This window comes from Passer montanus, unplaced genomic scaffold (assembly GCF_014805655.1).
Source record: "Passer montanus isolate IOZ18808 unplaced genomic scaffold, ASM1480565v1 scaffold23, whole genome shotgun sequence".
NCBI classification, from domain to species: Eukaryota; Metazoa; Chordata; class Aves; order Passeriformes; family Passeridae; genus Passer; species Passer montanus.
Window position 1 is genome coordinate 4,050,973 of NW_024366926.1, and position 121,896 is coordinate 4,172,868.

Genomic DNA, 121,896 nt, shown 5'->3' on the forward strand with positions numbered 1-121,896 from the left:
AATTGCCAAAAATCATGGAGGCTTAGCACCTGAAGAACTACATTAGACACAACTATTTGCATTTTCAGTAGTTCCCCTTAGAAAGTCTTAAATTTTCATCTTGTACTGAACTGGCACAGCTTCACTTAGTTTTCTCACTATTACAAGTTGCCGCTATCAAAAAAAACTCAACCCAACTTATATTTAAAATATTGGTTGGCACACCTCCATAAAAAAACAGCAAGAAAGATTATTTTTCCTTCAAGTGATTGTTGCCAGTGAAAGTTTGATCATTTTAGCTATAATTAATCTAGTACAGAGATAGAAGGGCTAAACCGTAGTACTTCTTCATGCTTTCTTTCCAGTTAATGAAAGAGAACAGCTATCGACCTTTCTCCAGCAGCAAAAAGAAATTGGTGTATTCAGCCCACTGTTTATATGGAGGAAAGAACAGAAGTGCTCTATAGAACATGCTGACCAGCAAGTCCATCCATTCTAAGAGTGTTGCCAACTTTAAATGCTAAGCTTGTCCAAAGGCCCTACAGTGAGAGGATTTCTTCACTAACTTTGGTAAAGTTTGGAACTGGACCTAGTTATTAAAACAGTAAAATAATATCCAGTTTTTGGGATGTGGAGTCCTGGTCTGTTCATGGGAGTGGGAGAAAGAGGAAGGATGTGAGCTGTCAGTTGGATGCTGGAGCCCCTCCAGGGCACTGGAGGAAATCTGAGCTGTGGGAGCCAGAGACTTGCACCAGACAAAATGCAGGAAGAGCTCCTCTGCAAGCATGTACCCCTGCAATCTCTTTCAATGGAAAGGACAGTCTGAAGGACAGACTTGGGGTGTAGAGGACATCTCATGGCCTTGTTTTATTCGTCCTTGATTTATGAGAGGACCCAGGACTTGATAGTTATAGGGAATAACCAAATTCATGGTTTGTTTTTTAATTCTGCATTTTTATGCTAGATATGGCCATGATTGAAATGACATATGTGGTTTTATGTTCACTAAGCATTCTCAACTAGTTCACTAGAAGTTTCACTTTGACTTAGCAAGGGGTTTTGATTTCTGTATTTACTGACAGTTTTCCCTGACAGGAGGAAGGCACTAAATGTTGCTGCCATTATACTGCTGCAAAACTAAGGCCAGATAATAGTTTGTCTTGTGGATACATTCACCAAAAGACTGAGTATTGCATAAATGAATAGCTTAACTGGTTTTCTACACTTAAGAGAGTAGAGCTCAGTTAGGAAAGAGGATGATTATCATTTAAGTTAGACACAAGCTTTTGGAAGAAAAAATCCCTCTTCCCTTCTCCCCATAAAATAAAAAAGTCAGGGGATATGGATCAAGCATTTCAAAAGATAATGTTGATATCTGGTAGAGTTGAAAAATAGGAGTTTTATCCATGTCTATATTAAATGATGAATGCTCTTTGGCAAGATCTATGAAGACAGGTCAGGTAGGGCTCATAGAAGAACTCTCACAGCATCTTCCCATGCTTTGATCTCTAATGAGAGAACTGCTAAAGTGTTCCTGAATCTTTACAGGAGAGTTCATGTCAAAATCTATGTAAAATTTATTGTGCAGAGCCCTGGAGGCCCTTTAAAATGCAGAAAAATCCATGAGATGTAAGGGAAAGGGAATGTAATGCCTTAGGTTTACAATTTGTACTTTCTTTTCAGTTCTTATGGTTTTGCTAAAATTAGAATCATAAACCACTTTGTACAATTCCCAAGTCACTGTAGCATTACACTGGGGGAGTGTATACACAAGGTATATGTTATATATTATTAAAAATATATATATAATCTCCCTCTATTATACATACAATCTCTATGGGTATATCTAAAGTAAAAGTATGTATGGAAAATGTATATTCCAAAAAGGAACAAAAGGAAAATAAATATGGAAAGAAATCTGTTAATTGTAGGGAAACATCACTTTCAATTTTGAAAAGTTGGCTGATAGTTCGTAAGGAAATTTAGACACATGCCCCTAAACGTGATATCACTGAAAAATAACCTCTCTGAAGCGCCTGCAAAAACCCCCCAAAATCTACATGACTCAAATAAGAGACATCCTAAGTACTCATCTAAATTAAGTGTCTCAAAATGGGTCTTTCTGAGTCAGCAGGTTTGTTGCATGTTTATATTTGATAACTACAGTATTACTCCCTTACTTTTAAAAGCTGTGCAAAGTTCCTGTTTCTAAAACTGAATGAGATACAACCCTTTCCATTTTCTCTACCAGAATTATCAGCTAAATCATGAAATACTGTTTTTCAGAGTTCTGTCTGTGGAATCTGATTGAATCCTATGCTTCATCTGAGCAAAAACATGCTGGCAAACTGCAATTAATATCTATGTGTGGTCAGCAGTAAAATAAATTTGGCAGGCAGTAAAAGAAATTCATACCAGTTCTGGAGAGCTGTCAGAAAAAATATGACCCATTTCATAATGACTAAAACGTATTTCACCCCAAACACCTCTCCCTGTAGATCATTGGGAAAAGCTGTGGCAAGCTGCAGTTCTGACTCACAGATAAAAGTGTGAGAACAGGTGCTCTAAAGACTGGTATTATCCTTCAGAAGGGTGAATTAGTATTTGATGCTCTCTCTACATAGATCTCAAAATGTTTTTTAAAAAAGCTAGAGAGTAATTTACTGTCATTCTCCAGTGGATTGATAATGGACCCAGGAATAGCTTAAATTCATTTATCTGGGTTAATATTCACATGACAGTAGAGAGAGAGAAACATAATTTAAAATGTGCTATTTTTTTTCCAGATGGCTAACTCCACATTTGTTGGCAATGATGGAGAGATAATAATGCCAGAACAGAATAAATAGGAATTCAAATAACTAAGAGCCAGTATTTACAGACATCAGCAAGAAAGATAGATTGGTATAAAATTTCCAACTCTTCTGTCCATTGTCACAAGCCATTTTCAGACAGATTTTCATTCCTACTTCTCATTGAGATGCATCTACAGAGCGAGTGGCATTTTTTATTATAAAGCAAAATAATGTGTGTCTGGTTGCCACCTCTGGATTTGTATTCTGTTACTCCATTTCACAGCTTGAGTTCCTGAGCCAATGGCAGTGGCAATGCACACACATCAGCTTCCTCCAGAGGCTTTGTTTACTGCCATTTGTCTGTTTCCCCACTCCTTTCTCCCTGCTCCCTGGAAAGCTGTGTGAGCTAAATCCTGCTCCCAGCCCCACTTGTGTAACTCTGCAGTTGCCCACTGGAGGGACAATTTAAAATTCGTGTGCACTTGTGGCAATCTGCCCACCTTTGCTGGTCCAAGGTTGGTTATGAAAAGTGCTGCAACCCCCCAAAGGAACAAGTGACAAGCATCAAGTCCTCATTAGACTCTAGAGGTTTTCATGGACTTCTTCCCTTGCAGATCAAAATCCACATACCCACATACCTCTACTGCCCTTTTTTTTCTTTTTTTCTTTTTTTTTTTTATTTTTTTGGTTTGGTTTTTTTTTTTTTTTTTTTTTTTCTCATTTCATGAGGCTTTTCTGGTGCTGTGAGTGCTGTGGGCACACCGGGAGGCTCCTTTGAAGACAGAGGGCTCAGCTGAAGAGCAGTTTAAGAACATGTAGAGCTTTCTCACTGACACAGGACACTGCACTAGTCCAAACACATGGCATTTTAATCACTGATTATGCCAGCAATGTTCAAGGTTATATTAGGCCTTGTTCAAGTCTTAGAGCAGCTTTTCCACTGCTGAATTCACACCTCTGACACAACATCATTATTGGGATCCTCTGTAAAGGCCTAAAATGGGAGATACAGTTTTCAGCTTACCACAGTTCAGGCACTGATGTCACTGTGTAAGGCAGCAAACTGGGACTTGAGGCACTTCATTTTCCAGTCAAGAAATTCTCTGCCTTGGTACCAAACTTCCTTGGGCTTCAGCTGTATCATGCTGGTATCCTCCCAATGTCTTCCCCTGATCTGGGATGTCAAGTACACCTGGAGATTAAAAAAACCATCCAAAGTCCATCATCTCTGCCACATCTAGCACTGAATCTGGATTTAATGCTAAATCTAAATATCATGCAGTCTTTCCAACTTACTGGCACCTTGTTGTGGCAATATTTTGAACGTGGTAAGGATCTTCTGAGTTTTCTGTGCATGTAATTTATTTCCTACTTCCTGACAGCATGAGGAAATTTAATTACATTACTTGAACACGTAATTTAGCTTTTAAAGCCTCAGCACTGAGGTGTGAGCTCACAGCTTCTGCCAGTGAACAAAATCAGTCATGGGTCATGCAAGTTCCTCTCCCCAGTGGCACCACATCAGCCGCAGCCTGGAATTTTGTGGAGAGCCTGGACACTCATGACAGCTTGCCAGACACAGAGGCTTGGGCAGATGGCTCTAAGATGAAGCAGAAGTCAGGGTCACAGTATTGCTTGGGGTGCATTTAAATTGAATTGTCTATTGGCTTCCTGACAAAGGCTAGTTTTCTCCTTGGGTTACTCAAGCACAAAGAAATATACTCTGTAGGGACCTAGAGGAGTGAAAATCTGAAAGCTAGGATTGCATTAGGAGAAACTGCTGCCTCAAGAGTGTGTCCTCAAGACACTGTCTCAGGAAAGTAATTTGAGGGCTATAGAAAGCTCTCTCTGTGTAAAGTATCTGCTTATTTGGGCTACTACCAACCCAGTGTTCTGCACTGTAATTCTGTGGTGGATGAAACATACCACACTGTCAATTAATATAAATTAATTAACTTTGCACATAGTTTATAACAGCAGCATGTGCAGGAATATAAATTTTTCAAATGTAAGTTTTCAGGAGAAAGACAGCCTGTCTTGTGCCCATCACTGTGTCAAATTTTCAGGAAATTGCTGTTGTAGCTCCCAGTGTATGTAATTTTATGTAATTATTATCAAAATGAGACTCAGTGTTACATACACATTTTACCTCAACACTGGAGTATGCACATAGCTATAAACTGTGTGCCTGGCTTTATGTTTCTGGTTTTTTTTTGTTTTTTTTTTTTTTTTTCCCTGGATTCTGTGACATGAAAACTTTTAAAAAAATAGGTAAAATTGTAAAAAACCCCAGACATCTACTGCCCTGATAGAAAGCCAAACAGACAAAAAACCACAAACAAATCCCCCAACAAAACAACATAGTTGAGAACAGCCTCAGCTCTAGTAACTGATAATTAGCAGCATTTCAGCCATTTTGGCTTTGAAAGTAATTTTGAACACAAAAGTCTGCTAACATTCATGCAGATGTCTCAAAAGATAGCAAATAATCAAAAATTGTTCTAAGTAGGTGAAGACAATCAGATTTATTAAAAGGACATGGGGTACAATATTAATGATAACTCTGATAATCTCTACCATATTCAGTGCCTTAGTGGTATTAAATGCTTTTCCCTGTTCATGAAGGTCTCGCTGCACAAATAATATGTATTTATTTATGTCTTTTCATGCTTGGTAGCAGGATTTTCAGGATTTTCCCATGCTACTAAATATAATATCCTTTCGTAGGGTTAAATTCTCTTCCTGGAGCAGATTTCCAGCAGAACATCAAATATAAACTAACAACAGTGCAGGAAAGCTTCTCCAGGCAGGCAAAAGAACATTGCCGCAGCTTGTCCATGTGATCCTCCTCCTTTCTGTAACTGAGGACATTCATCATCTTGACAGCCACGCTTGAGAGATCTATAGTTTCTTTCCCAGCCACATATCTCTGGAGCATGTGGAATCATAGAATGGCTTGGGTTGGAGGGGACTTTTTAAGGTCATCTAGTTAAATCTTCCTGTTAGATCAGGTTGATCAGAGACTTGTCCAGCCTGACCTTGAACGTTTCCAGGGATGGGGCATTTACCACCTCTCTGGGCAACCTGTTCCACCCTCATAGTAAAAAATTTTTCCTTGTATCTTTGTCTGAATCTATCCTCTTTTAGTTTAAAACCATTTAAAGCCAAATTTGTCCTATAGCAACAGGCCCTGTTAAAAGATCTGCATATACGGCAGCACACAGTTTTCTTCTGCTTTCTAAGATATTACTGATATATGGAATTGATGTGCACCTTTAGCCTGGTGCCTGCTCCACTAAAAAACATACCAACTTTATTCAGGGTATTTCTGCAGATGAAGATTTCATAGAAAGAAAGGAAAGGCCCATATGTCCCTATTTGCACAGTGAGTATATCAAAATACAGAACTGGAGATGAAACTTTCACATAATCCCAGTGGGAGGACTTAAGTCATGTTTTCATTAGAAACCCAGGAAAGAATTCATGGACATGCTCAGCTGATACAAAAAATAGTTCAGGCGAGGCTGGCTGTGCTGTGATCAGGATCTTAATTTCCCTTGAAAATGTATTTTTCTTGAAACTGAACTTTGTGAAATTGTACTAATTTGGCAAAACACTGCCTGAGAGTGAAAGAATTTTTACAATAATGCAACATGCCACTTTTCATAAGAACTTAGTTTTAGGTGTTTTATTTAGCAATTTCCTATGGTATAAAGGAATAGAGAGTGCTTAAATCAATGTGGTTTCAAGGTCATTTTTCTGTTTAGCATGAAACTTAATTTGGAAATCTGAAAAACCCCAGACAATCAGACTTTGCATTCTCTACCTCACTTCTCCTCAGATGATTTGTGTTATATTTTTCTAGGCTGCTTGCTTTCTTTACATTGATTGGTGAAAATGAGAATTTATAGAAATTGCCCATGTCATGGTTGATAGAAATCACCGTGTATGAGGTGCTTAAAAGCCTTTGAAAAAATCTGACTCCAAGTCTCTGTGGTATAATGTGGAGATGCATGTAGATAAGATTAATGAACACAACTTGGGCAGAGAGAAAAACATAATTAGCCTGTTTCTGATGTTTATCAGGGAGGAAGGAGCCATGAATGAAAAGCAGGCATTTAATCAGGGTGGAGAGACGTGCTCATGGCCGTAGCTCACTGTGAGCAGACCTCGTCTTGCTCCTTTAGGAAGCTGTTTGTGGGGAGCCAGGGCGGAGCAGGGGGAAGGCACAGGGAGAGGAGGCAGGCATGGAGCACACCTCAGCTCCCCAGCTGCTGTGCCAACACTCAGCAGCGGGGCTGGCACAGGGCAAGAAGGGGAAACAGAGGGTTTGATGTACCTGACAGTCCCATGAATGGCCCCTCTCCCATGGAGCTTGGGAAGAGGATACAGAAGCTGAAGCACCATCATGAACCGTTGTCTTTTTTTAATTGCTGGTGGCACCTCTGGGAGTCAGCAGAAGTAGAATGTTGGGTACGCTGGTTTCCCCACTTGGCACCACACTGTGCTGGCCCCTAGCCAGGTAATAATCAACATTGACTCCATAATTAGCATTCACAGAAGGCTGATCAATCTCTTTATTTATTAAGAAACCCATTGCCCTTACAGACACTCATGATACAGGTGGGCCCAACTGGCCCTCCAATCCAAACACCATCACCATTGGCTAATTAAGAAACCATCCTTTGGTAAACAAATCTCCACAAGACATTCCACATGTTCACAACAACAGGTGCAGCAAGTGAAGATAAGAATTGCTTATCATTCTTTTCTCTGATCTTCTCACAGCCTTCCCCAGGACAATGCCAATGACAGGGAAAGTTGTGCTCCTCTCTATGGCCAGAGAGCTGCTGCCACACTGCCATCTAGACTTTGGGTCGTGATTTTTAGGGACTTTTTTTTCAAAAACATGTAGGGAGAGGGGAAAAAAACCCCACCAAAACAACAAAAAAGTTTTCTTCCACTCTGAAAATATCCATCCATCTTGTCAGCCTGTCACAGTCCATAACACCCCAAGAAGGGAATGGCAGATTCAGGGTCTTGAAAGAACTCAGTACAGAGCAGAAGAGTGGACTGCAGACTAAATCATCTGCAAGGATGGTTCCAGTTAAGTGTATGACCCAGTACACAGATGCCAAGTTTGATAGCTTTTTTAGTATGACAGTAACTGAGTGTGGGCAGTTTTCCCAGAGGGCTTGTGGAAGCTCCATCATTGGAGATTCTCATAAGCCATCTGGATGTGATCCCAGGCAGCCTGCTTAGCAGGAAGGATTGGATCAGATGACCTCCATGTGTCCCTTATAGCCTCAGCCACTCTGTGATTTGTTGTTCAATGAGATTATTACTGTTATTGTTGTGTCCACTTGCTGTTTCTCTGTAGATAGCACAGCAGAAGCTCCTTCTTCCAGCCTCTGGGCTGTCTGCTTACGTCTGAAGCTGCTCTTAAGGCACAGAGAACCTCTGGTTTAGTAAGGCTGTCAAGAAACCGTGACCTCAGAGGCAGCTTATGGCTAATATCATAATACTGCACTTGATCTAACAGCCTCCTCACTCAGGGGGAAGGAGACAGTATTTTCAATGTATTTTCACTGAGTATCTATACAGGGTGGTCCAGAGACGGAAGCAGGGCTTGGCTACTTATTCCCATCACCACAAGATAGAAACAAAATTAGTCTGAGGTGACTCACACAGGTATTATGAAATTGTTATTCACCCTTTAGCGTGAGACATCTGTTTTTGACTACAAAATAATTACAAGCAGTAAACTCAACCAATTTCATATCCTTTAGTTCCAGTTCTAGTTTTACACCACCTTAACAACAGCCGTAATGAGTTTTGCTTTCTTGGTCATGCTCAATTTGATAGATGGATGGAAAAAGGTCTGAGTGCTGGAAATGCACATTAACACCACACAGCCACTGTGCATGGGAGCACGTCCTGGTGGTGCCAAATGTAGGTGTGTGCTGGCTCACAGCATCTGGGCAGTTCTTGTGCTGCTAACAGATGCCTCATCTTAGCAAGTGAGCAGAGGGTGCACCGAGCATCACTCTGGCAGTGTTTTATAATCAAGATTGCCCTGACATGTGAGGAAACACTGAGCATTTTAGGCCATCTCACACTGGTAGGTGGAGGTGGACATTGAGGCTGAAAACCAGCCCATTTCCCCAAGTCCTTTCCCTTTCCCCATTTTCATGAACTGCCAACTGCCATTTAAATGTTTAACTCTTCATCCCCTCAGATGTACCTAGAACAGCTTCAGGAACTGCCACAGCAAATGCAGCCTTAAACACACAGGCAATAAACATATGGAAAATGTGTGCAAGCATTGCTGCACAGCTCTAGATTCACAACAAATCACAGAGTCCCCTCACAGAGACTGCAAGGCTGAGCCTCATCTGGACAGGGCAGGGGCAAGTGCATCCTTTCCAGGAAAGTACATTAGACCAGTAGTGAGGAGGGCAGCAGGAAGATGGATGCATTGCACTCTCCCCGCTTTCTGTCGTGTTAGGCACTGAGAGAAGGATGGCAAAAAGATGTCACTGTTCAGATAATGCACTTTCAAAAGGCTGTACCTTAAAAATACTTACACATTTTCTGATGAAGTACCAAATACTTATGCTTTTTTTATTCTTCCCAGATACAGCTTGTTTCTTTGAAGACAGTATGGCTCAATTCAGTCCAGGTGTAATTACAGTAGCTTCTGTTGCAACATCCTTATAACCTGGCTAAAATTGTTTTTTTGTTCCACATTTTCTTTTTCCTAACCAGCCACAGCTCCATTGTCCAGGCTTTTAACACTTGTAGCAAACCAGCAATTGCTGCCTGAAGTGCTTTTGTTGTCCATTTGCAAGGGATGACCTTCGTTTTCTCTCAGCACACATCTCCAGACGAAAATGAAATCTTTCACAGTTGAGTGGCTTTCAATACACAAGCAAAGGCAGAGTGAAAAAACTTAGCACTGCTATTAAAGCTGCTCTCTGTAAACAATTACTTGTCTTAATAGGGATTAATATAAGAAATAAGCATTGAAAGAAAGTGAAATCACTGCAAAGCCTGTCTTGCAGCTATAATTTCTTTCTGCAAATAGATCTGTGACACTACTGACTAAGTCAGGCACTCTTCATCAAGCAGGTAATCAAGAGTGAGTGCAGAAACAAACTACACTGGTATCCATGGGAAGAAAACCTGCTTGTTTATTTATTGTTAATTATGAAGACTGCAAATACATGCTGACATACAGAAAGCATATGCTATAAGGAGTTTGGTGGCTTTTCAGCAATACAAAGTTTACATGAGACTTCAACTAAAGGACAAACTGGTGTGTGCAGAACACTAGAACAAATAAGAATAAGCTAGGTAGTAACTTTTATTTGGTGAATTTTAATGCACAGTCAGTTCATTAGGAGCCACAGCAATAAAGGACGAACTACTCAGAGATGCACTAGCATGATCAGCTAGATTAAATGCAACCTTTTGAACCACTAATAAGATTACATTTCAGTGAGCTAATCAATGCAATATTATGATTTCATGGAGTTAAAATAAATTTTTAGATTAGAAATCAGGCCAGTCATTTAGATGAAATTAACAGTCCACCTTTCCTTGTTTTTACATTTCTTAAAATTCGACTCAGTGTTAATAGCTTTACAGAATCCTTTCTTTGTTATGTTCCATTTGCCATACACTGGAACCATCTTGTTCAGCCAAGTGAAGTGATTAGTGAAAATCTCATGCTTTGTTGTAATGTGTGGAAAAGGGACAACACCTGGGGAGATGCTTGTCTCATTTTGCCAAGGGACACCAGTCACCCAAAGATGCCAATAGCTGATCAGCAAAGACAAAGACTTCTTTAAATGCTGAGTGTGGAACCTGCAATCTTGTCTAACTCCATGTTCTGGTGACAGTGCTGGCCTGCTCTGTTCCAGAGTCACCTGTGTCTCCCCTGTCTCGACACAGAGGTAGTTCACATTCCTCAGCTTCTCCATGGAGCTCAAGAAGTAGCTCTGAGCTTAAGAGATTGCTCTGGACTCAGCCAGCACGTCCCACTGAGCTGTGTGGCTTCCCTGAAGAGCATGCATGTGGCCAGTCGTGGCACTGCCACCAGAGAGGCCACCCATGCCACCTGCTATGGGAGCATCTCTGTGTGCTGAGCACCTGGAATACACAAACACATGTGCTCCATGTCATGCAGCAACAAATGCTTAGCAATAATTGTTAGGTTATGTGATAGCAGCTCATTGGAACAAGCATAAAGGCCCACACACATCATCCCAAAACCTGCTCCTTTTTCCTTTTTACCTCTCCAGCCAGGCTGTCTTCTGACTACCCACTGCCTTATGTCCTTTGAGCAGCTTATCTGCCTTTTTTTTTCTTTTTTTCTTTTTTTTTTGTTACATCTTATCTCCCTCAGTTTAAATAGTGGGGGTTTTTTTTCTGGTGGTAGAAATCAAATACTGTGCTCTAAGTGTCAGTAGATGAAAACTGTTCTACTTTCTCATCTCTAAAAAACCACATGTATCTTGCTTCAATCTGCTATATACCACTGCTCAAGGCTTTTATTTTTCTCTGTCAGGTTTCAGAATTCTGTGCATTCTGAGGTCAGATGACAGGATGCAATGTTTATGCCATTTGTTTTTTAATGTTTCTCCTTAAAAAAGCCATTAATTTGCTTTTTGATGCTCATGGTATTTATGGCATCATTATGCAGTGTTCATTTAAAATAAAAAATTAAATCTTTGACACATTGAACCAGAGCTCTGGGATAGAGAATATCCTATTCCCCTCTTTTTTTAACCTGTAGAATCTATTTTACCCAGTTCAATGCTCAATTATTTATTTCTATAGGTCAGAGATGCCTCTGTTGCAATCTTCACTGAAAACTGATGTCAACTGTGCTGAATTTAATCCATCTCTTTACACCACTGTCCCCTTTCCTTTTTTTCCTCTATGACTCTTCCAATTTACTTTGCATGGCTAATATCTGCCTGAGCAGCAGCAACTTTTACTTTATCATTATTCTATAATCTCCTAATATCCTTTTTAATATCCCCCTAGTGTAAGATTTATTATCCTTTTTTACTAAAATAAATAGCAATCAGAATATTATTACTATTACTATTAAATTTTATAAAGATCATACATTTATAAATTCTATAAAGAGAATAAGCAGACAAATGCAATTGAAATCAAAGGTAAATGCCAGATTAGTGTGACATTCTTGCTGTCATCAGCCTGGTTGTCTCCAAATGACCAATTTCCTTCAACCAAGAGTTCAGGTTAGGAATCCTCTCCCCAGATAGGGATGGTCAAGAATTTTGTATTGTTCCTCAGAGCAGAAAGGCTGGAATGGCTTTCTTTGCTCTCCTTGACGTGCCTTTAAGTATATGTTAAACAAAAGCAGTTACTGGGTTTTGTGGTAAATCACAGAAGCTCAATATACACTGTGAGCAAAATTCACACTTTTCCATCTACACCCAGCAGGCAGCTTCATGGTGGAATAAAACTGTCTGCAAAAGGCATATTCAGATCAGATTTTGTTGTTCTCTTGTGAACTCTTCGTAATAACTGCAGAGGAAAATAACACATTTGCAGAAAATAATGGTATTACATTGATGCTGTCAAAAGAGCTAGAAAAGATCTGACAAAGGTTGAATAAGCCATTGAAATGCAATTTTTCTTTTATGTTACCTGTTCAAAATGCAAATTGCACTTGGTTAGTTTTACTTTTGTGACACACCTTCTGCCTGGAAATGTAATTTGCTTAAGAGGCAGTAAACTTCTGTGTAAAAACCAGAAATTTAAGTCTCTGAGTGAAATTGATCTATTTACATGATATCTTTATTCCAAATATGGACTTATTTTTTATTTTGCACTTGTGCAAGCATTTTAGGTAGTTCTCATGTCTGTTCAAAAATTATTTGAAGACTCCTCTTATTTCTTTTTAATGTATTTTTCCCCAGACATTTATTTGAAGATTAGAAGGACCTCTATAACTTTTATTGCTTAATCAAGACACATTCAAAAAAAAAAAAAAAAAAGACAATGACAAAGCCCCCAGGTAACTCCTTCCTGTTGATCCAAATACAACACATGATGAGAGGGCACAGCTTGAGTACAGGACCATATCAACAATTTTGCAAGCATGATATGCAGAAAACCAAGGAGGGTCTGAGCCCACATCCCAGTCTGTCTGCTTTTAATTTGAGCCATACAGAGTTTTGCCACTTATCACTGTCAGACCTGGCAGCCCAAATGCATGAGTTAATGCACTTTCACCAAATTACATCTTCAGAAAACTCGAGGGACCTGCTGTGGAGTAGTCTGGCCATATCACAAACAATGAGAGAGCAACAAGCCTTGGTACTAAATCAGTTTGCTATTTTGTTTCCTGCTTCTGAACAATGGAAAGCAATCAAGAAAGCACTTCAGGTTTTCTATGGATGAAAAATGAATCCGGTATCACATCAGAAAAGACACCATCAGCTCCAGCAGGGTCTGCTGCCACAAGTTTGTCATCAGCACATCTGGATGGCAGGTGAGTACAGGAATGATGGCGAAGCAGAGGACAATAGTTTTCTACAAAGAAACAGCAACTATTTCTAGTTATACCCATTTTTTTTTGTTGTTGTTGTTTCACTGCAGTCTTCTGAGCAAGTACTTGGAAATTTGCTTTTCTCAAAATGGCGCAGAAGAAGCAGATCACTCCTTCAAAGATGAAAAGAAACAGTTCTTCACAATTCTGCATCTACCAATTTTATGAAGAACAATTTATATGTCAACAAATTTCTTCTTTTTTATTTTATTTTTTTAAATGGGTCAAAAAGAAATCAGGTTTAGCCAAGTTTATCAGCTGCACATTGCCTCAGACTACTCTGTCCAGACATTTTTGTTTCTTTTTCTCTTCTGTTCTTACTTCCTTTGAAACAGCCCCTTCCACTCCTCTCTCACTGCATAGAAATTTTCTTTCTCAGTGTTTTCACTGTATTTTTGCTTGAAGTTTTACATGCCTGCAAGCAGCCTACGAGCAAAAAAATTTGAAAGAGCATCGCTTATCTAGCTAGCAAAATGAAACCTAGAAGAGTGTAGGATTTCTCCTCAGGAAAATTGCAGAATCGTAGCTGCTACAAATGGAAAACGCTGTTAAAACTACTGGACTGTACTGGCAGCAAATCAAACAGGCAGCAACCAGTTATAAATTAATTTCACTTGAATGTTTTGAGGTTTCAGTGCTGGGTCTGAGCTTCCAGAATAGTCTTCCTACAGAACATGAGGGTAATTCACCAGAATGGCATTAAAACAGGGTTTATTACCACTACAGTAAAAGGTTCATCCTGGAGAGTTGTAACACCAAATGACTGGAGGTCCTCTCCAGATCTATTAGCTCACATTATCAGTTGCCCAGTTCCTTTTCATGAGCTGAAATTTCCTTTGATTCTACCTGAAACTTAATGCATTCACACAGAAAAGACAAATAAAAGCCTCCACACTTGCATTTTTCTGTGCAGCCTTAGACTGGCCACAGCCACCAGCCACCTCAGTCACAAAGTGAAACTGCTGGCAGCTCCCCAGTGTAGCAACACTTTGTTTTCCCTAAGTATGCTTTCCAAAAAATAAAATGTATGAATTACACTAAAATGCAACAAACAATACCATAGGTTTTGTAATGTTGTTGTTGCTACCTCACAAATTCCTATCTCTTTTTGTGAGGCTCAGAACATCTGTGAGTCAGTGGCTTACAGAAGGTAATTAGCTCTTGATTAACACTTACACCTAATTTTATATAATTTCACATTTTCTAGTTTTCTCAGCATAGTCTGCTCTGGTTCTTTCTGTACTGAATGAACAGCTTTGTCTTACCCTGTGCTCCTCTCAAGGGAAGCATTCTGGTGCTGTTCTGCAGCCTGGTTCTCAGACACATCCTGCTGCACTGCTCTGCACCAGGGTGACTCTTGCTAGGGCTGTAATTCTCCACATACACAGACAAACAAAAGCACTTTTTCTCACCTATTTCCAATCAACTTCAAATTAAGGCAAGAACACCCCAAAACGATCAAAGAGGGGCTTGACTGAACAGGCATGAGGCAGTTGGTGTGGTACTTGATGGTGACTGACCCAGCATGAAACAGGTATGAGTTCAGAGCTACGCACGTGTCTCATCTGATGGACATTTCTTTTTTGTTCTGCATCCACCAGCCCAGCACTCTTCTGGCTTCTTAGATGTCACACCTGTGTGTGAAGTAGAAAGCTCTTGGAAAGTCCCCATCTATGAAAATACACCCTCCCTCAAAAGAAAGAAGGAGTGAGTTTCTCTCTTCAGCATCAACCACTTTATCTGGCAGCAGTTGAATGTGTATTTAATTTTTCATTAAAGTTCTATTACCTTTGGAAATCTGTAAAGCTCCTGAACAGGTTGTTTTGAAGACAACTGAAGGTCATATATTTTGGTTGATGGCTGGAACATGCTGGAAGAATCAAGTGTCAAATCAGGCTCTGAAACATAAACTTAGTTTGAATTTTTGCTTTTTACTGAGAGCATATGTTTGGGGAGATGCCCTGAGGCCATACCATGCCTTATCTTTAGATTTGAAGGCTTTTATATATTCAGACAATTAAACCATAAACTCTCAAGGTAACAGGGAAATTATCACTATTGGACTAGAATATTAAATATCCATCTTGGTTAGTTGGTAGCTGAAGATACAGCTCAAGCTTAGTCTTATGTGGGTACACTTCTGCCTATTGTCTCACTGTATTTGTGTGTGCTTTATTTTTCATTGGCCATGATGCCCACCAGCTTTCACAGGAGTTGCCATTGTTAATAATAGGTAAGTGATGATAAATTGTGTAATTCTGTCACTTTTGATCATACTTTACCCTTCATAAATGTAGCTAATGAATGCTGACCTCATAAGTCCTGTCCCTATTCACTGGCTCAAGGTAAACAGCCTTTTCCTTTCACACTTTTTGTCAAAGCCTTTCTGACATGCTTCACTCACAAAGTATTTTGCTGCCTTTCTTGAAACAAGAAAATCTTTGCTGCAAAGTTAGAATGACCTTGATTTTTTTTTTTCCTGCTAAGATTACACTCCTTGCAGGTACTGCTTCCCTTTGAGTGGTTTGCTCTGACTTGAAGGGATTTTACAAGGTCTTCTTTATTTCTTCATCCCAGACTAATTCATTATAAATGTCTACAGCCTGTCTCAGACCTTGGCAGTGCTTGTACTGCAGTGCCTTTCCCAGCTGCTGCTGCTGCCATTGCAGTTTGCTCTGTGTCAGGCAGCTGTTTCACACCCTCCACACCCCTGGCAATCTTTCTGCAGGGATCTGCTGAATATTGCTGACCACCAGGTTAGACTGGCTCCAGTTAATGTCAGCCATTTCTTGCTTGGGTCATTGCTGATACTTACTACAAGATAACAGGGATTAACATCAGCAGAAACCTTTGGTCTGGTCACAATGTCATACAGTAAAACCTTCCTAGCACTATGTTCTTCCTTCCATACTAGTAATCTCTCAGGCTGGACAGAGGGGTGGTGAGCACACTTTAACAGTGATACTCTAAAGAGCTGTCTGTAAACATGTACTTCTATAGTCTAGCAAGAAAAATTACCTGCTTAGCTAAAGGAAGATATAAGCTTTTATCCCACCAGTACATGTGATTTTTTTTTTTTGTGGTGGATAGACATCAACCCATCCATATTTACAGTACTTCTGTGTTAATGACACAGTTAATGTCACAGCTTTCCTGCAAATATTTCATCAAGTCCTCGACATCAATGTCTATGTGTCAGTTCCTTCTCTTCAATGAGGAAATGTCCACATAACCCTGATCTAAACATCTACAGCAAGAGAAAGGAGTCAAGATTTCATGGCTCTAAGAGGCAGCTGCCAAAAGCAAATGGTGTGTACAAACCTGCTCTCATTTCAACGGCACTGGCAGGCAAAGCCAAACCTCCAAGGATCCTGTTTCTCTGTGTGCTAAGCTGGCAAAGACTTTAGCTGACAAAGACTTTAACATAACCAACAGTGATGGCATGTCACCCAGTCTGATTGTTTTCTCCTCAGATTTACTCAAGGTTACCTCCCAAAGTAAGGATATAGACAGGGAAACATTGCAAATTTTAGATTCCTCAACAGCACTGACAGCCTGAGTTGTGTTTTCCAAAGGAGAGAGAATCAAGCTGGGCTGTGCAGTGACTCAAAAGCATTTTCAGATGAGTAGCCTTTGGCTGTACTTCAAATGACACATGCAGCCTACTGAAGCAAGCACAGCCACCAAAGAGGCAATCCTGCCCTTCTCCCCAGTTGCTTGTTTCCACACTGCTTCCTTGTGCTAACACAAGCTTTTCTGTGAATATTCTGCAGCACTGAGAAGACTGAAAAATAAATCTTTTCCTTGGTTTTGGCAAGGTTATTTTTCAGCTCCCAGAGTCTTACCTGTCATCTGACTGCACAAATATTTGTGCTAGCCCAAATATAAGGCAGGTTTGAGGCCACAGAAACTACAGCCTTCCTAGCTGTAGTGATCTGCACAGAGTTGTTAAAGCCAGATAATCCACCAGCTGTCCTTTGTCAGCAATGCTGTTTCTCCAGGTGAGGGTTGCAGGCCCTGATCCAAGACCTGTGCCACACCATGACACAGCCATGCAATATTGTACCTTTGGTCTTTCCAAAAGAAAACTACCATGGGTAAGTGATCTGCCAACAGCAAAACAGCCAGAGTCATGGGTCTATGAACAACTCAAATTACAGTTTGTCTACACATTAAAATGAGATTTTCTAAGATATGTGTATTTTCACAGAGTAGCCCTAATTACTTTTTGTGTAGGCTGGTGTTTCCCTTCTTGAAACTTTACCTGGTAGGAACTCCTTTTAGGAGAAAACAGAAAAAAAAAGAAAAACAAAAGGAACTTTGTAGTCTCATTCCTGTACAGCTATTTCATTCTGGTTTTGCTATGTCTTTTCCATTCCTTGGTGTTCCAGCAGTAAGAGAGCAAAACCAAATTACACCTGAAGTAAACCTGTGAAATGAAAACAACTGAGAAAGCAAAAGAGAGAACAGCAAGAGGTCTAGGAGAGCACATCTGGCTGTGCCCAGGGAACACAAGTACCCTGCCTCTTTGTTAGGCTCATGATGACTGGGCAATTGAGCAGCCAAAAGTGCCTGAAAATGACAGACTGTGGGTACTGCTAAGAGCAGAAAGTGCCCTTCTGTGTGCAACCACTTTATCTGCTCCTGGAGCAGGTGGGATGTCTGTGTGCATGGATGCTTCACTCACAGCTCCAGAGCCAGAGAAACCAAGGAATGGACAGGACATTGGCTACAGGGGGACCCTAACAGGTGCTTCAGACTGGATGATGCCTACATTTTAGGGACCTGAATTGCATTCTGTCTTAATACAAATAAAAGATGGTACTCAACAGTACAAAATGTCTAATGAATTTAACTGCAGCTACTTGGATCCTTACAAGCTTAAGCTGAAATAAGGGGAGGCAATATTGTTTTGTTGAGTCTAGTGCTCAGCTGTTTAAACAATCTAACTTGCTGAATAAACTACATGCAAGAGTTTTTGGAATTTTTTTGTTTTTTAAACTTGTTTTAAAATATTTTTTTTCCTCAACTACTTAACCTGTGTAATGTTTGGAGACAGATCTTGAGAAAAGTGCCTAATGCAAGACAAGCTATGATGTGCTGGTGACCTTCACCCAGCTCCCTGGAGCCTCCCTGAGTGTGTGATCATCCATTCATTTAGCAGATTCACTCTTCATCATGGACAGGGTTCCTCCCACTCACCTTTAATAATGAAGGTATCTTACAGATGCCATTTCTCTTGTCTTCTTCTGTATGAAGGAAAAAAAAAGCAGTCTCCAATTAGGTATAAAAACTAGAATTGTAAAAAGAAACAGAGGAGAGTGTAAAGCTCTTTTAATAAAGCAGAGGTTGTTTTGTAGTTATTCATCTTTGAAATTTAATGCTCTGATTACTTTAAGAGTTGCAAGTTATGGAATGAAAAATAATTTGGCTTTTTTTTAATTTTATATATTGCGTTCATTAACTGCCATTAAAATAATGCAGGACTTACAGAACTAAGAAGTACACACATAAATTGCAGTACTATGTAGACTTCTTGAAAAGCCATAGCTCTTTCCTCGCTGCTCCCTCTATGATTATTTTCATTTCTATAACCAGATTTTTGACCACCAATATTACTTGTTTGTGCCTCTAGGCAATGAACAGATGCACCTCTCTTTCAAGCAATAATATTCTTCACAGGTGATGCTTTTTTAGTTCATTTGAGTCTAGAATTAATCTCTTCCAAGAGTATCTATCTCTTGTTTAGCTCTGCACAATACAACTGTCTTCTGTTGTAGCCTTGTGCTTATACAACTGGTCCAGATGGGTTTCCTTTGTTCTGATTTCCCAAAGGGTGTATGAAACATTATTGACCACTATTCTAAGCTTGTTCCACAGTGGGCACTGAATGTTGCACTGACTGGACCTTCAGCCAGATTAAAAAGAGAAGATTTGCTAATGTTGCACTTCCAGGAAACCCTTCCAGCTAAACATCTGTAGTCATAGCTAACTTTACCATATGTGAAGTTTTCTGGAGCTCAGACCAAATTTTTAAAATTATTATTTACTTAACATAATAAATATTAGTATTCAACTAATATTAAAAATAAAAACATTACTATATTTTTGTTAATAAGACTTATCATGCTGATTTTCTAATTAGTGTAATTAATATGCTCAAATTGAAGTGCAATTAACACCAGGAGCATTCATACTGCTCTTTCTGTATATAAAATCAATTATCAATGTATAAATATAGTTTATACCTACAGTTGGTCTTCCAACAGGTAGTAACTTTAGCTGAAAAAGTTTTCCCTTTAGTCTCAAAGATTAGATACTTTTGGCAAAAATAACCATTCAGCTACTGTATTTAAGGCCTTAGGTGTCTTTTCTATTTATCCACAATCTCAGGAGTGTTTTCTGGTTTTAGTGATTCCTTTAGACATCCCAAAGCTGAAATTATTTATTTATTTTAATATGCTAAAGCACTGGGTTGTCTTTTTATTGTTTGTTCATTTGTCTTTTTCTTAACAAAGAAAAATATCCTGAGTCTTTTTGGTAGTCAGAATGAGCCACCCACCCCTTGCAGTCAGATTGTCCCAATTCACTTGGGCTCTGTCTTTCTCTGCTGGCACAGTGTGCTATCATCTGTGATGCATGAGCAGAATGAAGAATTTCTAAGAATTTTTTCTTAATTTCACTCAATTTCTTACATCATTTATGCCTTTTAATACAAAGGATAAGATCCTGTAGGTGAAAGGAAGGTATTTTTTTCCAACATTAAGCAATGCTTCATTAAGTGCTTAAATGTATATATATATGTGTATGTGTGTGTGTGTGTGTGTGTGTTTATATTTCTTGTATCCCAGCTCCACTTTTTCCCTACATTATAAGGGGAAAAGCTAGTTTTGGTGACACAGAATGAATGTGGAGAAGACCATCTTCAAAGCCGACGGGAAAAAGATCCTTAAACTGGGGGGGGGCAGAACAGCAAACACAGCACCACTTTTGAACCCCAAACCATCACCCCCCTGTGGCCACAGCTAATACCTGTAACACCATTGGAAAATTATCCGGGAATTTTAGCTGCATTTCCCGACTGCGGGGCTTGGAGAGGGACTGGCGGCTGGCAGAGGGGGGACACGGAGGGGAAGATGTCCTGGCAGAGACCACACAGCCAAGGAGGGGTCCGAGGGCTCCTCTCCCCGCCGGGCACCAGGTGGCGATGCACGGCCAGCGAAACCCTGCAGCTTCCCCGGGAGATGCTCCGGCCTGGAGAGCATCCCTGGGCCGGCACCGCCCTGCCCGAGCACCTCCGGGGGTGTCAAGGACGGGGCAATGTCGGGTGGTTCCTTCCTTAGCTCTCCCTCTCCCCACTGCTCACTCTCTTTATCCCTGTGAGAGCTGGCAGATCCTGTTGAGAAAGGCACAAGACTTATTCCTGACATCTGTCTCTCGTTTTATTTTCCCATCTATTTCTAAGACATAACCAGACAAAATCATTATAAATACAGCAATTTTTCCTGCACTCACCCCAACTGAATATTTGTATTAAGTACGTACAGCTTCCTCATGAGAGGAAGAGGAGGGGCAGGCACTCATTTCTTCTCCCTGGCCACCAGCGACAGGACCCAAGGGAATGGCCTGAGGCTGTGTCAGGAGAGGTTTAGGCTGGATATTAGGAAAAGGTTCTTCACCCTGAGGTGAAGAACCTGGGCACTGGAACAGGCTCCCCAAGGAAGTGGTCACAGCACCAGCCTGACAGAGTTCAAGAAGTCTTTGGACTCCCAGGCACAGGGTGTGATTCTTGGGACACTCCTGTGCAGGGCCAAGAGTTGGACTTGATGATCCTTGTGCATCTCTTGTTCTATGACTCTGTTTAGTCCTTTGGGCCAGCTGAGAAGTGGCAGCAAGCCTAGGAATTCCTTTGAATGATTGTTCCATTGTTCCATCTGGCAGTAACTTGCAACAACCAGAGGTCTCCAAGTACTCTCAGATGAGCTGCTTAGATTGTATTGGATACTGCTCCCCGAGAAGGAGACTTTCTGTCTGTGTTCTGAAAGGCCCAATAACCTCAGATCATATTCCCTAAGTTTGGAAGACCTTTGAGCAATAAGCCCCTTTGAGAAAAAGATGTATGAATTAAAAAATGTTAATGCAGAATCCACCTCTATCCACAATTGAGGACACAATTTTCTATAGTCTACCACAAAGACTTCTGTAGCTGTGTTATTACTTGTGCCCATCCTTTCCATCTCTTACAGCCCGACAACTATTTACAATTCAGTTGGAACACTCAGAGGTGTTTCTTGGGAGGGAAGTGAGAAGAAATTTTCATAATATTTAAAAGAAAGAATTTTCTAAGTTAAATATGGGCCTTTTTTTTCTTGCATTCTCTAAGGCAGCATGGCTCTGCAGTACTTTCATAACCATAAGCTGCCTTCAAAGACATGTGATAGATGAAATTTCAGAGTTACAAGATTAAATATTTTTGTTAGCCATTTCAGTTTTGCTGGATATAGCTCTGCAAAGAAAAATTCACAAAAAGATGCACAATTTCTAAAACTGCCCTGAAAAGATTTCATATTGAGCACAGCTCTGCAAAAATGTTACCTACCATTAATAAACAGTTGATTGAAAGGGCACCTACAACTTTCACTGACCTCTCCTGGCCCTGTAAGAAACACCTTCTACCAGCAAGAAGAAGGATAAAAATGAGAAGGGATGAACTGCTCAAACAAAGAAAGTCAGAGAGAATTTCAGGGCACTCAGATATGACAACAATAAAAAGGTAGGTAGGTTTATTTTGGCAGGAAGGAGCTGTGACTAATCACGCACAAAGGAAGCCTCCATAGAGTGGGAGTTTGAGGTGCAGGTGGGGAAAGGAAAGGACAACACCAGGAGAAAGAATATTAACATGACAGAATTTATATCTTCAGTGTCTGTCTGGGTTTCCCTTCACGATGCCTCAGTCTGTGTCAGCAGTATTCATTAAATCCAGAAGTCACCAGGATGGCAAACTTGTACCTACCTTGAAATTTTAGAGTTCAAAGAAGAACGAACAGATGCTCATTAGATGCTGGGAGCTTAGATTAGACTGAAGAGGAGGGAAAGGAGGCAAACAAGCCCATTATTTGCTTTATTTTTAAAAACAAACCTACTAACAGCTCTACTTAAAATCAAACCTAAACTCTTGTCTAGGTCAACATCAAAGTAACTAATCCAGGAGCATGCATTAACTCCTCCTGAAGCCTGTCCATGCCGGCAGCTGGGACACCAGCAGGTACATCCAGCTCCTGGGCACTATAAATGCTATGATGGAGCTTGAAAACACAGACCACTGCAACATTTTACCTCCTCAAGTTGTGACGCCCTGTGTAGGTCTTTAAATTATTTTGGTTTTGACTTAGAAATTTGCTTGCCAAATATACTATAGTCTTATATGCTCGCAGATGATGAAAATTCACAAGTTTATTTGGCCTTAAATAAATGAATTTCATGTACCTAAACAAAAACAAGAGTCACCCCCAAAAGTGCAAATCTGTTTGTTGGTGGTTGGTTTTGTTTTGTATTTTTTTTAACCTGCCATTGAAGAAGCTGTCACTCTTCTAAGGACAACTGGGCTTAAAACCAAGGCCCAGCTATATATTGGCCTGGTGATATTGTTATATCAAAGTGGCTGGCTTGGTACATAAACACCTAAAGGCAATTTGTCTCTAGATCACCTGTGTAGACCACAAGGGAGACACCTCCAGAGCTTGGAAATCCCAGAAGAGGTGAAGAGAGCTTATTCTGTGAGCCTCATCTGCATCTGATGAACACCCATATCACAACCCACTCTTGGTGCAACCTGAGAAACAACCCCAGATTTTCAGCATTCCCATGACTGAAATGTAACAGAAATGGCCAGAGCAGGCCTGAGTGGAAGGGAAAAAAAAAATCTCAGTTGTTAAATTGTTAAACAACTAATGGGAATTAGCTGAATACTGCATTTTTAAAAACCAACCAAACCTGACCTTCTAAGAACTCTCTGGAGGGATTTCAGCTCAAAGAAGCAGCTTGAAAAGATAATAAGTAAAAGTGTCTCAGGAGAGAGAAGAAAATATTTAGCCTTTTCAGAACAATGGGAAATCATCAACCGGGTAACTGTTGCAAAGATAAAACTGGATCCTCTGTGCTGAACATGACAGAAGGACACAGCACTGAAATGTGGGACCGTGTATAAAGAACAAAAAAGGAGGGGACACCCATTCCCTGTAGATTATTAATTAGTTTCTTGGCAATGTCTCCTCTGCATTGATAGCTTAGAAGCATGAGCCCAGCTTAGCTGGGAAATCATACACAGGTGAGACCATGCAGAGAAGCCAGGACTAGGTGTTAAAGACCTTAGATTATATCAGGCTCATCAATTTTTCTACTGGAAGACTGTTTCTTCATTTGTACCCAGAATCAAAATGAAAACTACCAGAAGATGAAGAGAACAAATATGTCCTGAGCCATGAAAAAAAAAAAAAAAAAAAAAAAAAAGTGATAGATGTTCTTGCAGGTCAAATCAATCTGAAGCAGAAAGTCTTATGAACATTCTAGTCTGAAAAGTAAAATTACATATTCAAACATCATCATCTGAAGAATGAGAATATGCAGCAGTTTTACAGCGTGGAGTCAGTAGAATTCTTATCCTTAAGACAATGATTTTCCCTTGAAAATTCCACAGCTATATGATGGGTCCCAAATTAGTTAGATTTCAGTCCTATGGCATTTTCAGGACTTTTCTGGACATCAACAGAGATCAGTAGTGTTATATCTCTGAGTCTTACTGTGTAGTGTAAATTCAACTTAGCTCTATATCCAATTTTTTAACACACACACAAAAAAAGATAAGTTCAGAGACACGTGAATATATCCTGAGGCTTACAGACAAATTCCTCAGCTGTAAAAAAAAGTAAAAGAAAAAGGAAATTAAGACTGCAGTTCTCACACCTTTCTAATTTTCAACAGAAAATTTGAATGGGGATCATCCATCCCTGCTGGGCAGTTTCTAAGAAAGAATCTGTTTAATTGTGGGGCTGTGACACTCCATATTGCATGCATCAAAATCAAAGTAGGAAAGCCTGTAAGTTATAGTCCAAGCCAACTATTAGTCTAATAACTGTATTGTGCTTATTGTAACTCAGTAATGAGTTGTTGGAAAGATTCCTCTAAGCTGTACAGAATGGCCTGGAAAAGATCCAGTCACTTTACACATCTGAGAATGTCACCAGGAGGAGAGGAATTAGATGTACAATGCTATTGTAAGAAAATGTTCACAATTTCCAATGGTTTTTTACTACTCTCACAATATGCAAAGGTGAATAAATTGCAGTGACAATACAGGGACTGTGAGTAGTAACATTTACCTCAGGAATATTTTTGTCAGATACCTGCAGCCTAACTACTGGAAGGAAAACTCAAATTAAACTATTCTTCAGAATTACCCTTTAAATCAAAGTCAAGCCTGCCAGGCACGAGTTGGAAGTCAATACTGCTGTGTCATGCTTGGAGGTAATTGGTTTGTTTTATAAATCTCTCTGCAAATAAAAAGCTATGCCTGATATGTCTAAGACTGTGTAAACATTCCCCATTTGTGGCATCCAAACTCTGTTTCAAGCTAAATAATTTAAAATACTGTCTGCAGAAACCTTACAACAAGTAATGTAGAATAAAAGTCTGACATTTCACTTTAGTCCAGTTACTTTGAGATTTTGATTTCTTGAACACCCTTCTGGGTCCCTGGGTACCTAGTTAATGAATTCAAGGTTCAGAACCTGACCACACTCTGCTCCTGCCTCTAGAGTAATAACATCCTGAAAGAGGGCTCCTAAAAATGCCAGTGTTCCCATGAGAGAGCCAGGATGGAGGAGCTGGAAGTTCTGGGCTGCCCTGAAGCAATTTGTACAGCTGGGATGCCCATGGGACAAACACACCACGGACTCCCTTCCTGCTTCACAGACCTCATGGCCAGCAACAGGAATATTATGGAGCAGTTCAGAATAAAAAATTTGCTCAGCTGTGGAGCAGCTGCTGAGTAAAAGATTTTGCTTCAAATCTATTGTATCCAGGTGCTTCGAAAATACAGTTTTCTTTGATTTCTGGTTCACAGATTTCTACTTGAAATAGAAGAAATTAAATTAAAAGAATCAAATAATGTCTCATAAACAGTGGCTCCTGGCTGTTAAGTGATCTCCATGCGGTACTGTTCTCTAGAATAAAACTGTATTTGAAGACAATTCCTCTTTCTTTTCTGCTGGTGGATAAAGCAATAACAAGGACACTGAGTATACCTGTACTACAGCTTGCTTAAGTTCCAAAATAGCATGAAGTAACTGCAGCCTTAACATCCACACAAGAGAGAACCATACACAATTTTGCCAAAATCAGTCAGTGCAAGAATCTTTAAAACAATAGTGGGAGTAGAAAGAACTCCAGCTCTCATCCATCACTACTTTTACTCAAATAATGTATTAATTTAAAAAACATTGCCTGCAGCAATTTTTAGGAAAGCAAAGGAGGAAAGAGAATTAAATTAATCAATAGGTTTTCCCTTCAGAAGAGGCTGGGGTTTGGTAAATGTCTACAGGGATCACCAGCAGGCATGCTGCTGCTTTCCTTGCTTTTTCTGAATGCTGCCCTAGCCCTGAAGAATTTCAGCTTCCTGCTCAGTTGCACCTCAGTGAAAACTGGCACCATGGGCACAAAGGTGACTGGGGAATTGTGTTCCTTCCTGTGTTTCCCAAGCAGCAGCTGCAAACCTCCTGGTGGGCATCCCCTCTATCTGAGTTACAGCTCGCATAAATATTATTTTGGTGTTAAAAGCACAACTTTTGAAAATTAGGTCAATCAGGCATCTGGAGCTGAGTTTTTTCCTCTCCCACTATCCCTGGCACCTACTTTTTTTTTTTTTTCTCCTCTCTCTGGGCAGCTTAGAGAGTAAAAAGTCACCCTCTAAACAGCAGCAGTAGAGTGGAAATACTTCACCAAAGACTGGCAAAGTAGAAAAGTAGACCTTGTTTCAGAGAGGAAACAGTGAGGTAGTGTGATTTTAATTTGCTGTCCTTTTGGGCACTTTACAGCAGTTCTGCAAAACTCCTCTCACCAGCAGGTAGAATTTGGCCAGTGGCAAGATGACACCATCAGTGCTTCAAAAGAACTGGAAAAAATCCTGCTCCCAGGGGTATGCTCAGTGTTTTCCTGAGGTATTTAAGATATAAGATATCAGTAGTGCTGTTAAGCAAAGGCTAGCTTTGGTCAGTTCAGGGTGTAGAACAGTATTACAGCAGGAAGTACTCCAGAGGTCCTGGGAAGTTGGACTGCAGCCACTTAAACAATTTCTAGGATGGTGTCAGTCAGTGTAGACAGCAGAGACAATGCAATTATGCACTGAGCCTAAGGAGAGGTCAAGACTGGGCTGCCTCTGAAACCACAAAACCAATTTAAAAACAAAACCAGCGCCACATGCAGAATGACAGCTCTTCTACTGCATCTACTTGATATCTCTGCCCCAACTCCTCTTTAAGTGAAAACTGAAAGTGTGAGAAAGAATCCCTGGAAACCCAGACCTTGAAGTCTCAACATTTAGGCTGACTGAACAGGTGGGGAGAGTGGGACTGGGAAATCACCTTTCTAATGAAATAGCTGAGAATGCCCCAATACACAGTGTGGTGCTCAGTCCCTCCTTTCCAGATGGGAATTTCTGCAGCCTAAGAAAGGGTAGCACACTCTTTCTGCTGCCAGCAAGAGAAGAGGCTCCCACTGCTTGTGCTCAAAACAGCCTCCCTGAGGAGCACCTGAGTGCCTGACCTCAGTCTGCTCCCTAGAGAATGTTTTAACAGCACAGTGCCCCCAAAGAAACACAATTACAAGTGACTAGAGAAGGTCTGTAGCCATGATATTTTTATGAAAATCCTTTGCTAGGATTTTTCTCCTATTCTAGCTGAGAAGCCTCAGAAAAGAAATGTAAACAATTAATTATCTGCTGCTGTGGAATGCACCAGGTGCATCTGTGATTGGTGCATGTTGGTTGTTTCTAATTAATGGCCAATCACAGTCGGCTGGCTCAGACTCTCTGGGAGTCACAAGCCTTTGTTATTTCATTCCATTCCTGTTCTTTCTAGCGTTCTGATGAATAATTTTCTCTCTATTCTTTTAGTATAGTTTTAGCATATAATTTTAATATAATATATATCATAATATAATAAATCAGCCTTCTGAAACATGGAGTCAAGATTCTCCTCTCCTCACACAAAACACCAACCATAAAGGTCAGTGGTGAACAGCACCAGTAATTGCTCAGAAATACTGAAAGCTGCTGTGATGTAACACCCTTGAAGCCAGGAGGTGCCTGGATCCCTAAGCAAGAAGTTGACTGCAGCAGGAACATCACCCAGTGCCCCAGGTGACAATTCCCTCCGTATTTGGAGGCAATTTGGAGATGTTATTTTGAGTAGTGATACAACAAAGGACTAAATGAAATATTCATCTCCAGTTGTGTTAGAAAATTAGCTCCATAAGCATCTTTGGCATTATTTATTAGATCACTAAAACTCTAGTAAACATTTGTTCAATTATACAAATTGGAGGTAAGGAGAGAAGTTGCAAATGCATATTTTCTCAGCCTTGCCTCCCTGTTGGCATATCTATGGACTATGATTCATCAATACTGTTTTGGGGTTGGATTTACTTTTAAGCCCAGAAGCACGCTTACATTAAATGAACAACTTTGCAATGCATTTGCTCCAGATTCTCCAAGAAAAATTAAACTTGGCAGTTCAAGTTACCCTGGTTGTCGGACAGCCTACAAAATGTTTTTCTCCAAAGCCTTTGCACAACTAGGAGTGGTCTTTGGGTTTATTTCATTACAGAAAGCAGAGAGGGACTGGTAGCATCAGTCTCATAACAAAATGCTTCCAAAAAAGAGTGACTATAAATTAAAGAACATGAAGCCAAAAAGACATTGCTTTCATTGTTAATCCCTAAGCAGGAGCTAAAAGGCTGGAATAAACAGAAGGACATAAATATTCTGCCTATGTTTCAGCTTGCTTGCTAAATATTTACTTACCAACATTGTGGGATGCAAAAGGGGTTTTAAGGTGGGGTAGTTTTTTTCCCATTTCGTTATTCCTATTAATAGTTTAATTGAACATTTGGCTGTAATATAATTGTATTAATCTTAGTTAAGACATTTGCAATTTGTAATACTTTGATGTAACTTAATTGGTTAAATTCACTAGATAATGTGTGTACCTTAGGCTGAAGATGGAAAGGAGGGGAAGAGAGAACATTGGGCTCACTGCAATGGGGGAAGTGAAAAATCTCCAGATGCACAATTCTTGGAGAAAATTAAGGAACCTTAATATAACACTGTTGTGAAGGAAGGCAAATACTGCACACAAAGAAAATTATGAGTTTGAGAATGAAAGCTCTTGGCTGGGGAAAAAAGATAAGAAATTCAGTTTTCAATAGAATGAATAACACCGTAAACTGCAGCAGGTTTGTCACAATGAAAAAAAGCAGTGAGTTTAATTAAAAATGCTGCTTTTTCATGTAAGAACATGCAGTCTGGGCTGTGTCAACATGCTGCCTGCCTAATCTGAGTACAAAAAGAGCTGGTAGCAGTGAGATAAAGTGCCAGCCAAGGCAATGGTTTGGTTGTTTGGATTTTTTAAAACATTTTTTTTATTGTCACTCTACCTCATGGATTTTTTAGAATTCTCAGGTATTAAGCAGCCTCACCCTCTTTCTCAGATCCATATTAAATTGGATCATTCATTTCAGAACTGTAAAATGCCAGAAGATGGATCTGGCTTGCAAAGGGAGCAAAGACATCCCTCTTGAATATCGAGATATGTTGGACCAAAGAAGTTTTGGAGTGCTCTTGGCCCAAAGACCTATAAATTTTTTCAATTTATTGCAAACTGAGTATTTGAAGAATACAAAGGAGGGTTGTGGACGGGGCATGAAAATTATCTGATCTGCAGAGGAAGTAAATTCCTATGTCATATCCAAGACTCTCACTAGCCTTTAAAACCATTTGGAGGAAAACAGAACATGACCTGAAGGTCTGAAAATATTGGAATGGACTCTGATGAGTTTTGGCTCAGAGTAAGAGGATTCTCGCTGTACAGAGTACAGACTAGGGGAAAAAAAGAAACAAAGGAGGATTAAATTCCAGAACTTAAACACACACCTCCAGCATATTCTGACAAACCTTCTCCAAGAAATTTGGGAATTGTCCAAATTCCAAAGAGGCCTGAAAAGTATAAAAGTCAGTCAAGCTCTATCCATTAAGCACCTTTTTAATTTTGCTAGTTGGTACACTTGCATGCCAAAGATGCTACAAACAGTTTTCGAGTTACAGTTACAGTTAGGAAATAAAGATTTCAATTGTTTGCAAATTATAGCATCCACATTCTGAAAATTTCAGAGTATAATTTTAGTACTATGATCTGGTTTATTTTCTGCATGTATCTGCTTGTTAGGAATAAAAAAACGAAAGTGAAAAATCGTATTAATACAAGCACAAGAGACTTCAATTCTCAAACGCAATTACAGCGAATCAAAGCTGAAGACCTGGAGCAGAACAAATTAAATGGTGTAAGTACTAATACTTTTTCACCTTTTATACAAAAGAAAAGGAAAAAAAAAAAAGAAAGAGAGAAGAGTTGAGGGAAGAAATTGTGAAACCCCTGCTCAGTCTCCAATGAGCCACAACCAGGAGCAGCCCAATGTCATCAGAGCCCAGAGACTTCCAGTGGCAGCAGAATCAATAGGCAGTGTAAAGCCACGTATACATTAATGTTAAATGGTCTTAAATCTAAAAATAGGATAGTAATCTTTCTGGTGACTAGAAGACAGAAAACTGCTAAAATGCATACAATTTTCACTTGCAAAAATATCCTTAATTTAAAACAAACAACCCTTTTTCTTTTCCCTCTGCAAATGAAGGCAGCTATTGCTGACCCTACAGTGTCCCTGATTTTTTTTCCCTGACAATATTTTATTTCTGGCAATTTCTGTTGAAGAACCACTGAAGAAAACAATATGGGTATACAAAAAAAAAAGAATCAAGTGTCTAGCTGACAAAGCGTTTAATTTCCCTTCAGCTCCTAAACAGAATGCAGTGAACTTTCTCCAGCAGATGTAGTTTTAAACAAATAGACAAACAAACATACATCTATTGTTTGACTATCCACAATAGTATTCATTTTTATCCATTTTCAGAAAAAGCAAGAAATCATCTGATGTCTTTAAAATTCATGTGAGTAGTGTAAAAGTTTATACCTGGGGATATCACACAGGACAGAAACCGGAACAAATATTTTACACATTAATTCCAACATGCAAATTTAGTGAATTTTCCCATACAAAAATTCAAAAAGAAAAAGGAAGATGACATAGGGAAATTAAATTAACATCAGTCCCAAGTAAAATCAAGGGGAAATTGATACAAGACTCAACTGATAGCCACTGAAAGATCTAAATAATGCCATCAACACAGTTTTATGGTAAACATCCTGAGGTTTGTTTAATGGAGAAAACTACAGGTATGTAATGCAGCGTAGTATAGTATACACAGACCTTGCTGAAGTGCTCAGTTAATCTTTGTAGTGTGTTCTGATAAAAACTGGCTCAAATAAATGGATTTGATGAATTGACAGACTGGCAGACACAAATTTATTGAACAAGCATAATTGAAATCACATTGTTTCTTGACTTTTTTTCTTCATTGAAGTAAATTAGATCTGATACAGCTCAATGGTTTTCATAAGTGATCCAAAAGTATTTTTCAAAACTTGGATGATCAGATTTTCAGATGACAAAGATGAGTAGAATGAAAATATTAAGACAGACAAGCAGTCATAAAAATGACAGAGACAATCTGAGAGGGATGAAATTTTCATTTTAACAGGTTTCAGTGCAAAGCATTGTATTTAAACACACAGATTACAAAACAAGCTTAGAAGATGACAACATCCACCCTGGAGCAACAACTCAAGGAGGACTCTGCCACAATATTCAGAAATCCCACCCTGAAGTCTGTGTGTCATGGTATGACAGAAAAACAGGTCCTGCAGCAGACTTCAAGGGCCTGAACACCTTATTATGTACTGCTCCGGTGCTTCATAAACACAGAACAAAAGGCAGCATTCCCTTATCCCCAGAAATTAAATAGCACAGATGCAAGAGATGCAAATTTACTGACAAGCAGAAATGGGCATTTACAGATCCCTGTAGCATTCACGTGGATCTGCTGCAGATGCCAATTAAAACAGCAAACCAGGTAACAAATCAAACATCACATGGGGAAAAGGGCAAGCATGACAGTCTGAACCCTGCTGCATTTCTCAAGGTGAGCAAGAAAAGAGAAACTGTGCAGACACAAAGGTCCCTGAAACAAAGCCCAGTGTAGGAGCCAGCTGAGGCTATGTGATTCATGGCATTAAGAATCCTGGCTTTTGGGAAGGTCTGGGATCATGTGCATGAGCAGCAATAGCCAGCTGGACAAGAATCAACTGGCAGCAACAGCAGCAGATTTCACAGATGGAAATGATGAATGCTGAGAGGAGGCACATGGATTAAATGCACTTATATTAACCTGCACTGCACTGTTTTTTATTTCTGCACCTCCAACCCCCTCACTAATCCCTCCTTGGCAAGGTTTCCCTGTGTTGTTCTCCAGTGGAAGGTGCAGGAGCTAACTCTGATCCTGACTAAACAGCATCTTAGCAAAAGTACAAGACTCTTCGAGGTCAGCTCTCAGCCACTGGCTCCAGTCCTGGCCCTGGCAATAAGTCAGAGCAATCTAGGCTTGTTCTAACCTGTGACAACCAATTAGGACCACCAAGGGACCACTGACCAGCAGAGACCTGACGCTTCCCCATCCCTCTCTTATTCATGAGACACTTCCCCATCCCTCACTTACTCATCTTTCTAACATGCCTTTTCCTTGGAGTCCTACACACTAGTAAGGGTATGCTGGCAGTGCTTCAAAGGCCACCTTGATGAACATAAAGGACAAGCAGAGGGACCAGGCATGAACACATTTTGCTATTTCAGGATTCCTACCTGAAGGGTGGAAGGCAGCAATGGCCTCTTCGACAGACAAACTTCACTGTGAAGATTTGCCTACAGCATGGGAAAAGATTGGGAAAGCTGCTGTCTCTGGAACACCTAGCAGGGTTTTGATTACATGAACTCAATTTTTGGTCAGCAGTTCTTTGCTAATGCAACAATTCTTCTTGTCATGCTATGCATACCAATGGCAGCTCATAGCCTCTATACACAGGGTGGAGAACAGAAAAAGATACTCTTGCCACCTTTTTTTACTGAAAAAGATACTCTTGCCACATTTTTTTTACTGAAAAAGCCACAAAAACATAAGAGGCCAGCAAAATCTTTGTGTTGGAAAGCAAGAATATTTGCAAATTCTCGTTTAATATCTATTACTTTTCCATTGCACAAATACCCAAGTTGTTACCTACTTCAGGCACACAGAATATAATGTGGACAGTACAAGAAAGCTGCTGTATTGTAAACAGAGTGTCACAAAATGCCTCCCAAACACCCAGCTCAGTCTGCATTGGTCAGTGAAGTCAGTAGGTTTGTCTGGAATAATGTTCAAAGGTGCCTTAAGCAATCTCCCCCCTGTTGGTGACAGCCACTGAGGGGAGGCACAATGCTGTCCCCACGCTCATTTCCTGGCCCAGGCATGGGACACAGTGCCGTGTCCTCCTGGTGAGAGCTGAACCCTGAGCTCTCTGCTTCCAGATTTCTGCAGGAGAACATTTCATCTCTTCTCTATACATATGATTGAATAGGATTCACTGAAGCCCCATATGTGACAAGTTAAGGACTGCAACCAGTGATAGCAGTCACTTAGATCTCATGGATTTCTAAGCAGATGACAAACCAGAAGACATTAGTACTGCTGTCAGACCTCCCCCCTCCACTGGAATTAACGAGGTTCACCAACACCACCCCAATGCCAAATCCAGGCCTGTGTCAAGACATAAAATATAAAGTGGGTTTGAGGCCTTTCCATAAATGTTGCATGAATGTATTTTCTCAGTCTCAAGCACAAGAAGCCTTAACCAGGCAATAACTATCCAGAGTGCCAGTGTGAGCTGTTGGCAGAGAGCAGGAATGCTTGTCAGCAGGTAGGTGACCAGCATCTCCATGGGAGGCATCACCAAGCTCTGCAACACCTCCCTTTCCTCAGAGACACACTGAGCATCCATCTTCCCAGGAGAGACAAAACCTTGACTTCCTGAAGAAAAGCTCTGCAGCTTTGTTTACCCTTGACATTTAATATATTACATAAAATCTGTTGAGCTTCAATAAATGAAACCAGGTGATCATTCATTTGAACATTTCCCTTTACTGTACACACAGACTTGTACAAGGCACTCCTTCCTTTTCCAAGTGTTACAAGGCAACGGCACATGATAATGCAGATTCACCTGCAAATACTCTGAGAAGTAAACACCTGCCATTGCCTGATTTCTGATAATAGTCTAGCACCTGGCTCTTCAAAAGAGCTCAGTAAAATAAACAAAAGCAATAAACAAATTTAGGTATCACTCACCAGTACAATAACCCAGAGGAGGAATTAGAAAGCATTTGAGCCATGCAATATGTATTTATGACTGTAGAGCACCTAGCATAAGAGAATTTTGAAGCTTGATTAGGCTGAAACCCTTAGACACTGCCACCCAACAATTAATAACCATATTAACACTAAGAATTAAAACACAAGCTGACCACGTTGCTATGGAAATATAAGAATATGGCAAATACACCCTCCTGAACAGCAGCCAATAACTGGGAATGGCAGAAAGGAAATGAGCCTAAAATTAATCACTAAAATAAATAGAATTTCTTTAAAAATGGAAGGAAGAAAGCCTTGCCTAGTGAGGCATCAGGAAACACAGGCGCATTAGTATCTCCACTGATCTTTACCTCCAATAATAACATTTCCAATAGCATAGCTACAAAAAGGATGGAAAGAAGAAAAATGAAGCAAACAAACAGAAGGGAGATAAACAGAGTTATAAATCTAAAATCTTTTAAAAGCACAAGCTTTCTGTCTTGTAAGAAACGTCACATCTTTTCTGGTTTGAAAAGGAAAGCTCTACTACAGTATATCAAGATAAACAATTTAAATGCCAAAAGACAACTAAAGTGCTATTCTTCACTGAAAATTTATACAGCAGCCAATGCAGGGATACATCTAGAAGAGAAAGATCCCCTTTGGACTTCCTTTATTCACCACATTTCCATCTGGTAACTTCAAACCAGAGCATGCATCCCTGTGCCTCAGTCTGCATTTCCCTCACCCCTAAGGGAGGGCAGCACCTTTCCCCAGGTGTTGAGTCTTTCCAAACTCTGTCTGTGATTCCAGCTCATGGAGACACTTGAGTTGCTAACTGAGAGTAGCCAGAGTGCCTCTATGGATAAGAGAAGGAGCAATATAAACAATTTCTGGAAAAACTTAATAGAAGGGCAATGAAGAGACCTAGGAAATGACAGTGCTTGTTCAGGAAAGCAGTGAGCAAGAGAGGACAGAAATGCTTTTGCTTTCCTTTCCCAATAAAGCACTCCACCTCCTGAGAGGTTTGCTTTCATCTGTTGACAGAAACCTGCATCCACAATTTCTCACAGGATCGCCTTCCCTGAGGTTCTGCTGTGCTCACACATAAGAGATCTCTGCTGGTTTGTGTTTGTGCTATTCTATTCTCACAGCTTCTGGAAATTTCCTCACATGTACTGGGAGTTATTTCCCAGCAAGGGTGATTAATTTTTGACACACAAAACATTCTGGTGATTTTGAAAGCATTTATTCTTTTGTGCTCATATGCTCTTGTACTGATTCTCCCTCAAAATTGTGGCTGAGAATATCATTCTGTCATCTTCGTGGTGGAAAATTCCAGTACATAGGGACAAGGACAAAACTCTGCTATCTAAATCCTGGGCAGTACACTGCCTTTTGAAATACTGATATATCACTGCTTGAAGACACTTCTGAGCTGGATTCCCACTTCAGCATGAGGAAGCAGGGAATACATTCCCTCACCTTGAAGCACACATTTTGGGCACCCCCACTCAGAGCAGTGGAGTCAAAAGCTCTGCTCCTTTAGGATTGCCCTGGTTAGCCCCAGATGACACAGAGTACATGCAGAGCAGAGGAGCAGGCTGGTCAGACAGAGATTTAAAGGGGAGGGAGCAGGAAAATACACACATAAACACATCTATACACCAAGTCCCCACCTTGCCCCGGGTAGAAGACTGGTGCATACAGCCAAGAGCTGTGCAAGCTCCCACATGAGCAGTTTGGTTTAAAAACAGATGCCTATTAAATTACATACATCTCTATTCACATCCCAGTAACAATTTGTACTTTGTACTTTTTCTTGACAGTACACAGAAATACGTTAATAATAATTTAAACGCCAGAGGTTATGGAACTTTTTCAGTAGAATAAAGCCTTATATAGCACAAGAGACACAGACTCTATGGACAGAAAACTTTTACACAACAGGTAGGTGAAAAAATGGATTATTAAAAGCAACTTGTCATTTTTCATTTCAAGACACCACCATCAATAAAATCAGTTCTTTGCCTTGATGCAAGTTCCCTTAAAGGCAGACTCCATCACTTCATGTTGGACTTGGAGTTGTGTCTGAAGCACGAAAAGAAGATTGAAGACTTACCTGGAGTAAAATAAACAAATTGCAGTACAAAGCCTGTGGGTATCTAAATGCTGTCGGTTCTTCTGAAAAATGTTTCACTGTATTAGCAGAGTGGCAGGAAGGTCTGCTTCTCATTTCATTGCTCTGAATTGTCTAAGTATTTAAGGGTCATTGACTAGGAATATTTTTCACTCAGGACCAAAGAAGGAAGTACCCATGGGTGTTGACTACTGAGCACAGAAAAACTCAAGCACTTCCAAAAAACCTGAAGCTGAGCATCATGAAAAAACTGCTGATAAATGACTGGATCTTAATTAGAAAACTAAAAAAGCCAACAGTGTTTCTAAAAAGAAAAGAAGGGAAAAGAATGATGACTGATGCTACTGCTCCCTCTATTTCAGCTGATTACGTTCTCTCTCATGAAAAAACAACACTAGAAAACAACAGATCCAAGAAGAAAAAATACCAGCAACCAAGACAGAACATCACATCAGCTAAAGAGGCAAGCAGGAGCACCATGCCAGTGTTTTGAACAGCAGGCTCTACTCCACAGAGGCTTCGTCTGGAAAGCTGATTTACCATTTATGCTTTATAGGCAATGTTCCAATACCTGGTCTAATCACAATTTTTTTTCCTAATGTTTTCAGGAAGCCACACAGGTTGGAAATGTAATACACTGTCTGGTAGCTTGTGAAAGGGCTGTAAATGTGAGCAGAAAGGACATTTGTTTCCATCTTTTCTAAACTGAACTTCAGCCCAGGCATTGCTGGGGATTGGATACAATACCAAGAAATCTGCATTGTATTGACAAGGCAACAACCAGAACTGAGCTCTTACAGTGATCTGGAACCTATTTTGGACCTGAGACATCAGATGCTCTATCATCAAATTTTCAATTATGAGGCATTAAAAGACAAATTTTTTATTGCAACTCTGCAGCCCTATGAATCTGCTTCAGACGGAAACAAACTTGTTCACTGAAACTGCAAATACTGATAAAGATGTATAAAGAGGTAGAACAACAGTGCACCCATAAACAGCATCTGTCTTTATAAGGGAAACATAAAAAGCTGGGGAAGAAATAATGAGTTTTATGGAGGCAATGAGAAAACAAAGATAATTAAAACCAAAACTAAAACTCTTTACCATTATGATGCCCATATAATAGCCTCCCTACAAGAAAATAAAGGAATTACATCTGAATATACATGTATGGGGGAAGAAAGTTCTCTTAGGCACCAGAAATAAGTGACAAATCTTTTTTGTTTGGTCGTTTTTGTTTGGTGGGGTTTTTTTTATTCAAATGAGCACCAAAGAGAGTTGACTTCAGCTCCTGTAATGCTAGAAACATTGTGATGCCACTGGTGCCATCTCCAAGTCAAATGGTATGCTTGCTTCTGTAGAGAGGGAAACATCTGCCTTGTCTATCTGTTCAGCTAAGACAGCAGATGTAGCAGTGCATTTCACTTGTATTAATCCTTTCCTACAAGTGCTTAAAAGTGGAAACATTGCCTGGCCCTGCAGCAGTGCTCTGGTCACCCTGCACTTCTCCAGCTCTCCCATCACCCAAGCTCCAATACTCATTATCCACCATAAAACCTCTCCAGCCACATAACTTCGTGGTGCAGAAATCAAGCTGTTTTGAGAGCCAAAATGCAAATAACTACCAACAGTTACACCTTTCTTCCTGTCCATTAAGAACATTCTCCAAACTCCGATTCTCATGTTTTTAGCTGCAGTTAAAAAACACTTTTCAGGAATAATACCACACCACAACCAAAGTCCTGGCAGATAGAACCCATTTCCTGGTCTTGTATGCAGTGATGGACAGAACTGTACCTGTTTCTCCATCTCTCCAGAAACCCTTCCAGTAGCAGAGATGCAGGAAACCTCACCCAACACCTGCCACCTCCCAGTGCAAGACAGAAAGGCAGCTGAAAGCACAGACTGCACATACAGCTGCTGCTGTAGGGATACCAAAGATCCCATTTCAAGGCTCATCTAAAAACCCTTCCCCCTGTGCATGGAAGTCTGCCAGTGCTTTAAGGAGATGACTGTGTGCCAAAGGCCCATTTCAAAGTACACGTAACCACTCACGCCAGGGTGTAAAGATTGCTTCCCCTTCTTTTACACTCTGCTATTGTTAATAATGCAGCTAAATTTAAAATACTGTGCACCTAAGGTCTCTGGTGGGAAGAAAAGCCTTTGCAGATGATGCAGCTTAAGCCAAGAGCTTCCTTTCCTGCAAGCCCTGTCTAAACCACCAGCTGTGACTGCCAGAGTGAGCCTTGCCTTAATTCCCTCTCCAGACAATAAGGTCAGGCTGGCAACAAGACAGTTTTCTTGGAACAAGAGTCTTTTTTAGAAAAGCAAACACAAACCCCAGCCCATTAACAGCACCATGTAAGCCAGTGGAACTTTAAAACCAAGAGTTTCAGCTCTGTCTCCATGCTGCCTACGACTTCATGCCAGGGCCCACCCCTGCTGCTGCTTCTTCACCTCCCCTTCTTCTCTGAACTCACTAAGCACATATTGTACAGCAGATGTGGGAGCTGCCTTCCCTCCTACCTTCCAGCCACCAAAGCCCTTAAGACTCTGCTGAAAACACTCTCAGAGACCCTGTCATGCCCTTGACCTTTTCTGTTGTGCTCATCTCTGATGAGCACCACAGAAATTAAATGCCCCAAATATACTTTCTGCAGGATCTTTACCAGGCTTCATCTTTGCCCCTTTCCTTGCTCTCTCCATGGTAAAACTGATGAGCAAATCCCTGGAGGTCCCACCTGCCCACAGCACCTTTGCTACAGTGTTCTCAGCCTGGGGAAAGAAATACACTGCATTTATTCTCTGAGAAACAACACTGACTATAATTCTGGTGCACAGCTGAGAAGTATGTAATCCTGCTTATTATTTGCAATAGTACACTGCAAGACATCAACCAAAAATTTAAGCTTTTGGGTGCTAATGAAAACAGGCAGACATTTTATTAAGTTTTCTTCACATTTTTGACCAAACTTAGCAAAGAATATTAAGTACCAACAACCAGCATCATCACATACCACACAAACAAACAAAACCCCAAGTCCAACAAAATCACAGAAAAGAATGTTTTGGATTCTTCAGACTGTTAAAGAAGCACTTTTCATGAATTCAGCAATGCAGGTCAGGTTAAGATACATATTCAAAACAACTTGAAGTTGATGCAAAATGCAACAAAAGCTCTTTCCCTCTGCTAAGGGCACCTATAAAACAGTTTATCTGTTTGAGTCATCTCAGTTTTTCTGATGGCATCAGAGGAGACAAGTCTACCTCCTCCACACAAACCACTAAAGCTAGCAGATGAACACTAAATTCAAGCAGAACACATTCTTCTCTTTTGGAAGGATTTGCTTAAGTTTCTCAATATTCTGTCTACATCTGTATGCACAGAACTGAGCATTTACCATTTTCCTGGGGTGATTTTCCTTCTCTTTAAGAAATAATGCAGGGCTGAGAGTGCGTCAGAATGTTATGCAGCCCTTGTCACTGTCAGTATTATTTCATACTGTTTTCTTAGCAACTCCTGCTGAGATTCATAAACTGTTTGCACATAAGGATTAGTAATGAAGTTCAGTCTCATTCTTCAGCCCCCCTCCAGCCCACAGTACAAAATATAGCTGTACTTTGGATTTAGAAGACTGACTAATATTGCAAGATACCTATCATTTATCTATGGAGAAGGCAGCAGTTTCTACAAGATGATTCCTGTCTTCTTCTCCTTTGCTCAGCTCTCTATGAAGACAGGAGGACTATTCTGTGGACAGGGAGATAATCAAGACATCTAATCACAGAATTTCAGAATGGGAAAGGCCGGAAGGGAGCATTGGTGTGGTCATCTGGTCCAACCTACCTGCTCAAGCAGTGTCCCCTGGAGCAAAGTGCACAGGATTGTATCCAGGTAATTCTTGAATGGCTCCACAGCTTCCCTGGGCAACCTGTTCCAGTGCAGGGTCACCCACACAGATCATAAATCAGAGCCTTCAGTCCCAAGGGAACTATTAGCAGGTTTCAATACCCTACTCTTTAGAAAGACTGCCCACCATGAAGACATAAAGGATGATTGATCTAGTATTTATAGTATGAATCTGGGAGTAAAGATGCACCTTAAAGTGCTGCCTTAACCTAAATTTTCATATCTTGGTTCTGAGCAAAGTGCCCTGAAGTCCAATAAAACTGATGATGACACAGCTCTCTTGGAAAAACTTGGCTAGCACAAACAGCCTTTCACAGATCAGGTAGTTATCCCTTCCAGGCTGTATTTTATAGTCCCAAAATACTTGGTGTTAATATTCATCCTCTATTGACAATATCAAAGCATCATAAGAAAAGTTCTGCTACATTTTCACACATTTAACGATTTGCAGGTAGAGAATCATTTTTCAAAAGCCTTTGCAGATAAGAAGAGACAAAGTTTAAAGATAGGAAATATTTGTCTGTGCATCAAATATTTGTCTGTGCAGCCTTTACAAAGAGTACATCTGGAACAGAGAGAGGAAGAAAACTCTTGCAGAAAAGCTAACCTCTAATAAATTGGTTGCATGTCAGAAGCTGTCATCAGTGTGACTCATTCTGTGCTCATTTCCACTGTAACAAATTATTGCTTTTCCAGGTTTGAATTTTCTCACTCGCTGTTTTGCTACAGCACTGCACGAAATAACCCAGCACTGAGCACCCCACTGCAGGAGTGCCACAGGCAGTTTATCATTAGCAATATAATTCTGGCAAAGGATGGATAAGGGTGGTAGTGCAATGCATGAATAAAGCAATATTAAACAAATAAACAACGTGCAGCAGCAGGTGGATTCAAAACAAACAGCAGGCCATAATTACAGTAGGCTATTCTACACTGAGCCATCAGCTTGAGCCCTGCCTCAGTTTGTCAATGTTACTGCCATCAAGCAGCCACTTATTTTCCTATTTCTAAACATGGTAGAGGCCATAGCTGTTCTGAGTGGGAAGATGCAGATTTTCAACAGAGTACACCATCATCACCTCAGGACAGAGAAGAGGGCAGTGTATCATTGTCTCCCTGCTCTCCCTTTTCCTGACAATAGACATTTCCTTTCAGCATTTCTGTTATGCTTGCTCAGCTTCACTCTCATCCTCTCAGCATGTCTCCTCTGTTCTAGCCTTTTCATGGTTGGTGCAAAACCTACAGACCATTCCCAAGAAGCCTCAGCAGAATACTGTGAAATATCAGCGAATGCTGGACTTTGCCCAAACACCCAAAATTGCCTTCAGCTCCAGTGTGGTTAAGAAGAAAAACTGGGAGTACACAAGCAGACATGAAATAAGGAGGCTTCTGGTGTGCAAAGGACAGACTGGAAGACAACCCTGGCAGGACATTTCTTTACTGTTTTCAGAGATTGGAGGAGAAATAACTGGCTTCACTCCCACACCTTCCTTAGGGACTTGCCACAGGGTTTTTCACTTGCTAAAAGAATAAATTAAAAACTCAGTTAAAAATTGCATATCAAAAGCATTCCCCACAATGAAGCACATACCCTCAATCTCCTGTAAACTGACTGCTGAGGTAGTCCAAAGGTGAGTGTGATAGGAAAGAGGCTTCCTGAAAGTCAAAGTTAATGCAAGAAATACAAATTCATTAATATGAAATGAGATTTATCTGGTACAAAGTTAAATGATTGGTTTTAGAACAACTTAAACAGAACATAGCTCTTTTCTTCCATTCTAGTAGATCTTTCTCTCTGTGTTATTACTGCAAGTGACAAAAAGATGACTTCTAATCAATAGTAATTTAGAAATCAAGAGCAGTCTCTGTGGTGTGACTGCCCAAAAGCACTGGGCAGGCTGCAAAGACAAGAACCTACTCCCAAACAAAAAGGAAAAACAAGGAAATCTTCCTAATCGTGCCCATAGCACTGATGTCTATCCTGACACCTCTAAAGCTAAACACCTGTGAGGACAGATTTTTAAAGTATTTAGACAAAGCTTCTATTTAAATACAGAGGTGAAGCATTTTAGGTGTTAGCACAGTAACCCTGACTTCCTGGAAAAATGCTCAGACAAAAGGTTGTATCAATCTATAACCCTGATATTTGTATTTCTGCATGTCCACCAGCCCATGACCTAAAGGCTTGACCTGGAAACTCCCCAGGCCTCATCAGCCTGTTCAGCTGCACAAGACACTTCAGGCTGCATCTGCACACTTGCCATAGGAAGGAGAAAATGGTAGAGCTATTATTTGGGGAATCAATTGTTCAAAGGTCTAAGTTCTAAACAGACTGAATGCTATTCAGCTCCCTGACAGCCTAAATGGCACATTGTGTTTAGAAAAAGAAAAAACCAGGCATGTTGGTGCCACAAATCAGATGAGAGGGTTTTGGTGGTTCTTTTAGGTCCTTTTTAATAAGAATCCATTTGAAAACAGAACATAAATGATGATATATGAATAACATTCCTGGTAGGGTTTTTAAAGTATATTCAGCCATGGCCCCAAAAGGTGGTGATGGTTTTTGAGACACCCCACTTCAAGGTTAGACTCAACATTTGGTGGGTCATTGATCTCAAGTAACAGTAGTGATAAATCTACAAATCACCAGAATTTGCTGGGGGGAGGGAGGTAAAGGGAGGAAGACCTTGGAGTGGCATCCTAACAAATTGAGGAGCATGCTGAGTGCTGCCTTATCTCAATACCTGATGTTTAGCTGCCAACAGTACTCCTCAGTTTCCCCACCCTTCCACCAGCAAATGCCAAAACATTGCATTGGAGGCTCAGAATGCAATCCTCAGAAGGTCAGACTAAAAGCCAGGGGTTTTTTTCCAACTGATTCCGAAAAAATCTCCCTCACCCTTAAGCATATGGTGACTGGTGGCAAATAGGGGACTGCTGTCATTTAAAACAAAAGTATTTAACAGCCTTTCTTTGCAATGTTGTTGTTTATTTGCATGGCACTGAGAATATGCCAGATGTTCTAAAAAGCCAGAAAAACTCACCTCCATTTCAGCTTTGTAAATAGCAGAAAATGCATTTACATTCTCTGTCAGGTTTGTTTCTCCGACCCGGTATTTTGGAGCCCCTTGGCCCAATTGTGTTTAGGGCCTGACGATGCTTTCCTCACACCAGCAATAAATAATAACTGAAGTGCCTGGGATTTCTGAAACTGAGAGGTGAAACAGGCTGGCAACCTGTCCAGAGTATTTACAATCTCATAAAACCCACAAAACTGACACCAGCAAGCTGGCTGATAAACTGTACATGACAGTCACAAACAGTGATCTTCCTACAACCAGTATCATTAAAAATGGCACTAGAAATACATCACTGTGTCAAACTGGATGAAAGCCAACAGGAAAGTGATAGGTCCTTCTGTGCTTCAGCACAGCTGAAAAAGCTTTTCTCAAGGGATAGGTGAAGCCTTGCATACCCACAAAAATTGCAGAAAGTTACTTTTAAAGGTAAATCTGATAAGCATCAGTAAAGAGAGAGGCAGAAATCTGAAGCTCAAAAGCAGAAATGTGAAACAGAAGGCGGAAATGCCTTATTTTAAGATTTTTGAGTAGCAAAGTACTGTGAAAAGTGGGATTCAAAAGCAACAGCAAGGTGACTTCCCTTCTGGAAAAGGAAATCATATTGACAAGCGTGAAAATAAACTACTTGGATTTCAATGAGCAGATTAATTAAATCTGGCCTCTGAGGTCTGGCTGACTTTTAATTGTCCCTATAGCTGAAAATGGATTCTGCTCCTCTGGGCATGTTCACACCTGGAACATTTATTCCAAGGTTCTCTCTTGGCTCTCCAAAGCCAATCTCACCACATTGGACATGTAACTAAAATCACTGACACAGAAAAATGCCTATGGGGAAGCCACTGCATTGCTGGTTTCCATCCTCTATCTCTGTGACTCTACTTCCCTTCAGATGGTCAAGACTCCTACTTAATGTCTAGTAATGTGCCCATAAAAATAAATATGTTCATAACCACCTGGTTTTGAAATAATATAAATTGGAAAGACAAACAAAAACAGAGCAGATTTCCTTTTAAAAAAATCAGCACATATCCATTGTATTAACCCTGCACTTTCTGTACATTATGTCTCTAAAGAGATTCCACTGGGAATCAGGGATGTGCAAGGTTTTGACCTGATAGTCAACACATCCTGGGCTTTGTAACTGAACACTGTAAGATCAGCAGGAAGACAAGGATAAAAGTTAAGGGAGAAAATAGACTATTGTTTGGCAAAAGTGTTCTGGAAATAGTGTGTGAATGAAATTCTTCCCAAACCCTGAAGAAAAAGTCTAGGAAGGATGCACTCCAGCTCCTGACATTTGGGCACACAGTACCAGAGCTCAGATTGGACCCTTGCTGGCCCAATCAACAAGTTCAGAGCTGATGAGATCAAGTCACAGCTCTCCTCCAGCCCAGGTGTCACTGGGGTACAAACCCCAGACTTGGGGTCAGCATGTGGCTGTGGCATGATCCCAAGTCAGGGAAGATGGAAAACCTTGGCTGTAAACTGGTACCTTGGCTGTAAACTTATGCTTTGTGCATTGTGCAAATCAATGATATCCATGTGAATATTCATGTTCCAGCTTATTTAATGAAAAAAATAGAGAATGTTTGATGTCACATGTAACTGAGCCCCTTCCTTGCTTTCAAGTTAAATTAAGAAGTCAAAAGAAAAGACCTGCTGTTGCTCTTTTCCACCACAGAATGATAAGTGAGATAATAAAAAAAAATGTTGGTAATGTCCCCTTTTAAAAAACATCAGCCATCTATAAATAGTATAATAGTATTGCTTGGTCGCTTTAACAGAAATACCTGCATGTCAACAGGGAAACCTGAAAACTCATTCTTTTACACTTTCCAGTTCAGTTGTCTTGATCTTGTCCTGTGTTTCTTAAAGTCATGAGAGCCCTGTTAGCCCTGGTAAAAGACATAAAAAGTGTGACAGGAGAAGACAGAGGAAAAGAAACATCAAATCAGGGCAACTAGCTACAAATTAATTTCCCATTCCTCATCTCCTACTGCTGTATTTTGTCTACATTATTAAATGAAGTCAGGGTAGCTTCAAAATTACAGTAATAACACCTCTCAGATCTGCAAGCACTTTGCAAGAACAGCTATTTCTGGTTTCAAGTTGGGGTCATTTGTTCAGTTGAGGTGATTCCCTATCACAACATCATAAGCAAATAGCAGAATTTGAATTAAAGTCTGACTCTCTATCTTACATCATCAAAGGACACCCTTGATGTCCCAGTGCTGTGGGATCTGTACTTGCCCACTGATTTAGTTTTCTGATTGTAACCCTTCATGCCCATCACAGACACAAAGAGCTAAAGGCACAGCCCTGTACTGGCTGCACTGCTTCTGCAGGTACTAAAGAAACAGCAGAGTAATACTTCCCACTTACCTCTAAAAAGCACCTGCTATTTGCAACATCACAGTCACACACTCTTCTTCTTTTCCTGCCCTTTTCAGTTTCTGAGATAAAGTAAATCCCACTTAGAAGGGAGGATCTTCTCTGGAATCTACATCCCTGTCCACCAGGTGGAGATGGAGCTGGTTCAGGCACTAAGGAGGAGATGCAGGGGAACACACAAATACATAATTTTAAGCAATGCAAAATTCTTTGATGTTGAGTAAACTAAAGCTTTTTTTTTTTTTTCGATAACAGCACCTGTGCTTTGTCTAATGAGAAGCTTGGCAGAAACTGAGGCAACAATTTACAAGGGGCTGAAGTAGCCCACAGGGACTGAGCTGAACTCTGCTCCAACACCACTCATACCATTTTCCTGGAGATTTCAAAAGAGTCTCCAGAGGCAACACTCTGTTCTCCTGACCTCCAATTTAACACTATTATCCTTTTGCTTCACTTAAGTTTCAGTAATATTTAGGGTCCTATCAAATAAGGGAATGAACAGTCATGGAAGAGTCAATGACCTTTCCTTCCAGCAACCTTGTGAGGTGTAAGACTAGAAAAAGCAATTAAAGAGAGAAAAAAGATGGCCAATTTATCAACATATTAAATGCTTTATCTCACCAAATGCTCCCCTCTCTTCACCAGTTCTTGCCTTTCAGATCCAGAGGGAGTGAGCAATTGTGCTCTCATTTCTAGACTGACTTGCATTAGTCAGCTACCATCCTCCCAGAGCTGCCTTGCCATCAAGCTGCTCTGCTAACACTCATCTATTCAGCTGTACAGTCAAGCTCAGGATAATTCCCTTTATTTAAGCAGCATAGCTTATCTCCTTATGAGAGAGAGACAGACTCCCCTGATTTAACATGATTGTTTGCATGATGGTCTGCCCTTGACAGGAAGAGCTTGTTGGCAGTCACACAGGAGCCAATGTCCCACTGGCACTTGGGTTCAGAAAAGCCATGATGTTCTTAGAAACAGAAGGTTTGCCAAAATAAATCCAGTGTGTCACTAGGAAATGCCAGAGTTTCTGGGTAGGGTGCTTTTATTATCATGCTCAGTTAAGTGAAACTGGCATTATGACAACTGCTTCAGAAAGAGCACTAAGCACAATGTGGGGGAGAAAAAAATGTGGATCTCAACTGATGGAGCTGTATCATCCAGAACACCTAGTCCAGAGGTGTATAAACAACAGTGCATCTTTATTACTCAGTGTATTTCGGAACAAATAATAACAGTAAGGCTGCACTGTAGGTAAGATAAACCACTTACACAGTTATGTGGTTATACCTGCAAAGCTCTGCTAATGCAGGCTTGGGCTGTTAGTTGTGAAGCTTGAATTTGGCAGCTTTCAAGTATGTTACCAAGCATTTATATTAAATGCCTTAAAAATCATGCCTTGAATTTGGGATAATTCCCCACCCTTGAAGACAATTACTAAAATACACTTACATCTATTTGAATACACTTACAATACTTGAAGACAATTATTAAAATAAACTTAAAGTATCTAATAATTGTGCCTACACACACTGAACAACACTTACAGCAAGAAAAGACTCATCTGCCTGCAAAATGCAGAGTACAGGAGAGCTGTCACTCTAGTGCACAGCAACTGCCTTTGCACAGACTCTAACAGACTGAAATTATCATCATATTTGAATTTTTGAGCTTTCATAAAACTGAGAATTAAACTGAAGTCTTTCAAAAGTCCATTTATTTCACACCTCAGAACACCGCACCCAGTTAGTTATTCAAATATATATCACTCTCTTGCTGCTAATCTGGGCCAGAAAGGAACTCGATTCTGGAATGAGTAAGCTGAAAAAATAGGAGGAATTTTGTTTCAACAGTTTTGTCAAAGATGCCACCACCTTCCCCTGCCAAGGCAAGTTGACACTTACTTAGCGGCCTGAGATCACATACTTAATTTCTTTCTGGCCTTATTATGTATTGCTTGTAAATCACTGTTCTTTATGTTCTCACCATTAACATGTTTTCCTATATTACACAACAGCACTGTTATATCTTCTTGCTAAGGCTGCTCCTTTTGAGATTTTTCTGGTTTTGGAAAGTAGGTAATGCAGCCATTTCAGCAGGATGATCTTAACAACTGCAAACATTAGATTACCATCTTTGTTATTTTTGCAAGGATTCACAGAATTTTACAACTGAAATTCACATTAATAAATGCCTAGCCAAACAACAGAGGATACAACCCTAAGGGCATCGTGCAGTTTCCTCTTCTGTTCAGGAGACTGATCAAATCAGATTTCATACTTTGGGGTTTTTTTTTTATTAATCTAGTACATTCCTCAGTCAAGTGCTTTTGTTTTTCTGGTACAGAGGATTACAGAAAAATAGAAAAGGAAATTCAGCATAAAAAGCCAGGTCTCCTCAAACAGCACAGGAATTCTGGCTCATGGAGAGTGAAGCATCCCCATTCTCAATTTACCTGGCTCCTCGAGGTGCCAGTCCCTGGAAGCTTTATAAAAAGCCATGGATATTTTCTATCATTAGCCTCTGACACCAGAAGCAGTGCCTGGGGAGGGAAGCAGGATGAATGCCAGCCAGTTCTCAGCAAGGTTCTCATGCCTGGTTTTCTTCTCCAGCCTCCTCGGCCGTCCTTGAACAGCCCCTGTGCCTCCCTACCTCAGTGCCTTCCTTTGGGCACTGCCTCTGCCTTGCCTTTGGCTGCTGTAGGGATGGAGCACAGCATGGAGGAGACAAACTGTCCTCTTTTCAGAGGGAGGATCAAAAACAAAAAACCCCAGCTCTCCAGACATGCTTACAGCCTCATCACAACATACTAGACACAATGGCTGGAGTAAAATTTTGCAATAAAATGGACACTCAGGGTAAGGTCTGACCTGCTGAAAATTTAGCAGATGAATGGGGATAAAGAAACCAATGGGACAGTGGTGAATAGAAAGAATAGAAAGTTGAGGTATCCCAGCAGTTGTCTTTTCATAAATATTATTCTGGTTAAATCTCATGTTTAATCAGAAGTATATGGATGCTTTGGCTTCCCATGAAGAGCTCTCCCATGCTGCAGCTGAAAAACACACACTTGTAATCTCAAACATGCACCTTTTCTGCAGAAATGTACCCTACAGATGTGTCAGTTGCTGGCAGACTCTGACCTATGCAGAGCTGTGAATATTAGTGGAAAATGACAAAACCCCACTTTAATGCATCCAGTGGAGGAAACATTTGTGAAAGCATTTATTCCATCATGGGAGAAATCTCATCTGACCTAGTTTCCTATTCTGTTTGTTACCTCCTGGCTGTCTCATCTGAGGTTCCACCTGCTGTTTCTCCATCTGCCAGTCTTTTTTATATCAGAGGAACCTTCTGAGTTACACGTTAAATGTCAGGCAGGCTGGAGAAAAGTTGTTTATGTCCGCATTTAAACAGATGATATTTCCATTAAAAGTGCTCCATGGAGACACTAAAGGCTAAGAAGTCATTTGCATTTGATTATTGCAATTCACATGCAGGCTTGTGAAAACTCATGCTATTATTTCAGAACTTCATACATCCAAGCAGGATGACCATACTCTGTCAAGTTCATTGTTAGTGTCTTTTCTAGTAATGTTGATAGCTAGGGGCCAAAAAGTTACCAGATATAGTTAAAGTCACTAGAAACCAAAACCACTAACAGGGAACCACCTGTTTTCTCCCACTTACCTCCTAAGCTATTTCAGAGCAGAACATAAAAGAGTTAGTTTGGATTAATGTGTGAATAAACATCAGTTACCTTAAAGAGTAATTAACTCTAAGGCTGCAATACTTCAGGGCAACCACCCCATTCAAACCCAGCACTTGAGGTATATTTTGCCAGCATATAAAACCACAGCTATGCAGAGAGCACTTGGTAAAGTTCTAAGCTGTGGGATTATCAAGATATATACCTTTGCTTTTCTGTTACTTTTGCTATTCATAGACTGGTGTTTGTGAGCGTCTCCAGGATGAGGTGAGAGATGAGAATCTGACTCCATGTTCTCAGAAGGTGGATTTATTATATTATGATATGTTAAAAGAACGCTATACTAAAACTATACTAAAACTATATAGAAAAGATACGTCAGAAGGCTTAACAAGAATGAATAATAAAAACTCATGACTGCTCAGAGCCTCAACACAGCTGGACCATTATTGATCATTAAATTGTAACAAAACTCACATGCTGGACAAACAACCTCCATATTGCATTCCAAAGCAGCAAAACAGGGAGATGCTGAAGCTTCTCAGCTTCCCAGGAGAAGGAATCCTGGTGAAGGGATTTTTCTGAAAATATCATGGTGACAATAGATACTTTGCAAAGAACTTGCTTTACCTTCAGCAAGTTAAGGATCGGGAAGCATCACCTCCATCACATATGTCCATGACAAAACAAAGTAGTGCATAGCCAATGGCTCAGGTAACGCTGGAATCAAGGGTTTCAGCAGTTATTTCAGTGAACTGTAGGTCAACTGTTAGGTGCAATTAGGTAGGCCGATTTTGTATATTAAGATTTTATGAATATGTGTAGGCAGACATTCTGTACCTGCCTTTTATTGTGCTCCTGGAATCAGTTCAGCCTTTTCATGGACAGCTGTGGATCTTCCAGTCTCCCAGTTCTTGGAGACAGTGGTCTTGAATTGGAGTTTTCTGCAGCTGTTGGACCCACTGTCCATGTCTGACCCTTCCACCTGAGCATCCCTGGGCCTAGACTGTTCATGCTATGAAAACCAGGATGAATAAAATCTGTGCTTCCTGTAGAGACACAGGCACGTTACTTTTCTTTTGAGTCAATGACATTGCAATTTACCTTAATTTGCCTTCAACTGTCTTGAGGGAATGAAGGGAAGCCTTTAGTAGGGAGAGGAAACACTTGAAATTCATTATATAAATGTAATGTAACACAAGTATTAACACTACGATTTACAGTAATAAAAACATTATTACATTGTGTTTAATTATGAACCATTACAAGACCAATTAAAGTTGTCAAAATAGAACAAAAAAGCAACATGTGTTTTTCCCCTGGAGGAGTAGGATATGGTGAGGCTCATTATTAACTCTTAATTAGACAATAGAAGATTGCTTTTGCTTTGAGTTAAAATCAAGCTCTTAGAAAAAAAGAGCTCCGAGTTATATTCCTCTCTGGCAGACATTGTTTAAAAAAAATTTTAGCACACCAGCAGAAGAATTTTTTAATACACAGAGATGCTGAATTCAACAGTATCTATTTAGTTCAGCTTTAGCACCCAACACAGTTCTGACATTTGCAACCTGCATGCCAATATCCATCTCACTGCAAAAATATAAGACACAATGACACTTGGTTCACCTGGAAAGGATGGTCAGGCAGCCCTTAAAGCAATCTAATTAAAATGCAGCTTCGTTACCAGGGCAGTGCATCACACTGTGCTGCCATAGTAACCAGGGTCCCATGGACTTTTGGGGCCATGTGAGGGCATGTCTGCAAGAGGCACACAAGAACCAAACTGATCACCTTTGCTACATTTTAAATGGCCTTAAAACTCTGAATGATCTGCTGATATTGCCAATTAAAGAAGTTAATTAACTCTTACATGTTCAGACAAGGAACCAGTCTCAGAAACAAACTCATTACTGTTCTTTATGATATAACACTCCCCACAGCTTATTTAAGAAGTGCATTACTTACTTGCAGCATGTGAGCAACCAGTTTAAATTGATTCCCTGGTAAAGAAGCAATAGAGAAATCAAGACCTGGGCTATGAAAATGAAGATGAACAACAGAAATACATATTCTATTTAGACTGCTATTTCCAGTGCTATTTTCTAAAGTTCCAGGCACAAGACTCAGCTCAGTTGTTGCTTTTGGTAGATGATTCCCTACTGCCATACTGGGAGGGAAATCACACTATAGCACCGAGCTTTTCTTTCCAAGTCCTCCTAGAACAGAAAGATCCTTAAACAACATTAAGACATATATAAAAGCAGTATCTTGCCTTGTACCCCATCCTGATATACTTTTCCAGGAATGCAATAGATCAGTAACAGAGGCATTCATTTTTCTCAGTAAACATGTCCAGGTCAATAAAATCTTTTGGCACATCACCTGTGAAAGAGATTCAAACTGTTGATGGTTTGCTACAGATTACCATGAAAGATTTCTGCAAAAAAGCACGGGACTTTAGATTCTGTTAAGCAATTAAAGTATTGATGAAAATACCTGAAAGTTGTCTGAAATGATCAAGGGATTTTTCATTACTTTGAAGGGAAAAAACAGAAAACAAACAAACAAACAAACCCCCCCCCCCCCAAAAAAAAAAAAAACAAAAAAAAACCAAAAAAACCCAAAAAAAAAAAAAAAAAAAAAAAGCTTGATAGCAATTCTTTTGAAATAAGTCAAAGTCCTGAGAAATACTGGGCTGGAACTGGGGGATGACATGGGAAACTGAAGCACTGGTATTCCAAGCACCACGAAACCAGCATGTTCATGTGACTTTGGGCTCACAGTGCTACATCATCAGCTCCCACTGTCCACAGATGGAAGGGGCACACAGTTGCAAAGATCTATTTCATGTTGGGCATGATAGTACCAGAAAGGTGGCAGAAAGCCAGAAAGGCGCTCAGTTCACAAACAAGTTGGAGAGTTCATCCTCCTTGGGTCTGTGTCTCTTTTGAGCATACCAGTAACACGCATTACATGGTTGTGCCTAAGTTGCCCCACTTTCAAAACCAGACAATGATATTTACCTGTTACCCAGAACACTGAAAAGGGTAGCTGCAAGTCAAGCTCAAAATCCTACTCAAGACTAGAGAACCCTAAACACAAAACCACTTCAGGTTAGAGCTAACACTTGATCCAAAACAACAAATAATAAAACAGGATAGAAGTAAAACCATCTCACATTTAAATCTTTATACTGTATGGAAAAATATCCAGGCAGCATGTCTCAAAATAGACAATAGACTGTACTCCAGCAAAATGAGACTTTATGGAAGACAAATTCACTGCAACTAAGCCATCAGTGTATATCCCAGCACTTTAACAACCTTGGAACAGTAATTCCTCAAAGGGCCTCATGATTTCCTGATAAACTGCTGCAGCCCATTATTAATGGCTTCATTCACTTTCAGGTTGCCCTTACAACAGCAAGTTTATTACCCTACAAACAGCAAGTTTATTACCCTACAAACAAATCTCTCTGTCAGTAAAGCCGCACCCAGCTGCAGTAGCAGCCCTGATTTTTTCATTCTTCATGTTTTTTGTACAGACTGGGCTTACATTTTCTGATTTTGCTCCTCTACTTCTTTCAAAAGAAGCAACACGGCTTGAATGCTTCAAGAGGGGCTTTTGGAAGGGAAAGGTGGTGTTAGAAATCATCACTAATTTAGAAATTAATTTTTAATGGGTTACATTTTATTTGCTTCAGTTGAACACCATTATTTACAGACACAAGTTAATAAAACACATCACAAAACAATAAAATTTTAACAGCTAATATTTATAGGTGCATAGTTCATGCTCAATTACTTTTTTTATATGTATAATACATACACATATATATAAAGCTCTCACAATAAGTCATCTCTGCACAGAAAGAATAGTCATAGGAAACAAATAAAAACTGTATCATAAACAATATCAAATTACTGACAGCCTATCAACAAAACATGTACAGAATTAGAAATAAGCAGTAGACACTTAGGTGTTTTTATTTTATATTTTCTTTTTTAACTTTTAAACTTGAAGCCACAATATCCACAGCACAACAATGACCCTGCCAACCATCTTTCATTTCAGCAGGAGGGAAATGCTGAAACAAGGTGGATGCAGTCACAGATACTCCAATCATTGCTGATGGAAGACTTCAAAATACACCTTAAAAACTGTAAAAAAATGTAATGACTGGGCACATTGGAACTCAGCACTTGTACAGGATGGGACGTCTTTAGTAGTTAGTAGATTTCAGGTGAAAGAAAGGAAGGAAAGGTCTCTCATGCTTCAGGCTCATAGTCTTGATACTCTTCCTATTGAGGGAGAGCAGAAATCAACACTATTGGTATTTTAGATAAAGACATCCTATTTCCTCTATTTATTCTACACCTGGTGGATTCAATGGCCAAATATTATGGATTCTCATGTGACCAGGATATGAAATATATTTGGATTTTGTCATGTTTCCCAGATTATGTACCTTACAAGTCATGGTACTTAGAAGAGAATTAGACTTTTACAGCGATAAACACACTATTCAGCTGATGCTGGCAGGAACTCCTGAGGCCACCCATGACAATTCACTTGGAGAGGAAGGAATACTGCTTCTGGGCTGAACAGCACACCAGGTGCTGCAGATCCTCATATGAGTCAGTAAATCATTTAAAGGAGTGTTTAACTACGGCCACATGAGCAGCATCCATCATTTCAGTGATATTCAAGATGTTACCCTCAAGCCTTTAAGTCTTTTATTGGATCATGGTCTAAATTTTTTATACCTCTCATTTTCAGTCTTATTATCTGTGCTACCATAAAACTGCTAGTCCAACTAACAGTGCATCATGCCAGACATTGCAGAGAGCTTCTTCATAAAAACCAACAAAATCATTTACTCCCAAAACTGCATTAACTTAAGGAAAGTGAATTGCATTAACTTCACAAAGCATGGTGCATGACCAAGCCATTCAAACAATCTATGAAGATGCAGTTTGTCTTGCATTCCCTATTAAATATACCAAAAAAGGATTGCTCAAAACCCATGCACAAGTGCTTTGAAACACAAAATACATTCCCATTTAACTTCCTAACTATCAAAAAAGCAAAATTTTCTGATTCCCAGCACTATACCTCTGTCAGGTCTTGGCCAAAGAGACCATGCTTCTACTGTGCCCTTGCAGCTCCCAGCACCAGCCTGGGCCAGGCTTACATGACTCAAGCATGCACCCTCCTCCTGTGACCTTCTCTTACATGCATTCACAGCAAACACCACAACAGATTTACCTCTGGAGGCATTTCATAAGCCTCGTTCTCAGGATCCACAGGAGCACCTGTATTATTCACCATTCCCTCCTGCAGGAAACCTTCTTCATTCTACATTCAAAATAGGGAAAGAAAAGTGACAGTGACTGCTTGCCTCATCATTCCCACCAAAGTGAGTTTCCTCCCCATCAGTGGCTGACTTCTTGCTTCTTGGCTTATCCTTTGGTTGTGGGATGTTAGTAGGGGTCATGGAGAGTGAGGGGACATTAGTTGCAGAGAGATCTTCTCCATGTGTCACATGGGAATGGCAACTTTTGAATAGCTGAGACCTCATTTTTCCCTTGCCATGGACAGGCCAAGAAGTCAAGGTGAATAAAAGAACAGTACCACCAACAGCTTGCTGAAAATCTTTGGAAAATATTTCAATCCCACAGAAATGCTTTGGTTGAGTCATGAAGCAAACCAAAACAAGATGTTTTTTTGTCTTAAGAAACTGATCTGGGAAGCAAAGTTCTGCACAAATGGGTTTAGTATCACATTAAGTTAACACAGGAATTCATGTTTAACTGCTTTGAGGAACACAGTGACAGGTAATTTTTACTTATTTTTTAAATGTTATAGACACATCCACCCTGTCATAAACCATTAATTCTAAGTTTTAGTATTTTCATATTGCAAAAAGGGAAAAACATGCTGCTTTTTTCTTCTGTTTTAGAACCTAACTCTATTGGAAAAGGCTTTTTTTCCTTTAATGGGTCATACCTTTACATGCTATCAACCAGGATACTACTCTATGCACTACTGGTACATGGTATTACATGGTATTATATGTCACCCAACTTCCTGTATTTTTTTCTTTATTACAGGACAACTTCTATTTTATAAAGCAATTTTACTAAGAGACTCTGGGAATTAACAAGATGGCAACGGTGTGAGGAATAATGTGGTGAATGAAATTATTAAAGGCAGATTATTATTCTCCTAGAACTACAGATACTCTGTACCATATGAAACAAACAAAAAAGAAAAAACCCACAACACTTCAACTGGGCCAATCCTCTTCGTAGTTGTTACTCCAGAAGTTCACAGAGAAGAAGCATGAGCTCTGCCAGAGCAGAGGCTGCTGGTGTTCATCCTGAACTGTAAGAAAACTGACACGAAAATAGGCAGAGTGTCCCAATGGATCTATTGTGACCATGCTGACTTATAACAGGTGTCGATCTAGACAGAAATGCACTAAAACCAATTACATCCACTCAGGAAGGAATTAATTTTAAAAATCCCACCTGCAGGCTGGTAGAGTAGACAGAAATACAAAATTAAGTAAATCATAAACCAGACTGAGATAATTCTTCCAAATCTACAAGTAAAATAGTAGCACTAAATTAAATTTAGGATACAGAGGACAACAGAAGCTAAACCTGAAATTCACCTCTGAAAGCTTAATACAAAATAGAATATAAATTGCAAAAGAGATGGCACTAAAACCTCTTTACTTTCCCACAGTATTTATTGTGCTCCTCCATTTGCCACATATTGACACTCCCTCTGTGGTTTAACCAGGTGACCTTAATCATAACAGTCTGTTCCTCACTTTCTGCACCACCCCAAGCACAAACTGTGACTTCATCTGCCAGACAACTGCTCTTCCTTGGATCTGTCACCTTTCTGATACATATGTAGGTATACATATTTTTCATCCTCATCATCCAAGTTGATGATGTGCAGAATTTATACCCATAATACAGATTCTTCTCTCCAGCTCTTATTTCAGACTTTAAAAGGTCCAGTATGAAGCAATGTCTGGTCCTATTACTTCTCTATTCTTTTTCCTTTGGAGGTAAGCAGCACAGTCTGTATGGAGTCTGTTCTGCCAAGTTCCCTCCACGCCTGTACCTGCTCTGAGTCAACACCCTGAGCTGCTCTATGGCACAGACAACGTGGAAAAATTCCAAAAAGCCAAAGGACATCGATGAATAAGGTTGCAAGTAACTTTATTTAAGTATCTAATAGGCACCTGTGTCTTCCAGAATTGCCAAAAATTTCGGGTGTTCAACATAAAAGGTAATTTTTCAGGCTTGAAACTATTAGAAAACCTAGGCCAAATTACATTTCTGCCTCATCTTATTAAAACCCTTGAGCTACCCAGATTATTTGATTTCAGTATTTACTTACCTTACCTTCTAAACACATTTTTAATAGCATTTGTGCCTGTTTGCTTGTATGAAAAGTAGCATCAAACCCTACTAGCTTTGACTGAAATAGCCAATTAAAGTATGTGAGGCAAATTTTACAGCTGTTACTGTGCCCTGCCCTTGACCTAACAGACCAGCTCACCCGACTCAAAGCTCCTGTTGCATGCTCTCCTGCTTAATCCAAAATATAACTTAATTTCTGCTCCCCCCCACCCAGTTATTAAGGAACAGCTTCAGCTAAAAATCAGCTCATCAAGTAAAACTGTTAAAACTGTGCCCAAAATCAGGCTTGAGGGTGCACAAGAAAACATGCACACAGCTTAATGTTATCTGTAGCAGGAAAACAGATGGCAAGTGAAACTGCCAGGACCATTATTAATGATGAGGAAAAGCACTTCCCAGCTGAATTTCAAATAAGAGCTTCAAAGTTTGTATGCCGTTTTTTTGTTAGGAACCTCTGCAATGGATCTGGACTGTCCATCAGGATTACTGAGACACAAGGCCTAAAAGACTGAATTTATCATTTTTCCAAGTCCCTTCAGCAAGTTCAGGACACAGACTTCTCTAGAGCTTCAAATAAAACAATCAGCAGCACTAGAAAAACACAACATCAACCACATTTTTCAAAGGAAGTAAATCATAAGCCATAACAAACCCCCAGGGGAACTCCTTGCCTGGGAAAAGTTTATCGCCTTTGCCCAGCCGCAAACAGCCCCACAAACACCACCTCTCACGTTGATGTCACTGCAGTTCAGACGAGGATGACATTACTCAAGGTCATCTGTTGCATAAAAATGCACAGCAAGGGTAACCACCTCATTTTAAATGGTGGCATGCTCTGCTTCTGATGTACAGTCCCTCCCAAGTAAGGGTATCACAAAAGTAAACCACCACACCCCAGTAACACAGAGCCACCTAAGGTATGCCTTAACCATAATTTACCTCCTTTAAAACAAAGGAATGTAACTTTACATTGTCATGATCAGTAATTCCATATCCTAATTCAGTTATGGAAGAAGAAAACCACCCAAAAGACCAATTAATGTCTTAGTATGAAAGACACATTTTTCTCTAGAAGCTGCAACCTCTCTCAACCACACTGAAGGGCATTTCCAGAGGGAACGATATTTTTATATTAGATCATCTGAAAAGCTCAACTAAAGCTTCTCAGAGATAAAGTCAGTTTTTAACTGGGGAGCATGAACTCTTGCTGGAAAAACACTTTTAAAAGGGGAAATTACAACTCACCCAGTCAACAAGGTGTTAGAAGAATGGTAAGGTGAGGCCTTCTGCTTGTCCCCTTAAGGAGAAATGAACACCCACCTAAATATCAGTTTGAAGCACAGTCACTCTGGCTAAGTCTTGTATTTTGACTCCAGAGAGTCTCATGCCCCAGATCCCACGTTACAGGAAAAAAGCTTTTGCATATCCCAAGCAAAGCAGACCACACTGCCATTCTCAGGCATTAACAGGAGTGTCACCCTCTGCTAGCAGCACTGCTGCCTGCCTTGCTAAAGGCATGTGCCTTTGAGACCTGCACAAAGCCAGGTGGCCTGGCAAGCCCACACAAACTTTTCCCAGGAATTCGTGTCTATGTTACACAGTGCATACCCTCTCTTCTGTGAGGTTCCCTCATTTCATCAAGCAACTTGTGTCCTTTTATAAACAAAGAGGAGGTGGTGTCCCATCATGGTGAAGTGGCACTTTTGCATGACCCTGGGTGCCAGCTCTGACTCAGGTATGAATACCAGTGGCATCCAAGAGCATGAAGCAGAACTGCTGCGAGGGCTCCAAAACATCGATTCCTCCTCTTTTACTATGGGAATGAATCCTGCTAAGCTCTGTGCACAACAGTGTGAAATGACCCACTTTTGCAATAAAATAGTAATCAAACTAATTAAAAATTCCTCCTGAAGACCTGGGCCTGTTAAAATACAGAATATTTGACAAAATTTCAGAACTACTCCTTTTACAATGCAAATGTCGCCTGTTCCCATAACAGACCAAACAGGTTTTTCTTATTTCAGTGTTTTTGGTGGGAATTGCACCCCATTCTCCCCTTCCCTACGTCCTAACACTCTTGGTAGAAGAGAACAGACTGTTTAAGACTCCCTACCCATGAAAAATGGACAGGGTGGTCAACTCCTGGTAGTGTTCCTATGCCAGCACCACACAGTGAAAGGGTCACCTTCAGGAATGTGTATTCTGTGCTCTTGGTGATGTGTTGGTGTTGTAATGCCAAGTTATTGCCATCAGAAAAAAGGCAATTTATCCCAAGTCAGAAACAAGAGCAACTTCAATAGGAAGAGTTATAATTGTAATTTAGTGGCTGATATAAACACTATGCTTTGCCATCTCCCTGGTTAGGAATAGGTTTTATCTCTCCATTATGAACACTGATGAAATCTTACAGTCATGCATAATTCTCATGATTACTGGAGACAAATTCCTTCTGGAGTGATTCCACACCCTGAAATAAATAAACCAGGCTACCAAACTGTCTGCTCTTAGAACATCTATACTGGCAAGAGGCAATCACCCTGAATTCTGGAACCCCAGAGGCCAGAAGAGACCTCCAGAAACTGCACACCAGGAGCAGCTTGCTCAGGACCACTCCTGATCAGGTTTTAACCATTCCCATAGACAGACTCCACAACCTCACTGGACAACCTCTTCCACTGTTCAGCTAAATACACAGTGAAAAACCTTTTTTCTACATTTAAGTGGAGTTTCCTGCTCTTCATTTAGTGCCCACTGCTTCCTGCCATTTCACCATTGAAGAATGTGGTTCAATCTCCTTTACCTCCACCCCTGCCAAGTGTTTATACTCATTGATAAACTCCCTCCCCCCATACTCACATTTGTGTTGTTTTTCATTTGCCAATTTTCTGAATTTCCCATTCAAATATTATGGGAGGACCTTTTCTCTAGCTGAAAGCCCTACTGATGACAATAAATACAATTAGGCTTGCCTCAAACTACTAAAAGATTAATGTAACCTGAGAAGTCACAGCTAATTCCAGCAAAAGAGATTATTAAAACTCAATGAGCACCGGTCACTACATCACTTGCCAGTCTGTTATTGAGTGTTTTATAATGTAAAACTGTGAACCAATTAAATTTGATTAAATTAAATCTGTGTAAATTAATCAAATTAAAACTGTGAATCAAAAAACCTATGAACCAAGACAAAAGGCCTTATTGAAAAAGCAATGAACTAGAATAGGGGGAAAGCTGGTTTACAAGATAATTCTCTGGAAAGTCCTTTGAGACCCCAACAAAACGTTCCATGCAAAGCAATTTTAACATAGCCCAATTTGTTAAACACACTCCAGTTGGTACCTGTGGGAGCTCAAAATAAGAAAATACACATCTAAAAGCATCATTACCTTGAAAAATTATCACATACCAGTAAAGTAATTCCTGCCTGCCAGCCATGGGCACGTTCATCTTTGTGGCCCAGATGTTAATTGAAGCCCAGTATTAGTGAATTATTGAATTTGTTGTTGCTACAGTCTGGATAATTGCACTAGTAATCTGTCTTTATTTATTTAGGGATAAAACTGTTTATCCCTAAAGCTACTGGTCTCATGCCTGTTACCAGGCAAGGCTGTAACCTGTAACTTGGCAAGGCTGCCTAAAGCCCTTACAACTGGTAACTCCATGTCCCTACAGCCTGACTAAGCCCATTTCATTTTTGTATTATCCACCTTGTGAGAGCTTTTGTCAGGAGCTGTCAGTCCTGTCAGTCCATGGCAGAGCTTAAAGTAAAATTTTAGGATTCCTTTCTTATACCTCCAGTGCAGCTGTTATTGTCCCTGTGAAAATTTGCCTCCCGCTACAAGCTGAATAACAATTTGCTGTGCTTAGGAGCTTAAAATTACAGTCATTACACGGCAGAGCTTAAAGTAAATTTTAGGATTCCTTTCTTATACCTCCAGTGCAGCTGTTACTGTTCCTGTGAACATTTGCCTCCTGCTACAGGCTGAATAACAATTTGCTGTGCTTAGGAGCTTAAAATTTCCTTTTGAAAAGAAAATAATTTGCATTCCTTTTTCTCTGAAATATAGTCCACCTGGATACTGTAATGAAGTGAAAAAATAACTGTCTTCCCCATTTGGTAACTCATTTTTTACAGATCTTTTGACCACAAACCCAATTTACCTGGATGGGAGAAAGACCCTTGAACAAAGAATACAACAAGAGGCAAAACAAAGTTATGCTAAAATGGCCTGAATTAATTTACTTTCCTAATCCTAAGACACTATACTCATGGAACTGAATGAGTTATACAGTTGCCAGGTCAGGTTAGGATGCTTCAAAGCTCCAGCTCGCTCACTGCAATAGTCAGTGCTTCCAAGACAGCTGTAAATGACAAAGCTTCATCATCAGTCCAGTTGTTTCACTCCAGAGGTACAGAGATATATCTGTGCACTATCTAGAAATAAAGCAAACTGTTTTAATTATCCCTAAGCTGAACACGTAAGTGAAGGAAATGATGAGAAAACACCATGTGTGAAAGAAATTAGCTGTTGCTGTGCACAATTCATTTAGAATACCAATAAAATGAGATTGTCTCCCTCCTTCTCCTCAAATGGAGAGTTGAAATGAAGAAGAGACATTTAATTAAACAAATAAATACCAGCATTAGCATAGATCCAATGAAGGCTAAAATTGTGCCTGCAAGTTCTACAGGCTGCATTCTGATTTGTATTTTTATGCCTTTCATTTGGCAATGACAAAAGTGAAAAGGAAAATAACTGAGGCTTACAGAAAAAGGAATAAAGTGTCTGTGGAAAACTGTAACCACAAGTCTACCTTGGTGTCTACAAATAGCTGTAAATAATTTCTGTTTACAGTCTGCTAACTGTTGCAAATGCCTTGAAAAATAAATTTCAGTACAACATAGATTGTGTATCTTTTTCCTTTCCTTCCTTTAAAATTCCCCAGTATTACTTGTACAGATGAGATGCCTTCAGAGAGCAACAGGAACATTTCTGTGAGAAATCAAATTTGCTGAAACCCAGATTCATGTTTGCATTATCCAGGCTGGATAGTGGAACTATATACTGGAACTATATTTCCAGGCTGGAATGATAAAGTTCCTAATTAGATCTTCTGGAATGTTGCTATTTGCTGACAAATGAGGATTACATGGAGAATCTGCTCATTACACAGGCCAGACCAGAAGTTCATATGAGTTCTACAGCAACAGACATGCATCAGTTCCAGGTGACAAAGTTAGAGGCTGCCTAAGGGCTGAGTCCATGTGACATCAGCAACACAAGTGAATGCAGCCAGGAAACACAGCCCTTTCAGCTCCATCCTCTTCTGCTTCCCAAATCCATGGTGACATTGAAAACTTCATGGGTAGGGAATGAAAAAGCTAGAGCACATAATTTGGAAAGACTGAAGTTATTTCTAATTGCAGTATAGTGGGAGTGATGCTAACTAGAAATCACGTCAGAGATGTGGCCCAGATCTGCCTCTCCTCCCATTCTCCTGAACAAGGTAATAACAATAATTTAGAATAATAGATCTGCTCAAACCATATCTGTCACTATACACAACAAATATCCACTATCAACTTAGTTGTTTACATTCTCAAAACTGAAATTTCAGACTGCAGTTGCACAGAAATCTTCAGTCAAATAATACCACAAATTCCAGTAAGGATTTGGAAGAAGGGCCTAGGACTGCACTGAACTGCTTGCTCAGTCTTATGCAATAAGAAGGAACAATAAACAGCCTGAGTTTATTTTTACTGTTTTTACTATATAACTCAAAGACACCTTGACAAAACTGAGTAAGTGACTGAAATAAATAACATGTACCTCAATAGGAAAACATGCTAGTAAGTGTCACTTAGGCACTGACCAAATCAAAGATGATGGGCAAACAGTGCACAAAAAAAGAATTACAAAGTCAAAGAGTGACATAAGCCAAAAATATCACCTTAGTGCAAAAAAAGAAAAAAAGGAAGCCATTCTCTCATGTATTAAAAAGGCCTACCCAACCCTAGGGGGCACTCTCTACTCTCCTGAAGGAGAAGAATTCAGTTTACACAATGCATTTTGCTGGAGATGTTGGGAGATGCCAAAGGAGAACTGCAGGAATGAACGCATCCTAGAACAGAGAGGAAAATTAAGGAATCTGTCAGACACTATGTCAGTTAGGAGCTCCATGGGATTAGCTAAACCCATCTGTCCCTCTCTGTAATGGAGGGTTCTCCATTCTGCATGAATCCATTACCAAGAATGACGTCCAAGGACAATACCTAAACATTATCTTCATTAAATAAAACTAGAACATAACACACGACCTTGACAGATCACATTAACTAGAAAAATGGCACACATCAGCTGGGAAGTCAGCATAGAAATGAGCAGTATTGGTCAGACTTGGCTCTACTAGGTCAGTAAAGATAATTTTAAATAGTTTGGTCTCAGCCAGAACTGCAATGTTATTTTATCATACTTTATTTTAAACAGTTGGAATGCCACAATCACATTTCAATGTTAAGTACATTTTTAGTATAGATGAACTCCTGAAGTTATTGTAGAGATTCCAAGAGTATATATTCTCTAAGAAAAAATTAAAGGAGAAAAATTAATTTCCTCTTTAAGAATTCTCCAGTTACACAAACAGTTGATTCAACGCTGTATCACGTAAAACAGCAGGCTCTAAACACAGCTATTTCTCCTACTCTTAGATAAAGTCCTCTACCCAGAACTGCAGGCCCAGCCACTCTGTGGCATTAAGAACAGCATGAGTTCCCACTCACATGGCCCTAGAGAGAGCACACATTCCAGCTCTGCACCCTGTCTCCTGTGGCTGTAGTCACAAAGCTCACTTACACTCACACCCAAGGAAGTTCTTAAAGAAAGGGGAAGATTCTCTCATCAGGGAGTGGGAAGAGGGCAGGTTTTGCTCCCTTTTGCTTTTTCCTAGACTATGATCAGACAAGCTACTGCAATCAGCACTGACTCATATGCTTGTCCTCTCCAGCACACTGAGCTGTGGGCTCGCAGGTGGTCCACAAGCAGGATGTCACCTTCAAAGGCTGGAACTGATTGACAGGACATGTTATGAATGAAGTGGTCACTTCAGCTATTATCAGTGAGCATCTCTCTAAAGCATTCCTTCAATTCCAACCTATTACAGCACTTTACCCAGCTGGAGAACTTTAAAATATATTTCTTCTACAGAGTAAACCCACGCTTGCTTTGGAAAAAAACCCACTTGCAACAATTATTTGAACTACAAAGGTTTCAGGAGCATCTCTTGCCATTGTGATCTATTCAGCAGCAGATCAAACACTACAAAAGACTCGAGAGACAGCCTGCATTTTAAAATTTATACTCCTCAAGCGACACTCTTCATCTAGAAGCAAGTACACAACTATTCTGAGCTTTCACTTCAATTGGGAAATGTTACATCACAGTTCAGTGGCACAAAACACAAACATCACGAACATCTCTTCAGTTTATTCTTCCCCCATAGAAGAAGAAATAACTCCTTATAACTAAGTGGAAAGAATTTCCTAATAAAGTCTACTTAGTATGGTGTAGTACACTTATACAATACTTGAATATTTGTGCTGTCTTTCCCTCCTCCCTTGCACTGCTATTATCTTTGCTTTTCACTTCTGGCTTAGATGCAAGAAAGCAGGAGTCTGAAGTCTGCCATTCTCTACACTGCATGAGAGTAGACTTCAAAGCAAGTTTCCCATGCCAAATTCTGTTCTGTGTTTGTCAGTAGAAGCTCAGTGTAGCTTTCCCCTTCACTAAGCCATTTCTATACTTACACCTGCATGTCTGAGAACAGCTGGGTTTATGACCTCCTTTTCAGACACCTGCTGGTCTCCCAAAAGGGATGGACACCTGAAAAACCTTCACTACTACTCCACATATAAGAAATCATAAAGACTGTAAGTTTGGATGGCCTTTGAGGAATGACCCAAATTGCACCTCTGTTTTAGGCAGGTTCAGCTTCCCCCAAATCGTTCCCCACAGATGTCTGGGAAAAACTTAAAAGCCTTAAAGTAACAAAGGTTTGATACTGGAAAAAACATTTCCCCGATTAATTTCAGTCTTCTCTGAACTAGCCCAGTGTTTTTTTTTGTCCACACAATACAGGAAAAACCTGTGGAGCATGCACTACCCTGTACCTGTGGTGCTCATTTATGAGAACTGCAGACAAGTTAGATCTTGCCAGAGCTGGGATGTGGTCGCTTGCTGTTTGGAACAGAGTCAAGTGGGGCAGAGATGCTGCTCACCCTGTTGCTGAGAAGGAAAAGGAGGGCAAGCTCCAGTGGAGCCAGAAGTCCAAAAACTACCTGAACCAGTGTGAACTGATGATGATCTCAGCCACAGATAAACTTCAAAGGGGAACTGTTGCTGCACTGTTTTTACCAGAAGGAGCCTTCTATTAATAAACTCTGTTAAACCATTTGATATTAAAATGCAGAGCTGCTTTTAAAGGATCAAAGCATTAAATGTCAGTTATTAGAATTGTTAAAATAACTTTCCCTCTGGTTCTTTCTTATTATTAATCACAGCAGCTCCCCAAACTTCACCAGCTAAGCAGGGGCTGCCCCTGGAATGCATTTAAGTTACAGTGAAATTATCACCATAAACTGCTAGAATTCACAGGAAGCAGTAAGTCCCACAGCCTCTAGGAGCAAAAGGGAAATATCACTTTTCACACTGACTCTTCTGATTTGAGAGAAAGAATTCTAATCATACTCCAGCCCTCATCCTGTTTGTATTTAAGCATACTAGAGGAAAAAATTATGCATACACACAAAGAGGTATGCATATTTTTTGCTAGAGGTAGCACACGAAAACAGTAGTTGAGATAACAGAATTTATTCTGTTCACAATATCCAGAAGAGCAGGTAGAACTACAATTCTGCCAGGAAGTTTTGAGTGAAATGCTGCTTAGTAATTGCAGTCATTACACCCCATTACTTTGGGGACAAATAGGAAAAAAAAAAAACACAAACTTTCCTTCAATTTCATGGCCTAACAATCAGATACATGTGATTTATGGAAGCTCAGATGAAGCTGAGGAAGAATAATTTCATGTATCAATGAGATTGATTACCAACAAAGCTTATGCTATGAGACAAGAATGCTCAGTTAAAACACAGGAGGAGTGAGAGAACACATGTACCAAATTAATTACATTTGGTACAGTTCTTTCTCCTACAAAAGCCACATTTGCAGTTCCTGAACAACATTGCACTGCCTGAAGCAATACAACATTTCCTCCATCATAGTGAGAACATAAATGCTGCTCTTATGTATTTTCAGAACTGAAGATGAAACAAAAAGACTGACAGGATCAGTCCATGCTTCAGAAAAAGAGGTGTACTTACCATATGACTCCCTGTAGTTTGAAAACAACACAAAAACCTATCTGCTACCAGCCATAGAGATTGTTTCCCCATGTGTGCTGCCTGATGAAGATCTGGATAAGAATCAGAGCCAGATCTTGAGAATCACCCGTGCAGATCTGAACACAACTGACTTGAAAGACTGTCACAGCTCCATGCCCAAGTGTTTCTAAACACTCAAGCAGTATCAGTTAGGCACTCAGCTGGTGAGTTGATGGGCAAATGTCATTTTAGAAATGACCCATACTGGAAAATACTTCTGTGGAACACAAGGCTAAGAGTAAATGTACTTTGACACGAACAAACAAACTAAATGAAATTCAGCACTATGATCCATCATCATCTTTTAATAACAACCTCCAAATAATTCTGTTTCAGTTATCTGATAAATGTTTGTGCATTCCCTCATTAGGGTTATTGCAATGGCTCTCATTAAAGTATGATAATTTTTGTAGTTGTTTAGCATAAAGCCAAATGATGTGCTTACTGTTCCATAACAAGCATTGTCTAACAAGCAGATTCAATGAGGAAACACAGTGAAAAAAGCAGTGCTTTCTCTCACACGTGTATCATTTCTGACACAAGCAGGCAACAAACCAACTGGTCCTTGTTCTCTGGTTTAGTTGCTCATCTGCCTGGAATTATCCAAGAAAGGCAGTGGCATCGGAAAAAGCAACATTTGACTGCTTTAATGTCACTAACCTCTTTCCCATACCTGGGACAGACATAAATATGCGAAGTGTGGATACTTAGTGGGCTCCATTCACCTCAAGTCACTTCTGCTAGGAATGCTCTCTGGACCATCTAGCACCCTCAAAAAGCTGTTTACAGAATGTCACCCTAAGACACAGAAGAACTAGTGCCTCAAGCAGTCAGAAGCATTTTTCTGAACAGATTATTGCAGAAAAGAAGTTCAATGCATTCTTTGCAGCAACAACAACAACAAATGTAAACCATATAGTGTGGCTGCATGGTATTTATTTGCCAGCTGGACTTAAACCATGACAAATATGTGAGCAATCCGACAAGAGAAGCTTAAAATAACATTGCTACTGAAAGCTTAAAAGCTGATCTACTTCAACTTGAATTATTTTTAAACCTTTAAATACATTCATTTGATTCAGCAAAAGATTTTCAAGCATACACTTAAGCAAGTAGTTAGTTGCACAGAAGGCAAAGCTTTCACACAGGTTTCATACTAACAGAACAATGTAGCAAATCAAGAATCACCTCCAGAAATCCAAAGTGTTTCAAGTGCCAAAAAATCAAACTACTTAATATGGTAAGGTAGGGTATCATGGAAATTGGATGCAAACCACTTTCATCTAGTGAGACAGACTCGGCATGTATCCATCTGTAATCTCCCAGATTAAATCAGTGACAAGTGAGCTCCTCTACTGTACCCTCACTGCAATCGGAACATTAAGATTCAGATATAAAGAGACAGCATCCAAAGTCAATATGTTCCTAACACCACTTCCAACAACCCCGTGGAAACCAAGATTAAGTCAAAGCAAACTTAGGAGACAACATTCCCCCAATGACTATTCACTGCAGGAGCAGAATCCCTCCAGCACTTGAGGCTTTTTTTTTTTTACTGCTGCTGATACCCTGTGCAGAGGAAAAATGCTCCAGTGCTTTGCGTTGTGTGGGTGATGCTCCCATTTCCCAGCTGAGTTTGGTTCAACATTTATAGAAGGGATAAAGCATTCTGAATTGGCTTCTATCAGTAAAATGACTCAGTGATCACTGTGCAAGTGGGAGGACTTCAAGCATTTGACATTGCTTCTCACATCCTTGCTGTCACAAATGCACATGTTGGGGAATTTAAACTCGTTCCTATCTTGTCATTTTAAAATCCTAAAGGGACCTTTGATCATTCAGTGGCCTGTTGAATATTTAGCAGTCAGGAAGAAAGGATTTTTTTTTCCTTCTCTGATGGTTTAACTGGTTTTAAATCTAATACTGCTTCCTTTATGTGAATATAATGTATCAACATCTTCCTCAGAGACAAAAAATCCCTTCAATTAAAAATTGATCTACCTTCTAAACTAATGAAAAAAAGACAACAGAAGTAATATAAAGAGACAGAAGATAGGGCTGTGAACCCCACAAGCTACATAACCTGCATGCACAAAGCACATGTACATCTTGGGGGCCTAAAAAATAAATTTTAATTACTCTGTCCCTCTTCAAAGCTAAGTGCCTTGCAAATATTGGCTGGGGACATTCTCAACTTGTTGAAGGCAGCACTGCCACCACCCTCTTCAGAGGTGTATGGCTTTGGTTCTGATGGCACCAATACCCATACTGCACTTGAACCCATTAATCCCACTGAAGCACACGAGACTGTTTTCATCCTAATATCCACCACACTCCACGAGGAGATGACCTAGGAGCTGAAATGAAGCACCAGGGCGCCCTGAGCTGTAAGCAGCCCTGTTGTGCTGGCTCAACTCAGCTCGCAGCCCGATAAGAAAAGGCTCCTGTAGCCTCCCACACAAAGCCTCTCCCGTGCTCGTTAGCATGCCTGTTATATTAATGACTCATCTTCAGTGTAAAGCACCGGCTCAGACTTCTCATTAATCACCTCAAGTGTGCTGGCTCCTGCAGTTTGCTCAGAGTCCCTGCTAATTCAGGCTTCAGCATTACAAACACGGGCACGGAGTTTGTGGGTCAGGCCCCACTCTTCAGCAAGGACTATAACTTCACAGAAAACACCTTACAGGGAGGATCTGCTTTTTCCAACCCAGTGTTTCAGTAATTCCTGGATATTTTTATAAGCCAAAATAACTGCTTTTGAAAAAGTATGAAAAACCTAGAGTAAGAAATTAATGCACTGCACTGCAAGTTGATTTATCCTTCAGGGGAAGGGAAACAAAAGCTCTATACACATTATGAGATGGAGAAAGTCACTGACAAGAGCTGCAGGTTGTGATGAGGAAGCACTGACTTTTCATGGTCTGTGGGCACCTTCTCTTGTATCCCAGCCACTACTAGATCACATTCACTGTTCCTTCTTTACACCTCTTCGGATTTCAATTACTGTTTCTTCATTATTTCCATAATAACTTCATTTTATTCCATTTTACAGATGACCTTCTTTAATGCTAACTAAAAAGGAATGTGGCTTCCTACTCTAGCTTAAAATGGGTTTTGCACAAATAAACAGCAGGGCAAAGTGCGTTGTTAGCAAAAACGAACAGCCTATAACTGATGTAAATTTATGTCCACCCACTGGTTAGCCCATCAATTTCCTCTCTTATGAAATGTCAAAGCACCTGTCAATCTTGCAGACAATGTGAGAGGCTTCACCACAGAGACTAAAAGAACAGCTCTGCCTTCTAACTTGCCACACTGTTCGATGGGTGCACTGTTCAATACAGAGGTTAGGGCCCAGACACAGGAGATCTGCATCAGAAACTCCACAGATATGTAAGCAGTGCACCAAGGCTGTACCACTCCTTGACACACCACCTTCATAAAATACACACTAGATAACACATCTAGAGCCACATATTTGGCAGGTGTATACCAGAGCAGTTGCACTGACTTTAGACCCCGTGATTGATCACTTATCTATCCCCATAGATTGCTTATCTACCAAGACCATTTCTATTATTGGAGCACCAATTCCCAGGTCAGCTTCAGTTCAAGAGCTGTGCTTTATTCAAGCCAAAAGTCCACATCTTCACATATAGCTCTCTCCACAAAGGAAGAAGACAGCTTCTCCCCTGACTGGGCCTGTGAGATTGAACAAAAGCCTGTAACATCACTAAGACTGGATGTAGCAAGCAGGCTATGTGGGTAACTCCCCAGCATTTGTATCTTAAAAACACTACTTAATTTCCTTCCACGGGACAAGCATCTTTAGCTATCCTAAAGGAAGTGTTCATTCCTTCTTCCCTTGCCTGCTTAAAATAAATACCTTTCTGGCACAGCAAAAAACCTACTTTTAGACATGCTACATATGAGCAATACATTTTACTGTAAGACAACAGACTGAGACCTGAGCTTATGGCAGCAAGGGGCAGCCCACAGCTGACAACACTCACAGATCAGCTGAGCTCATGTCACAGACAGCATTGCTTTTCTGCCTGAAATACATTTTGTTGCTCCTTGTGCTTTATATTTTTTTCTTTTTTGGTTTTGCACTTTGGGATCACTAACTGCAAACCCAGCAGCCATGTGTTGCTGCCCCTCCAAGTCCCAGCTCTTCTGGTGAATGGCCCCTCAGTGAGAAACTCACCATCCTCATCTCACTGTGCTTTTCATCTTGGGTAAAAGCAGTCAAACCCCAGTCAGCACTGACCTGTGTAAGGAATGGCCTCCTGTTACAGGAAAATGTCCTGGCTAAAGAGGCCAGACTTCTGGCAGCTTCTCCTCTCCCAGAGGGTTACCTGCCTTGCTCCAAATCCTGCTCATTGCAGGAATCTATCCAATCCAGCCATTGGATGGCTGTCAGTACAATTCCAGAATGCTGGCCCAGTAGCTGAAAACTGCTAAAATGCACCAGTGACCAAACCTCACTCAGCACACCAGCTTGGGCAACATCAATGCTGTGGCTTCATCACATCAGCTCTCCATTTTAATTGACTCAAACACTTGAAATCTCAGTAAACCACCCAGTGTCTGTTCAATTCTCCCAGCACAGTAAGAGTACTCATGAAAACACTGAAGGAGCTTTCCAGTTCAAATAAAGGAAATTTTTATTTTTATTTAGTCAGGGCAATCTGACACTGTTCAAAAGCCAATATTTAATCAATAGCAGTTAAAAGTTGTCTTTCTACACAGGAACTTAAAGTAACTAATTTCAGCTGCTGAGCTTGTTAAGGACACTTGCCTGCCCAACACTCTCACACCACCTGAGCTGGGACTGAGGCCCCTTCATAGCTGCACTCACACACAACAGTTTTCCTCACCAGCTGGACCCCAGGATCCCCACAGCACAGTTTCAAGATGTCTCCACCTCTTAAGTACCCTAATCATGGTATAATAACAAAATTACAGCTCAAGCTGGTGCCTCTGAGGAGGAATTCAGAACAAAGGAGCCCCCAGGCTTTTATACCCTCACAGTGTAAAGGCAGGAGAGTCTGGAATGATCAGCTCTTGCTGTGTCCCTGAGTGTCTGGTCCCCTGGCTGGGCCACAGGTCCCAGGGCCCTCTGTTATGCAAAGGGCTGGCACTTCATGGCCTCTTGCCTGGGGCTCAGGCTCCTGCCCCCCAGAGCTGAACCTGTAACTGCAGCCACAGCCTGAGCTACCTGCACCAAATACAAGCTCTGCCAAATACAAGTTCACTGCCAAAATGCTGAGTGAACTCACTCTGCAGAAATTGCAGACTAAATCCACACTGCACTGGACACACTGGGAGCATGAAACCAATCAGTCTTTACTGATAAGTCTATACCCACACCAATTCTTGCAATGCAGCTCCTCCACCAGTATAGCATGTCATGAAAAACTTTCTCCATTTTTTTCCCTTTTACTATAAAAGCTTTGTTGACATTTGGGATGAAGCTCCTCAGAGAGCTCTACCAATCTCTGTCTACCTTCCAAATATAGTCTTTTTCAGACATCTATCACATCCTCCCATGATACACACAGAATCTGTTCAAGCTTTTTGTACAGTCAGTGACAGATTTAACTCTGCATTTGCCAGACTGGGAATGGTATAGATGTGCCAGCCCTTCTCTGACAACATTTCTGTCCTTTCCCGTCAGTTATTAGACTGTGTAGCTACTTGTCTCCAAATGCCCCATAACTGCTGAGAAAGAGCCTATTTTGAAGCTGGTAAAGTGCACAATCAAAAAAAAAAGGCCCTCTGATGCTTGTTCTGTACAAACTGCACAGCAGGAACCAGCTCCTAGTCCCTTCCCTGGATAACCTCTCCCTTTCCCAGACTGCTTCGTGAGGTTCACTTGGAAGTGTGATATGCTTTGCACTGCTACAAAGCAAAATAATCCCAGAGGATTGCTATGGGTTTGAAGTCAAGGGCATGCCATGTTTACTTGTGACTTCTGTTTCCTTTGGGAAGCCTTGGAGAGAAAAGTCAAGAATAAAATGCTCACACAAAGCAGTGACTCCCAAGCCAAATGTTTGCACACATGCAGAGGCACTCTAGGTACCAGATGTGACCATAACACTTTTTGTGAGAGAAGGAAAAGGTTTAACATTCAGGTAATGTTCTTCAAAAGACTGCATTAGAGATGCAAAGATAAGCAAAGCACTCAAAAAATCATGAAACACCATCTGCTCTCTTTTATCTTCTAATGTCTATCAGCATCAGCATCACCAGTGTTGCCAACATTAGTCACCCTCCTCATGATATTGGGTGTTTTTCTTATGCTCTCATAATCAAAATTATACAATAGCAGTTTACTTAAAATAAACTAAAAAAAGGGTGATGCCTGAGAAAACTGGTCTAAGTCAGCAGCTCAGAAAAGCAGAAAAGTCAGAGCTATTTAGACAGAATTTAACTGCTAAAATTTGTAATGATATTAAGTATACTGCAGGAGCTATCTTTCAGAGTAGCTCAGCTGCCACAGAGGTACCAAAGGGATAACCACACTTAAGACCCAGGGTAGCACAGTGAATCTCTCAAAAACTTGCTTTTAACTATGACCACAGAATATCCAAAAAATCCTGTTGCAAGCCACATTTTTACACAGGCATAGCTCATGACAGAGAAGTCAACTGAACTCTGTGCCTTTAGCTGCCAGGCAGTACTCAAACACCCAGCACCACACTGATTACAGTTTCATTATCTCCTCATGGGAGCATCCAGGAAAACAAGTGCAGCCTCTGCCTCTCCCGCCAACTTTACACTATCACGATTACATCTTACTCAGCTGCTTCACACAGCTTTTATTTTTACATAAAGTGAAGAAAGTTTTTGCTATTCTGAAACACGAAGTACGTCATTGCCACTACCTGCTGAGACCAGGGTGCAGCTTATGACAAGTGCTGTAGGCACTGGAGAGGCTTCAGCAGACTCTGGCTGGCAGGTGGAGGAGGGCAGCCCAGGAAATGCTGCTCACAGGTGTTTTTCAACAACTCAGCACAGCTGAGCTGTGACCCAAATTATTTGGGTCCCTCTGTATGTAGCCAGCAACTGGGAAACACATCCATTATGCCCTGCTCTGTCTACCCCATTGCATCTCTAGCACAGGTGCCAAACAAAACCTTAGCCTCATCCTTGGCATTTCATAAGATCCAACGTCTTTAACTTCAACCTCCTGTTTGAGCTGGAAAGCACGGGCTGCACTATGTGAAAGCATTCTGTTCTCTGCATGCATGTCACAGCCTGCATCTTTGCAGGAGGCTCTGTGACTCACGTCTGACTCATGAGAGACCTGTACCACCAACAGCATCTAGAACAGCCAGAAAACAGAGTACTTGCCCCCAGGTTAGGAACTATTTTAATGCCTTGTGTGCTAAAGAAGAAATAAGCAGAAGCCAATGTAGCTGGCACAAGGAGATTTGAAGATGATGCTGTCCTCATCCCCACAAGCATCACCCACCCAGCCCAAGCACTGGGGCTTCCACGAGGAAGATTAAACTGACAACAGCCACCACCTGAACCTCAATCACAGCATCTTGGCATCCAAATCCTGCTCAGAACTTCCTGCATATATCTCAGGATGTCCTCTGGTCAAGATGACCTCGAGATATATTATAAGTCTCTTTTCCCGAACGCAGCTGTCAAAGGAGTCAAAATGTCTTCAGCTGTAGTTCTCAAGGCTGTTTATTGTTTCTTATCAAAAACATTTTCTGTCTGGCCTGACAAAGTCTGTTCAGCAGGTCAGTTTGAGGCACACTGCGCTCCCACAGGGCTGGTGTTGTCTTTTATCCTATAACCTACATACTCGATATTTACAGTTATGTTTCAATGCCTATCACCTACGTTAGACAGTGACTTTACATGAATCCCAAAGTGCCACCATCACCAAGAAGATGGAGACTCGGAAGAAGGACAGGACAATACCCAAATCCCTCCATCTTGCCTCCTAGACCCCTATAGTAAAAATGTTTAAAATTCTGCTTTTCACCTGGTGACAACTACTATTATGCTACTTAAACTTTTGTGACTTGTGATTCTTCATACAAAGCTGTTAATTTGCTCCATGGGTTAAGATCGAAATCCCAAGTGTCTCTGGCTTCCTGCCAGGGTCTCCGAGCCCCTGCCAGGATCTTGAGCCATCCAGGGCACCCAGAGGGATGTCCTGAGTTCCGGCACATACACCCACCTAAGTTCATGCACCTACACAAGAGTGAACCCAAGCACACACTTAGTGTTTTACACAATCAAGTCCTGGTCTCTCTGGCACTGTGATTTGTGCAATGCATTTTTCAAAGTTTCATGTCTTCTCCTACCTATATTTTCCAACATGAAACAGCAAAGTTAGTAATTTTCTTACTATTACAGCTTCCCCCTGCCAAGAGAAAGGGGAAAACCAGGATTTCCAAACATTTGAATATTTCTTACAAAGTCACCTCCCTCCCTCCTTCCTGCCTCAATAAAGCAAAGCCATTTCTCCCCCACATTTAAAACCACTGATCTCATTAACTACTTAATGTGTTTTGTGCTTTCCTGCTGTACAAGCAGAAAGGCTCAGTCTATTTTCTAAGTTACAACCATTTTTTTGTAGTCATTTCTAATACAGTTTTATGCACAGAGGTTTCCTAAGAGGCATGTTGATCAAGACATGTTTCTTCACAGTAGGAAATAGAGAAATTAGTAGAATAGCAGCACTAAACTGAAAAAAATTATTTGAGATGTCAAACAAAACCTACAGCACCAAACCCAGGAGTTCCTTATTATATTACACTAGATTAAGAAAGCACAGGCAAAATATGTAAAATATCATGGAAATAGAAAATCTGAAATCTTACAGGGTACATTATATTTAGCAATATAATTTAACTGCACAGTAAAGCAAAACTGCTTAAGCACTGGACATGTATATCATTATAGTTCACTCATTGCAAGTAACTCTGCCAGTAGAGACAAGAAATTGTGAGTTGCCTGTAGGGAATTGTTTTGGATTAATTATCAGAGGTTGGTTGAATATTCAAAACAAGATATATTTTAGAAACCAATTTCTCAAAGAATATCCTCTAGAGTTAGTTCTTTCAGAAAACCAGGCTGGATTTTTAATTGTGTATCTGTCAGTGCATATGCTCTAAACCAATAATTTAAATTATGCTCAGTTTTTAGACATTAGTTTTAAGACTGAGAAGACAGGAGAGATCACAAGATGATCTGCTTGGTTGATCTCTGGCCACTACTGCCAGTGGAGCTGTTAGGGAGAAGCAGACAGACATCCACACATGCAGAAATCCATCTTTTTAATCTACTGCAAATCAAATCAAATGAGCACCTGGGCAGCATTCAACAAATGCCATTAACAGCAGTCACCAACACATGTCTAGAAAGCATCTTTGAACTACTTAGTCAGCTTCCACACAGCAACAGCTTTCCAACAAAGATGTTTCTTTCCAAGAAAACAAACATCTTATATTGTCACTTTTCCAAGTCTATATTCTACCTGATCAAAACCATATAAAGCTAACATACTTGGCATTAAGCAAAAGGCTCAGATGCAAAGTCAGTGCCATAACTGCCAAAATTTTCGTTTTGGATTGAGCTGTCATTTGTGTCATAGGCTTAACAGTCTTGGATGCTTAGAAATTATAATAAAAAGCAAAATATGATGCTGCTAGCCTTAACACAAGTTCCCTGCATCATATGAACTGCTCTAGCATTACCAGAATTCTAAACTTGAATGTTAGTGCAGGTGAAAGCAGGCAGGAAACAGCAGTGACATTGGAAAGTATCACAATTTCAGGAAGCATACAGTAGCTGAAGAAATGCCCAGTAGCAGCATCTTTCCCCAGATCCCAAATCCTTCAATTACCCTGTGGTAAACCATGGGGAAATCACAGCCTTGGTCCAGGAGGGAGAGGACGTGTGGTAGACAGTGAGGAGGAACAGAAGAAGTGGTTTTTAGCAGTAGCCATGTAAGCAGAGTGCACAATCAGCAGCAAATACCTACAGAAGCATGGCGAGAAAACCAAGAACGAGTCCCTGCCACAGGCAAAAAAAGTATGGGCCTATCTCTTTGTGCTAACTTTTCCTAACTGAAAAGTCAAGCCAAGTGTCCTTCTGCCTGCAAAGTGGGAATAATTAGGGATCCTACATAGTCATTGCCTAACAACACCTGTACAAAGAAAAAGTAGCTTCTCCTATCAATTGCAGAAAAAGTTTTTAGAAGAAATTTATCCTGACATCCACAAGCTTACATATTTATACCTTTTTCCTTCTTTAGAACACTTATGTACTTAAATATAGAAAATAATGCTATTTGGCATCTAATAATTTGGCATAAAATTAAAGAAAAGAACACATGTAAACAAAATGCTTCAATAGCACAAGAAATATTTATTCTCTTAAGATCTTATTGGCTTAAATCAATATGAAAAAGGAATGAAACAGCAAAAGCTATCATTACACATCCAACTACCATGGTATATTGAAAGGAAAAGTCTCACAATATGTTTGATGAAACTAATAGTCCTTGGTTTGATCACTGTTTCTCTAGAGATTCTGATGGGAAATATGTGAACGAAGTGAGGAAAGATCTCCCAACTACTCAAAACCCATCAAGAAATAAACAAAAGCAAAACTCCAAAGCTAGTACGACACCTTCAAACACCTTCTTACATTCAAACCCTCTTCCCATCACTTCCACGTAATGCTTGAATTTTAATTTTCTTTTCTGACCTTACCATCATGCTACCTATGAGCTCCAGTTATTGGGGGACTCCATATTCATTTCAACACCTTCTGGCCAATAAATCACTCAGCACAAAATATCCAGGCCTAACCTGTCTTGCACAAGAATGATTTTTGGGAAGAATGGTACTCAAGCTCTGTCATGGAGTTAAAGTGAGATCAAAAAAGTCTATACACCTCTGTCAAGCATATCCATTAATTTCAGCTTTCTGAATGCTTTGCTAAACACTGTGCTGATGCTCATCTCTGCAGAAGTCTCCCCCTTGCTTACCATGGCATGCCAAGCTCATATTTCACACAGATAAGGCAGAAATATCTTACCAGCTCTGCAGGTAGGGAAACAGACTTATTAGATTGTCAGTGATTAAATGCAAAACTGCAGCCAGTTTATGATAGACCAGAACTGCTCCTCCTACTTGTCCAGCAGCCTCTGTCCATGGATCTAAATTTCAAAGTAGCTCAAAGTACATCCAAGACATTTTATGCTCTGGAGTTAAAAATTAATTTTGCCTAGCAACATGCCCTTAAGTTATCTTACTTTCACAGAAGTTGTTTCAGTGATTCTTTTTGTTACAGAGGCAGCTTGGGCTCAGTATCAGCGAGTTCATTTACAACTGGTACTGAAAGAAACTGGAAAAAGCTTGGATGTACCCAACCTTGAATTTTCTTCCCTGCTTCCTGCACTAATCTTTAACTGAGTATTACTGTCCCCATTTCCCCCAGAACAACAATTCAGAGAAATTACTTGGTTTTTTAGCGTACAACACATTAATTTCTGATTTTCACTTGAAATCTGTGAGGTTGCACAGTTTGCTACGGGGTCCCCAGCTGCAAATGTGACATCTCACATTTTTGCGCATTTTCTCTTGACTACGTGCTTGCCTGCCATCGAGCAAGTTATCCTGCATTACTGCCAGTGTCTCTGCATGTTTCCCAGGGCAGGACATCTAATTGTTAATGATCACATGTCCAAAATTCACCAGCTTCATAACTACACTCCAGCTTATCTAAAGATGCTTTGACAAAGCCTTCACATATTGTATCTTCCCCAATTTCACCATATGAAAAATTGTCTTGGTCCTTTGAACACCTTTCAGTCTCTGAAGAAAACCCTCCTGGCTTGTGCTTCACACACACAGCTCACTCCTAGTCCTTAGCAGGGACAAGGGACATAAATCCTTTGCACAGAACAAAGTTTTCCTCATTTAAAGAGGTTTTCAGTGGGAGCCATATGAAACTTTGTGTACCACCCAAATAATATGGTTCAGGATGAATATTCCTTCTTTTTTTTTTTTTTTTTTTTAATTTTTTGGCCAAAACTCCTATTGATGCTGAAGAAAAAGGAAGCCTTGAATTGTTTTTCAACCACATTCTCTGCATTGGATGTCCTGCCAGATCTTTGCTGATCATTTTACATGCTGATGCTGCCCTTTTTTTTTTTTTTTTTTAATTTTTTTATGCAGCTCCCATCATTACTTTCCACAAGTTGTGTATCTCTGTTTTGGCCACATCCTCTCACTTATTGAACTATCTTTTTAAAATTATTTTCACATGATGTTCTTTAGAAAAATGCAGATTGTTTTCCCACTTATGCAGCTCCCATCATTACCTTCCACAAGTTGTGTATCTCTGTTTTGGCCACATCCTCTCATTACTTAGTGTAATTTATGAACTCTGATATTCATTCAGCTCCCATGCATTTAACCAGAGAAAAACAGCCCACTAAATGCTTGCAGGAACTATACTACCTGTCATTCCTTCTGCAATCTCTGCCACTTCTGAAGTGTTCATTGTCCTTCGCAGAAAATGAAAAATTAAGGTGGGAGAGCATGCAACATAAGTACCTTCTCTTCTGCTGAAATGATACTGTGGGTTTATTTGCTGTTCCTGAAGGATCTGGAGCTGGGTCCTCAAGGTGTAGCTAAGCATATCACCTGTGAGTTGCATGCTCCCTCTTGGGATATTTGATGGTCACACCACAAAAGCAAAGCTCTAGGGCCAGGCTTTGCCAGGTGGCTGATACTGAGCTCAAATGGTTCACAGTAGGGTTATGCTGGCTGAACATGCACTCCCAGGTTTTATTGGTGCAGTGATTTCCTCACCAGTTTCCAGCAGGAGTCATAAGTCATCACTAGGATGTTAATTGAAGAGATTTTTTGACACACACTGCATCCATTTTTCATTTCCCTGCTACCCCCATTCTCAGTCTCTGTTTGTCTTGATTTTGAGTCAGACTCCTTTAGAGTTTCTCAGGTCATTCCAAAAACTGACCAAGAACCCTAATAAAACTTGCAGAATTAGGTATTTTAACAGGGAATAACTTAATTTGCTGAAGGATCTGGAGCTGGGTCCTAAGGTGTAGCTGAGCATATCACCTGTGAGTTGCATGCTCCCCCTTGGGATATTTGATGGTCACACCACAAAAGCAAAGCTCTAGGGCCAGGCTTTGCCAGGTGGCTGATACTGAGCTCAAATGGTTCACAGTAGGGTTATGCTGGCTGAACATGCACTCCCAGGTTTTATTGGTGCAGTGATTTCCTCACCAGTTTCCAGCAGGAGTCATAAGTCATCACTAGGATGTTAATTGAAGAGATTTTTTGACACACACTGCATCCATTTTTCATTTCCCTGCTACCCCCATTCTCAGTCTCTGTTTGTCTTGATTTTGAGTCAGACTCCTTTAGAGTTTCTCAGGTCATTCCAAAAATTGACCAAGAACCCTAATAAAACTTGCAGAATTAGGTATTTTAACAGGGAATAACTTAATTTAAGCATAAAAGCTGCTGAACTCTAAGCAATTATAAGGAACATTATTAAGCCAACATAGTGAAAAGCTCACCTCCTCAACTTCCATGATCATTCCTTTTGCCCTAGTGGCTACAGCCTTTAGAAAAATCTCAATTTTACATGTTCCTTGCTTTCTCTCATCACTTGGTAGTGGTGAAACCATTCGTACTGAGAACTGAAGGGCCTGGCTAGGAAGTTACTTAGCTAAAAGAACATTCCTCTTGATTAAAAGCTAATAGTCCTTGATGGTTTCCAATGCCCCCCTTGTGAGCTTGGGTAACACCAGAGAGGTGAATTTGCCATCTCAGTGCTCCCTCACTAGGCCACAGTAAATAAGGTTTCTGTCTGACGTACCCTCGTGTACTTGCACTGTTATCACTCAGAGTCCCCAGAGCCCCTGACAAGTCTGTACCACATTTGTTTTGAACACAACAAAAATCCCATCTTTCTCAGAGGCCCAAACAAGTGAAACCAATGATGTTATTTCATTTCCTTTTCCCTAAAGGAGCACTAATTTCAGTACTGCATTGTAGCTGGCAGAACAGTATGTCTTACAAATTAAGCAGTGAGAAACAGCATTCCCAACATCCCATTGCAAAATGCAAGACACTGAGATTTACTATGTTATTCTCGAGCCTTAACATACTGTACTTGTCTATTCACAGAGCAATGAATCCTCCTTTTTAGAAGAGGCTCCTACATGTCCCATGCTAACAAAGATGACATTTACAAGTTTTACCATGAGTCTTTTTTCTCCTCAATTAATTTTGTCATGGTAGGAGTATGTCACTTATTTATGGCATGCGTTTGGGTGGAGTGTGGGGTTTTAATCACCAACTGGAAGAATTTTTGTTGTTGGACGTTTTGGCCAAAGCTGTGTTAATTTCAGAGTGGTTCAGAATTAGTAACACTGTTGAGCACTTTAGGAATACCTATTTCAGGATAAATCATCTCAGATTAGACACCCTGAAGTTAGAATCCTAGTTATGGGTTACTCAATTGCCTTGGACAGTGACCTAATCTTTAATGCTAAAATGATATCATCTGTTTTATTGCTGTTGAGAGGGAAACAAAGTAATTAGCTAGTTCTTTTTAACAGGACAATCAGCAATTTAAGTTCCTTTTACAGGGAAATAGTTGAAATCGCAGCATTATCTGCAAATGAATCTTCACTGAATTGCTTCTCCACTGCCAAAAATAGGCCCCCATTGCACAGAAAGCTGAGGCTGATGGGAGAGAACGGCATCATTAAAAAGCTAAAATGCGTATGTTATTCCACTATCTCATGCAAACATTGCTTCTCTTTCACAGCCTTAGAGTAAGAGCATCATATTTGAAGGAAACCTTCTCTCTAGTTGCTTTGGAAGGTGTAAAATAACCAGTACAAGCCCCCATAAACAAAGTAAAAAGTCCCAAACCTCTAAAAGTCAGATACCTTAAGACTTCTTAAAAGTTTGGTTATCCTCTGACCAAATAATCTACCAAATACTTGACCAGATGTTTAAGTGGGCCGGAATGAACATTGACAAATGCCAAGTGACAACCAGTGGCACTCCATGAACAAGAAGGCGACAGTCTGGGTGGGGATCTGAGAGCTGCACCAGAGGCACTAAAGTTGCTCTCACAGAGAAAATCAGTAACTCTTGCACTGACTGCAATGGCCAACAACTACACACAGCTGAAAATTCTTGCTCCTGGACAGAAACACACACAGACAATAAAACACCAGAGTAAATCTTGCCCAGGAAGATTGCTCCTTTTGCACAGAATCATAAGATTAGTCAATTAAAGGTGCACAGTTGAATTAATCTAGTTAGATTTTACTCAGGCTGCTGGTGTTGTACCTTAAAAATCTTAATTTAAAAATCAATTCAAATTGATTTTAAAAAACCAAGGCCTTGAGAATTTAAGATGCAAAGAAAGAACAACAATAAATGACAGTGTTTCAGTTTGAAAGAAGGTGTCTCATCAGTTGCTAAAAGAATTTTTTAAAAATACCTTCCTTAAAAGCTCTGTGATAGAAAAGACAGCAGACTAGTCATAGATTTAGAAGTGGTAATGAAGTGGAAGAAATTCTGATTACTGGCAGCAGAACAGGGACACAAAAATCTAAAAACTGAATCTCAAACATTAAACTCCCAGAAATAATTGGTTCATAAACTTAAAGTCTCATTGACTTAAAGTCTCCTTAAAAAAAAAAACAACCCACAACTATTTGCAGGAAATCTTGAAAAGGTGAGCCAAGTGTAGCTGTTACATACATGTGTAAAAACCCAAAAATACCCAGAAGACAACTCAGAGATGCCACATCTCCCCTTCACTTCTGGCTGTTAGGTCAGAAAACTATGAAAAGTTTCTATTTAAAGTTGAGCAAAATTAACTATCTCAATAAGTCTTGCTACAAAACCAGCATCCAGCTAAACCACATCTCCCCTTCACTTCTGGCTATTAGGTCAGAAAACTATGAAAAAGAACTTAAAGTTGAGCAAAATTAACTATCTCAATAAGTCTTGCTACAAAACCAGCATCCAGCTAAAGCTCATAATACTCACAGCTTGAAAACACTGTCTTTACAATGCCTATTTGAAAAAAGTATCCATGAGAAGCTGCAGTCACACTAAGCCATTATGAAATATTTCAGAACAGTCATGCAAACACAATTCTTGTAACCATTTCAACAGCATTCACCATTCTTTTTATTTACATTCTATTATCATACATATGAGAAGTTACTGCAAATATGCCCACAGTAATCTATTTGCACAGTTCCTTCAAAAAAGGCTTTGTGAGCTTGGAAGACTTTCCATCCAAGAGCAAGAACATTCAGTGCAATCAGTGACCAAATGCACACTTCAAATAACAAACTGCAAACAGCAGACAGAGCAATTGATAGGCTGAAACAGCCAAATAATTTTGAATAATGGGCAAATTAATGGAAATTGAAATCTGTTCACACATCATTTATGGTCACAACAGCTAAAATCTCTGCATAACAAAGTTTTGAATAAGTATTAGAAAATATTACAGGAAAAAGATGGCTACCAGCACCAAGACTGGAAGATGATCTTTTTTGTTTCCCCCCCCCAGTTTCTCATAATCATTCAATCTAAGACAAAAACAGCACAGATCTACCGGATGAGCAAGTCACATAAAAAAGTAGGATTTCCTCTTTCCCACTTTATTGCAAGGCACATATTTTTCAAAAAGTGCAAACAAACTCAGTTAATGTCAAAAGATATCAGGATGAAGAGCATCTCAAAGAGCTCAGATTTGGTACTTCTTTGATCATCAACTTGACCTTGCCTGCTAAACAGCACAGAAATAAGGAATGATAGATCAGCTGTCTTCACAGATGAAAACTAAAGGACATCAAATACAGCCACCAGTGCCCCAATAAAAATCTTTAAGTGGGACACTGGCTGCAGAGGGTGACACAGATTCAAATAACTGCTCAACAAGTTGAGAGGTACCACAGGGAAACAGCACTTTTCAAACAAAGATTCTGACACTCTGGTTAGGAAATTCCTTAATTGAAAATCCCTCCTGGCAAGGGAAGAGTGAGACCACGGCCTGCATCTTCAAGATTTGCATGCCACACCAATGTTTGTAACTCCTCTTACATTCTCATATGCAATGCATTTATAAACAAAAGAACTAAAACACCTAATGCCTATTTTTTTTCCTTCCAAAAATCACCAAAATAACAACACCATAAGAAACTTCAAACATGTCAGCAAAGGTTGTAATTTCAAGAAGCACAATGAACAACTTAAATTGACATTGCAAATCTGGCCCAATGCTGAACACTGAAGCAGCAGTACCAAAAGATACAGCTCTGAGTCTGAACAACTCAACCCAGTGTCACATTTGAATTTCATGCTGCTCTCTGCAACTCCCCCTTGCCTTGTATTAGAATCTTTTAAATAAAAATGTGGTTCAAAGAGATGCTATCAAACTTTCTTTTCCTGTTACCATAAGAAACTTTATCTTAAGAAAAATGAAAACAATCACCCAACTAAAAATTTAATTAGTTGAAATTTAAGAGAACAAGCAATTCATCCTAAGAGAACAAGCAATTCATCCAGATTGAGCTGTGCCTGACTAGACAGATGGCATTAAAATTTCTTTCAGTGTTCAGAAACTGTAGAAAGCACAGTTTCTAAAATGCTTTAGGAGTGTTGGTGTGTATTAGCCAGTAAATAGTTGTAGGTGAAGCCCCAAGGATGTTCCAATAAACCATTTAAACACTATCTGTAGGTGACTAAATCAATACTGTGATAGTGAACCTGTGCTTACATGTCCAGGTTTGGCAGACATTTGACCAATTCAGGTTCATACGTCTGACATCAACACCAATAGAACTAATTAATGTAGCACATATCCTTCTACCTCTCAAACAGCAAGAGAAATCCAAGCTTCCTGCCTTGCATTTCCAGAGTAGAAGCATCTGTTCCGAAGATGAAAAGTGACATTTGCTTTTAAGTTCTTTGAAATAACCCCCATGTTTGTCAGAGTGTAAGGACTAATGATTTTTGTCAGTTTGGATGTTTCTAGTGAGCTACATTCCTGTCTTTTTTTTTTTTCCTGGATAAAACACCAGTAAATCCCAATGCAACAGAGCGTGCACAGTTGCAAACCCTTGAGAGGTGTATTCCACTCCATCCATCCAAACTACACTCTTTTGGATACAGTGTGACTTCAGACAACCACTACAGAAGACTTCACCCAAAGATGACTAAAAACCACCGTGTTCTCCTTGTACTTCAGACCACGTGTGAGGAAAGTACTGTAGCTGCTTAGAGAACAACCTCTGCAACTCCAACATGGTTTTTGTGGGTCTGGTCCATGCTTATAAGTACAGAAAGAAAAGTATCACAGCAGTTTCAGGCCAACACCATTCCGTCTGTGTTCCTCTTCAGCATGATACATTAAGGCACAAGGCATCCTCCATGCTGGCCATCCAAGAGGTGAAGTGATTTACCATCCACAAGGATTGGACTCTAAGATAATGTAGTTGATACTGAGGGGCACTGATGAGGACTCATGGGATCACCATCTTCTAGAATGGAGTAGGGCCATGCAAATACAACTTCATCCAAAGATGACTAAAAACCACCGTGTTCTACTTGCACTTCAGACCGCGTGTGAGGAAAGTACTGTGGCTGCTTAGAGAACAACCTCTGCAACTCCATGTTTTTTGTGGGTCTGGTCCATGCTTATAAGTACAGAAAGAAAAGTATCGCAGCAGCTTCAGGCCAACACCATTCCGTCTGTGTTCCTCCTCAGCATGATACATTAAGGCACAAGGCATCCTCCATGCTGGCCATCCAAGAGGTGAAGTGATTTACCATCCACAAGGATTGGACTCTAAGATAATGTAGTTGATACTGAGGGGCACTGATGAGGACTCATGGGATCACCATCTTCTAGAATGGAGTAGGGCCATGCAAATACAGTTATTTCTGCAGCACCTATGTCTATCACGCCTGGACTGATGCCTGCTCAGGTGGTCTGAATACATACTTTTTAACTGTATCCATAAATACTAACTGGCACTGAACACTTAATTCTCTTTCCCATCTCTTTTCTCCAACAGAAATAGACATTCAAATGTGGCACTTGAGCCAATCCTGTCTAAATGATGTGACAGAGAAGGAAGAGATTGTCGAGAAAAACACACACAGAATGGTACTGCTATCTCATGCTATCTCTACTGCATGTGAAGGAAACACTTCAAATACAGCCCAACTACTAAGATGAGACTTAAATCACAAGGAGGAAGGTATTAGTATATGCACTACAAAGCATGGTAAAAACAAACAAGGCAAAATTGTTTCCCTGAAATTAAAAGTGTAATTACTTTGATGCAAAGTTGTACACATCTCACAGATATTTTAACAGCTGCATGTCTACTCCTCTGAAATGCTCCCCTGTTGTAAACACACCTCCATCCTTGATTACCAGTAATCAGACTGAAAAAAAAAGTCAAATAATCCAAACTTTATAGGAACTACAAAATTCCCTCTGCTCTATTTCCACCTAAACATTTTTTTTTCCAGTAATGGACATGTACAGGTACTAGAAGATAGGCCATTCTACTATTCTGGCTTCATAAAGCAACTGAAAACTCAAAAGGCCACCAGCCTTGTGATCTCTATCTCATATCAAATCAAAACCTCCCATCACTTCACAGTAATTGTCTGCTTCTCTGACTGCATGAAGACAACTCTAATAACTTATTACTGTATTTCAGAGTCCAAGGCAATGAAGAACCAAACTGCTTGGCTTGGGAAAAGTGGAAAGGAAAGCACTACAAAAAAAAAAAAAAAGACATAGTTCTAACCTCAGAGTTAATACAGTGATCTTTCAGAAGGCAAAAGGAATTACAAGGCAGCACATACCATCACAGTAGACTAAATGCATATAGATACAATAGCACTTCAGGAAAACAAACAGATGACAGTCTGGATGATCTGTCCAAGAGCATAGCTAACATCTGTGCTATTTTTTTTTAATTGCAAAGCACTTCTGTGCAGTGCTTGACTGATCATTATTTTATATATTCACAGCTAAAGAAGCAGTTTTCCTAACAAGAATATCCCGCTGCCTGGCATTTGCAATTTTTACTAATATCCCAATTATGTTATTACTGATGACCAAGAAACAGAATAAAGTATGTAGTAAAAAAATATGGCCATGCACCAAATTACCTCAGATTCTCAGACATGCAGTCTAGACAGTCTTGAAAAACAAAACTATTTATATGGCATAAAGAAGTACTCCAAGATCAGAACAATTTTGAATAGAAGGCAAAATAGAAATCAAACACCAAGTAAATGGAACAAGTTTTCTGTTGAGTAGGTTTGACTGACAAGATCATCATTACTTGCTGTCAAAGAGTGACAGTCCACACTGAAGTGGCTGAACAAGCAGTGAAATAAAAACTTACTGTCAAAGGAACTAAGAAAACTTAACTGCCACCAGCTGTCACTGTACCAGCCTTACCCTGTTGTTCTTAGTCAATTCTAGTTGCTTTCAAACCTTGCCAGTCTAGAAGGCATACCAGGTTGATTGAGAGAACCAGACAGAACTGACAGCTGACAGGCTCATGACAGCCCTTCTTCATGCAGCCAGACAGAGCAAATGGGAACAAGGGATGAATTTAGCAGACCCCAACGCCATTTTGCAAGGTAAGACTATGATGTTATTTGCTGCCCTGTACTATTTGGATATTATCCACCCACTGCTTGATGCCTCTGGAAGAGCAGCTGCCCAGATGACTAACATTGACTCCCACAATGGAGAAGACAACACTCCTGATGCTATGGAAGAACAATACAAGGAACAATGAAGAACACCACATTTTCATGTCACATTTAAAGCCAGAAAAATTACACATCCTGTTTATTTCCACCCTCTAGAGACTTATTTAATGATTACTCAATAATGCCTGGTGGCAAAACTTTGTGTTTTGTTTTGTCAAGGATAATTACTATATTTTTTTCTCTCGTATACAACTTCATCAGATGATGGTTGAGATTATCAACAAAAATTTCAACACTGCAGCATGCACTGCTCCAGTCATAAAAGATAAACAGAAACAAGACACAACTGTTCAAATACAGAGTTCAAAAAAACCCAGATATGGCAACATCCCAAGGGTTGACTTTACTTAATGAAACTATGAACTCCTTTTAGCTAGTACACTTCAGACACCTGACTGAGAAAGCCTACTGTTAACCAGAACCACAAAATTATGTACTAGCATTGTTAAAGTATGTTAAGAGTTCTACCTCACCAGTTCTATACATGCATATGTACTTCAGATTATTTAATGTTATCAATATGCCCATTCAGTTCTGCTTGTTTTTCTTGCAATCACCCATCAAACCTTCCTGCATTCTTGAGCAGCCCCAGTGGCTGCAGTTCTGCTTACCTGCTTACCAAAGCACTGTTGGGTGGCTGAAAAATAGCAGAGTCTTACCCTTGATGAACTTTTAGTTTTAACATTAACATACTAAAGCACTTCAGCCTGTTTAGCACTCCTGAACAAAGACAATCACAAGAATCATGCACACCAGCGTAAACATGCTTTTACAGTGAATGATTCTCAAGCACATCCCAAGTATTTCCAGTGCCAGTCCATAGCACATGCAAGTGCTGCACTCCTGTTGTTTGATTTTGGAACTGAAACAATCTGTGCTTCTTGAGAGTGACAGATCAAGTCATCAGCCAAAATAGGAGCTTCTTGTCCATCTCCCCCACTCCTTGCTGTCCTAGATTGCAAGGTGATGTGTGTATTCTATCTGCCATCTGTTAGAGGTGTGGCAGTTATCTTCTGTTAATTGGGCAGTTTTCTTTATCCCTTCCACAAACCAATCCTCCCTGTGGGGAGACGTCTGCTGTTAATGGGCCACTGAGTGTCACTGCATCATCCCATTGTGAGATGCTCTGCCCAGAGGGAGGAGACAAGCATTCCTAACTGGATATAATCTGAGATTTTTGGGACACCAGGACAGCCTTTTCCACTGGATTCCCAGAGGAAGACCAGGCCCATCTACACCACCACTGGATCTTCAGAAGAAGACTACACCCTTCTACAGGATCCCTGCTTCAACAGAACCACATCTGTCATTCCAGAAGGAATGCAGCCACCATTCCAATTGGACTGGTACCAACACCCTGACCAACAGGGCGTCTTCTGCTTCTGTCAGTGTTGTTTTGTATTATTGCATTGTTTCTTTTATTTTTACTTTCTTCCCTAATAAAGAACTGTTATTCCTGCTCCCATATCTTTTCCTGAGAGCCCCCTGCTTAATTTCAAAATTCTAGCAATTCAGAAGGAGGGGGTTTACGTTTTCCAGTTCAGGGGAGGCTCCTGCCCTCCTTAGCAGACACCTGTCTTTTCAAACCAAGACACTTGCATAGCTTGGGTCCTGCTAGCAGCTCTTCCAAGTTTCTGTTATCTACCTATCCAAAACAAATGAGGGAAGGAACTTCATGCAATGCCTCACCGTGAAGAAAATAGCTCCCCTTAGGCAAAGATAACTCGTATTTCTGCATTTCTTTTCCTCCACTTCTCAAATCAGTCTCAAATGCTGGCCACACGCAGAATGAGGCTTTGTGAAAGCACAGTGTGTTCTAACAAAGAGGGACCAACAGCTAGCTGGGTGTTCTGAAAGACAGGCCACGTGTCTGGGGATGAGCCAGGCAAACTCATGCCTCTCCTCCAGAAGAGATTTTAAAAATCCATTGCAGCTCATATATCACAATCAGAAATTATGTGATGGTTTTACAATAAGGGACACATCAGTTAAGATACTGCAACACAAAAGCTCTTCATAAATATGCTACTACAGTAGCTTGAAACAGTCATGATTTTAACAGCTCCATTGAAATGGTTTTTTTTGCAAGTACTCGACAGTTCATGTCAAAACAAAAAAATACAAATGATTTCAAGCTTTCTTGCTTCTGAAAAATGTTTGGTAAATGCTATGACAGGTTTGTTTCCCTCAAATGCCAGATACACTCAACTAAATGTAAAGAAAACTCTGAAAGTCAACTTGAGCTCTTACTTCTCCTGGATCATGACTATATTTTACTAAAGATGTATCTAGCCAAGCTACATACTCAATTTCTCCTGCATAGCCACTGTAGATAAAAGTCTTGTACCTGTTCACCCATGGACAATCAAAGTAGCCTTTGATAAATTTACAAAAATGAAGCTGAGCATTAGTGCAATAAAAAGCCTACCTTGACTTGCACCTTGATGATTTGTAAGAAAAGCAGGAAAGCACCCATCCAGTTCGCATCTCCTACCAGTCTACCTGGGAGATCAGGGCAAGAAGTGCACATAACAAACACTTTGAGTAAATTCTTCATACTTTGTTGAAACAGTTGGCACTTTCCTCAAGTGTCAGTATCACTGCCAATGATGGGGAGTCACCCCCCTTGCCACCCTGGCAAAGGGGAAACTGGTGCCTAGCAATACACGGCAGTCATTGTTACTTCCACAGGACTGCTGCAGAGATCACAGCAAAGGAGCAGGAAAGATAATGGCTGGGGGGTTGGAAGCAGACAATCTTTAAGGTCCCTTTCAACTCAAGTCATTCCATGATTCTCTGGTGGAGCAATATGATGTTTTACTGGACTGATGAAATAGCTGGTCAAACACTGTGCACCCAAACAGAAACCAAAAGGATAGGGCTCCTCTACAGGTCACAAGAGTGCTTGTAGGACAGACAGACCTAAGGCCCAGATTTTAATAGATTATAGAACTCACTGGACAGACTTTAACTCACTGAAAAGTTGAGAAGGTACTCTGATTTTATTTTTAATGTGGATAATCACTAAACACAAAGCACATGGCTGTAGGTTTTTCTTAAACTCAGTAATCTTTGAGAATTCCTTTTGTCCTTCTTTCATGCATACAAACCTATCCAAATTCAAGATCTTCAGAATCTGATAAGTTTCTTTCTCCTTGGGGCAAAGAGCACTAATTAGGTGAGCTAGTGAGGTCAGCATTCAATCTAGAAACACTTGGGTGGATGTGATTGCACACAGCTCAGGCATTGAAGGGAAGGACACGACATGATGGACCCTGTACAGATCCTTTCAGATAATCTGAAATCTTAGCTGAACCTATGTCCCTGTAGAACAACCACTCAAACGCCCTGCTTTTCCAAACCATTCCAATTTCAGATGCTATTCAAAAGCAGTCAGCACCTACAAAGCTCTGCTACAAATACGTTTCCTGGTAATTATCAAAGGGATCAACATTAGGACAGATGCAGAGCACTTATTAAAAAAAAATCTAAAATGCAACTTCTTCCCAAGAGATTCACATTTATTATCAATATTCACCAAAAAGGCAAAACATCAGGCTGAAATATTGAAGTTCCAGGGCAGCTCAACTTCCCAGCCATTATTTTGCTGGCTAAAGCTGGGTAAAAGACAAAGGTGGAATCCATTGCACATCCCACATCAGTTTGAGCCCTTCTTCTGTGTTCCCAGAAGCAGAAAGATTTCTGGAGAGCGAGTTCTGTGCCAGCATCCCATACCTCAAGGAAACAGGATCAGAGGTTGCCTCATGGTGCTTGAATGCAAGAGGAATCAAGAACTACCTTCTCTCATATATGGCCACTCTTGTCTCCTCCCACTCACTCCCTAATCATGAAATATCCCCTACACAGTCTTTCCATTATTCCTGAGCCCAGCTCATCCCCACCATTGGCTTTGATTCCACAAACAAACTTTTGCTAACGAGGGGATGCAGAGAAAGGTTGGGTTTGCCATCTGTCCCCACAAATCAGTTACTGCTTGCTTAGGCCAACTTTAAATCCAAGATAAACAGAGAAAACTTGAAGCAACTGAATGTCCTTAAATGATTGTGGAATGCATTAACCTGACACATTGACCAGCTATGGTCATCCATTTTATTTTGAGTACAACCAAGAGGTCTTCACGTTCTCTTCATATAGCCTGCATGCTATGCTGAATTCCCAAGTCTGATTCTCCTCCAGGAGGCCTGCAAAGGCTTCCCTTCCCATAATGTACCACACACAGTCTAGAGGCACAGATCTGAGCTAAGGAACACAGAGGCTGGGAGAAGGAGAAAAAACAAATCCACCACTACTCATCTTAACTGTCACCAAGATGTTTACAAATAGATTTCGAAGCAAGTTCTAAGCTTTGCTTTCTGAAGTGGTTTCATTACTTCTCCCAGCCTCCCCTGTTTCTCAGTTTGGACAACAGCTGGCATTCACAGCAGTCCAACCAGCCGCATTATAAAGCATATATCCGAAATGTAGCTCAGGGAAAAATCTACTGAGACAGCTAAGACTTAAAAACTCCATCTCATAGATGGTGTGTAGGAGGTGGAAAGAGGCAATGCTAAATCTGTTACCTTTCCTGTGAATGATGAGTACACCACCCCTTCCAAAAATAGTCCACAGAGGAAGCATTATGCTGGTGACTGTGAAAAAGCAAGCTCACCACTCTGGCTCAGACATCGGGTCAGCTGTATGTGAACACATGCCCTCCTCCTTCAAAGCTACTGGAATAACTATTACTTATGTTTTTTTTAAACACATGGAATCTATTGAGAATAATGGTGCTCTAAAAAAAATGTACCCTCATTTCAAGAAGCTGTTTTATAAATTCTGCACTAACAAAAGGTAACAACTGACATAAGGCTCAAATAAAAGTTTCCATCTTCCACCTGTGGGTCTGACAACCCTGCACTGCACTCTATCACAACACCCATCACTAAGCCCACCTGCCTTCACCTTTAAAACTTTTACTATGCAAATATATGCTCATAAAGCCTGTCTCCATTCTCTGGACAAGGAAGAGAGTGTAGCTTTTAAATGCATTGGTCCAGCATCATCACATATAAAAAACACACTTCAGAAAAAAGTCCAAGTCCATGGTAGGGATGAGGAGAATGGAGGAAATCTTTCTTCCATCTGAAGATCTGTGCCAAGCCCGTGACTTCACTCCTGACCTGTCAGAATAATTTTCTCCAGAGAGGGAAATTAATTCAGCCTCCAGCTCTATTTGATCTCTGACCTTCCTCTACAAAACAATTTGCATACAGTATGTCTGAACTCAATCAGTTATATCTTGAGGGATTTGTAAGTTCATCTGCCACATGCACAAAATTAAACATGACCCAGCCATTAAAACTGATGCTACTAGGAATTTGAACAGAATCATTTGTTCAGATCAACCATATGAAGTATTAGCCAGGTCAGACAGGGGTTAAAAAAGCATCTCTGAGTGCAGTCCTTACAGGGCTAAGATATGCTGGTTGTTAAGTAATGAACTGAAGTGTTTGATGCCACCAGAGTAATATTTTTAATTGACATAAGTATATTCATTTGGCAAAGTATAAGTGTTTCATGCACACATTAACATCTTTAAACTGTATTATGGATACAAATTCTACCAAACTGGCCAGCAACTGCATACACGCTTGTCATTAAACCATACATTTCAATACCTTTAAAGTATTAACTTATTACAAATTATTAGCTTAGTAATTAAAAACACTTCAAATTAGAAGCAATCAGAAGCTCACAGTGAGCTCTCAGCACCAGAGATGCTAACAGGGTTTACAGTTTCCAGCCTCCTTCCCGAAGGCTCACACAAAAACCAAGAGAACCTGCAAGTCTTAAAATTTTTGCACTGCAACACAGCTCAGTTGCCCCTGTCATTTCCTTCCCCAAGCCCATTTTGCATTACAAGCTGTAAAAATAATTTTCTTAAGATGTGATAGCTTGTTTCAACCACTGCTTCTTGCCTTCTTCATCTTGAATGGACATTCCCTGTTAGAAGTACTGTCTCTATGGATAAGTAGAGATTTCTTGTGACTGACACATAACCTGACAACTTAACTGAATTTTTCACACCACTCCAGGGCAATGCATGTTCGTTTCGACCACAATGAACCCTTTGGGCCTTAAAACCATCACAGGGAATTAGTAAGGAAAAAAAAAATCCACATATCTTTCTTACATGTAGGAGCACACGAAGAAAGGAGAAGAAAGACCTACATGACACAATTAAAAGGTACAGCAGAGGTCAGCCAAAGAAGCCCAGAGCCTTTCCTTCATCCCGCAACCCCTGAGAAGAAATATGCATGGCTGACATAATACTGGCAGGGTATCAGCTGCTCTAGGTGATGCCCCTTCTACACAGGATGGAGTGGGAGGTGGGACAGAGGGATTAGGCTGCTTCAAAGGCACAAATCCTATTTTATGTGCTTCTGAAGGAAAGAGGAGCTGTCTGTAATTGCCTTTCTGTTCATAGCTACCCACCAAGCAGGGTAAAAGTAGTTATATACTGGCTGCATCTCCTCATTTTGACTTTTCTGACCCAAGTCTGGCAAACCTCCAGGGCATGTGCTAATAAGGGTAAAAGTAGTTTTATACTGGCTGCATCTCCTCATTTTGAGCTTGATTTTGACTTTTCTGACCCAAGTCTGGCAAACCTCCAGGGCATGTGCTAATAAAGCAAAAGGAAATAGCTCTGAAAGCTAACACCAAAGGTTGGAGGGAAATCAATATGTCCAATACACTTCAGAATCAGGCTTTCTGCCTGCTTCAGTCTTGCAAAAAGCATGTTTTTTTGAAGGACAGCTTTAGCAGCTTACACCTCCAGTTTCCTCATAGGGAATATTTTGCATTAGATAAGCCACTGGCAAAAAAAGATCCTTCCAATCTAAATGTTCAGATGCATTTCTGAGAGATTCAATGTAGCTTTGTCCAGTAACAAATTACAGTGTGCAGATATGTCATGGAAACTTTTGAAACACTCTGACAAGTACTTAAAAACTGAAAAATTATTACCAATCATCCTTATCCAGGCCACTTAACTTCCTCTAGCAAACAAATTAATACAGTTGAAAGCAGGTGAGAGCCATAATTTAATGACAGTTTACTGTAGGAAAGATGAATCATCCCTTCTCTTTCATTATGTCCTAGCAGATTCAAAAAAGTCACAGACATCTGCAGGCTATGTCCAAGCTTTTATCACTTACTCCACAGATTCTTTAAGAAATTCTATCAGTGGTTAAAATTGTCACAAAAATGGTCTATATCATATTACACTAATATTTGCTAATCATCACCAGTACTCTGATGATATCAGCTTCCTTTCTTCTGATAGTAACAGCAGCACTGCCAGTAATTAGGTAGTCCCAATAAAGCATCCCACCTTACTTCTTCCATCCTCCCTCTTAACTTACAGGATTTCTTCAGGAGGGAGATGACATTGGATTGACATTCTGAAAATACAGATTAATCTATCTCCACAGAGAGGTATTTACTCCACATTTCAGTTCTTGAATTTTATACAACCCTCATCATCACATCAATCCAAGACCCCAGTTTGCTACTCATGCCTATTAAACATCCCGCTGCAGTGCTTTGCTGAACAGACTGGCAGACATAAACACACATTGCAGTGCTTTGCCAAAATGTCATTTCAGCACCATAAACTTTTACTGCTAGCTAAAAAAACCTGCCAGATGCAGTCCTTGGCTTTTAAAACATCAGCAACCAGCCACCATCACAAATCCTCTGGAGACAATGACTTCCAGATAGGCGCAGAATGAACATTTAAGCTTCTTACCTTCCAAGGCTTACACACTCCTCCTTGGCCAGCAGAGGAAAGGAGCACTGAAACATGGCAGAAAACGCTAAGGAGACAGCTTTAAGCTTGTAAAACCCTTAAGTTGCACAAAATTGCCGTGTTACAATTTGCCCAGTTATCCTGGGTTCCATGAAACCATTCCCCACCAGAAATTGCTGAATCTTTCACACAAAGTGGGCAAGAACAGGGAGAGCTGGCATGAACATATATCATCCCCAAATGAACTCAGAAGTATTCCTCTCACCAAGTAGCACCTTCCTGACTATTTAGCATAGGATTGGCAACTACTTAGAACAGGGAAAAAAAATTCTGAGAGTACTGCATGAAATCCCATGGATGGATACATGGAAAAAACTGGGACACTACAAAATGGAACTGGTTCCATAGTTAACCTGAAAGACTTCCATAATGCAATGGCCATAGTTACACAGGAGAGATCAAAACAGAAGCCTGGAATGTCCTGTGGGGGCATATTAGGTAAGTTACATAGAAACAGGAGATGGAGGCTATGGGAGGTGGAAGGGAGACCAGAGTAAAGAAGAGGGAGGAAACAGCAAATTGCAGACAAGCAAACCCTTATAATAAATGCAAAAGGCAGACTCCTAGTAAAGAATGGGGAATTTTGCTTCTTTCTCATAAATTGAAGAAAAAGAAATTAAAAATGGTGTTCTATTTGTAGATTTTACAAATATCTCATTAGTATGACATGGACAATTCCTAATGGAGAACACGTTTACCTTCTATCAACTGGCAAACAATTCTCCTTGAAGACCAAGGGAGATAGGCACTCAGATTAAGATTGGAGTACTTAATTTCTCCACAGTCAAAGGTAAATCTGAGGTTAAGCAATTACTAGAAAATAAAGAACAATATGATGCCACCCAAAAGCTCCTTAACTCAGTCTCTCCACAGATAATTAGGAATACATTATGGTCAGAGGCAGTGAAGGCAGCAGGTAGACCCTGAATATCAGTCTGCACAAAAATGTTCTCACAGCATGGAAGCCATTAGGAAACCAGGAAAACTTGCAAAACCTTTATATTACACTGACATTTGCTCCTGAATTAATGAAGAGCAATAACCTCCAGGATATTTTGATAACACCTTATGTTTCCTTTCCTCAAGCTCTGCTTCGGTCACAAATATGGAAATGCTTTGACAGAGAGAACATGGCTTGCCTTCAAATACTATTTTGCCCTCTGAGAAAAAACACCGGCAACATGCCCCACAGCAGGAAAAGTATTTTCTCTGCCAACCAGAGAGGTCAAGCATAAGTTGATATTCAAAGTTCTACCAGCATTTCAACAACCTCTTCAACAAACAGAAAACCTCTGGTACTTCTATCTACAGTCACCCATCTTCCACCTTCTGATTCCACCCCCTCCCCCAAGTATTATTTTCTGTGCACATTCATTTCTATATTGCCCAGACTAATTTTAAATATTTCAAACAGAGGTGTTAAAAGTGACATAAAATTAATCTACTCACATCCAAAAGTGCTACCAGAATGTGCACATACCTGCCAAGAAGGAAGTGACAGGTAGGAAAAATCTTATAAAGCAAAAGAAAGGTAGAAGAAAAACATTGTATCTCCTTACTGGCTTTGTGACTTCTGTACCCTCCCTATTAATCAACACATTTTCTGTGTGTGTGTCCTTAGCATATTTCATCAAATAAAATTTCCTGTAAACACGGGAGTCTGCTTCACACACTCCACACTGCTCTTTACTGTGCCATTAGGCAGTATCAACATATACTAAGCCACATATGGAGGCTTGCCCATGTGGAAACACCAAGAGAAAACAGAACTGCATTAATGAAACAGCATTGAGAGGCCTCAACTGCAACTGTAATGCACTTCCAAAATAAATTCAAAGCACTAAATCAAAGCCACTTGCATCCCAACACTCACAATGCATACCGGATTGCAACACAATTCCACAGGTCTACTGAAATTCATAGCTCTGCACAACCTAGATGAGTCATGAGCTTTCCCATCAAAAAAATACATGTGCTGTCATGAGGAGAAGATTGGAGGGTGTACATAAAGCAGCTTTGAAACTTTAATATCACCTGCCTATGGGTACCTTATGATTCATAATAAATCAGAGTTTGCTGTTTCTAGAATATGCATTAGCTTTATAGAATGATTTTCTTACATATATTTTAACACAACACACCATCATTAATTCTGAAAGCAGTAAGAAAAGCTCTACCAAATTAATCAGTCCAGCTAAGCTACAACCAAAGAGACATGTCAGCTCACTGACAGTTCCACTTCCTCCAAGAACTTAAAGAAACAGCCAACAAAGGCTTTCTTTTAGGAGGGTCCTCTGTGAATCAGCTCCTGTGCAGTGTGGATCCCCTAATGGGAGATCTATCCCTCATTCTTCCACTCTCAATCAATCCACAGACATTAAAAAAGGAAACATTGCTAACGGCTGCTAAACATCTTCTGTTTTGCAGCAGCAACTCGTACATTACACACAGATCAAGAATAAAACAAAGGAGGAAGAAAACCTGCCCCAGACTATGTGCTCTGCACATTATGATTCAAATCAAAATTTGAGAGCAAGTGTTGTATGACTGAATCTTATTTACAACAAAAAAGTATACTAAAATTCATTTTTAAAGTTTCAGGAATTTTCCATGTGGCATGTCAGTATTATGGCACTGTAGCAAAGAAAATACACTAAATAGATCTCAAAAAGACAAAAAGAGACAAAACAAGAAAATGCCTGTTGAAGCTTTTCAATCACCAAGCTAGGCATTTTTATTGTATGCAGGTAACAAGTGTTACCTTGCACAAGTGTTGGGGACTTTAATGTTGGTATTCAAACTCTGGGAACTGATATCCAAGATAACTTTAGTGAAGTCAAATGTCATCCCTAAGTTAATTCTGCCTAAGACTGCTACAGAAGGCTTTCTAAACCGATCTCTGTTTCTAAAATCAGTGTAAAGTGCAAAATCTCAAGATTTCATATTCGGCTCGTTTTGTTTTTTAAAGTACAGATGGTAATCAAAACTTCTTTGGGAACACACAGTAATCTCAGTTTGCAACAAGACAAATTAGATACCTTTGAAAGAAGTGGTATCACTTACATTTAAGAAATTGATGCTTAATAAAGCAGAAAAGCATCCTTCCTTCCACCACTGAAAGGCAAATTCTCAGAGACACTCACAGGGTTTGCATTCCTTCTACTAGTAAGGTTTCCCAATTGATCAAGTAACAGATGACTGGAGTACACTGTGATGTTTGGTGTCTTAATCAAAACTGAGTTGCTCTCACCAATATTAAAAAGTATTTCATCATGTCTTTAGTCTCAGCAATGCACCATGTCTCATGGAGCTTCCCTGTAAGAAGGATCAAAAAGGCTTCTAAAAATTTTTATATTTTATTATGGTGATTCCCCAAAGTGGAACCATTCACCCTGGCTCTGAACAAAGTATAATGTCTGTGGAAAATTTTGGTGGTTTACAAGATTAGCTGTTCTAGAAAAAAAAAGTATTAAGACAAGAAATACTCAGCATCTGGGAGTTCCACTGCACTGTATGTTTATGCTATGACACTGTTTTCCAAGGAGTGCCAGGAAATGCAGGGGGTGGGAAGAGGAGATACAGCTAACTTGCTATTGCTTTTACTCTCAATTTTCACATTAAATGCAATTAGCAAGGCTCCTGCTTAATTCCCATTTTCTATAGAAGGAAAGACCTAATGCCTAAACTGTCAGTCTTGACACAGACTTTTTCACTGAAAGCTTCATAATTAAACAAAGAGTTGCATTACCTGCTCAGGAAGTGTATTGCCTACCTACTTGTTACCTGCTACTGTAATTTTATGTTTTCAGTGCTATTTACTACAAATGTGATAAATTAAGAGACACTATTAAAAAAAAAATTAGCACATGGAGATACCAAACATCATCCATACAGAACCTGAAAATCTTAGGGACAAGACCTGTTCCTCTATTTACATTAGAAGAATTTACAGCACATGAAATCCATATGACTACAGCATCATAGGGTACTCAAAGAAGCTTGACATTTCAGCTTGACTGGGAATTTTGGTGCTAGAACAGTAAAAATAAAATTACTCAGCATGGAAAACATAGAAGTTGGCAACTGTTTATTCTTGAGATGCCAGGGAACCAAATGACATGGATTCAGTGAGGTTAAGAACTTCAATTTGTTAATTAACTATCTGAAAACAAGTGTTTTAATCCATATTTTGTTTTCAAAATATTATACACTAGATACTCACTTGCTGGTATGCCCCCACCCCCCTCAATTTGTATTTATACATTCAGGCTGACTTGCAAATAGAACAGTCATGTTCATCTCTGCATTAAAGGCAATTATCAATAATTTTTACTTTTTAAAAACTAATTTAGAAAACACACTGCACACAGAAATAAAACACACAGAAGCAGACAATAAATGTTTTGTCATTCAGTGAAATACTGCTTGCAGTACATTAGCCCTTCTGTAATTAATTTGAGCCTACTAACCACCACTACCCTGTCTGTGTTCAGCAGTAAGCTTCTGCCAGAGCAGAAATCCCACAGGCAGCCTCAGATGGCTCTCTCAAGCCATCCCTGTCTGTCACTGTCTCAGCTGTCACTCCACCAGCTGCAGGGCAGGTGGGTGACAGTGGGGTGTCACAGCAGCCCTCCAGCCTGGCCTCACTTGGCTGCTTAAGCTTGTGCTTCATGCTCCAAAGCACACCAGTTTTTAAGGCTGCACTAGGCCAGCTTGGATAAACTGCTCAAGAAAGAATTTTACCAAGAATTTATTACTTATTTCCTCTGCATAACTGTACCCACAGGTTCAAAAAAAAATAGTGTTTTTAATTAGTTGAAAGTAAAAACCAAACTTCCATCATGGTGCAAGAAAAATGCCAGTCACCACACAAGACTGCAGGCTTTCACACAGGCAAGCAGCCTTAACACACATAACCTTACAGGGAGAGATAAATGGCACAAAGTTACATTGATACTTCGAATGCCTGGTTGGCACCTTCTGTTTTCTCAGAAAGACTCACCCTGCTTCCTTCAAGGTCCCACTGCTACCCTGGATGCCCACACCTGCCCTACCAAGCTGTCAGTTCAACTGGAAAATCCAAGCAAAATCTATCTCATGTGCCTCAGCTGCAAAGGAATGCAAACCCACCAGGTTTTAAAATAACTACATGTTACTCAGTGTTGATATTAACATTTTTGAAATGGCTACTCATCCCTTGCAGAATAAGTAAAAGACAGATGTGCAAGGCAGTCCAGGAGGAGCCCCAGATACTCATCAGCTACATGGCTATACTGCATAGATGACTGAGAATCTCAATCTAAAAATATCAAATGCATGATTTTGCATATCTACAGAACAAAACACCAGGTCAGAATAATGTTGCTATTAATAGAAATAATATGCATGTACATTATGGATGTTCTTTCATTCCACAGATGTGATTTTATTCTGTTACAGCCATCACGACTTATATTTAAGCTTTACAATACAGAGAACAGATTTAAATGAAAGTCAGCAGACATTTGCTTTATACTTTATAATTACAGGGATCTCTCCCTATAGAGAGAGATAAAAAGGCATTAGTTATGGTCAATACTAAAGGGGGTAATTGTGCATTACAGCAGTGATGACCCTTGTTACACTGAGTTTCAAGAGCTGTGAACAGAAAAGAACATTCTCAGCATAAACCTACACAAGAGCTTTAGCAGAAATGAAGGGCAGAAACTACTGTGACCATGCCATATTCATGTATCCCCTGGCAGGTCATTAGATTTTCCATTTTGCAAATCTTCCCACACAGCTCTTACAAAGAGCCATGTCCACATCAAAAGCACCATGTTACTTACAGCTGAAAAAAAATAGGACTAAATCAATCCTCCAGGAATATTGATTTGAAAGAGAATAAAACTGCTTGTGAGATGTTTTCAAGACAATCCACCACAGTGAAATGAATGCCTACCACAAGGTAATAGCCCTTTCTGCTCCCCATAGTAAAGCACCAATAGGATTTGTCAGACAGACAGGACAAACTTCAACAAGGATAAAAAACTCCGGTTTTTAAGGATTCAATTTTTACAGCTCCTCTGGACACTAACTGCAAATAAGATACACAATAGAATTTCATGCTCAACTCCATGACAGCCATATTTTTGTGCAAATATTAAATACTCTTCGTAATCCTGTTTTTGGCTAGCTCTCAAATGTTCATACAGAAAACAGCACAGAAGGAGGCATTTGTCTCTTCTGAGTTATTTTTGTCTCCTAAAAAAACCACTCCACACATTTTGGAAAGCATTGTTCCTGCCAGCTGGGGTCACTTTTCACCTAGTGTCAGGGGAAGAATATTAACTACAGTGTGTGAATAAAAATACCTACAGTGTTTTATAGGATGACCTAGAGCAAAGTTGATCTGCATAATTGAGGCTATTTAGAGGCATTTTTGAGATCGTGTCACTGTATTAATGGAAGACAGTGACTCTCCAGATAGATCTTTATGTTAGATGCAATGTGTCTAACCAGTCAGTGGATTGGTGCACAAACCCTCCTCTCGAGAACTGGAGAGGATACAACTTGTGCCGTTAAACCTGAGATTTGCTGTTTGGCCTTTCAGCACTAGCAGATTGCTTTTCAACTCCAAATTATTGGGAAAAACAGCTATATTTCCACAAAACTAAACAGCTATCCTACAGCAGCTGGTCTCCACTAGAGGCTTCCGAGTTCAGAACCACCACTAGATCACACTTTAAACCACGATCCAAATTAACTAAAGCCCTTCAGATTGGTGAAGTTCCATGCCTAACGCTCCTGAAGTTCCCCGATCCTGCAAGTCACTCAAAATACAAGCTATAAACAGCAGACATCTTCTTTGCTGTTTGTTTGGCACAACACAATCCTTCATTTATACAACTGAGAGACAGAAAGCACTCCATCTGCCTCTCAGCTCATGAGCCCCTCACTGCTCACTTCTTCACCTGGAAAAGAATGTAATAATAAAAATAAACCAACCTGTTTGGCCAACTGGTCCTTCTTCACCAAGCCAGTGGCTGCAGCAATGTTCCCTGCTCCTTCCACCGTCTTCTGCGCCACCGCCGTCACTCCTGTCACCACAGCTCCCCCAACATTGGACACCTGCTCTTTGGTCTTCTCAGCCACTGAGGAGAAGCAGAAGATGGAAAAACACATGATGCCTCTGGGAGCTGTGAGTCAGAGAATTCATCATTGACAGCCCAACATCATGAAAAGCCGTAAGACCATTACATTTTCTGTACCCCAAGTGGATCTTAAGAAATTAAACTATTCATCTCTAGCATTACTCTGGTAATGCTAGAGCAGCAGAGCTAAAAATAAGCCTTAGCTGGGGCTCAATTTCTTTCATGTGAAAGATATCTGACATTTTCATTCATGTCTAACTGCACTTCAGGGAAGTAAAGTCATTATTTAGGTGCTCTTATTATGTCCATCTCACTGTGTAATGCATCCTAGCTTGGAAATGCATCCCAATAAGTCCACCAAACTGCATGACACAAGGCATGAAATACATGATTTTTTGCATTAGACTCAAAAAATGTTGATTGTTCCTTTTTTATTTTCTAAGATCTATTTCATTACGAACCAGATCTATCAATGCTCAACCAGAGCATTTCAAACAGAACTTTTTATCTGACACCCTTGAGATTTTTGCCCCAATGCTGATACATAATATACTAATTTATAAAAAGACTGAATGTCAAAGCAAACTGAATTAATAGCTAACTTCCAAGCCCCAGGGAAACAACAACTCATTTAGCCTACATATACATCAGCAGTCGCCTTTCTACCTTTCAGAATATCACTGGGGCTTTTCTGCTCATTCATCCCCAAGGGCTCTTTCTGACAGCAGCCTGAACTACAGGGAAACTGCTCTAAGAAAAGGGATGGAATGTCTTCATGCCTCCAAGTTACATACCCAGGTTTTTAGCAAAACACACATGTACTCCTCTAAACAAGGGAATGTTTTTCAAGAACATCCATCATATATCTTTGCCATTGTAACCAATCTTATACTTTCCTTCAGGCTAAATCCCATCTGATCTATAAATGTATTCATAGCTTCATCTGCATCCTTTATGAGCACAGGATGGATTCCGCTTCAAAGTTAGGCCACTATCTCTAAGGTTTTTTTGGGAAGCACATATGAACATTAGACTTTCTGTGGATAAATTACATTTCTTTAATTCCTTACATAAAGGGCATCAGCTGTCCATATCACAGGGCAGGCAGCAATTACTATAATTGATAACAAACAGCAAAAATTAGGAACAAGCTAGAAAGCTAAACATGACTAATATGCAATTTTTATTAAAGGCCCAAATTATAAATATCTGCTGACTGAAAATGGAGGCAGATAATTTAATGCTCATTCTAGCTAATTTAATGGGAAAAGTTAGTAACTAATTAAATATTATCTCTTATGACCAGGAGCTTTCATTATAGAGTAGAAAAACAGACTACACATTGTCTGAAATTAGAAACAGAAAAAGTCTGTTTCAAATATCTCCCACACTATACATACTAATAACCTAAAAGTTCATGAGCAATTTCAATGTATACATTCACTACTCTAGTGCCATGCTTATTTTTTTTGGGCGGGGTGGGGGGTAGAAGTGGAAAAATAATTAAAAGTAGGTTTTGTTGAAAAGCAAATGTTGCCCTCAGGGAAGGTTTGACTTAATGCTAGCAAGTGCATAAAGACATCTGTTAAGATGCCCCATTTGATTATTACCAGCTACAGACATCAAAACGTTTTGGATTTTATGCATGAAATTCATATAAGGAGTTTTCCACTAGGTTCTTCCAAACATATATCTTCAGATGTGTGTCCTCATAACATGCTATGTCTTGCAAAGCCTAGTGAGACCTACTTGTGCTTGGAGTCTTTCAGAAAGAAATTGGGTGATGTTATGAAGCAAACTTATTCATGCTGTTCCATATAAATCCCACAGGTAATGCAAAAAGAATTCTAAAAAAATAGAGTAGCATCTCATAAAAGTAAATACAAAATTCAATTTTCCAATAAATATTTAAGTTTTAGAAATTAATATAAGATATGTTTTGGGTACATTTCAGTACTGCTTTTTATTTTTCCTCTGTCTCACTCATCTTCTGGGAGAGATCCTGGGGTGCATCCAAAGCAGCATAACCAGCAATTCCAGGGAGGGGATTCTGGCCCTCTGCTCTGCAGAGACCCCACCAGCAGGGCTGCATCAGCTCTGAGGCCCCAGCAGGACCGACCTGAACCTGACAGAGTGAGTCCAGGGGGGACACCACCAAGATGATCAGAGGGATGGAGTACCCCTCCTATGAAGACAGAGCTGGTGAGATCCTAATTGTGGCCTTCCAGTACCTAAAACCCTACAAGAAAGATAGACAGGATCCTGTGATCATGGCGGGACAGGGCAGGAGTAGATTACTTCAAACTAAAAGAAGGTAAGTTTAGAAATGGACGAAATTCTTTACTGTGAGGGTGGTGATGCACTGAACAGGTTGCCCAGAGAAGCTGCAAATGTCCCATCCCTGGAAGTGCTCAAGGCCAGGGGCCATGAGCAACCTGGTCTAGCAGAAGGCATTTCTGCCCATGTAAGGGTGTCAGAATCAGATAATCTTTAAGGTCTTTTCCAAATCAAATCACTGGGTTTGATTCTATAATTCAGGGTCCTTTCAGTCTGTTAATTTTTTTGTATGGAAGTGCCACACATTTTTTTGGAAACTTCCCTTTCCAAAAAAAACATTGAATGGCAGAACATGTAAAGTACAAATTCAGTAGGCTTGATGCGGACAAGGGGTCAGTCAGCCTTGAGCAGACTCATCCTTTCTGATAACATGACAAAGCATGGTTGTACTGTATTGACTGTCACAGGTGTAATTAGTTTCATTATCTCAAGGTCTTAAAGCACCTTCACTTCAAAGTACCAAGAAACAGAGTGGAACTGAGTGCACTGTGGATGCTGCAGCATAAACCACCTGATTCTCAATGCTGTGATTACTCCCACATTTCTTACACTATGTTGTCACAGCAGGTACAACCACCTACCAACAGCAACTATGCAGTGGCTGCTGTTCCCACTACTACAGGATTTTGGGGAGGCACTGTCTTAAGTACATTTCCTCCTCCCAGCAACACATTATCCTAGGAAAGGCCTAGAACATATAAACTCAAATGAAAAAGGAAAGAATCAGGCCACTAACACTGTTACTGGCACAATAAGATACTGATAAAAGTAGTAACAAAAGCAGTGCACTTAAGACCGCTTCTATTTCAGACAGCCATGGTTTAACCCCAGCTGGCAACTAAGCACCACACAGCTGTTCATTCCCTTCTTCCTCCAGCAGGATGGGGAAGAAGAGAATTGGAAGGGTAAAAGTAAGAAAAACTCAAGGCATAAGTATGGTTCAATTGAAATACAACAATAATAGGAATAAAAAATATACTAAAAAGGAAAACAACAAAAAGAAATATATAAATCCCACAGACAATGCAAATTCAAACAATTGCTCGCCACCAACCAACTGATGCCCAGCCAGTCCCCAAGCAGATGACCCTCACCAACCTTCCCCATAGTTTTACTGCTCAGTATGAAGCCATATGGTGTGGAATATCCTTCTGGTCAGCTGGGGTCAGCTATCCTGGCCATGTCTTCCCCCAATTCCTTGTGAACCCCCAGCCTTCTCACTGGTGGGGCGAGGTGAGAAGCAGGAAATGCTTCCCCTGTGCAAGCCCTGCTCAGCACTAACTACAACATCCCTATGTTATCCATACTGGTTCCAGAACAAATCCCAGACAGCCCCATACCAGGTATTATGAAGAAAATTACCTCCATGCCAGCCAAAAGCAGCACAAAAACTCAGCATAAGAAAGCTGACACAGGAGTTACCATGGAAGATCTCTCACACACTGCTTCAGAAGTCAGAGCCATGAAGATAAATTCAGAAAACTATATAAATAGCACAGTTTGGCAAAAGCAATCATAGTAGGGAGAGAATCTTCTTTCCTGTCTCTCTAAGGAATAACTAAACATGAACATCATTACCAGAGTGACTCTGATAATGAGATCCAGCCTGGTGACCCCAGAGCTCTGAAAACTCCGCAACAGGAGAAAAAAACTGAAACTAGAAGAAAAACTTAGCAAACTAAGTTTCCAGTCTCATTTATTTTATTGCTTACACTAAGTAGTAATGGGGAAAGCATTAAGTGCTCACAAACCAATCAGTTCAGAATGCAGGAGGTTGATTCCAACTTAGTAAATTCATCTGAATACCAGGTTGCTTAATGATCTTATGCCATTAAGTCTTGGTAAAATTGATGTTTCCTTTGCATCACAGTGCTGACAACCAGAGGAAATCAGCTTCTGCAGAGTTTTGCTGTGCAATGGCCTGATTGCTCCTTTTATCCATGCAGAGACTGTCCTTGCCATTAAATGACCCTGGGACAATGTACAATGACCACACCAAGGGCGAGTTTAATTTCTAATACTCACTATAGCACTGTGCACAAAGTATTAGCATTGAAGCTGTCTTTGCACTACTTAGTACAGACAACAGGGTAGCATATAGTATCAGTGTAAAACCTCTGGAGCAATTCAAAATAGTAACTAGTTTCTTTCAACCTTGAACAATAAAAGTAGATTCAAACCACAGAATTTCCCTGAATTAATGAACTTACCCTTATTGTACCAAATATACTTTTGAGTAGGTATTTGAAACAGTAAGTTTGTCTTAAGTGCTTGAAGAACTCATTTACAAAGATGCCATAAATATGGTGGTTCTTTAATTTACGCAATTTTCTGTAAGATACCTGATGGAGTTAAAGAGTAGGAATACCAATGACTAAGAACATTAAAAAGAATGACCTTGAATAAATAAAGAATTAAGCAAAACACCTGACTATGGTTTACCACTATCAATATTGTGTCTTCACTCACATGATTGAAGAACTAAGTTTTTTTCTATGACTTATTTACAAATAGTGCTTTACATCTGGATATGGACTGTAAATATTTCACCTTTGATACTGTTAATTTCTGGGAGGTAAGTGAGATGGGTGAATTATGCATTTACAGTCAAAGACCAGGAGATATTTCAATTAGGATTCTAAACACAGGGCATAGACCCCATAAATCCAATAAGCAAAGCTGCTTTTATCAGCAGTTCAGAGAAAAGGTGACCTGACAAATAACACACTTACCATATTCCAATGAAACACAGCCTGGAATCCTCATTTCACTGTATCTTGATGTCAATATACCTGGTACAATCAGGTCACATTTAAAGCAAGAAACACCTCAGTCTAGTAATCCTGGGTTTGGAAATTAACTGACTGAAGAACTCAAGGTTTTAGCTCTTGCGTGCTAGGTTTTAGGTTTTTAGCTCTTCAAGGTATGTCATTTCACCAGTATAGGGGCCTAAATCACAACTTATTCAAAGACAGAAAAGCTATCAAGATTGTGGAACTCAGGTGTCAAGAAAAGACTGACTGCAAAACTGTGAACACTCATTTTGGTCTGTGATTCTAGTTTGTAGCTTACTGTCTCCAACCTCTCAAGCCATTTTTATTTACATAACAGTGTTTATTTCATCTCAGGTTTCACATGATGCACTAGGGAGTTAATATCATAAGACCAGCACAGCTTGACTCCCAGTCATATGAAAAGAGACAAGTAGGTCTTTCCAAGCAACTTAGAAGGCATTTTTGTCACATCAACTTTAACAGCATTGATTTAAATGGATTTGATTTCTACATCAACTTAACTAGCATCTCTGTCTTAATGTTACACCTCACAGAATCACTGCAGTGAACCCAAGTCTGTTTTTATCTACCTTCTCTTCTTGCCAGAAGAACTATTTATAGGCTTGCTATTATTTTTTTATTCTTAAAATGCATCCAAACACTTGCTCTGTTCTTACACTAGCAAGTCCATACTGTTTCATTTTGGAAGCCATGACCTCTAGATTTGGCCTGAAGTCTTCTCACTGCCACAGATCAACCTGTTCACTCCCTGTTCATTTTCCGTTTTCATGCAACAGCCAAACATCTCAAACAGCTTGAAAGGACAGAAGGTGGCAAACTGCAGCACAGAACCAGTTATCCCCAAGTTTTTGGTGTTTCACTTTATGTCACCTGTTTCCTAGGAGGAGCAGCTACTGTTTTGCCTAAAATCAACAGTAATTTGTCCAAATTTTCTATTCACAGGCACAGCACATAACAGGTGTGTCCCCCTTATGTTTGGCTTTACAATCTGTTTTGTACCTTCCAGAAGAAAATTTAAGGTATTTTAAATCCCATTAAAAATTCTATTCACCCACTGCAAATTTCCTGCCTAATTAAATATATTGCAATCACATAAAGAGAGGCACAGCATTTGAGATGAGTAGTTTCTTTCAGGATGAGGAAGGGAAGTCCCCCACTGAGGTAGTGCACTAGAATCCCAGTGCTTCAGCATGTTTCATACATGTGCAAATGCCCTTGACTTAGATTCCACCACATCCCAGCTTGGTGAACATCACCTCTATTAACTTGCTTCCTAGTGCTGGCAGTTGCTGCTCCCACATCTGTGATGATACTGGATATAGGAGTCCCAAATCTCATTCTACTGCAATCCTCTACTGGTCATAGCAATGATCCCTCTGAATATTTCTCTTAATTGGGGCCTAATGAGCTGAGATTTCAAATCTCCTAACAACAGCACACAGGCTCAGCCTAAGTTCTGAAGGGCTATCCTCGATACTCTGTTCTGTTTTGTTACTGCAAATACTCTTGACTGACTTTTCAACCATGTATGTGGGTTGTGTATTAAGTACTGACATTTGTTTACTTACCACTGTTTATCCTTTGCCTTTGAGCACAAAGATACACTGACACGTGAGCTGAATGAGAGACTGGCTGTACACTGAGGAAAAAGAAATCCTTTTCTACTATCTTACATATTTCTGAATTTGTTAGGGGAAAAACAAATTTATTGACCATGCATTCTCTTCTCATCTTCAGAACTCCCACGTTCTACAGCAGAAAATTATACATTTTATTCAATGCCCTATGGTCAACTAAGTCTTTTCTGCACTCTGTAGATATCAAAGACGTCCATTCATTTTGCCCCTTAAAACAAGTTACTGGTTTCAGTTCATACCTAAAATGATCCCTGCAAATCAATTTAAAATGCAAATTTACTCTTTGTTTGTGTAAAAATGCTATTGTGAAGATACCTGCCTGGCATTAAATTCCAAGTTTGAAAGTGTTCTTTCTTGAGAGATTAGTCAGTTTAAAAAAAATTCAAAACACTCATAACTGTGACAAATTCAAATCAAAACTCTGAAATTTGTTTCTTTCCTGTAAGCAATTTCCATTCAGTTTTTCCACCCAATCACATCTCTCAATTCTCCTATGTTTTTCCATCTTTCATAAATTACACTGCTCTCAAAAAAACCTCACTTTTTAATAGCTAAATGGCTGGTTAATCTCATGAAGCAAAGAAGCTGAAATTAAGAGGTAATTATCTTACCTGTTGTAACTCCATGAACAACTCCTTCCTTGGTCCTGGAACCTAAACAAAGAAAACTAGGTTGAAAATGCATATTCTTAAGTACTGGTAAAGACTAGATAGATGATAAAAGAGGGACTAACATGTAGACTGCATACCATTTACACAATATTTTCCACGGTTATTAAGACATTCAGTCTAAGGGAAGAGGCAAAGCCATCAGTAAAGAACAACTGTTCTTTAAACTAATTAGCACATACTTCTGCTTAAAACATAACTGGATGTCTTTTTCCTTACCAGCCCTCTACTTGCCCTTGTCAGATTCCATAATTTGGCTACACTTCAGAGATTAGTATCCATCTGTGTACTATGATGCTTAACAATGTGCAATTAAGAGAGTTTATGGCTCCCAGTTAATCATCTTACCTCGTCTGCCACAGATAGGATGACATTTTATTTTTCTTACCAACACAGAAATGACCTTATTTGTATTGCAATTTTTTTGCTGTCATTCAGTATTTGAGACATTATAATTTATACTTCTGACTTTACACTAACAGAAGAAAATGCATGAGCAGAAAAATATTAGGAAAAAAGCAACTTTTTGTCCAAAATTCTTTGCAATAACACAATTAAACACAGAAACACAATATAAGCTCATTCATCAATATGTCCCACTTGCTAGTAGTGCAAATTTATGCAACTTTAGCCAGGTAGTTCTGGAATTATTAGATTGATTACAACATTGAAAAGGCTCTCTTACCCATGGGCAAAAGTAGAATAATAATCCATGATACAGACAAGGGAAAAAAAAACTGCATCAAGTAAAATGAAATATTTCTTTAGCTAATGATGAGATTAAACAGCTGAAAAGTCTTTTTCCTCCCTCTTTATTCCAATTTTATCTTAAAGTCTGATTTCTCTCACTGAAAAATATTTACCATTGAACAATCCAAAGTTTCAGTATACACAAAGTTCACACCTAAGGACTTGTTTTGGTTCTCAATTTTGTACCACCATGAGACCTGAAGAAGCAAAGCACATCCTGGAATTCAAGCAGATGATGGTTTGACTGACTTCTAGCAACTAAACAGCACTGCAGGCTTACAGTGTGTCTACTGGAACACTTAATATTAAGCCCATGCTTTTAAAGGCACTGTTAGACCTGGTCAATATCTTGTGCATGTTTTTGAGCAGACTGTCTGCAAGCCAAGCCATTAAAGATATGGCAACCTGTGAATTAGCAAGTACCCAGATCTCTAAGGCCAGAAAGGGATGAATGGTATGACAGAACTCCCTGAGGACCTGTGCAATGCACACATCTCCAGAGGGACCTACTCCAAGTCGATTCTTACTTCACTTGCCCAGACAACACTGCTATAACCACAACTCACAGAAAAATGCTGGTCTCTTTAGTGGAAGACAGACTTTTCTTTAAAAAAGCTCAGCTCACAGACCCATATGGAACAGGGGTATGTATAGCCAGATCCATTAATTGGCAAACAACCAGCTGGTTGGTGTTCCAGACCCCACAGCATATGTTAGAGCTCAAGAGCACTTGCCCCACTGCTGCACACTTGCATGCAAGCAGCTGTTCCTGCCACGGCAGCTACAACAGCATCTAGAGGCACATTAGGATCTGCCAGAACAGGCCTATAAATAACAGCAGCTGAATTCAGTAGGATGACTTCTGGCTAGCCATGAAGGAAAGCTGGTTGTCCATGCTGGTTCCAGGATAGACTAGCTGTCTTACATCCTGGCATTCCCAATTTAACAACAGTCTTGTTCATTGTGCCCTGCATAACACGGGGAACAGAGTAATCAGAGTAGAGAGTATATAAAGACCAAGGAGCATGACTCTAACCTAAACCAAGAAGCAAGAGCAGTACATGGTAATGCTACTTTTCCTAGCTATAGTAGACATCTATGTGAGGGGAGGAAGAACACTAAACTCAATTTTGGGGTTTTTTTCCTATTATAAAAAATAACAGAGTCGCTTCATGATTTATTATCATGGCTGTCACTGTGCCAGAATGAAGGAATGTATCAACTGTTTGCAAAGACACATTTCTGGACTATTTGAGAGACTAACAGACTACTGACATTGCTTAGTCATTGCTGGTTACAGACTGGGAGACAAACCCAACTTAGAGGAGGGGGCAATCGATGTTTATGGAAAACATTTGCTTCCAGTCCTGAAGCCATTATTCCACCAGACCAACCATGAGTCCCTCGATTACTCTGCTGGCTTTTCTACCACTAAAGGAAAATGATGAAAAAGGAGTGGAGGAATTTGGATGGCTTTGCCAAATAGGTCATGACTGCTCTGCTCTAAGGCCACGTGCCAGCAAAGGGAGTAGTAAACAACTGTCAGCCACTCTGCTGCTAATAAACCATTGCTTTGTTCTGCAAGCTCATGACACACCAAAAACAACCAGACTGGAAGCTTCCATTCCTGAGCACCAAACACACACTCAAGAGTCAATTGAGCAAAAACCTGAGCTCCCTGGAAGCACACAGAAGCTCAATGGACATCATGAACACTGCATTGCCAAGAGTGTGTGAACATAGCCTTCTTACTCAGTTCCTGGTTTCAAAGTGAGTAGGGATTAAGTACTGCTGCTCACTTCCTCTCTGCTTCACACTAAAAGCTCTTGAAGGCTACAGAAAGATGCAGTTTTACATCTACAGCACACACAGGATTTCTGAGCCTCAGTCCTTCTTTCTAAACAATGACCAGGCCATTTTGTGACATCAAGAAAGGTCCTGATGCTGTGCTTGAATAACTTGAGAGAGCCACCAATTTTAGTTGGCCAATGCTGAAGTTCATCGGCAGAGAGATTTAAGGGGAAAGAAAACCCCAATACTCTAAAGCATAAAAAACCATTGTAGACTGTATTGAAGGGATCTCAGGTACTTAAAGAGAGGCCAGACAGTGGACTGAGAGAAGTAGAGACTTCAGCATGGACAGGGGAAAAAAAACCAAACCTCAACCTCCAATACACTGCTCTCCTACATAGCTCTACGTTTCTCCCTTTGCTAAGAGAAATTTTCCTTGTTCCAAAAAAATGCTAAAAACAAAACAAGAATAAAAGAATTACAATGACCACATTTCATCCCAAACAGCAGCTGTTGTTAATAGAACTCTTCCCAGGTAGAAGAATTAGGTTATAGTCTTTCACATAATAGTGAAGAGCAGCTTGGACAGAAAGGTCCAGATGCTTTCCACATTTACTTAAATTGCACTCATTTCAGTGGGAAGCCACATCACCTAGGGGATCTGGACCAAAGACTCTGCATCTTCTTAAATCTCCACCAGCAATTGGAGGCTGAATGTTATGAAACTGAAAATGATTAACAGGTCCCACTCAGCCCAGTGTTGTTAGGTTCTTTTTTTGCAAGATGTCAGGCAGCTTTCACAGTATGATCTGGCTGTGAATCTCAAATCTGAAAATCCAACTACAGAAAAAGGGAGTGAGAAATCTCCACGAGCTCTAATGAATTGTGCTGCTCCCCTCCTCTGCTCATAAAGGGGCTTCACTACCTTTTGCACCACAATCATTATCAGCCTGCAGAACAAAAGATGATCACACTGGCCTTTGTTAACAATGCACAGGGGAAGAGACACCTCTGCTGTGTGCTTGGGAAGCAGACAGAGAAACACCCAGCTCCTCCTTTCCCTAGCCGAACTTGTTGAAACATCCTGCCTTCATGGGCAAGCACACAGCTGGACACAAGCTGCCAGGGCTTCTGGAGACAGCTTCCAACCAAAGGCTCTTTTGCCTGCACAACCAACTGTGCGCACAGCCCTTGCCTCCTGAAAAGGAGGCACCTGGTGGGAGAAGGATCCTCCACCATTACTACAGCCACATTACTACACACATGTCCCTACCACAGCTCAGGGCTCTGCAGTCCCCAGTTATTTCTTAAAATTCTTGCAAAAAATAGCAAGCCTGCCCTCCGAAGTTCAACCTCAGCAAAAGCGTCTCTCAAGACAACAGGAAATCTATTGCCTTTGGGAACAGGACTAGGTTCAAATGTTATTATGGTCTGGAGAACAGGTCAGAAACCAAGATTAATTTAGCACACAATGCAGGTTTCTAATACAAAGAAATCAATGACCCCAGAAGCATGGCCAAGACTACAAGAAAACAAAGTAAAAGTCCTAGCTCTGGAAAATAAGCACAATATACAGTGGAAGAACATCTATTTTGCGGTCTTGAAAATGAGCAGATGCTCATTTTAAAATAGATTCATCCTACAATTAGTGTTCAAAATGACTGCCATCCCTGTTGGCAAGAGCACTGAGCTTTGCTATGGCTTAAAAGGGAGGGAAGTATATTCCAAATGAGTAGTCCACACTATTTGGAGCAGAAATAATTTCTTACAGACTGGCAGTAGCCTGCAAGAGGGAATCCAAAAAAGGCACTGGAATACCAGAGACCTCAGTACTCCCATTGAAAAGAAATGCCTCTGTTTTTCAGCTCTGTTTAACTTCTCTCTGTTATGTGTGTACATCGCCCTCAGTACACACAGCGCCCATTACAGAACTGACCTGCTACAAAACCAACAGAACAGAAACGACCTACAGAAAAGGGTATCTTTTCCCCCTCCATTCTTTTATAGACAAGCTTTATTTGATGAATAAGAGAAACAGATCCATAATCACTTTTTTATAAATAACCACTTACTCATAGTCTTGGCAGATTGTTTTTCTGTGAATTTTTCATGACAGCATTTGCAAGACACTCTTCTAAAGCCCAATGCTTGCTAAATGAAGATGACTATCCTGCATGAAAGTACTACTCAGGGATTTGAAAATAATTTTATCCCAGGCTCTATGCAAGACTTGTTTGGCCTAGAATAAGACACTAACAACTGCTTTGCTACCTTGGGGTCTACCTGCCCTACCTCATTAAAAGTAGAGGCTCTTCCTTGAGAAGTTGTGGAAAATATTTGCCATGAATTTGCAATAGTAATCATAGATCATGAAATTAATTTCAGAAGATCACACATTACCATACAAAACATTACTGTCAACATACCAAGCAGCTGGCATGTTTACTACTCAATTCCTGAGCTAACCTCTCAAGTGTCTTCTCCTGAAATCCTGTTCAAGCCCCACATACTCTGTAGAATGTTGTGAAGCTACCTTCACCTCCAGCTTTTACGTATCTTCATACTGATTTTTACTGTACCAACCACCCCTTTGGCCTTGATCTGGCAAACTTCTTGCACGGAGTGCCATCCAATGACCTGCACTATAAGGCACTTGGCTTCAAAGAACCAGAGCTCAGGAAGGCACAATTTTCCTCCTGTTTCTTTTGCAGTGGTCTCCTGTGAGCAATTACATATTTTGTTGGAGAAGAATGGGTCTGATGAGGATCCAGGTGTGAATGTTGGGGTGCACCAAACAGCAGAGTGCTCTCTGCTGCCCACCTACCCACATAGAGGACTCCCTCTTTCGTCTTTCCTGCTGCCTCTGCCACACCCTGCTTGGTTTTTTCTGCTGCTGCTACGACTCCCTCCTTTGCCTTGGAAAGCCCTTTCATGAACACATCCATGGCTGAAGACTTTCTTCACAGAGCTCTAGAAACAAAAAAAACCAAACAACATAGTACACACTTTCAATAAGGTTTTTTCAGCTTTTTATCCCAACAAGGGAAAAAAAAATATTCTAACTGAATGGGATCACAATTACTTTAAAATTATATTATTTATATGCCTGAATTGTATAGCTATATGAAACAGATATCCTATTTCCACAGAATCCTATGGAGAGGTTGCCAATAATGCAGTTCTGATTGGAAGATGGTTCCATTGATATAAGTACCTTCCTTGCCTATCAAGGCATCATTTCTCTCAAAGGACAGCACTGTTCATGTGCTGAATGCAAGATTTAGCCCTGTGATTTGATGATACTCCACCTCTCATCCAGAGAAAAAAGGCAACTTAGATAAACATCAATGACTTAAAAAAAACCAAACAAACAGACCAAACTGAAAACCAAAACACATAAACCAAAACCTCCCATAAATGATGAATGTTCACTTGTGAGAAAACGCCATTAAACTCAGGACTGGAGGAAATAAAAAATGCTGCATTTCCATTAGTCCAGCATTTTACACACAGTCCACATCATTCTTTTGGAAACTGAGTTTTCCTGAATGGGTTCCTTACACGTATCACAGCTGAGAAAATATTTTACTAAAAAGCAAAAGCAAGAACACAGGATTTAAAAAGCACTGCACTAAAGCTACCAAGATAGTCCTCTGGCAGCAATACAATCCAGTGCTATACAGAAACCGCTGAAATAGTAATTAAAACCCAGAATCAGCGTCCCTTCAACAAATCCATTATCAGTAGTCCTTTCTCTTCCTCCACCCACACAGACAGAAGCGCTGCCTGTTATCTCCTCGTCTTTGCCAGAGGCTGAGTAGGAGGAATGGATGTCTAGGAAGGCATCTGGGCTGTCGCAGCTTTCCACTAACTCGTGACGGGCGTGCGAAGAACGGCAGCGTTCGTGCTCCAGCCGAGCTGCCCACGGCACCTGCCGCCCCGGGGATGCCCGGGGGGGTCCGTGCCCTCCACACACCCCCGGGGGAGGCAGGACCGCCCGCGGCACCCCCCGGCTCCTCCGCCGGCTGGTTCCTCCGCCGGCAGCCCCGTAACCTGGTGCGGGGGCACCTGGGGACCGCGGGTGTGGATGGAAACACACACGGGCACCTGCAGAGGGAGGAGGGAGGGAGCGGGGCGTCGCGCCCATGTGTATGTGCGCTCATATGTAGCTATGCATACACAGACATACAAATGCATGCACACAGCGAGGCACCTACCGAGGAAAGCAGAGCGGCGCGACCATATGGGCACCCAGGGGCTCCCGCGGGCACGCCGTCGGCACACGGCGGACACGGCGCCCGGCTTCTCCTCCCTCCCCGCGCCCACACGGGAACACTCAACAGGATACCGCTATCCAGCTGCCTTTGCTGTCAGAGACACACACCTACAATTCCACGCAGGCACACGCGCTCCCGGCCCCGCCCTGCCCGCACTCACCGCCGGGCTCCTCCGCCACCGGCGGGCGACCCGTTCCGAGCGGCGGCGGCGGCGGCGCGGGCTGCGGCGGGAGCGGCCCCTGCTCAGCACATCCCGGCCGGCGCTGTGGCACCACCCCGGCGGCAGCCCCGCAGGCGGCGAGAGCCGGAGAGGCGAGGGCGGGGGGCGGGAGGATGCGCCGCGGGAGGGAGGAGCGGAGGCTGCTCTCGCTCCCGGCTGAGATGCGCCCCCCGCCCGGCCCCCTGCGCCCACCCTATCGCGTCCTTCGGGCGGTGAGGTGGGAGGCGTGATTAACTCGGAGCACCTGTTCGCTGGACGCAGACCAAGGGAGAAGCGAGGGTAGAAGGCGTGCCAGGCGTCGTGGTCCCCCTGGGACTCCGCACAGTCACCACTCCCTCCAAAGGCTGGAGCGCCTCGTCTTAGAAGTGTTAGAAAGCTCTTGATGCGACACAGCCCTGAGTCACTTCACCAAAGCCTTAGAGAATCTCCCCCAGCTTCTAATTATTTTTCATCTACTTCCCAGTCTTCAACCCTGCAGTTCAGTGTCACTGTTCTCACAAGATTCATGATCCCAGCTCGTTTTAAGCACGGGAGGTGGTGCTCTTGCAGGTGTAATTCTAGTCTTAACTCTATGGCACACACACAGGAATTTTCATCCCAAATGAAGAGCAGTAGGGCCAGACTTGCCCAACCCTTACACTGCTGCTGGCAGCCTCCACCACACAATCCATGGCCACTGCCTCCTGAATCTTAAAGTCAGGCAGAGAAGTCACTTTCTCCCCAGAAAGGGAAACCTATCAAACTTCTCTATTTTGGTCACAGAATTTAAGCATGAAAAGCCAAGACCAGTAGGAGACAAGGCACTAGAACAGATGGACCTTCAGCTTGAGTACATCAATTCAAATCCTGCAAGACTTACAGAAACAGCTTGGGGTTTATTGCACTCCAAAAGGAGAAACAGAACATGGCATAGATGAGATACAAGGTTGTGAGCTGCAAGGAGCATCTTGCATCCATCATCCCTTGCAGACAGCTGATGCATCCCTGGTTTTGTTCTCATGCTGAGCATGTAGTGCAAGATCTTCCTCTTGTCAGGTTTCTTTGTAATATTTCTGTATTGTTTGGTAAATTTTCTTCTGCTTCATTGTAGTAGTAGTTTTAATCAACCAAGCATTAGGCAACAGATTTTACTTCTTTGCATAAGAATGTTCAGACTGGTAATACATATACATTTACAAATAAATCATTTTCTCATAATTCTGCTCTCAAGAAAACCTTTAAAAAAAACCCAGAAATTAAATTACGTAAGGTACCTCACCTCATTCATCCTGTGCAGCACATTCGTAGTTAGTAGTGCAACAGCTAGATGTGGTATTTCTATTTTCTTCCTATTTTGGGGAGAGGACAATAGGTACAGTTCCAGACAGTAAATAAAATTTAATCAAAATCATATTCTTTGCACATGTTAACTGGCCCAATTTACATATCTTAGTATGTAAATTGTCTCATTGAAAACCCTTGTCACTCATTCTCTACTACCCAGCAGTAAACTTAGACCCCAAATTAGAATTAAAGTGAATCTCGCACTCCTTATGTAAGTATTATCTTCCAGATTTAAAGAAGGCTTTTGTTTTTCCAGCATGCAAGTGACTATGAGTATGAAAAGTTCAATTTTATTATGCCGATATAAATCTAGATATACTTAGTGTGTTTAATTATGTTAGGAGAAACAGATAATCCAATATGATAAACAACCTTGTACATTTATGGCTCTGTTTCTGAAAACTTTACAAAGAAGAGCTCAGATATTTTCAACTCCTAGGTTTTGCAAGCATTCTTTTTTGCCTTATGTTTATCAAAGGCAGGCATTATGTTCTGCTGTTAAACAAAGTAACAGCTTGTCCTTTAGCAAAATCGTGCAGCTAGAAATAGAGAGGTAAAAGCAAGAGGGATCAGTTGCCACAGCAGAAGTAAACCTTAAAATTTCAGCTGTAGTATTCAAACTAGGCAGCTGTTAAATTCTAAATCATTGGGTAAGAGGCACAGTAAGAAAAAAACAGAGTACAAATGTTGACACAAGAAATCCTTCATTCTGAAAATGAATGGGACTTAGGTGGAAACCAGAATTAAATATGGTAGAGAATGGGCATTGTATCTCTAAGGCAATTGCTATTTAAACCACATTGTCTGCAACAGCTGGCTGGGGCTTTTTTTAGGTTGTCTCTTCAGTACTATTAGTATCACAGTAAGTTCTCCCCTGAAGCCTTTTCTGTCTGAAGAAAGGATAGTAGCAAACAGATTGCCCACTGATCACATTTAAAACAAATCTTTATTTAATGACACTGTTTACTTCACATGAGCATCAAGAGCAAAAATCAATTAAGTAGTACTAAAATCTTCTTTACTTTATCTCGCCTTACAGGCTAACTTATTGGTTTAGTTGCTAGTGATCAAGTATATCTACTTTATCACTATGAAAAGAGCAATTACGGACAATTGAAAAAGGTTGCAGAGTAAAATTGATCAGAATTTACTTGTTTTGGATTACTGACTCACTCACACAGGTTCCCTCTGTTACCACAGGCCCTTCTGCCAATTGCAGATAATCTGAAAATGGTCTTCATTGGATAAATGCATTAACTGTGAGAAACTGTGACCTCTTTATGCACATGCAGTGGTTTGATCTCTTACAGAACAGTTTACTATGTGGATTGATTTAGAGGCAACTGGGAGTTCAGATCAGTTTCCTAGACGCTTGTATCACAATGTTTGCATTTCTATTCCCACCCAGCTCTCTTTTTGGACCATTGCTGTCTTTACTGACCACGCTGTAACTACCTGTGTGCATAGCCCCTTTCTGAGAACTCAAAAATATGCTCAATTAAAAAAAAAGGTGAAGAAGACCTCATCTTTGCTTATAGGTAAGCCTGAGATTTAAAAACCATTATCTTTTTCTTATCATATTCATAAGTGTTGTAATTTAGCACTCCAGAGCACACATGGTGTTCCCATGATGTTTACTCAACTGGAAGTTAAGCATATGTATTAAAGCCTTCATACAATCAAGATGCAACTCATATCAGAGTTAATTTCCCAGTGGAAGCATTTGGTTTATTAATTTAAAATTAATATTCGTTACTATGCAGCAGTCCCATTGCAAAGGTTTATGTTTGTGGACTGTTTTGATAGATATAGTTCTGGGTGCTTATTATGGGCTGGGCTATTGGATGTCCACTGCCATGCAGCTGTTGCCAAGAGATGCAAATAGAACTGATCAAAAAAGTTTTAACTGATGTAGACATACATGACATCTATATATTGTATGGGAGTAGTTGGAGGTACGTACACACCTACACACACAGATGTACATATACATATATGTCAGGAAGATTGATGTATGTCTCTCGTTTGGTGGATTTCAGCTCAGATATACCAATATTGACATGTCTCTAACCACCAGACAGAAGGTTCTTACAGCTTTATACCACCTCTGTTGCAAACAGAACCTGCCAGACTTTTACCTTTCCTTCACTTGCAGTCAATGGTGAAGTTACAGAGCCATCAAAGCTTTCATAAACAATGGTAACATTTCATTAATTAATTAACCTCTCTGGGCTAGAAATTCAGCCCTAAAGGACACAGAAACTCTATTGCACCTGGAGCCTTTAGCAAAGCTTTGTTCTCAAAAGCAGTATCTTGAGTGCCAAGGAAGCCATCTGGCAGCATGTTTCTACTCAGAGACAGCCAGTAGGTCAGATGAGGCTGACCTAAGGGTGCTTGGCAAAATCAGTGCTGATTATTCTTCAAGATGTTTCCCACAGAATTACAGAATATGCTGAGTTGGAAGGGACCTCATTGAGTTCTTCTCTTAGCCTGCACAGAAACATCCCCAAGAGTCACAGCATGTGCCTGAGAACATTGTCTAAAGGCTTCTTGAACTCTGTCAAGCTTGGTGCTGTGACCACTTCCCTGGGGAGCTTGTTCCAGTGCTAAATCCCTCTCCGGGTGAAGACCCTTTTTCCTAATATCCAGCTTAAATCTCCCTGATACAGCTTCAGGCCATTCCCTCAGTCCTATCATGGTCACCACAGAGAAGAGATCAGTGTTTCACCCCTGCTTTTCCCATCACAAGAAAGTTGTAGATTGCGATGAGGTTTCCCCTCAGTTTCCTTTTCTCCAGACTGAACAGGCCAAGTCATATAGCACCAATAAATTGATTTTACCTGAAAGAAACAATCACCTTCCTCACATGTGATTCAATGTGTTATCAGCACCTCATATAACTGAAAATGCTAATGCTAGAAAAGTGGAAATCACCAAGCCAGAGTCAGGTCTGACGCCTGTCTTGTCCCAAGTTCTGTTTGATTGAGAAGCCAGCACCAGATGTCTCCAAGGTCAAAGATAAGGCAGCATGTTCTAAAGTAGTCTGCTGCAAATATAGGCCTGTGAGCCAGTGCAGGCACAGCACATTAATTACCTGCATGGCAGCATTTCTCAAGAGGTGCACCAGGAAGGCAGCAGCTTTAATTAGATACTACAGTTAGTTACCAGAAAACTGTTTGAACAGGGGGAAAACCCAAACAGGGGCATCCTTCATTCTATCAAACTGTCTTCTTTCTGTAATTCCTAAAGGAAAGTAGACATCATGTAAAGGAAAAGTGGTGGTTTTCATTCAGATATTAACCCACAGGGTAAACTTAAAGTCTTATCTTGGCAACACATGATTCTCTTCTCATTTCTCTGATTCCTATGTTCTAGCTTACCAGCCAAGGTATCCCTTGGATATTTTTGCTGGTGCCACTCCAATCATCATAAACTCATAACACCGTTATCAGTTGACAGCACTTTTTTTGTAACACCAGCCACTGGTCCAATTCAATTCCCATTCATGCTGACATTAAACCAGAGATTGACTCAGGGGAACCAAAAATAGCAAAGGAAATATCACTATAAGCACAGTATTATCTGTTCTGGTTTCTTTGGCTCCTTTATTTATTACATGGAATCACTTTTTGGAATCCTATTCTAGTGCAATCTTCAACCCACAGGCCTATACCTTCTTGTTGATATTTGTATTACCACAATACGTAGAGGAACTTGTCTTGATCTAGAATTCTTAATTTTAAGGCAATACCCTGGGCTATTAACATTTATCTATATGGAACACTAAGCAGGGCACGGAATGACTGTAGGGAGCCATTTCAAACTTCTTCACAAGGGGATGTATACTCAGGCTTGTGCAATGTAGACAATAGGAAAAAAATTACTTTTCCTCGTAATCACACACAAAATAAATGTACTTGGAAATTTAATTTAAATTACCATTTCAGTTACAGCCTCGAGCTCAGATCTTGGAAAAAAACCCCTACCTTAGAAACATTTAATTTCTGTTTTGCTCTCCAATTTGTTTCAATTCACAAGCAGTTTGAAGCATTCACATTTGCAGTGATGCCCAAGAGGCACAAGAAAAAGACTCAAAACATCACTTCAGTAAGAGACAAGGCAGTTAGGTAAGGGACAAAGGGAA

General features: G+C 40.3%; 1 protein-coding gene across 3 annotated transcripts; it reads right to left on the reverse strand.

Moving 5' to 3' along the window:
* Positions 1 to 52,868: 52,868 nt before the first annotated feature.
* On the reverse strand, positions 52,869 to 116,571 carry SNCA (synuclein alpha). Of its 3 annotated transcripts, none has more exons than XM_039710742.1 (6): positions 116,317 to 116,571; positions 114,757 to 114,902; positions 109,335 to 109,376; positions 101,809 to 101,954; positions 54,469 to 54,558; positions 52,869 to 53,501 (listed from the first exon to the last, which is right to left on the reverse strand). In XM_039710742.1, the coding sequence occupies exons 2-6, from the start codon at positions 114,875 to 114,877 to the stop codon at positions 53,469 to 53,471; spliced, it is 432 nt and encodes a 143-aa protein (XP_039566676.1). In that variant the 5' UTR covers positions 114,878 to 114,902; positions 116,317 to 116,571; the 3' UTR covers positions 52,869 to 53,468. The 3 variants fall into 3 exon arrangements, with proteins under 3 accessions (XP_039566676.1, XP_039566674.1, XP_039566675.1); XM_039710740.1 differs by having other exon boundaries at positions 116,370 to 116,560; XM_039710741.1 differs by lacking the exon at positions 116,317 to 116,571 and adding an exon at positions 116,150 to 116,309.
* Between the last annotated feature and the right edge of the window lie 5,325 nt (positions 116,572 to 121,896).

What these genes read in the sequence shown, in the direction of transcription:
- SNCA (XM_039710742.1), bottom strand. Translation starts at nt 114,877, where the DNA reads ATGGATGTGTTCATGAAAGGGCTTTCCAAGGCAAAGGAGGGAGTCGTA. An exon ending in TGTTCATGGAGTTACAACAG is followed by an intron (nt 101,955 to 109,334) that starts GTAAGATAATTA and finishes GCTTCTCCTCAG; the next exon opens with TGGCTGAGAAGACCAAAGAG. An exon ending in CTTATGAAATGCCTCCAGAG is followed by an intron (nt 53,502 to 54,468) that starts GTAAATCTGTTG and finishes CTCCCTCAATAG; the next exon opens with GAAGAGTATCAAGACTATGA.